General features: G+C 45.9%; 4 protein-coding genes across 10 annotated transcripts in view; 2 read left to right on the forward strand and 2 right to left on the reverse strand.

Annotated features, from left to right (window-relative positions):
* The window catches only part of Pde6a (phosphodiesterase 6A), a 66,773-nt gene extending 66,242 nt beyond the window's left edge, over nucleotides 1–531 (reverse strand). For both annotated transcript variants that reach the window (XM_052155491.1, XM_052155490.1), the window contains exon 1: nucleotides 58–531. In XM_052155491.1, coding sequence (XP_052011451.1) covers nucleotides 58–531 — 474 coding nt within the window. The remainder of the gene's footprint in view (nucleotides 1–57) is intronic.
* Nucleotides 532–10,337: 9,806 nt separating this feature from the next.
* On the forward strand, nucleotides 10,338–32,400 carry Slc26a2 (solute carrier family 26 member 2). Of its 2 annotated transcripts, XM_052155520.1 has the most exons (5): nucleotides 10,338–10,546; nucleotides 18,564–18,699; nucleotides 19,681–19,810; nucleotides 21,271–21,981; nucleotides 23,730–32,400. In XM_052155520.1, the coding sequence occupies exons 4-5, from the start codon at nucleotides 21,295–21,297 to the stop codon at nucleotides 25,248–25,250; spliced, it is 2,208 nt and encodes a 735-aa protein (XP_052011480.1). In that variant the 5' UTR covers nucleotides 10,338–10,546; nucleotides 18,564–18,699; nucleotides 19,681–19,810; nucleotides 21,271–21,294; the 3' UTR covers nucleotides 25,251–32,400. The 2 variants fall into 2 exon arrangements, with proteins under 2 accessions (XP_052011480.1, XP_052011481.1); XM_052155521.1 differs by lacking the exon at nucleotides 19,681–19,810.
* Nucleotides 32,401–45,390: 12,990 nt separating this feature from the next.
* On the forward strand, nucleotides 45,391–94,375 carry Hmgxb3 (HMG-box containing 3). Of its 4 annotated transcripts, none has more exons than XM_052155585.1 (21): nucleotides 45,798–45,888; nucleotides 50,552–50,687; nucleotides 51,493–51,667; nucleotides 55,521–56,018; nucleotides 57,628–57,726; nucleotides 64,976–65,107; nucleotides 70,860–71,006; nucleotides 71,103–71,278; nucleotides 73,285–73,457; nucleotides 73,591–73,688; nucleotides 76,271–76,420; nucleotides 77,936–78,085; nucleotides 78,865–79,166; nucleotides 79,869–79,996; nucleotides 84,606–84,737; nucleotides 85,655–85,839; nucleotides 88,756–88,975; nucleotides 89,990–90,123; nucleotides 90,780–90,896; nucleotides 91,824–92,033; nucleotides 93,057–94,375. In XM_052155585.1, the coding sequence occupies exons 2-21, from the start codon at nucleotides 50,554–50,556 to the stop codon at nucleotides 93,510–93,512; spliced, it is 3,816 nt and encodes a 1,271-aa protein (XP_052011545.1). In that variant the 5' UTR covers nucleotides 45,798–45,888; nucleotides 50,552–50,553; the 3' UTR covers nucleotides 93,513–94,375. The 4 variants fall into 4 exon arrangements, with proteins under 4 accessions (XP_052011544.1, XP_052011547.1, XP_052011545.1 ...); XM_052155586.1 differs by having other exon boundaries at nucleotides 76,271–76,369; XM_052155584.1 differs by having other exon boundaries at nucleotides 45,391–45,888; nucleotides 70,860–71,278; nucleotides 76,271–76,369.
* A 159-nt stretch (nucleotides 94,376–94,534) lies between these two features.
* Csf1r (colony stimulating factor 1 receptor) lies at nucleotides 94,535–120,002 on the reverse strand. Of its 2 annotated transcripts, none has more exons than XM_052155589.1 (21): nucleotides 119,796–120,002; nucleotides 115,894–116,151; nucleotides 115,259–115,543; nucleotides 113,562–113,698; nucleotides 112,792–112,951; nucleotides 110,782–110,968; nucleotides 108,432–108,547; nucleotides 108,170–108,290; nucleotides 107,863–108,053; nucleotides 106,518–106,633; nucleotides 101,520–101,646; nucleotides 101,291–101,395; nucleotides 100,918–101,028; nucleotides 100,096–100,258; nucleotides 97,919–98,007; nucleotides 97,701–97,798; nucleotides 96,770–96,892; nucleotides 96,582–96,693; nucleotides 95,849–95,948; nucleotides 95,445–95,553; nucleotides 94,535–95,350 (listed from the first exon to the last, which is right to left on the reverse strand). In XM_052155589.1, the coding sequence occupies exons 1-21, from the start codon at nucleotides 119,842–119,844 to the stop codon at nucleotides 95,183–95,185; spliced, it is 2,925 nt and encodes a 974-aa protein (XP_052011549.1). In that variant the 5' UTR covers nucleotides 119,845–120,002; the 3' UTR covers nucleotides 94,535–95,182. The 2 variants fall into 2 exon arrangements, with proteins under 2 accessions (XP_052011549.1, XP_052011548.1); XM_052155588.1 differs by lacking the exon at nucleotides 119,796–120,002 and adding an exon at nucleotides 117,904–118,111.
* Between the last annotated feature and the right edge of the window lie 16,004 nt (nucleotides 120,003–136,006).

Below are 136,006 nucleotides of genomic sequence, written 5' to 3' on the forward strand. Positions count from 1 at the left end.
CTCCAGGACCCCAGGGAGCAGTGCATTCCCACATCCATCTTACGGGGGAGAGCGTACCTCTTCTGTGTTGGGGACATTGGCAATCTTTTTGGAGTGTGCGACGTGGCCCACGACACCCATGTCCAGAGGGAAGACAATCTCGGAGTCGGGCATCACCAGGCAGTCCTCTAGGACCGCGTCCTTGTGGACATTGAAGAGCCTGGTGGCTAACTCGGCGATGCCGTTGCGGGTCCTGTACATGAACAGGCTCATGCGGTCAGCCCGAAGGAGGAAGCAGAGCTTCTTCATGACATTGAATGTGCATTTCTCGGCCTGCAAATTCTCCTGAAAGTCCCGCAGGAGGTCAAAGATGATCTCACTCTCCTCCACGCTGTTCACATCGTGGTAGTTGCTGAAGTCCACAGCTGCCTCCTTGGCCCCGAGGAGGTCTGAGATGACCCTCCCTCGGTAGTGAAAGTTATAGTATTGTTTGGCAAAGCCAATATTTGAATCCAGGAACTTTTCCACCTCCTCGGCTGTCACTTCACCCATGACTAAGACTCCCTTTAGCTGCTCCCAAGGAGGAGGGGTTCAGGCTCCAGCCTTTCCTGGACGCTTTCCAAGCAAACTGAGTTCAATCTGAAGTTCTCTGGGTCTTGTCTGCAAATCACACTGAGAAGGCCACACAAGAGCAGGGACAAGCAGAGGGATTAAGTTATTAATACAAATTGAGAAGATTATGAGGATCAGCATGTTCCAGATACTGCTGGGACCTGGAAGAGAGATTGGGTGTGGCTCCTTTTCAGCCTGGTCTGATAAGGACTGAGAGGAGACATCCGCACAGAACATCAGTTGTGCACAAGATGCTACGTGACAGGCAGCTCCGGAGCAGCCGAACAGCTTCCTGTAAATGTGTCCTCTCTGCCCCCTCCCCCAGCCCCCAACATGGCTTTCTTTGAACCCATGACATCAATGCCTGACAATTACTATTTAGGAGATTTGTTTGACTTCTTGGACAGTAAGAAGAGTTAACAAGTCTAACTACAGTCCTCTGTGCAGGAAGGACTAGAGTTTTGACTCCCAGCAAAGAGCAACTTAAGGGAGAAAGGGTGTGTTTATGTTCACAGTTTCATGTTACAGCCCATCATTTGTAGGGGATGGGGTGGGGGGTGGCCTGGCAGCAGGAGCTTGAGACAGCAGTTCCCATTACATCCACAATCAAGAGCAGAGAGAGAGAGAGAGAGAGAGAGAGAGAATGGATGCATGCCCTGCCACTTGCTTGCTCGTCCGTGGGCATGATTATCTGTCTTTCTACAGTTCAGAACCCCTGCCTAGGGAATAATAGTATTGCCCAAAGTAGGCTGTCTTCTATATTAATCAATACTCCAAAAAGACATGCCCATAGACCAATCCAGTGAAGAGAGACAATCCTTCGTTGAGACAATGTTCCCAGGTGGTTCTAGGTTGTGTTGATTTGACAATTACAGCAGACCACCCCACACTCGTTACCCCTCTCCCTAAGCCTCTCTCTCTCTCTCTCTCTCTCTCTCTCTCTCTCTCTCTCTCTCTCTCTCTCTCTCTCTCGTCTGTGGGGCTTCAGGGGCTACAATTGTTGCTAGGCTGCTTGCTATCAGTGTAGACAGGTAGATCATAGCCTGAGTCTTTCTTGGGTTTGGATTTTAACAATGTTCTAATTTTAGTATTCTAAGGGCCCTTATAAAAAAGAAAAGCAACACACCTCCCACAGTTATTCTTCTATTACAAAAATTTAATACATGACCTCTGCTTAACAGTGTAGTTGTGGTCCTTTCCAGAGAGGCTCACTTTAAAAGTCTATTTCCTTTCAATTTGCTCTTTCTCCTGGTGCTTCAATGTGCTTATTTTTTTTATTTTTATTTATTTATTTATTTTTTACTCTACCCCTGTGCTTTCTTAGGTTGTTAATTAGAAATGCACACCACTGTCTGTAGGTTACGAACTCCAGAGGATCTAGAAACACCAGAATTCTCATCAATGTTCCTCTCCTGTACAAAAAGGGGTAGGAAAGGACACCCCCCCTCTCTGTCCAAACCTTATTTTGGCTTCCATTATAGCCCTATGCTGTGCACAGTGCCTATAAGTACTGTGGAATGCACGATTATGAACAGTTGCTGGCCCTTTGAACTTTGTAAAGGGACTTCATTGTAAAGTGGGTTACTCCCTTCACCGTAGAGTGTAATAAACTCACGGGGGCATTGCACTCATTCAGCACCATGTACAAAGGTGCCCCTCTCCACCCAACGGGAAACACCATGACTTCTGCACAGGCCAGCTTTGCACAGCTCAGTTCAGCGAGTTTGTGGTTTTCATCTGCATCATCACGTGTGGTGGTAATTCACTCATTCATGTTGTTCTGTAGCGTCCTGGTAACAGCATGAACAAGTCACAGAAATAGTCACCTATTGTTTTTAAAGGGGTGAAGTAAGGGATGCCTCTGGCTTTGACAGTCCATGTGACAATCTGACCTTCTTCCAATCAGATGTCATATCTCACCATAACGGCTTGTTCAGAGTCATACCCAGTTCTGCACAGTCTGCAGACTGTAAGGTTTGAGTATTGCTCACCATGTCTTGTTATCTTAACAAGGAAGCGCCACATCATCTTCCCTCTATTTTTCCCCTCACTCCATCCCATTTCCTTTATTGTATTTATTCCTTCCAGAAATTCTCAGCTTCTCTCTCTTGTCATTCCCACTGGACTCTGTCCTCCCCGCCTGACTGGAAGATTCATTCATTCATTCATGAGGGCAAGGACCCTTCCAGGGTTGCCTGGCACATTCTTCATGTTCAGGCAAGTTTGGTTTATTTTTTTTTTAAGATTTATTTATTTTATAAGAGTACACTGTAGCTGTCTTCAGACCCACATCACAAGAGTGCATCAGATCCCATTATAGATGGTTGTGAGCCACCATGTGGTTGGTGGGAATTGAACTCAGGACCTCTGGAAGAGCAGTCGGTGTTCTTGACCACCGAGCCATCTCTCCAGTCCTTGGCCAAGTTTTTGAAGCCATTTTTTGTAAGCCATTTTTTAACAAGTTTTTATTTAGAATTTTTATATGTTCTTAACTAGTGAACTTTAGAAAATACAGGAAGTCAAAAAAGAGAAGAGCAAAATTAAAATTCGTCCTATGCTTAAAGGTTTTTGGAGTACTTTCATATAACAGGGTGTAACATGCTTTTTCTTTCTTTACTGACAATCACGAATGTTTTTCAAAAGTATGTCTCATTCACCATAATGGCTGCCGAATTGTCCCCTGTGCTGTGTCACTATCCTCTACAGCCAGGGTTCCCAACCTTGGCCCCATTGACATTTGGAGTCCAGTAATTCTTCATTGAGGGGGGTTGTCCTCTACACCAGACACTCAACTCAGTTTCCACTCACTAAATGCCAGAGGAGTCTCCCGATACTGTGACAATTAAAAATACTGTTGGCATTTCCCTATGCCCCCTGAGAGGTAAATGAGTCTCCATAGTTAGACGTTTTGACTTCTTTCAAACATTTTTATTTTTTTAAAAGTGTATGTCTGCATGCATGCTTATGCGTGGGTGTGCTAGTTAGTACCCACAGAGGCCAGAAGAGGGCGTCAGACTCCAGAAAGCTGGAGTTACTGGCAGCTGGGAACACCTGATATGGGTGCTGAGAGTCTAAGTCCTGAGAGGAGAGTGCCAGCTTGTTCAGGAAGGGTCCAGAGAGCAGGACGATCTGCTAAGACAAAGATATAAGTTACTGATAACTATTTGAAGCCAGCCTGGGCTACGTAGGAAACGTTGAGGCCAGCACAAGCCATACAGTAAGGGCTCTGTCTCAAAAACAGAAGACAAAACAAGACAGAAGGTTGCTAGCCACAGTGTTGCATGACTGCTATCCCAGCACCTGGGAGGCTGAGGCAGAGAAATGAGAAGTAGACACAAGCTTACACCATTTAATAAGACCATGAGCCTCTCATACAATGTCAATTATTTAAAATTTCCAAACCTCACCGTGCCTACTTATAAAATTACAGTATATTTGCATGACTATTCTGGAGATTAAATGAGATAATATAATATCATACAATAAATGAAATAATGTAATATATAATGCAAAGCCACAGTGTGAACATTAAGCTGAACCAAATAAAACTGACGGAGATTATGTTTCCTTACACAAATGGCAATGCATTCCATGTGATAGTAATCAGTCAGCTATTTCTAGTTATTTTGATCCTAAGGTAATTGTTTCACCATACAGGTAGTGAGCTCCATGCCAGTGGTACCAACTTCTGTCTTAGTCACTGTTCTATTGCTGTGAAGAGACGCCGTGACCAAAGCAACTCTGATAAAAGAAAGCATTTACTTGGGGCTAGATTGCAGTTCCAGGGGCTTAGTCTATCACTGCAGGGAGCATGTGGCAGACAGGCAGGCACTGGGGCAGAAGCTTGGGAGCTGTATCCTGATCAATAGAGAGTCTGAGACTGGCGTGGGCTTTTGAAACCTCAGAGCCCACTCGCAGTGACCAGCTTCCTCTAACACCTACTCCAACAAGGCCACACCTTCTAATCCTTCTAATCCTTTCAAATAGTGCTGCTCCCTGATGACTAAGTGTTCAAATACATGAGTTTATGGGGTACATCCAAAAGGATCAGCCTTTACACGGGAAGCTGACTCTGGGGCAGTACTGGACAGCTGGAAAGAGGCTGTCGCAAGAAAGAATACATGTGAGCTATGCTGTGTGACAGGAAGAGGGCAGCATGGGGTACAGTGGTGACCTTGGCTAATCCCTGGGTCATTGGGATTCTCTAGGCATCAGCCAGTCTCCCTATACAGGACATTTCACTGGCGTTAGGTGCTGCTTTAGCTTGCATTTCCTGATGAAAGACCTTTCTCCCCTGGACTTGCCTAACCCCACCTCCTCCAGGAAGCCACAGTCATGCTTCCCTGACAGGATAGCTGCCTAGTTAGAGCAGCTCAACAACCTTTTAGGGCCTCCACCCTCACTTTACACATACCAGCTCACCCTCAACTGTCACTTACTCTTACCCTTGACCTAGCGTAGATGCTGATTCCTGTCTGGCCACTTTACCTAATTTTATTCCAGCTAGATGAGTTTCCTGTTGAGTTTGGAAAATTCTGTGTTTTACCTTGAGGGTCTAACCTAGAGACATGGCTTGCCAAGGCTTGCCCTTATTTTCACCTTGTAGCACTTTCCCCCTTAAGCTCAAATTCTCAATGATTCTATAACCCACCCCCCCTTTTTTTTTAAAGTTAGGAACTTTGGAAATATCATAGTTTTCTAGGACAGCGACAAAATCGCTGAGACTGAAACTTCCAAAGAGCAGAGGTTTATTGAGGTCACAGTTCTAAAACATGAAGAATACAGTGCTTTGGTAAAGGCCTTCATAGTTCTTGGCCACCGTGGGACCGGAAATGGGAGGGATCACTTGTCAACTCTAGAAGCCAGAGGCTTTCAAGAGCTTGGATTCCTTGCTTTAGGGGATCTGTTGCCTCTGAGGACCCCAGAAATGACATTAGTCCCTTTACGAGGAATGTTCCAGGTATCTATACCCTACCCCCCCCTTCGAGGTCCCACCACCTCAGCCCCACCACACTAAGGACCAGCGTTCCAGCACATGAAACATGTTCATAGCAACTCCCACGAGGTGCAGCCAAAACAGATCTTAAGTATGCCTTTGACAATGACAAAGAAAGACAGCAGGTGAGAACACATGTTTAGCCATCCATCCAAACCAGAGAGAGTGGAGTTTGAACCCTGTTCCTTCCATGAACAATTTTTATACTTTAGAGGAAGTTACTTAAACTACTGTGTCAATTTCTTTATTTGCAAATGACAGGTAATGGTGACATTTATTAACAGAACTGCTGCGAGGCTAACATATTGAACAATGGACAGCAGGGTCTCAGTAAACACGGCTATCAAAAATGATCACATAAGCCAAGTGTAAGGTAGTGTTCATTTGCTTGCTGTTGCTGTGATAAAAACAGCTCTGGCCAAAAGCAGCTTAGGGGAAAGGGGGTGGAGTGGTGGTTATCTGGCTTCCACTACCAGGTCACAGGCCCTCGTTGAGGGAACTCGAGCAGGGACTGCAGCAGAAGCCACAGAGGACTGCTGCTTACAGGTTCCTGCTTGGCTCATTTATACACCACAGCCCCACCTGCCTAGCAATGGTGCTGTACCGAGTGGGCGGGGCTCTCTGACATCAATAATCAATCTAGACAACAGAACAGCCACAGGCCAGTTTGACCATGGTAATTCTTCATTTGAGGTTCCCCCCACCTTCCTGGCTGACTCTAGGTTGTATTAAGTTGAAAATAAAGATTAATGAGGACAGTGACAGATAGGCCCATTTCTCTAATATTTTCTTATTTTCTTTTGAGATAGTGTCTCATAACATATAGCCCAGGCTATCCCTTGTCTATCTCCCAAATGCCATCGCGCCTGGCTCCCTTCCCTCCTCCCCTGTGACCTTTCCCTTTTTATTTCTTTGGAGACAGCGGTTCACATGCCTCAGCCTCCCAAATCCTAGAGCTGTGCACTAGCATGCCTGGCTCCCCTTACTGAAATAAATTTTTATTATTTTCTCTCTTTCTAGTGCATGAGCCACATATAGGTATATTTCCATGATATAGGAAATTTGAGAAACACAGGCAAATAAGAATATAGCAGTTATCGCCCAGAGACATATCCTCCTCTTCTCCCTTTTTCTTCCACATCCCTTTCTTTCTTTCTAAAAGTGACTCGTCCACCTCAGGCTATCTTCAAACTTACTACATAGCTAAGGATTCCTTGGCTTTGATCCTCCTGTCTCCAGTGCTGGGGATTACAGGCACGAGTCACTGTGTAGAGCTGGGGATTGAACCCAGGGCTTCGTGCATGTCAGACAAGCCCTCTACCAACTGAGCGACATCCCCGGCCTCCATCTTTCTTTCTCATTTATGCAGTTTTAAAAATGAAACTGTGGTTGTACAATACTTTGTTTTTGTTTTTTATTTTTTGGTTTTTTTATTTTTATTTATTTATTTATTTTGAGACAGAGTTTCTCTGCGTAGTCCTGGCTGTCCTAGAACTGGCTCTGTAGGCCAGGCTGGCTTCCAATTCAGAGATCTACCTACTTCTGCCTCCCTAGTACTGGGATTAAACACTCCACCACCTGGCTTACTTTCTAATTTCCTTAATCAAACTCTTGCCCAGAAAGAAAACAAGTCCATTTCAAATGCTTTAAGATGTTGTTGTGGCTATCTAGCAGAGTTATAAAATAATTCAAAAGTCTGTATTTTAATGCCAAGATCACATTTCATTTTGAGTGTCCATCTCCTACAGGTCTTAGCCTGTGTTCTTAAAAGCAATGTGGACACTGTAGTTTGTGATTTCTTACTTTCTGTATTTAAATATTTATAACAAGTGATGTGAACTCCTTCACAGTAGGTATGAGAGAATCACATTTCTCTTCTTTCTCCAAGTCAAATTGTATGCATTCCAAGTGCCTACCCCACAGTGCCGGCAGGACATTCAATCCCAATCCTTACAACTGATGGTCCACCTTGTGATCATGTGAAGGTTTGCTTGGCCGGCCCTATGAAAACCTTCTGGCTGTTACCTCACTTTGAAGGCATGGTCCCCTGAAATGCACAGAGTCTTCCCTTGGCTGGAACTCAGAAGCCTTGCTGTGCTTGGCCTTCCTAGAATAGTTCCTTCATTCTCTGGAACACCAATAGCATAGGAGCATAAGAGATGCAGCTACCTCTCCAGTCAAGGAAAATCCCAAAGCCTTTCATTCAAAAGTCTTGCAAAGCAAAGTTTTTTTTTTCTTAACCTTAGAGAAGTTTCCTTAATTTAAAAAAAAAATCCTATTTTTTCCTAGCTAGTTGGCTTTTCCACTCAAAGGAAATTTTCTTCCAAGACTAATCATGGAAATGGTTGTTTTATTGAGCCTGAGATTGTTGCTTCCGCCCCCCCCTTGTCTAATAGTCCTGAGTGGTCCTGAAAGCCCACACCCCTTAGGGATTGAAGGAGATCTGTGGAGGGAAACTATCTACATTTATATAAAGAACACTAGCAGAATAGAGATAGCAGTAAGCCACTGCCTTGACTAAGAAGCCCAGCAACAAAAAGAAAAGAGGAAAAATTGCCCGAATCCCCTCTGAATATCAGTTAAATCTTTACATTGTCTTTTAAATGTTGCAACATTGTCTAATGTATAGTCTCAACTGAGAGTTGATGAGATCATCTGAACTGTGAAGGCAACAGAGGTGGCGGCTGTCGGGGGTGTGTCTCTAGCAAGGCACAAAAATGAATTATTAAAAGGAGGGTGTGAGAGAGACTTACTTTTCACTCATGAACATCCAGAGCTTTTACACATCCTAAAGACATGTTATCCTCTCAACTGAATCCTCAAATTTCCATTAATCTTGAGTTTAACTTGACTCTGTGTCCCCTATTTTTAAAGGCAATGAGATTGACTTTTCCCCCCCAAAAGTAAAACAGCTACAGAGATCATAAAATAGCAGGCCATCCCAACATCAGAGGGCTTTAGAAACTAGTAGCCTGCTTCCTTGGGAGGTCAGGGGCGGGGCAGGGGAGGGAATCCTGATTCGGTCCTTAACTGAAATGATTCTTTGCCTGTTCATAATGCCAGAGGCTAACAAACATCTTGAGTTACTCTTTGATAGAGACGTTTAGGGAAGAATACATTATAACTTACACTTGCTGCTCCCAGGCTGCCCTGCCCAGGAAAGGAAGGACAAATGCCCAGGCTTAGACAGGAGGTTAAAGAGATCCAGGTGCTGAGTGGTCAGGCTGCTGACCTGTTGTTACAGCAGATTATTAGGGAACTCGGGCAGCTCAGCGGCAGCCTGGAAACTGGTTATCTTCTCCCAGAGAACCGGTGAAGGGAAGATGGGCATTCAGACCAAAGTCCAGTTCCCTGTAATGTGTTCCTGGGGAGATGCAACAGGAAGCAGCAGCTGTGAACGGTGAAACAGGAGGGAAAGCCACAATGGCTGACCTACGGCTTCTTTGCTTCAGTCCCTGGAACTGGACACAGCTGAGAGTTCTCAGGTTTGGGCATCTGATAGGGTCCTTCAAAATTCGTATCTGTCCCACCACGACCTGTCGGTGGTATTGCCCTGACACACAGTATCTTGATGAATATTGTGATGCTCGATTTCTTCATCAAAGATTGACACAGACTGACAGAAAGAAGACAGGCCACTGCTTTTAATTAATTTGGCCAGTCTTTACTGGTTTCTGTTAAGTTCAGGGACAAGAAGAAATTTTTATTCACTAACGTTGTGATTTAAGAAAGTGGGCTTCGCACTCAGCTCTGACATGGTTATACTCAGTCATTGCCTCCAGGACTGCAGCAACTCCGCCTCCTGTCTGAGTCACACTCCTTCACCATACAAAGGGAGTCACAGTCAGGTGTGGGGGTTCACACCTGGGAGCACTTGGAAGCAGGATTACTAAGAGTTCAAGAACTAAGCTGCAGAGTGAGACCTTGTCAAAAACAAAAACAAAAAACAGAACAGATCCAAAAACATCCAACCAATCAACAAACAAAAGCAAAAGACCTTTAAGATGGTTCTGTTGGTAAAAGTGCTTGCTGTGAAGCCTGACAAGTTTGTTTCCAGGATCCACATGGTAGAAGAGAGGAGAGAACCCATTATTCCTTCACATGCATACATAGCCTCTACCTCACCCCCACAAATAAATGTAAATAAAAACTTTTAAAGCATTAAATATTTTAAAAGAAGAAAAATCATAATACAGTATTTTCTCAAGCTTTGAGGGCTGAATGAAATGTGTTGAGCTGTGTGAACGCACACCCCAGCACTTGGGATGTAGAGACACAGATCTCTCTCCTCCGAGTAGAAGAAATTAACATCTGGAGTAGAGCCAGCATAGAGACCCTTTGGTTTTCTCCCCAACCATCATGGAAAGTTGTCAGCAGGGCTTGGGGTGAAACTTTGTATTTATCTTCCACTTCCATTTACAACTTTAAAAGAATCCTCTGGTTTTTGGCTCTTGGGTGGGAGAATGAGTCCTGGGGCGAGAGCCTGTGGCCATTCAAAGCCTTCAGAAGCAAGCTGGGTTCAGGGCGCGCCCGGGGATTTTCCGCGACCCGAAAGCTCTAACCTAGCACGAGTCCACACAGTAGATCGCGGGATCCACGAAAGACTCACAGACTTAGACGCGTGGCTTATAGTTCAGAACAGCCAATCACGATGAAGCGAGCGGCCGAGGGGCGGGTCTGTCTCCGGCCGGCCCCAGTGATTGGCCAGCGGCCGTGCCGCCATGCCACGTGATTCCCATGCCGCCCGCCTTGCAGGGTTCCTTCCGTACCTTTCCTCCGGTGGCTGTGGCCGGCTGCCGCCTCCTCGGGGCCGGGCCATGGGCGGGACGGTTGCCAGGGTATTAAAGGGAGGCTCGCCGGCGGCCGGTCTGCCTGTACCCGTGCGCCGGCAAACCCGCAGCCCGGTCTTGCGGGAGGACGCGCCGCGGGAGCCTGTGTACGGCGGCCCGGAGCGTTAAGGTGAGGCGGGAGGCGGGAGGAGAGCGCCGCGGTCCCCAGGGCGTCTGCAGCCGAGACAAAACCAGGCAGGTGCTAACCTGGGCAGACCTGCAGTGGCCCAGTGCTAGCCCGGCCGCCTCGGACCTGATGTGTCCGGGCTGGACTAGGCGCTATCTCCACGTTCTCCTAGTTAGATGCAAAGTGCAGAAATCCGTTTACACTTAACTAGAGTTTGGATTCTTTCAGTAGTTAGGTGAATGGATACTTAAAATGACTGAGCAAGTCCCTGGCAGAGCTAGTAAGTGAACCCCACCTCTCCCCAATGCTGCGTCCTTTTCTCTCACAAATTGGAGTTCACTGGGATGTAAGCATTCAGATCAAGTTCCCTTTTTGGCACTATACTACTGCTATTTTTCCTCTTTGCTCTAGGGCTCTTTTGACTGTAGTGGTGCTGGGAATTGAACGAAAGTCCTCCCCCCAAGTATTCTTTGGAATTACAGTCCTAACTCTAACCGTACGATTTTTTTTTTTAATGAGACATCTAGAACTAGTATGATCTACTGTGTTGGATATAGAAGAAATTCTTGTTTATGAAATTTAAACCAGTAAAAAAGTGTAGGGTCGTTTAGGACTGTCAAGGATTACAAGAGACAGAGCCTAATATCAGTTATGTACTGCATAACCACATCTCTCTCATGGTCTATTCTGAGATCTTCATTTATGTGAGGTATTTGGTAATCTCTCCATTTTACAGGTCAGAAATTAGTGCCTAGTGGATTTCACACAGTACCACCAAGCTGTTGAATAGTAGCTGGGATCTGAGTGGCTATTGATCCTGCTTATTGATTTGCTGTCTTCCCAGGCTCACTAGCTCAGCCTCAGCAGGAATATAGAGCCTTCTGTTTCCTGTGATTTGCAGGGGCAGGCCCAAGAATCTGCATTTTTATCTGAAATCTGCAGAAAATCCTCGGATAGTACTGTGATGTGCTGCCTCCTAGAGGAGAAGCTAGAAATGAACATAGCTGGGGCTTTGGAGATCTCCAAATTGTAGGAGATAACTTTTTGGATAAGTTTTAAAAGAAGACACTATAAGCTCTGAGTGAGCAAAACCCTAAGTAGATGCTTAACAAACTAGTGTTTTGATGTGGGCTTGGTTTTGGTGTCTGTGGAAAGAGGTGCATGGACTTGGTGAGTTAGATTGAGAATAAAGGAAATAATTCTCCCCTTCCTCCCCCTGCAAAGCTCTTAAACTATCATTCGTCCACTTTACGAATACTTGTAAAGCACTTAATAGGTGTTATTCAAGCAACTTGAGGTTACAGCTTAAACAAAATAAGTGTAGGAGCCAGAAAGATGGCGCAGTGCTTTAGAGAATATACTGCCCCAGCAGGGGTCTTGAGTGAGGTTCCCAGGACCCACGGTGGATGCCCAACAACCACCTGTGACTGGTGAGGTTCTCATACCGTCTTCTGGACAAGAAGGGCACCTGTAGGGCCGGGCGGTGGTGGCGTACGCCTGTAATCCCAGCACTTGGGAGGCAGAGGCAGGCGGATTTCTGAGTTCGAGGCCAGCCTGGTCTACAGAGTGAGTTCCAGGACAGCACAGGCTACACAGAGAAACCCTGTCTCAAAAAACCCAAATCCAAAAAAAGAAAAAGAAAAAAAAAGAAGGGCACCTGTGCACATGCATGTGCACACGTTCACATATATACATAATTCAAGTGAATCTTTTAAAAGTGAGTATATAATAGGAATGGTAAAAGGCCGTAGGGGAAACAGTAAGCCAGAGAGAAGGGCAGACGCCCCCTTGAGGCAGACATAGAGATGGCAGGGGTGCTATTTTACATACTATGTTTAGTAAGGAGCTGATTGATGAGGTGACATTTGAGGAAAATAAAAAGAACAAGTTGTGAATATAATTGGAGAAGGACATTCCAGCTAGACGAAACAAACAGACAAAAAATGATGGAGGAAGCCAGAGTACCAGCTTATAACACAGATATAACTTTTATATTGTTGTTCCTAATAGAAAATGAAAAAATATTTTAGTGGCGTGTGCATATGTTATATAACATAAATGGAGGGCGTGTAATAGTTGACCGTGACCACTTCTAGTGTCATGGGAGAGGGAGACAGGACGGTCTGAGGAGCTCACTGGCCGGCCAGCCTAGCTAAAACTGGGAGCTTTGGGCTCAGTGAGAGACCCTGTTACAGAAAATACAGTGGTGGGTCATCAGAGTGGTTTAGTGGATAAAGGAATGACCCATAAGTGTGGTTTCTGAGCTCAGTCCCCAGAACTCACAGAAAGGTAGAAGGAAGTGGAGAGAGAACTGACTTCGCAAAGTTGTCCAAACGTTCATGTGCCTGCACACAGGACCACACATGTACACATACACTAATTATTTTTTAATTAAAAAGGCATGTACACTAGCATGCGTATATACACACAACTATAAATTTATCTTAATTCTTAATTAAAATTATATCATAATTATATCTTTCCTCCCTTTGATTTCTTCCCTTCAGACCTTCCTATGCCTTCCTCCCTTCTCAAATGTTTGCCTTCTTTTTCTTTGTTACCATTACATTTATCTACAGATGAATAAATATATAAACTCAGTGTGCTAATGTAAATATAGTGTGCTGAGTCTGTTTAGTGTTACCTGTCTTTGTTTGATTTCAGGGCTGACCATTTAGTATTGGATAATACATTTGGAGGCTTATCCCTGGGGAAGACTGATTCACCCATGCTGTCAGCATTCCTCAGTTGCCTGTGGTTCTTTGTCTAGGGGTGGGGACCCAGTGAGAGTTCCTCCTTCCGTGTCTGTTAGTGTCATCCTTGTTCAGGTCTCATTGAGGCAGCCTCGCTGTTGAGGTACCATTTCTGTAATGCACTCACAGCCGATTTCCTAGTCCCCTGGCCCTCTTTCTGTCCCACCCCCTCCACGATATCCCCTGGGCCTCAGGTGCAGGCGCGGTGTTGTGGATGTGTCTGCTGGAACTCAACACCCCACAGTCAGTTGTTCTCTGCCTTTTGACCTACTGTGGTTTTTCTGTAATTGCATCCATCTGCTGCAGAGAGAAGTGTCTTTGATAGGGGGTGAAAGCTACACCTATCTGTGGGCGTAAGACGATATCTAGGATGCAGTTAGGAATCATGCTGGATTAGTCGACAGTAAGTCCTTCTCTGAGACTGATGAGTTCACTAGCCCTAAGTAGTTGTCTAGTTTTACAGTATTGGGCATAAATTCCTGCTGTCAGCTGGCCTTATGTCCAATTAGACAGCTGTTGGCTACTCACAAAAGCCCTTACGGTGTCTTGCTGTGCTGATCATTGTGGTGGTTCCCAGGTATCCCAGCAGGGTGGGACTGTTGGTTTTTCCCTTCTTTGGAAGCTTGAGTGGTTCCATGGAAGGTAGTCCTTAGGGAGGGTGCTTTCGGGTCTGATCAAGCTAGCATCCTCTGGGTCCCATGTCTGAAGTGCACATCAATAGAAACTTACCTCCAAGGGCAACAGCAGTAGCCTATATTGTTTTGGGTGACTCTTGGACCCCTGACTTAGTTAGAGTTTTATTGCTGTGAAGAGACACCATGACCAGGGCAACACTTATAAAGGAAGACATTTCATCTACAGTTGGCTTATAGTTTCTGAGGTCCCCCCATGATGACATGGGGGAAACATGGTGTGCAGGCAGACATGGTCCTGGAGAAGCTGAGATCTTGATCCACAGGCAGCAGAAGGAGACTGTGTACCACACTGGGCAAAGCTTGAACATAGGAGACCTCAAAGCCTGCCCCCAGAGTGACACATGTCCTCCAACAAGCCACACTTCCTAATAATGCCACACTCCTTATGGGCCAAGCTTTTAAACACATGAGTCTGTCGGGCCATTCCTAGTCAAACCACCACACTGACTGACAACTTAAACCTATATCCTGCTATTCCCTTCTCTAGGGCTCTACCCCCTTCTCCTAGAGTCCTCTTTGACATTACAGGCTTCTATGGTTACTCCAGGTTATATATATATTCACACATGAAGATCTGGGGCTAGACACAACAGGTAAGAGAGAATATGTGGCATTCTGGGTCTGGGTTACCTCCTTCAATGTAATATTTTCTCATTCCATCCATTTACCTGAAATTATCATAATTTCATTGTCTTTACAGATGAATAGTATTCCACTGTTTATATGTATCATAGTTCTAGTGTCCATTAATCTGTTGAAAGAAATTGAGATATTTTCCATTCCCTAACTATTGTGAATAGAGTAGCAATGAATATAACTGGAAAATAAGTTCTCCCTGAGGGCTAGCTTTCATAATACCAGAAGATGCCCTGCAAGGTGCCAAAGGAGGGAAGCAACCAGTAGTCTTGCCCAGGCTAGACCCAGCTCAGTCCTCCAGGTCAGCAGCTGTGTAATAGGGTGTTGAATCCTTCAGGTGTATGCCAAGGAGTGGCCTAGCTGGGTAGGTTTACTCTTAGCTTTTAAAGAATTCTCCACACTGATGCTCAGAGTGACTGGATCTGTTTGCAACCCCACCAGTAGATTCCTTTCCCCAAAGCCTTTCCAGCATTTGTTGTAAGTTATTTGTTAATGGTAGCCATTCTGACTGGGGTAACAATCAATCTCAAAAGTTGTTTTGGTTTGCATTTTCCTCACTGCTGAGGGTGATGAGCATGATGTAGATAGTTCTTAAACATCTCTTTTCTTTTCTTTTCTTTTCTTTTCTTTTCTTTTCTTTTCTTTTCTTTTCTTTTCTTTTCTTTTCTTTTCTTTTCTTTTCTTTTCTTTTCTCTTCTTTCTTTTTTTAGAACTCTGTTTAGACTCCCAAGCCCATGTTTTTTTAAAATGGGTTGTTTGTTTTGTTTTGTTTTTGACTCTGTTTTTTTGTTTTGTTTTGTTGTAGTTATTTATATGCTCTGGGTCTTACCTCTTGTTGTGGTTTGAATATGCTTGGCCCAGGAAGTAGCATCATTAGGAGGTGTGGCCTTGTTGGAGGAAGTGTGCCACTTGGAGGGTGGCCTTTGAGACCCTTCTTCTGGCAGCCTGGAAGTCAGTCTGCTCCTGGATTCCTTTGGGTGAAGATGTAGAACTCTCAGCTCCTCCAGCGCCATGCTGGCCTTGTCACAGACGTACTTTTTGCTATGATGATACTAGACTGACCTTTAGAAGCTGTAAGTCAGCCTCAATGAAATGTTGTCCTTTGTAAGAGCCGCCTTGGTGTCTGTTCACAGCAATGGGAACTCTACCTGAGACACCCCTGTCACATACATAGCTGGAGATCCTCTCCCATTCCATGGCTTCCTGTGTCTCCGGTTGTTTCTTTAGGTGTGTAGAAAGCTTTCTAACATTATAAAGACCCACTTGACAGTTATTGGCCTTAATCCTTGGGCAAATGCAATCCTATTCAGAACGTCCTTTGCTACACACATAGCTGTAGGATACTGTCTGTGCTTTCTTCTACGAGTTTCAGCATTACAGGCTTCATATTGGGGTCTTCAGTCCATTTGGACTTAGGTTTTGTGCAAGGCGATAGATACGGGTCTGATCTCATTCTTCTGCATGTGGACATTCAGTTTCCTATTTCTATTTCCACACCATTTTGAAAGATGCTGTCTTCAAGGTGTATCTTCTGTAGGGCACATGCTTAGTATGTTCGAGGCCCTGGGTTCAAGCCCCAACACTCCACTTGCTCACCTCCCAAAGAAATAGATGGAGATGTCAGGAAAAGGTACGGAGACTGAAGGCTGCAACCCAGCACCAGCTGCTTAGTGTTCATGACATGGGCGCATGGGGGAAAGACAATAGAGGCCGTGGGCTTTGCACCTAGAGGGAGACTATACCAGTGTTTCTGTTTAGTGGTAGAGAAAGCCTTCATGGGATTCTGAGACATGCCCAAAAACCTGTGTGTTTTCCAATAGTCTTAGGTGACCTCCAAAGGGGTCAAGACCCCCAGGTTGAGAACCGCTGGACTAGATGCCTACTGGAACTTGATGGAAGGACCAGAGTGCAGAGATGATGGTGGTAAATCACTATGTAGCTGTTCCTGCCCTTCTTTGTTCCTGGACAAGTAGGAAAGTAGATATTGATTAGTGTGGCCATAAATAGCAGATACAGGTCACATGTCATGATATATATATATCAAATAAGATGTGTGTGTGTGTGTGTGTGTGTGTGTGTGTTTATTTGTTTGTTTCATGTAGCCCTGGCCTCAAACTTAATGTATAGGTTGAGGAGAACACTAAACTGTTGGTCCCCCTACTCCTACCTCCCAAGTGTTGAGATTATAGATGTGTATTATACGAGTTATATACAATGTATTTATTTAGCAGCTGCTGAAAGACCAAGAAATGGGAATCTTTCCAGGACAATCCCTGTAAAGGGGCACTGTAGGCAGATCTGCCCAGTTAGTAACCTGACAATTGTGACACAGCTTACTGGAGTCACGGCTGTCTCAAAGCATTTTCCATTGACATTGGATATGAGAGGTTCTGGGGACCTGAAATCTTTCCATTGAGAGTTTGCTAATCCAGACTTTACAGCACATAGAGTGGATGAAGAAATTCAGAATTGCTCTGTTGCATTAGACATCGTTCTCCAAGAATATTTTCCTCTCCACAAGTCTTGCTGTGTTCAGAGACTCTGGGTGTCATTTGCAACAGGCTAGAGTGTACGAGGAACCTCAAGGCAGTTGGTGTACACATGAGCATACTCTTACAGCCATGCGCAGCAGGTTTGCCGGACACAGGCTGGCTTCTGTGCCCGGATTCTACCAAGTATACCTTGCCAAAAAGAGCTGTAAAGAAGCGCCTCGCATCTGTTGTCAAATTCCAGTGTTTTGAGTCATCATAAAATCGACCTCATAATATTTGAGGTTAATGAAATAATTGGATTTGTTTTGTCTGGGTGGCTGATTTGAGATTTTAGACCTGACCTGAAATAGTGACAGCAAACAGGCCTATGCAGAATATAAGTAATCAATGTGGAGACATACAGGTGCCACGGTGACATGAGTGTCTGAGTCTTGGGTCTAAGGAAAAGGCTTTACTTCAGTTTTCTGGGCCCTGGGTCTTTGTGTTGTATGGAATCATCCAGGATCTGATTATCAGCATGTGGGCAGCGCTGTAATGCCAGAGTTGCAGGTCTGGGTGCAGTGAATGAGCTCAGACTTCGTGGCTTTTATACTTTGAGGGAAAAAAGTAAAAACCTGTTATATACGAGAGGGAAACAGCCAACCGTGTAGAAGGTAAGTCTTAAGCTGTGTCATGAGACTAGGCATGCACACTCATGGGTCTCAGCCGCTGTGACTTGCCTTAGCTCTTCTCCTTGCTCCTCCCCAGTGGCTTCCTTTGCAGGTGCCTTCGGCTGTTGGGTCAGCATTGTAGATCCCCACTCAGCCACACACTCAAGGGACTGCAGCTCTGTAGTGTCTTTTTTTATTTTAAACAAGAAATGACAGCTATAAGAATTTAATTATCGAGTCTAAAAGAGATGGCCTAGCAGACAGGACTACTGGCTGCTCTTCCAAAGGACTAAATTCAATTCCCATCACTCACATAATGACTCACAAGCTTCTGTAATTACAATTCCAGAGCATCCAATGCTCTCTTCTGGACTCCACAGCCACTGACTGCAAATAATGCACAGACATGCACGCAGGCGAAGCACACATATACATGAAATAAACTAAAAATCAAGCTGAGCATGGTGGTGCATTCACACCTTAAATGCCAGCACTTGGTGGAGGCAGAGGGCAAGTGGCTCTCTGTGAATTTGAAGTCAACTGGATCTACATAATTAAGAGACTAGCCAAGGCTACAGCGTGATTAGTGTGGACTTTTGAATTTTTTTATTTCCAAGATTGGTATATTTAAAGTCAAACACTGTACCTAATAGTTCTTTTTTAAAGAAAGCTTGAGGGATAAGGGGTGAGTGCACAGGCTGTCTCACTCCCGTGCATGTGGACACACACTGATCTCAGGTAATACATTCAGAGTCTCTATTTTTGAAGGATTCTTTTTTTATTGTGCATTCTAGACGTAAAGTTACTGCTTTAAAGACATCATCTTCTGGCCTCCATCAGTTCCAGGACATGTGCTGTAGTTCCTGTCTTTGTTCCTCTATGAGTGATTCGTGTCTGCCTTCAGAGGCACCCCCTGAGTAACAGCGATTGGTAAGTGGTGGTGATGGTTGGGGAGTTGCATCTCTGCCTGTCCTTCTGGGTACTCTCAAGATTCTTGGACCTCTACTGCCTGATCTCTGTGTTGGTATTCTGTCTAAGCTCCACCCCACACCTACCTGGCAATAGCCAGGTATGCCCCACCCCAGAGATCTGGCCCACTATAAAAGGGGCTACTTGCCCCTCCTCTCCCTCTTTGCTCTCCGCTCTCCCACATACTCTCACCTTTCTGCCCCTTGAGCTCTCCCCCTCCCCCTGTCCACTTGGTCATGGCCGGCCTCCACTTTTCTTCTCTCTCTCTCTCTCTCTCTCTCTCTCTCTCTCTCTCTCTCTCTCTCTCTCTCTCTCCCATTAACTCCCATCCCCTACTCTGAATAAACTCTATTCTATACTATGCCTGTGTGTGTGTGTGGTCCCTCAGGGGGCAGAGGTGCCCAGGCAAGGGCCTGCCTGGGCATTCCCTTCCCCACGCCGCTGTGCCACACTCCCTTAACCCCCCATCCTCCTCTTTTTAAGCCCTCTCATTTGGTGCTGAGACTTCGGATGAGAAACACCATGGGTTTTGCTTAAGCCCTTTCACTCTGTATTCTTCTTTGGGGATATTAATTCTGTTTAAATACTTGATATGCCACATACCAAACTCCCGGCTGTTCCATTACAGTCAACATTTGTTGTTGTTGTTGTTGTTGTTGTTGTTGTTGTTGTTGAATCGTTTTACATTTGGCTAATTTCTTTTAGCTGTGTGTTGGGTCCACTGAGTCTTTCTTTCTGTCAAATTTACTGATGAGCCTATCAAAGGAATTCCCTGTTTCTATTGTCTCTCTCACTTTTAGCACTAAGGTTTGTTTCATTCTTAGTTTACTTTTTCAGACTTTTTTTTTAAATGCACTTTTATTTCCTTAGAGCCATAAAGATGAAGTTTAAGTCTGATTATTATTAGTTACAGTGTTTCAGTATTTCTCTTTTTTATCTTAGGTTTGGAAAAACCTCCTGACCAAAGACTGCTCCAGACAGGAAGTAACTCAGGCAGGCTCAGGAGAGCAGGAAGTGAGAAGACAGATGCTAAGTTAAAGACCAGCCCACTAACCTGATTGAGTTGCTCAGGGTCAGTTGTCTTCTAGATCTGGCTTTTCCCCTAAAGACCATCAAAATAATTATTTACTTTTCTCTTGTTCAACCTAAATAATGGGTAACTTTTACATCCTGAGTTCGTGAATAGGATATAGGACTCTTGGATTGTTAATACCTTGATAATGATAGGTCTATAAAACCTGACAAAGGTTCTTTTTTTCTGTTAATTCACACTTCCTGAGTTCTCTGTTTTGCCTCTATTTGGCCATAGTCACAATGTACTTGTTCTTTGATTGAACATTTCTGTAAACCTGCTAACGTTCTGTAAATCTCAGTGATACACTTGGTGGTGATCACATTGGTGGACAAAAAGGCATCCCTTTCCTGCAGGAGCTGCAGAGGCTCCTGCCTGTGTGCACAGGCACAGAATGCCACAGGACGCAGGGAGCACTGATCCATTCGGGGTAAGGGGATTGATTGGTGCTGTGTAGTAATGGTAGCATTTCAGCTGGATTTTACAAAATGAAGCCTTGATAGAGAGATGGCCATGCTAGGCCAAGCTTAAATTGTAACAAAAGTCACTGGACAATTTACTCTGCTCCTTGAGGAGTCTGGTTGTTGTTGTTGGGTTTTTTTGTTGTTTTATCTTGTTGTGAGACCTTTTGTTGTGTTTTTGTTGTTATTGTTCTGCTCTGTTCTGTTCTAGTGCTGGGTAGGTAAGTCCTTTGGTACTGGATGAGTAGTTTCAGAGCCAGAGACGTAGGGCTTCATGTTTATCTTCCAAGTGGAAGTTCTGTGCAACTTTACTTCTCTGCTTGGCCTATGGAGACCATTGGCAGCATATAGAAAAGACAAAGACTGCCTCACCTCATGCCTTAGCCCTGGCTGTGCTAGAATTCGCTCTGGAGACCAGACTGACCTGCAACCCACAGAGATCCACCTGCCTCTGCCTCCCGAGTGCACCACAATCGTCTGGCCCTCATACTCACACTCACTCTCTCTCTCTCTCTCTCTCTCTCTCTCTCTCTCTCTCTCTCTGTTTTTTTTTTTTCTTTTAGAAAAATCTTCAGGGGATCTGGGTGGATACACAGGAGAATCCTTAGTGGTTACTGTCTTTCTTTCTTGAGAAGTTCTGTACCAACTCATGATTTATTTTGACTTTATAGTCTATACAGTCTTTATAATTTATAGTCTACTTCTGACCTTTCTCCCTAACCTCTCTCAGGCCAGGGCCAATGAGCCTCACTTAAGGAGTAGATAAGCAGGTTACCTATCCCCAGTTTGGGCATAGTAGTCCATCCTTTTAATTCCACTACAAATGAAGTAGAGGCTAGCTTGATCTGCATGGCAAGTTCCAGTTCAGCCAATGTTAAGAAAAAGCCTACCCCCAAATGGAATTCTTTAACCTCACCAATGACAAGTAATACTGCTAATATATGGGAGCCCTGAGAACTATTTTAAAACTTAACATATATTTTTTTTCCTCTGGGGTAGGAAGTAAACCACCTGTCTCCTGAAATGTCTTCAGAAAATAAAGAGCAGCATGACCTCTCCCCGAGGGACTTACCTGAGGAAGCCTGCGTTTTCCCCTCTGAGCTCCCCCTGGAGGGCCAAAGAGGATCAAGCACCGACTTGACCCGAGATGGCCGGGGAGCTTTCCGTAGGATCCACTTGGAGCTTCGTGAGAAACCAGATCCTGACGTCAAACAGCTCGTCATCAGAAAGATCCAGAAGAGTTGCCAGTGTAGCGCAACCAAAGTCAGAAGTGGGATTTTTGATTTCCTTCCTGTTTTGCGGTGGCTCCCAAAATATGATCTGAAGAAAAACATTTTAGGTGATGTGATGTCTGGTCTGATTGTGGGCATACTGTTGGTGCCCCAGTCCATCGCTTACTCCCTGCTGGCTGGCCAGGAGCCTATCTATGGCCTGTATACATCATTTTTTGCCAGCATTATTTATTTCCTGTTTGGTACCTCCCGCCATATCTCTGTGGGCATTTTTGGAATTCTGTGCCTTATGATTGGTGAGGTAGTTGACCGAGAACTACATAAAGCCTGCCCTGACATTGCTTCTACATCATCTTCACTAGCAGTGTTTTCAAATGGATGTGTGGCTGTAAACCATACATTAGACGGACTCTGTGACAAAAGCTGTTATGCAATTAAAATTGGCAGCACTGTGACATTCATGGCTGGAGTTTACCAGGTAAGAAATGGTGAACATTTAGGCTGGGCATAGTAGCCCAGCACTCAAGAGGAAGGAGGGCAGGGGCAGGGGAGGAGTTTGTGGCCAGCCTGATTTCATAGCAAGATCTAGGACTACATAGTGAGAGCCTGAGACTCCAGGGGAAGAAGAAAGAAGGAGGGAAACATAACGGTTGGTTATTTCTGGCAAAAGCAATCATTATATACAAAATCTCTGGTATGTAGGCTGCTGGGGGTTGTAATAAGACTGCCACTGAGTGCTAAGGAGATGAGTGGTAGGACCAAAGCCAAACCATACATTCCACTGTAAAACAGGGCTCTTCTGAGGCTGCCTCTTAAGCAGCAACAGTAAGATTTTATTATTAAAAAAAACAAATCAAAGGTCAGAAAGGGTCCTCAGGCCAACTAGTAGAATTCTTAACTTTGTACTTTGAAAACACTGGGTTTGCTTAAGATTATGTGTGGCTGATTATTGGCAAAATCACCATGAATAGTTAGACAAGAGGGCAGAGGACAGGACAGGGAGTGGGGAAGGGTGAGGAGAAGACCAGATGGCTGACATGATTGCCAGCTCCTGCCTTCCTTAGGAGTAGCTGCTTTACTGAGAGACTTCTGCTAAACTTAATAGTTCCCTCAGATTGATGAAGAGGGTGAGAAAAACTTGAGGACCTCATTTTCCAGTCAAGAGAAATGATTACAAATTAAAACCTCCTTGAATATTCTCTAGAACCCACTAATGTTGTTACGATTATGTCCCTGCCTTTTAGCTTCCAGAAATCAATACCAGCATTAATTAAACCTCTTCTCTATTATAGGCATTTTGAACCAGGAGAGGAAGGGGAAGAATAGCCGGCTTTATTTGGTACTTAGATGAGGTGGGAGAGACAGAAGGAAGGGGCGATGGGTTGTGTTCCTAGAGTACACGTTGACTTCTTAGTGTCTCACCCAGGAGAGGAAGAGGTAACAGGACTGAGGACGTGGGTGGAGAAGGATAGAGTCTAGTTTTTCTACCAGTTAACTTTTACTTTCAGTTGTAACACGATCCATGCCTATAATCTTAGCATTTAGGAGGTGGAAGCAGGAGGATTAGGAGTTTTGAGTCATCTTTGGCAAAGTTCAAATCTATCCTGGGACCATGAGACTTTAACTACAGAAGTTAAAAACCTTCAATTTAATGGTAATAATTTTTAATTTGGAAAAAATGTTTTCTGAAGTAGAAGAATTTCTCCAATTTGAATTTGTTTGCTTTTTGTTGGCTGGCTGTTTTGCTTGAGGATTTTTTGTTGTTGTTGTTCTTTGTGGGTTTTTTGAGACAAGCTGTCTTTGTGTAGCCCTGACTGTCCTGGAACTTGCTGTAGACCAGACTAGCCTTGAACTCAGATCCACCAGTCTCCACAACTAGGATTAAAGGTGTGTGTCACCACTGCCTGGCTCCAATTTGAGTTTGTATACATTTGTTTGGAACCTTGAAAACAATTCTTTTTGGAAGCAATCTGAATGGTGTCCCAGTTTTAAATTATTGTATAAGGTAGAACTCCCAAGTCTTGCTGTAGTTGGGCTAATGTGTTTGATTACAGGAAGCTTCCTTGAATAGAGCCATGGAGACTGTAATACATGATTGCATTTCTCTTAGCTCTGACACTCTGTGGTACTCTGATAGTTTGTGGCCAGGCAAGGAAGGCTGAGGTAGTACGAAGCTGAGGAACTCGTCCCCATTTCTGGCTAATGCTTGCATCTGCTCCCTTCCAGGTAGCGATGGGCTTCTTTCAAGTGGGCTTTGTCTCTGTCTACCTCTCAGATGCCTTGCTGAGTGGGTTTGTCACTGGTGCCTCCTTCACCATCCTCACATCTCAGGCCAAGTACCTCCTTGGGCTAAGCCTTCCTCGGAGCAATGGCGTAGGCTCTGTCATTACTACCTGGATCCACATCTTCAGAAACATCCATAAGACCAACATCTGTGACCTCATCACCAGCCTTTTGTGTTTCCTGGTCCTTGTGCCAACCAAAGAACTCAATGAACACTTCAAGGCCAAGCTCAAGGCTCCAATTCCAGTCGAGCTCATTGTCGTTGTGGCAGCCACTCTGGCTTCTCATTTTGGAAAACTACATGAGACTTACAAGTCCAGTATTGCTGGACACATTCCCACTGGGTTTATGCCACCCAAAGCACCAGACTGGAGCCTCATTCCTAATGTGGCTGTAGATGCCATAGCTATTTCTATCATTGGTTTTGCCATCACTGTATCACTTTCTGAGATGTTTGCCAAGAAACATGGCTACACAGTCAAAGCAAACCAAGAAATGTATGCCATTGGCTTTTGCAATATCATACCTTCCTTCTTCCACTGCATAACCACTAGTGCCGCTCTTGCAAAGACATTGGTGAAGGAGTCAACAGGCTGCCAGACGCAGGTGTCGGCTATAGTGACAGCCCTGGTTCTTCTGTTGGTCCTTCTGGTAATAGCTCCTTTATTCTATTCCCTTCAAAAATGTGTCCTTGGCGTGATCACTATTGTAAATCTCCGGGGCGCACTTCTCAAATTTAGAGACCTGCCAAAGATGTGGAGGCTCAGCAGAATGGACACAGTTATCTGGTTTGTGACTATGCTGTCCTCTGCTCTGTTAAGCACTGAAATAGGCCTGCTTGTTGGGGTTTGTTTTTCAATGTTTTGTGTGATCCTCCGTACTCAGAAGCCAAAGAATTCACTGCTTGGTTTGGAAGAAGAATCCGAAACCTTTGAGTCCATTTCCACTTACAAGAACCTTCGGAGTAAGTCAGGCATCAAGGTTTTCCGCTTCATAGCCCCTCTCTACTACATAAACAAAGAGTGCTTTAAATCAGCTTTGTACAAGAAAACGCTTAACCCAGTCCTGGTAAAGGCAGCTTGGAAAAAGGCGGCAAAGAGAAAACTCAAAGAGGAAACAGTGACTTTTCGCGGGGACCCGGATGAAGTTTCAATGCAGCTTTCCCATGATCCCTTGGAAGTGCACACCATTGTGATCGACTGTAGCGCAATACAGTTCTTAGATACAGCAGGGATCCACACACTGAAAGAAGTTCGCCGGGATTATGAAGCCATTGGTATCCAGGTTCTACTGGCTCAATGCAACCCTTCTGTGAGGGATTCCTTAGCCAGAGGAGAATATTGCAAAAAGGAGGAAGAAAGTCTTCTCTTCTACAGTTTGTCCGAAGCGGTAGCTTTTGCAGAAGACTCTCAGAATCAGAAAGGAGTGTGTGTTGTCAATGGTCTGAGTCTTTCTGGTGACTGAGAAGGTTAATCTGAGTCTTTGTGGTGACTGGGAAAGTTAATAAAAGGAAGAATAGTGTCCTGCCTGTTTCAATGTGCAACGCTTTCTACTGAAAGGAGAAAGCCATGCACACTTGAAACAGTTCTCATTTGAAGCTAGCCTTTTGATAGTCTCGTGCAGTAGAGCTTTTGGTTGGGTAGAATCAAAAAGAAGTGAATGTTGTGGCTTCCTGCTTTCATGCAGATAGTATTCTTGGGGTACAGTGTAAACGGAATGGAACTGTAAAGCAGCCCCCCAACTTAATCGCCTTACTTTAGGAACTATGTATCTGAACTCTGTCCTCCAGGATGCAGAGGGAGGAAAAGCTGGGGTTTGCTACATATACTGGATCCTTTGCATGGCTCTGGAGGGGAAGAAAGGAGGTGGCATTGCTGGGACAGAGGCTGGCAAAGCGGGGCCCTGAGGAGACGAGTTCTGGCCCTGCTGCTGTGTCTGTTTGGGTTTTGATCCTCAGACAGCAGTAAGAGCTCTTGATGATAGTTGGAAATCACCATCTTTCCTTTCCTTCATGCAAGAACTCTGCCATAGTCTCGTAAGAGGATCTGATCCTCACAGCCGGCCTGATACTGTTGTATAGAACCCGTGTTGTAAACGGCTGATGTGTTAGTCAACCCTTTTTATTTAGAATAAGTAGGTAAGGAAAGAGTTCAAAACCAGAAAGGCAATGGAAGCCTTTGTGTTTCCTCAACTCTGTCTCTGTCTTTAAGAACAGACTCGTCTACTGTTACAGACTTGTCTACTCGTCTACAGATCTCACCTTTGATCTATTCCTGTGCTTCCCCGGGGAATCTTTGCTCAGTTGGCATTTCTGAACACCCATGGCAGTGTCATCAGGGAAAGAAGAATATTGGCTCAGTGTTCTTAGAACACTGTGAACGGGCTTGTGGTGCACATTCAAGAAGAGATCGCAAAAAAGAATAAATGAGAGTTCCCCTTAAGAAATGCCACCATCCACCACTGAGGCGTCTTAGCAAGGACCTGCTGGGGTTGGCAGTCTTTCTTTGTAGAAGTGACTGTGGATGAGTACAGAGGTGATGGGGTGCTTCCAAAAGGACATCCACCATTACTTTGCAGATGTGAAAGCAGTGTTGGTGCTTACTGTCACGCACCCTGTTGGTATATGATAAATATTGATGTCAGTGGTCACTTTTAATGCAGGACTTCGAACCTTCACAGAGCCCTAGATTTACTGGTGTGTCATTCTCAGTAGCTTGCTGCAGGTTATGAGTTGAGTAGTTTCTTCAGAAAAGGACTTCGACAGGTAAGAAAAGTTCTCCCAAGTGCAGAATAGAGGACTCACATGAGATTAAAACATTTAGCCAAGTTATTAAGGTAACAGTTTCTGAAGTGTAAAATCATTTTTAGCCTCTTCTTACATGCGAAACAATTTAAAATATTTACGGGAAGCACTCTGTAACGAACCTACTGAGGTGGAGTGCTTTCAGACATTTTACACGTGCATACTCCAGGAACTGCCTGTTCTCCCGTGGCAGAGTGCTCCTGTTTGCATATGTGGGTTTCCATGATTCCAGCCAAAGCTTCAGACAGGAATGAGGATCTCTGGTGATTACGTTGATAAACTCCACATAGCCATGGATTTTGACATCCCTCTGGACTCTGTCCTAGAGTTCCAGAAATGTCGGCCTCTGCTTGCTTGCTCTTTTATCTCCTTAGCTTTATGAATAATTGAAAGATCACACTATCCTAGTCATTTCTGAAAATCTCCCTTGCCCTTTCCTCAGGCCATGTTGGAATTAAGACTGTTAGAGATGTCAATACTCAGGGAAGACTAGTAGGTACATGTTCAGTGCGGGCGGGAGAGGTGGTCCGCAGTCGGGAGCACTTGCTACTCTTGCAGAGGACCAAAGTTCAGTTCCCAGCACCCACATGGCAGCTCACAGCCACCTGCCACTTTAGCTCCAGGTTCTCTAACCCTCTTCTGACCTCCATGACACGCACACACATTTTTTTTAAAGCACATGTTTAAGATTACTGTATAATCCATTCAACACCAGCATAGAAAAAGAATTTGAGTTCAGTGTTTGGCCAGTATCTGCCCTTTGACATCTAAGTTCATAGCGTGGATCTACTAGGGTCTGAGACTTTACATATGCATTAGCAAATTCTCGAGTTATGTTCTGATTTGTGTTTGTTCCACCAAAGCAAACAGGATTCTACTTTTGAGTAACCATTTTTAAAACACGATTGCACTAGAGTCTGCTGCTGCCTTTCTCTTTCGGTTGATCTCTTTCTAAATCGAACATTAAACTTGATTTTGATTGCTAATATTTGAAGGAATCAAATTTAGCACCAAAGCCTAATTTACCACCAGCACCAGAAATAACAAGCCATTTTCACTTCCTTTTGATGCTTTAAACATATTTGTAAAAGTTATTTCGCTCACTCCGAACATTAGAGTATAAAATATTTCCTGATGGTTTACAGAGAAGTAGAACCCTGAACACTGTTAAATGACTCTCATTTGAAATACAGAGTGTACATGTGTCTGTGTATATTTTATGACAAGGTCTTATGTAGCATAGACTGGCCTCGAACATGCTAAGTAGCCCAGGGTGATTGTGAACTGTCGGTCCCCAGCTTCTACCTCCAGGGCTGGAGTTAACAGGTCCTAGGGATGGAGTAAGCTGGTGTGTATACAGACCTGCTATGAAAAGAACACAGTTCAGGGGAGTCAAAGGTTAGATCACCAAGATCTGTAATGACAGCAAGGCAGAGCTGGCTGGATCCAGATCATGGTAAAGCCCACAGTACGATGAGGGGTCAGGAGCATGCCTCTAAGGGCAACGTTAGACATAGGTTCTCTTTCTGGACAGGGAGAGTCGCAAGTTCACCAGAGCTCCAAAGAACTAAGAAGTTTACATGCTCAAGTTGTAGCCAGCACCTAGGTGGGCCTACTCAGGAGTGCTGTCCTCCCTGTGAGCTGTGCAGCTGTAGTGCAGTATCTCAGATAGAATGAGACTGGCAGGTATCTAGTTAGTTCTAAGCAGGGTCAGTGAGACAGGTATGATTTATATAAAGTTTTCAGCACAGTGGATGGTGAACTTGGAGACTGCATGGAGGTGATAGGTGAGTTCAGTAGACTAATGCTTCTGGCTACATTGAAGCAAAAACAGATCCTCTACAGGGATGTTCCTGGCAGTTTGACATTTAAGAACGTGTTGCCAGGATTAACTCCAATCTGCAAAGTACAGAAAGGAGTAGGTTTGGGGACTAATGCCTCTTCATTTACAGAGATGGCTTGAGCTCTGTGATCCCCCCACTACCACCCACCTCCATTAGTGTCCTCGATTCCGCATTTTCAAGGAGGTGCTGTAGGGATAGCCGAAGGCTCTCTGCATGGCAGTAAACCCTTCTGCATAGCCCCAATGTCTGGGAGCCTGGTGTCCCGGGGACTTAGAAGTGCCTGCTGGAGAGTACTTGAGCTGAGGGCAGATGGAGGACTGAGAGAGGCAAGTGCACTCTGGAATATGCAGGCAAGACTGACTCTAGAAAAGTGGAGTTCTCCAGGTGAAAAGCTGTACATTCTGCCTAATTGTTGTTGTTGTTGTTCTTCTGTGTTCTTCTTGGACTCTTAATTCTGGTGGTATTTTAATTTGAACTCTGTGAGGCACTTGGAGGCTGAGGAAGGAAGATTGAGTCTTCGAGGCCAGCCTGAGGTAGTTGGTGAGACCTTGCCAAAAGAAGAGAAAAGAAAACTAGCTAGCTGCTGGAGATGGAGACCCATTTGTCCTCCAACTCTATATATAAGGATTCAGTAAATTATGGATCATAGTACATTTCGGTGCTAAGTTTAAGCATGGAAATTATAATGGAACAGGACAAAACAGTGCACCAGCTGGCTTGTTAGAGGCTATTTCATAAAGTAAAATTCAATTTGTGTTAAAAGTAAATTTTTAAGATTTTTTTTTTAAAATAGTAACTTGGAAATAGAGGCTTTAGATGTAGAAGGGGTTGCTTTTAATAAGGTAATTTTTTTATCATGGTAAGAACTATTTTTTTACCAAAGGTATTTTGTAATTTTAAAGTAAATATGCTAAGTACAATTAAAAACTCAAATAAACATGCTAGTATATTTTTGAGTATGTATTTTGTACCCTATGACTTAGTTTAAAATAAGAGAGTATTGATGTCTGCAGAGTAAGAATGAGAGTGACAGAGGCTGTTACTGGAGACACTGGATTCCAAGTCTGCCATAGCTGCTGGGTCACAAGGGCTTTAATCTGAGACTTGAACAGACTTACTCTGGAATAATCCCACACCCTGTACTGCATCCCTAACAAGGAATACGGAACCAAATAGCTGCTCCTCCTCTTCAGTGCAAATCATTTGGGAAATTGGGATCCGAGTCCTGATGCTGCCATGACTTCTGTGCCTTAGTGGTAAGTGTAAGAATTCCCACATAGCCTGGCTTTCCCCTTCATAGTGTTGTGTACAAATGCAGACAGCATAGAGAGGGGTTTAACCGCCACCAACCAGGCCTAATGTCTGTCTGTCTGTCTGTCTGTCTTTCTTTCTTTCTTACTTACTTTCTTTTTCTTTCTTTCTTTTTTTTTCTTTTTTTTTTTCTTTTTTTCTTTTCTTTTTTTTTTTTTTTTTTGGCTTAATCAATGAGCTTTATTGGATATACTTAGAGGACAATGAGGAAGAACTTGTAGACCAGAGCACATGGGACTCATAATCAGAGGTTATCCTGAAACTTGAAACCAGTGTTTGACAGAGATTATGAATACTGGATACTCCAAGCAAATCTGTAGGTATCAGGTTTTTTTTCTTTTTGTTTTTTTGTTTGTTTATTGTTTTGTTTTGAGACAAGGTTTCTTGGTGTAGACCAGGCTGCCCTGGAACTCAGAAATCTGCCTGCCTCTGTCCCTAAAATGATGGAATTAAAGGCATGCATTATCATTGCCAGGCCCTGTAGGCATCTCTATAAGATAAAGAACATCCTATTTTGGTGGCTCAGTGTATCAAATCCTCCTTTGTAAGTATAATTTGAATTTCTTTATGTGATTAAATATAAAGAATTCTGTCAGTACTATTAAACAGTTTGAATTGTGTATTACATACCTTAATTAGGTTTCCTTTTGAATCATTTATTTCAGTTTCAAGGAAAGTGTCCAAAAATACCATATTCTTCTGGCTTCCTTACTTGGTTTTATCTTATGATATTTGAAGGTGAACAACTAAAGCTTCCCTATATTGTCACATTCTCAGAGTATTTCCCCACAGAAATAGTGCACATTATCTAAGATTTGAACATGGCATGAATGTTTTCACAAGTGTTGTATACTTAACAATAATTCTGTAATATAGAGTATTATTTGCATCTGTAAGGTTTCTCACCTATTTGAGTTCTATGATGAATTCTAAGACTGCCTTTGTCTGTAAAGCATTTATCACATTCACTGCATTTATAAGGTTATTCTCTTGTATGGATTCACTGATGATATTGCAGACTAACTTTGTACTTAAAGCATTTGTCACATTACTTGCATTTTTACGGTATCTATTCTATATGAATTCCCTGATGGAATGAAGATTGCATTTGTAGGTAAAGCATTTGTCATGTTCACTGCATCTCTGAGGTTTCTCTCCTGTATGAATTCTCTGATGACTACCAAGACTGCATTTTTGGGTAAAGCATGTGTCACATGCACTGCATTTGTAAGGTTTCTCTCCTGTATGAGTTCTATGATGAATTCTAAGACTGCCTTTGTCAGTAAAGCATTTGTCACATTCAGTGCATTTGTAAGGTTTCTCTACTGTATGAATTCTCTCATGATTACTAAGATGGGATTTGTAGTTAAAGCATTTCACATTCACTACATTTGTAAAGCTTCTTACCATTATTGTTTTGTTTCAGCATCTGTTTATGTTTAGACACAAAGCCCCCATCAAGTTCTGTATGGTTTTCTTTCTTCCCTATATGTATTCCTTGATTTAGATTAGTGATAGAGCACTCATTTAAACACTTTACATAGTCTTTATATTTGGAAATTTCTCTGGTTTTTCCAGTTTTAAGTCTTTTCAGGTTTGGGGATTGAAGTGAGGCATCTCTGTGGTTAGTTTCATAACATGTGCTTTGGGTGGATTCATTAATCATTTTGCTAAGCTCATTACATTTATAAGACTTCTCTAGTATATTCACATACTCGTGGACAATGCATTCTGTGTCTAGATCTAAGACCTTCCCATGTTTTGCACATATGAGATGATTTTCCACAAACGGAAGATTGTTGTAATTCTCCAACATCACATCCATGTACAATGCCTGCTGAGTAGAACTGAGACATTCTCGTTCCTCCAGTGAGGAGTCCAGAGCCACGTCCTTGAAAGTTAACAGACCCCGTCGAGTGTTTACCAGAGAAGCACTCACCTTTTTGTTGTTGTTCTCCCAGTTTGAAATATTGGAACTCTTCTGGATCCTTTGTTAGAGTCTACTTGGCCTTTACCACCCAGGGTTCTTAGTTTAATTTTTAGTTATGGAGATTTGGCTCAGCATACAGACACCCAGATTTGTATTCCTAGTGCTACAATCTCAATATGCCAGGTAAGGCATGGCCACTAGTGTCATGGTGTCAAGAAGATCTGTGGGTAACAGAAGATTTTCTTGTTCTAGATGACCCCAGCTCCTTTGATTTATAGTTACACAGTTTTGTCAGAGCATACAGAGACCTGGCAGGTGACAGGACCAGCTGCTGAATGTCCTAGGAGGCCAGCACAGCAACTGCAGCTTAAGGAAGTTTTCAGGTTCTGGAACTTCTAGGCACTAGTTTCCCAGCATGACTTGCTGACCCCGAGGCAGCCGAGATGCTTGGAGAAGGCTGGAATGGAATCCAGGCCTGATTTCTAGTAGGGATGTATTTTCTAGTAGGCCTTTAAATTCAAGTAAGTGCCTTGATGATTGATCAGTGCTCAACCATCCTTCAGACAAGGATGGGATGTTTCCTGTTGGGGGGAGGGAGTTGTTAATCATTTCCTTTTAGAAGAATATGTATTGCTTATTTTATAAGGTGTATGTGTTTGAGATTTAAGGGTGCCATTTCTTTTGTTAATAAATTGTTATTGTAATAAAATATTATTGTGTAAGTTATTTTAGTGCTGACTAAAACATTTAGATATTGGTGAATTTGATTTAAATATTTTTAACTTTTAGTCTTGGGGTGTTTCGTTTGCATATATGTCTGCGTACCATGTGTACGCAGCACCCACTGAGGCTAAAAAAGGAAATGAAATTCCTTGGAGCTGGACTTACAGTTGTGAGTCACCATGTAGGTGCTGAGCATTGAACCGTGGTCCTCTGGAAGAGCAGCAGTGCTCTTAACCATGGAGCTGGCTCTTCAGCCCCAGTTGCCAGTGCATTTAAAAGTGCCAGCTTCGTGTGGTGACACAGGCCTGCTGGAGACAGGGCTGTCAAGGTAGTCTCAATAAAGAGTATCTCATTCCCTTGTACACAAGCATCAAATGATAGAACTCAACGCTGTCCCTCTGGGGACTCGGTTACTGTTCATGAACACAACAGGAGGGTTAGCCTGCCTCACGACCCCTTAGCTCTCAGTGTTGGACTCCTGTAACATCAGTCAGAAAGCCCAAATCTCTGTGGTTGAGCAAGAAACACCTGTGCTACGTTTTCACATCAGAGAGATGAGAGTACCTCAGGATGACAGAACTTAGTGAAATTCCTAATGGCACACATTTAGACAGTTAGCTGGTTGGTTGTCCGTGTGTGTGTGTGTGTGTGTGTGTGTGTGTGTGTGTGTGTGTGTGTCTGGCTGTCTGAATAGTCCAGACAGTTAGCTGGTTGGTTGTCCCTGTGTATGTGTGTGTGTGTGGCTGGCTGGCTGGCTGAGTAGTCCAGACTGCTGATCCTCCTGTCTCAGCTTCCTTCATGTCAAGATTCAGAGACTTGCACCATCTTGTCTGCCTGGAAGGCACCACTGCTACCACTTTCTGCACCTGCTCCTTGTGCCTTCTCAAATGAACAAGTGTGGGCACAGGACTAAGGATGGTTTCTAGTCTTTTTACAGCAACTTAGGTATTCTCTCCCAACCCTGTCAGCATTCAGCAGAGTGAAGGAGTTAACTATACCAGCCATTCTGTATACAGTATCTGCACAGCACCAAGCATCCTGGACCCTGTAGAGAACACTTTCATTCTTTGGTGTGTCATTCATATAAACTAAAAATAAATCTTATACAGATTTAAAAAAAAAAAAACAAAACTGCAGCCTACCCGGAACAGTAACTACATTCAGCCTCAGATTTTTTTTTTAAGATTTATTTATTTTTTTATATGTAAATATGCTGTAGCTGTCTTCAGACACTCCAGAATAGGGCATCAGATCTCATTATAGATGGTTGTGCCACCATGTGGTTGCTGGGATTTGAACTCAGAACCTTTGGAAGAGCAGTTGGTGCTCTTCTGAGCCATCTCTCCATCCCTATCCCTAGATTCTTTTTTATTGTTAAAGTTTAACACCTGTAAGCCCAGCACTTGGGAGACAGAGGCAGGAAGATTTCTGAGTTTGAGGCCAGCCTGGTCTACAGAGTAAGTTCCAGGACAGCCAGGGCTACACAGAGAAACCCTGATTAAAAAACAAAAAACAAAACAAAAAGTTCCCAATTTTTCCTGTTTTCTTCAATAGTATTCACTGTGCTATGCAGTCTATGTATCCACTATGGTACCTTACAGAATTCCACATTATTATACTATGTTGTGTAAATATCCTACAGTAGTTTTTTTATTTTGTATATTCTTTGTTTACATTCCAAATGATTTTCCCTTTCCCGGTTACCCCCTCCCCCTAAGTCCCATAAGTCCTCTTCCCTCTGCCAGTTCCCCAAATCAACCCCCTCCCACTCCTCTGTCCTGACAGTCCTCTACAATGCTGCATCAAGCCTTTCCAGGACCAGGGCCCTCTCCTTCCTTCTTCTTGGGAATGATTTGGTATGTGAGTTGTGTTTTGGGTATTCTGAGCTTCTGGGCTAATATCCACTTATCGGTGACTGTATTCCATGTGTGTTCTTTTGTGAATGAGTTACCTCACTTAGGATGATATTTTCCAGTTCCAACCATTTGCCTAAGAATTTCATGAATTTCTTTCTTTGTTCTTAATTGCTGAGTAGTATTCCATTGTGTATATATACCATATTTTCTGTATCCATTCCTCCATTGAGGGACATCTGGGTTCTTTCCAGCTTCTGGCTATTATAAATAAGGCTGCTATGAACATAGTGGAGCATGTGTCCTTATTACATGCTGGGGAATCCTCTGGGTATATGCCCAGGAGTGGTATAGCAGGGTCCTCTAGAAGTGTTGTGCCCAGTTTTCTGAGGAACCGCCAGACTGATTTCCAGAATGGTTGTACAAGCTTGCAATCCCACCAGCAGTGGAGGATATCCCCAGATTCTTAATTGTTCAGATTACTGGTATGTGCCAACACACCCAACTCTAGTTAGGAATTATTTAACTTAAAATATTACAACTCCTTGGTAGTTCTTCAGTGTTTTCAGGATAAGCTCGAAATTAGAGGCCTAGCTGACAAGGCCTTAAAAACTCTGGCCTTAACTGGGCATGGTGGTACATGCCTGTCATCCCAGCATGGTGGAGTAGGATTTCCTGCTTGAGATCACCCTGGGTTACATAGATACTGTCTTCCCAAAAAGGAGAGGAGAAAGAAGAAAAGTTCTGTCCTTGGTTGATTTGGCTTACCACCCACTCACCTTAGGTGTGCCCAAACAGAACAGTTAACACCCTAGGTCTTTACACTGTTCCACCTTGAGTTATCTCCCAAGCTCTTCTACCAGCTCCCTGTGCCTCCCTGCCTCCGGTCTCAACCTCTTAGCAATATTTCCCTCTTAATCAGTGGGTCCTTGGGTTCCAACTGCTGCACTCCTCTGTGGTGAGTGAAATGATGTTTCTCATTCATTCCCCCAGCTTCTATAGCTGAGTTTCTTGAGGTGGTAGTACAGAGGGCAAGTACTATCTATATTTTAAGATAAAATTAATTATTATTACAAGCACAGATATGTTTGGTGGATAATTAAGTCTTCAGTTCATTTCTGTAACATACCTATCACAAGGCAATTTCATTGCCAATAATCATAGATTGAAAAATAAGACTTTAATGAAGAGATATGTAATAGGGTAGGTTTGATGATCTCAGTGTCTTAGTTTGGGTTTCCATTGCTGTGAAGATACATGACCAAGACAACTTTTATAAAGGACAACATTTAACTGGGCCTGGCTTGCAGTTTCAGAGTTCAGTCCATCATCATGGTGGGAAGCGTGGCAGCATGCAGGCAGACATGGTGCTCTCAAAGGAGCGGAGTGTACTACGTCTTCATCCAAAGGCCACCAGAAAGAGTCTGTCTTTCATAGGCAGCCAGGAGGAGGGTCTCTTCTACACTGGGTGGACCTTGAGCACTAAGAGCCCTCAAAGCCCACCTCCACAGTGACACACTTCCTCCAAAAGGCCACACCTCCTAATATGCCACTTCCCATGGGCCAAGCACATTCAAACTACCATACCCAGGCACATTTAATTCAAGTTTTAGTCATTTGAATGAGGCCTGCATTTTTTGTTTCTATTTGCTTACCTTTCTCTGACATATCTACCTCATCAGAGCAACTAGGGCTGGATGTTCCTAAGGGTTCTTCAAGCTTTCTCCCTTATGTAGGTCACCTTTGCCCTCTGGTGGCAGAGGTATGCAGCTACACTCTAAAGAAGTACGCCCTGGAGCATGAATCTTAACAGTTCTGAAACTTGAAAGATTAGATGATTACAAACTAAACAGCACTAGACATAAAATAGGCAAGCAATAAATCTCAGTTTTCTTCCCTTTGGATAAGAGCCCAGCAAAGAGAATTCCTAGAGCAGTGTGTCGTGTGTGTGTGTGTGTGTGTGTGTGTGTGTGTGTGTGTGTGTGTGTGTGTAGGGAATGATAGACAGACAGACAGACAGAATGCATGTGCCACTGTGCGTGCGTGCATGGAAATTAGAAGGCAGCATTAGGGAGTGGTCCTTCTGTGGGTTCTGGGATTGGTTGAACTCAGACTGCCAGAACTGCACAGCAAGCATCATTACCCACTGACTCACCTCACTGGGACTCCTTTTTTTTTTTTTTTTTTTTTCAGTTAAAAAAAAAAATAGGGCTGGAGAGATGGCTCGGCAGTTAAGAGCACTGACTGCTCTTTCAGAGGCCCTGTGTTCAATTTCCAGTAACCACACGCTGGCTCACAATCATCTGTGATGGGACCCCATGCCCTCTTCTGGTGTGTCTGAAAACAGCTACAGTGTACTTACATAAAATAACTAAATAAACCTTTTTTTTTTTTTAAGTAAGTTTATTGGGAGGCAGAGGCAGGTGGATTTCTGAGTTTGAGGCCAGCCTGGTCTACAGAGTGAGTTCCAGGACAGCCAGGGCTACACAGAGAAACCTTGTCTCGAAAAACCAAAATAAAAAAAAAAATTAAAAAAAAAAAACCCACATATTTACTGTGTTCAGGGTACTTAGACGAAGCCTTTCTTATTAAAGTCCTGTCTGAATAAACAGAGGCAAAAAGTCTTACAGTGATTTTGATGGAAGGACACAAGTTTGATGCTATGCATCAAAACACATCATCAAACAATAGGGTTTTTTTTTTTTTTTATTGGAAGCTATGATCCAGAAAACTTTGGCCAACCCTTTCCAATTGAGTATAGGCCTAGCTATGTCCCTACAGCCCCGGGCAAGATAACTATTAAGAACTGGCTGGTGTTGCTCTCAGAGCTCAGACTCTAATTAGTAAAGTGCTACAGGGTGGGGACTGGGGAGGAAGCTCAGTGGTTAAGAGCACTGGCTGCTTTTTCAGAGGAACGGGGTTCAATTCCCACATGGCAGCTCACAACTGTTTGTAACCCCAGTTCCAAGGGATCTGACACCCTCACACAGACATATGTACATGCAGGCAAAAGACCAAGTCACTAAGAATAAATAAGTTATTTTAAAGAAGTGTTACAGAGCACTGAGAAAACAAGGAACAGGATGTGGTTTCTGTTGATGGAAACTTCAAAAGAGCTTGGAAATCGAAAGACTCCAGTCGCATCTTAAAGCAGTGGTTCTCAACCTGTGGGCCATGACCCCTCCAAGGGTCAAAAGACTGTCTCATTAGCTACCAGATACCCTGAATATCACATATTTTTAATAACAGTAGCACAATTACAGTTCTAGAGTAACAACCAAATGATTTTATGGTTGAGGGTCCCCACAACATGAAGACCTATAGTAAAGGATCAAGTCATTAGGAAGGTTGAGAACCACTGTCTCAATTCAAAAAGTCTAGCTTGATAGCGAGCGGCGAGGCACTCAGGCAAAGGCAGAGACGTGGAGGTGTTCCAGGTGAAGGAAGTGAGGGTCAGTTCAGGGAACAGCATCGCACTGTAGTGTGCTGAGCAGCCAGGTTGGAAATGGAGGTTCTAGTCACCTACACAGGGTATAAAAACTCAGAGGAATGATCTGATTTGGATTTTTATTTGTTTGTTTGCTTGTTTGTGTTTTTGAGACAAGGTTTCCTTGTGTAACACCCTGGAACTTACTGTGTAGAGCAGGCTGGCCTTGAACTCCTAGAAGTCCACCTGCCTCTGCCTGTCCAGTGCTGGGTTTATGCCACCACCACTCTGCTCTGATTTTGTACTCGAGAGCCAGCATAGAAACCTGGTCAGGGAAATGGCAGGATCCCAAAAGAGTTCGTAGACTAAGCAGTGAGGAGCGCAGAAGGATAGCCCGAGGAAGCACTCTGAATTAACCCTGACACAGGAAGCTGAGGACAGCACTAGATACAGCCACAGGCCCCATCCAGGAGACAATTTCACCCACCAAGTGTCCAGAATCTAAGACATAAGACAATCATCAGCATACACACCTATAATCTCAGAAAGCTGAGGCAGCGGGACTGCCCTGCCAGTTCAAAGCTAGCCTAGCCTGAACTACGTAATGAGAACCTGTCTCAAAACATTAAAATATATTCAGTACTTTGATTTCAAAATTTCATACTGGCTTGTTAAAGACAAAAAAAAATCCAAACATCTACTGTATTTTTATTGACTCGCTTTATTAAATATGGAAGCACGTTTATAATAAATCTGCTTTATGTGTCTGTTTCGATTAACAAACTGCAAAAAGAAAAATAATTGCTGTGGGTTTCTGAAAAATACATGAGATTACCCAGAAGGAAGACTGGCAGAAAACAGCACCAAGCTGCTACATCAAGATGGCTTAGGGGTAGAGGTAGTTGCTATCAAACCTGATGAGATGAGTTAGATCATTAAAACACAAATGCTGGAAGGAGAGAACTGACCTCTGACCTCCACACGTGTGCCATGGTATGTGTGCACTCACATACCAAGTAAGTGTAGAAAATTACAAAATAAACACTAGCAGAGCCTGCAAGGTAGCTCGGGTAAAAGCACTTGCTGCGTATGTCTGATGAGACCTGAGTTTCATCCCCTGTAACCCACAGATGGCAGGGGATTGAGCCACAGAACTTGTCCCCTGACTTCTGTGCACACACACGTGAATAAAAGACAATAAATTTAAACTGCACATTAAGGGCTGATATGAGCCACGGATATGGCTCAGGAGTTAAGAGCACTTGATGCTCTTCCAAAAGGCCAAGGTTTAGTTCCCAGCACCCAAGTCAGAGAGGTCAAAGCACCTCTAAGTCCAACTCCAGGAGGTCCAATGTCCTCTGGCCTCCTTGGGCAGGCACAAATACATGCACATAAATAAAAACTTAAGAAATATTTTTTAAACTATACTATCATTTTAATAGGTACTGTATGTGCTCTCTACAAATGAACTTGATATTTCTCTAGTTTATTAGTAATAGATACTAAGGCTATAAATGATAAGAATATTTTCTCTGTGTGGGAAAACATATAAATCTGACTATAAACTCAAACAGTCTTAAATAACTTAAATATAGCCCTTTCTCTGAAGGATACACATAGAGGGAAGAAGGCGACTTCCAGTGTATTGGAGGGTAAATGTAACACATCTTCATCTTAATCTGTTACAGACTCCATTACTCACAGGCACTGAGGAAGCAGTGGGCAGAATCCAGTCATAGCATGATCCTCCAGCGCTGTGGCATACAGCAAGAGCTATATCTTGAAGCCAGATGTTAATTTCTTGGGCATAGACAAGTGTACTCCCTACTCAATACTTGGAAACTATTGGGAGTATTCAGGAAGATTCTAGAGTTATCTAGTTAGCAGAGGGGACAATGGACTCAGTAAGTCTGGAGTGGGCACAGCTTACGCTTTTTATTTTTTTAAGTAACTGACAACAGAGAACACATTCAACCGGCCAGCTCCAGAAGTGTGAGGATCCAGCTACACCAGCAGTTCTCAACCTATGGACCCAGGATCATCAGGTAGGGACCTATTTGAGAGGCAGAGGCAGGCAGAGCTCTGTGAGTTTGAGGCCAGTTTGCTCTATATAGGGAGGCCATCCAGGGCTAGTGTCTGGGCTTTAGAATTAGTTAAAAGATCCTCAGGTACTCCTGATGTGTAGGCAAGTTTGAGAAGCACTGTATCAGCCAAAGGAGAACACAAATTAGACAAATTTTTCCCAGATCCACTCTAGGAAGCTTTATTATCTCAGAATACTGTGTATGCTGTCATAATAATATCCCTCTGTTTAAATTAATTCAATATCTTATCTGTATTAAAAACACCATGATCAAGACAGCTCATAGATAAGTTTATTTTGGCCTGTGGTTCCAAAGAAATGAGTCCATCATGGCTGAGTGGAGGCATGGCAGCTGGACCTGGAAGCTGAAAGCTTACATTAAGCAGGACGCAGAAGGAGCACAATGGAAAGGCAAAGCCCATCTATGACATACTTCCTCCAACCAAGCCACACCTCCTAAGCCTCCCTAAACAGACCCATCAGCTGGGGGCCAAGTTTTCACATGCCCGAGACCGCGGGTTACATCTCATTCAAACCACAGCATCAGTGTGGTAGTTTCAATAAGCTTGGCCCAGGATGTGGCACTATTAGGAGGTGTGGCCTTGTTGGAGTAGGTGTGGCCTTGGAGTAGGCGTGTCACTGTGGGATTAAAGGTGTGCGCCACCACCGCCCGGCTCCTACTCTTCTTGACACAGGCTTTCATATAGCTCAGGATGGTCTCCAACTCATTATATATAGTCACCTATGTCCTTGGTACCAGTTCCATCTCCTATATTACCATGCCAAGATGACGGGTGCTGAGGATGGAACCAGGGTTTTGTGTGTGTGAACCAAACACTATACCACCCTTTCCTGTATTATTTTGTTAGGAAGAAATCTGCAGTGTTGGTATCAGTAAGACTTTGGGTCTCCATTAAATATTCGTTTATAACATTTAGCTGTGCAAAAACAGGATCTGAGAACTTCCCACAGTGGAGAACTGTCCAAGTTTCTGTCCACTGAAGATGATGTCTGTGGTGGGGTTTGGCTGCTCTGATAGGGAAACCTCATCTTCTCTTCCAGCTTTACCAGTGTGCACCATCCCCTGATCATCAGTGTGCCCCGCAGCCCCAGGGGCATGACGAAATCATCTTCAGAGACAAAGTCCTGGGAATGTGTTTCACTTGGGACACGTGCGGCAATAACTGCTAAGTGCCAAAATGTTTTTCAAAAGTTTTTTTTTGAGACTTTTAAATGTTATGTATGAGTATTTTGCCTGAATGTGTATCTATGCACCACATGTGTGTTTAGTGCCCCAGATCCCCTGGAACTACAGGGAGTTACAGACAGTTCTGAGCTATCATGTGAGTAACAGGAATTAAAACTGGGTCCTCTGGAAGAGCAGTCTATGCTTTTAACCACTGAGCCATCTCTCCAGCCCCACCAGTGCTAGAATGTTGTTTTAAAAGCAACTTCTGATGTTTGTGTTAGATGTATTGTGGTAGTTTGAATGAAAGTGGCACCCATAGACTCAGAGAGTGGACTCAGAGAGTGGAGGTATGGCCTTGCTCTGTCACTGGGGGCGGGCCTTTACAGTTCAGAAGTTCAAGGCAGGCCCAGTGTCACTCTCTTTTTGCTGCCTGCTGATCCGGATGAAGAACTCTTGGCTACCTCTACAGGCATGTCTGCCTGTGTGCCATCATGCTTCCCTCCATGACAGTAACAGACTAAACTTCTGGCCTGTAAGCAAAGGCCAGCACCAAGTAAATGTTTTCCTGTATGATTTGCTGTCATCGTGGTGTCTCTTCACAATAAGACCCTAACTAAATCAGAAGTCAGTCCCAGGGACTGGGGTATTGCTATGAGAGCTGGATCATGCTTTTGCTTGGCGGAATATGGTACACCTTGGGACTCTGGACTAGAAAAGTGTGACTGGACATTTTAAGTGATGTTTAATGGAACATCCCAGAGGGAGCATGTAAGAAAGTGATGCTGTGGGCTCCATGGGAGCCCAGCTCAAGAGGTTTCAAAGCAGAAGAATGTCAGTATGCACTCTAGAGACTGATTTTGTTCAGTCAGCCTACACTTGCTTGAAAATTGTTACAGCCAAGCACTATTGGCCAAGGTGAATGCCTTTTTTCTCATTAACAGAGCTAGGATGAGAATGTTGTTGGTGTGAATTTCTTGGAACCATGTGCAAAGGGCCTGCTGGTGCCACCATAGATATGATTCCTTGTCCTTTCCTCTGGGGGCCCCACAAATGTCTTTTGCACTTTTTTTGTTTCCTAATTGGGCACAATTGTTTAAAAAAGTAGATAGGGTAGCAGTGATGCCTACAGCTTCCATGACTTTTCTTTTCTCCTCCTGGGAGAACTGCTGAAGTTTCTTGTTCCCCGTCCTCGCCATTTCTAGGGGAAGAGGGATGGGCCACAAGGGGCTGGCTGTGTCTGTTCCTCCTTCCAGCTCGTTTTGCCACACGTGTGGAAAACTAAGAAACCTAAATGAGGTTTTAGAATGGTAAAATTTCTAATAGGAAAAATCAGGGAAAGACAGGATTCATGGCATCGACTTTTGTCAGTATTGGATTACCAACATTTAAAACAAAAAGAATCTTGAAGAAAATCTATTTACCCAAGCATTCCAAGCCTGTTTTCTATGACAGTACGTTAAAATAGGCTGCAAAAGCTTGCAAATACCAAGTGTGGTGGGTTGAATATGCTTGGCTCAGGGAGTGGCACTATTAGGAGGCATGGCCTTATTGGGGGAAGTGTGTCACTGTGGAGGTGGGGCTTTGAGGTCTTATATATATATATATACTTAAGTCTGGCCAGTGTGATCCAGACTCGTCTCCTTCTGTTGCCTTTGATGAAGATGTAGAACTCTCATTCTGCATTCTGCTATGCTTCCTGAAATGATAGTAATGGACTGAACCTCTGAAATGTAAGCCTGTCCCAGTGTCTTAGTCAGTTACTGCTGTGAACAGACACTATGACCAAGGCAACTCTTACATGGACAACATTTAATTGGGCCTGGCTTACAGGTTCACAGGTTCAGTCCATTATCATCAAGGTGGGAGCATGGCAACATCCAGGCAGGCATGGTACGGGAAGAGCTGAGAGTTCTACATCTTTATCTAGAGGTGGCTAGTAGAACACTGACTTCCAAGTAGCTAGGATGAGGGTCTTAATGCCCACACCCACAGTGATACATCTAGTCTAACAAGGTCACACCTACTCCAACAGGGCCACACCTTCTAATAGTGCCACTTCCTGAGCAGAGCATATGGAAACCATCACACCCAATTAAATGTTTGCCTTTACACTGCATAAATTCAAGGAGCCTTGTTTTATAGATACAGTTACAGGTAAGAGGAAGACTAGTCCAGAGCCACAAAGAGTTCTTAACTCAGATCACTGGCATGCCATTGCCCTGCTCAAAACTCGGCTAAAATGAAAACTTTGATTTTTCTCATCATCTCTCTGAAAAGGATTTCCACTGTAGGAGTATGGTTTGGGTGTCACACATTCACCTAATGAACATTTACAGATTCCAAGCAGTAAGAATACAGTGATGAATAGCAGAGTCGAGTTATACACCCCAAGGAATATAAAACAGAGGGAAACTGTTAATTAACAGATACATAGGAAATCACAGAGTGTAGTAAGTGCTATGAAGAAAGGTGATGGGAGAGAATAAAAGAAAAAAATCTGCCTGCTGTGGAGGTGTGAGCCTGTAATCCAGCTACTGGAGAGGTGGAGGAAGCAAAATCAGTTGGCAGAGACGATCTCAAATAAACGTTTAAAAGGCCGGGGATGTAGCTAAGTGAGAGCGTACTTGTCTAGCATGCTCAAAGCCCAGGCTCTGGTCCTCATTACTGCAAAGGTGTGTGGGTGTGGGTCGGAATGTGTTTATAAAGTCACACAGAAGATGGCATTTGAGCTGAGATCTCCATGGGGAGCATTGGGATGGGGGAGTGGGCAGTGCAAACAAGGACAGGGCATCAGCAAAATCTCAAAAGCAGGAAAGAGTCTGACGTGTTCTGAAGGATTTGCATGACTCCATGTCCGTCACAAGAGCGGAGAGGCAGAGCATTCAGATGCTGTGGCAAGCAGCAGACATTTACTCAGAGTACGGCAGAAACTCACTCACATTTTCAGGGAGTTTGCTGAGAGAGCGTTCATTCATTTTCCTTCTCATACACATTCTCCCTGTGTTTCTCTGTCTCTTCTCTCTTGCAATGTAGCAGGCTCCCAGGAGACTGGAAATCCTCTTTTCTCAGTCTCTCCCAGGGCTAGGAGGATCACTGTCCTGTACCGCTATTCTCTGCCTGCTTTGCATCTTTAAAAAAAAAAAATCAATCTCAATGGGTAGTGGTAGTGGTGGCACATGCCTTTCTCTAATCCTAGCATTAGGGAGGCAGAGGTAGGTGGATCTCTGAGTTCAAGGCCAGCCTAGTCTACAGAGTGAGTTCCAGGACAGCCAGAGCTACACAGAGAAACCCTGTCTGGAAAAACAAACAAACATCAATCTTGTTATTTTGTGGGAAATGGATGGGATATTTGCATGCTACTGCTGATGGTTTGGGTGGGAAATAATGACAGAGGTAATGGGTGGATTATATATTGCAATCCCTCTTTCAGCATGCTTCCTGTTTTATAATTAATTTAGGCATAGTAGCATGTGATTTTAATTCCAGCACTGGGGTTACTAAGGCAGGAGGATTGTTAACATTTAAAAGCCAGCCAAAGCTAAATAATAAAACCCTGTTTCGGGGCTAGAGGGATGGCTTAGTGGTTAGAAGCACTGACTGCTCTTCCAGAGGTCCTGAGTTCAATTCCCAGCAACTACATGGTGGCTCACAACTGAAGACAGCTACAGTGTACTCATATACATAAAGTAAATAAATAAAACTTTTTAAAAAAATTTAAAAAGACCCTGTTTCAAAACAACAAATAAATAAACAAACAAAACACCTTTAGACTCAACCAGGGAAGGGCACATCCTATCTGACACACGGCTTGACCTGGCACTTCCTGGATGAACTCTCCATGAGGACATATGTAGTTTTAAAAGCGCAAAGTGATGCTACATATCTGAGAACTGTTGTGGAGTATCCCTTCCCCTAGAGAAGGCTTCTCAGACAGGGCTTTCAGCCAAAAGAATGGCTATATTAGCTCGAGAAGATGGTGACATTGGTAGGTGGATATGGGTAAGACTGCCACTACATTCCCAAGCGGTCTTGCAGGAACTTGTCTAAATGTGGCCCAATCTACCACGTTACAATCCTGTCTAGTCCCACGTTCCCAGAGCTCTCCATTCCAGAAAGTCACTATGGTGACTGCTCACTGGAGTGAGTGGGGGGAAGCATGGAGCTGCACTAAATAGCAGTCTCAAGCTGAAGGAAAGAGAACGACCTGAAAGGTGAGGCTGAGCACAGTCTAGCTCGGCCCCTGTTACCTGATTGTCCCAAAGCCCGGCCCTGAGCCAAGCGGCCTCCTTGTTTCGCAACCGCAGCCCCAACTTCCGGCTCTGGGAAGTTTGGCCGGAAGCAGTCCGCCTTAACGACCCCCCCACCCCCGCCGCTCCATCCAGTTCCGAAGCCTCCAATCGGTTCCAACAGAGGACCCGTCGGTTGCGCTTGCGCGAGGGTCGCACGCAATCACGCGCGCCGGCCGCTTCCGGTGCGCCGCGAGGGCCGCCGGGACGGGTCTCCCTGGCGATCAGTGGTGTGCTGTCGCCGCTGCCACCAGCGCGCCGGTGCCTCGTAGATTCGTGTCCTTGCTACCTTCCTCGGGCTTCCCGGGGCCTGATCCCCGGGGCCCTCGGCAGGCGTCGGCCGATCCTGTGCGCGAACCTGCAGCCCCTCCACTCGCCCTTCACGACCCCGCAGCGCGACTCGGACGGGGAGCGAGAGGGACTGTGGCGACTCCGCGCCGTGTGTCGCCGGGCGGGGCCGCGGGGCCGGGGCTCCTCCAGCCCCCGGGATGCGTGCGCGAGCTCTCGCCTCCACTTTCTCTTTACCGCTGTCACGCTTGGAGCCGCCTCTCGCCTACAGCGGGGAGCGCGAGTGCACCGATCAGCACCCCTGTCGAGCCCCGGTGCCGGGTACCCCCGGGAATGTGAGCCGCGACGCTCTCAAACTCCTCCGGGTAAGTCCCGCCCTCGAGGCTCACCCCGCCCCGCCGCGGTGCCCTGGCACCTGAGTGTTGGGTTTTGCGGCTGCCTCTCCAGCTTCTTTCTGTTTGCCCCGTGCCACGCGGAGAACCATTCCCTTTAGTCTCTATTTTAGGGACAGCCCAGAGAGGGGAAAAAAAAAAAGTAGCCAGTGGTTGAGCTGCCAAAAGCCTTCATCTGAGGTTCCACGGAAGGTTTGGTAGGGTAAAGTGTCTCATTTCAGGCGTGGCCCTTCGATTCTATAGATGAGAAAAGAAAAATTTAAAGAGGTAAAGTAGCTTGTTTAAGGCCGCATAGGGCTCTGTAATAGTGCTATTCAACGGTGGGATCTAAATTAGGACTCAGACCTTTTTGTCCTCAAAAGGGCCCCCTTCATAATTTTCTTGTCTTGGTGTTTGAGGCTGGCCTCAATCAAACTCACTACTGTAGGTGAGGTGAGCTTTCAACTTTCTGCCCTTCTGCTTCCGTCTCTAAGTCCTAGATTCCCCACCACACCCAACTCGAGCTGGTTTTAACCTTCATATTTTTAATGTGTCTCTTTGCTTTGCTGTACCGAGGCCTAGGATCTGAACACAAACTTGGATCCAGATGTAGGGCATTGTAGTCAAACAGGAACCCAAGATGGGCCTTTCATGTCCCCAAGGTATGGGCTCTTGACTTAGTTCTGGATGTTAAGGTACTGGCTCTGGGTTCGTTGTGGCTGCTAAAACATGTTCTGTTCTTTACACACACACACTCCTAGAGCAATGCTGCCTTCTTCTTAGGGCTTTTAAAGGCCAGGATATCAGTTATATATAGGACAAAAAGTTTGATCCCCATATGTTCTTGGTGTGCAGCTGCCCTTACCAATATGCTGTTTGCTTATAGGGCCACAGTGTGGACTGTCTCCTTGGGTTTCACTATGACTGTTAGGAAGCAGGGGGTTTTTTGTTGTTGTTGTTTTCTTTTTTCCTCTTTGTAAGGTTTTAGGGAAGAACAGCAGAAGTCCCTTAGAGCCGACACAACTATAACATGCTTAAGGAATATATCTTTTAGACTGGAAAGGTGGCTCAGCAATTAAGAGCATTGGCTGCTCTTTTAGAGGTCCCAGATTCAGTTCCCAGCACACACGTTGCAGTTCACACCCTGACTGTAACTCCAGGGCACCTGACACCCTTATACAAGCATGCATGCAGTCCAAACACCAATAAACATTTCAAAAAAAAAAAAAGACTGGGGCTGTAGAAATGGCTCAGTAGTTTTTTGGTTTTTCCTCCTTTTTTTATATATGTGAGAGGGTTCTGTGTGCATGCATGATCCTATGTTGTAGATGGAAGTTTGCATCTCCAGCATCTGGAGACCCAAGGTTAATGTCCAGAATCTTACTAGATCACTCTCTCCTTTGAAGCAGGGCCCCTCAACCAAAACCAGAGATGGACAACACATCTACCCTCTTGGGATCCTGTCTCTACTTTCCAAGACTGTTATTATAGATAGGCCATCACACCCACCATCATTTGGGCTCTGGGGATCCTGACTCTCATCCTACTAGCTGCTGAACGGGTGCTAGCTAGCACCGAAAGAGATAATTTTGACAGGTGTAAACACTAAAACTCCTCTTCTACAGCACTCAAACACAATGTTTTGCCCCCATTTTTTTTAAAAAGTATTTTATGTGTTTGAATGGTTTGAATGGTTTATGCATGTATGCTTGTGTACCACATGTGTACTGGATGCCCACGAAGGACAGAAGATGTCATCAGATCCCCTAGAACTGGAGTTACAAATAGTTGTGAGCTGTCGTGTGGGTGTTGGGAAATGAACCTGGGTCTTCTGGAAGAGCAGCAGGAAACCTCTCTGGCTTTCCATACTTCTTCGAAACATGTATGTCTGGATGCACATATGTGCACACATTTGGGGACTGGGGACAGACTGCCCTCAGTGTACATGAAGGGAAGATTTCAAGAGGCCTTGTGAGTAACAGTGGGGCAGGGTTCTTACCTCCCAAAGCCGAGGCTCAGTTTATTTATCATCATCTCCTAGGAGAAATACACTTGTCTCTGTTCAGGTGGTAAGAATTTTGAGATGGCTCAGTGGTTAAAAGCACTGACTGCTCTTCTGAAGGTCCTGAGTTCAAATCCCAGCAACCACATGGTGGCTCACTACCATCAGTAATGAGATCTGATGCCCTCTACTGGAGTGTCTGAAGACAGCTACAGTGTACTCACATATAATAAATAAATAATTCTAAAAAAAAAAAAAAAAAGAATTTCCGCTTGCATCCAAGTCTCCTGGATTCCCTCTTGCTCTTTTTCCTCATCCGTTATCATCTCTGAGGTCTAAGTGAGTTGAGTGGGGGCTCTGTCATACCTATTGATATGTTTACTGTTTGTGTTCACTGTCACAACTCCATCTCCTAAGATGTTTAAGAACAATCATGTTTCCTTCTCATAAAATTTAGGTGATTCTGGGACTTTTTCCCTCTAAGGATAGAGTTGATGAAATTCCAATTTAGTGCTTGGCCGTAATTAGCTCTTCTTGAACTATTCAAGTTTTCATGCCTGTCTTTTCCTAGACAAAAACAAGCAAGCAGAAAGAACTAGTACCAGAGAACTATGTTGGTTTGTCAGGTTACTGTTTGTTTATTTTTTGGCTTTTTTTTTTTTTTCTAAAGTCAGGGTCTGATGTTCTGATGTTCTGAGTCTGTGGTTTGGCCTTGAACTCCTGATCCTCCTGTCTCTTCTTGCCAAGTGCTGGGATTACAAATAAACCCCTAACACGCCAGTGAAGGTGCCATTTAGATCTGTGCTGCCTGCCACTACCCATACGGTTACAGTCCAGTGTACTGAAAGTTAGTTCGTTTTTACCTACAAGCCCTGTTTCAGGTTCCTAGTAAGTATCTGTGACTAGTGGCTTCTGTATTGGGCGACATTATTAGAGAACGTTTCCATCAGAGTTTTTTTGAATAGTCCTAGTGTAGAAGATTGCACTGCACATTGTGAAGAACCAGGGGCTCCATTTTTGGATTAAAAACCTATTTTTCGATATTTGGGCATCGTGGATGGGCAGGTTGTTAAATATCTTCACCAGATACAGGTGATAATCTTTAATAACGAACTCTTTCATTAGTATAGTACTTAGCTGTTCTCCAACAGTTACGTGATCTAAATCCTTTGAGTCCTTCATGTAAATCTGTGGGATTGGGCCTCGCTGGTGAGACCATGGGTAAACAGAAGGATCCAAGTTTAAGCTTCAGATGTTTTTAAACAGTGGCTCACTCAGTGCTAGGCAGTCCTGGGGTTCACTAGCTAACTAGCCTACACAGTTCCCCGTACTTCAGGCTAAGTAGAGACCCTGTTTCAAAAAACAAGATGGGCAATGTCTAAGAAACAATACCAAGATTTGACCTCTGGGCACCATGTGCCCACACTGGGACCCACTTCCGTGCATGTTGTATTGGCTAGTTATTATGTCCATTCAGCAAAAGCTAGTCATTTTGAAATAGGGAACCTCAATTGAGAAAATACCCCCTACCAGATCATCCTGTGGGCAAAGCCTGTGGTGTATTTTCTTGACTAACGATTGATGTAGAGGGTTGGGGGGCTCAGCTCACTGTGGGCAGGACCACCAGCCCAATGGTTAAGAAAGCAGATGGAGCAAGCTATGAAGAGCAAACCAGTAAGTAGCATTCATCCATGGCCTGTAGTTCTTGCCCTGACTTCCCTCAGTGATGGACTGTTATGTGGAACCAAACTGTGAAGCTAAAGTAAACCCTTTCCTCCATGAGTTGCTTTTGGTATTGGTGTTTTATTACAGCACTCGAAACCCTAAGACACATGCGCACCCACAGTAACAGCACCCTAACACAGAAACACAAATCTGTGGGAAAGGTGAGCCTCTTCAAACATTTTTTTCTTAGTTATATTTACTCTTTGTAGGTGTTTAGCTGTGTGTATATCTGTGCACCATGTAAGAGCCTAGTGCCTGTGGTGGACATCAGACAAGGGCATGCATCTCCCGGAAATGAAGTCATAGATAGTTGTGAGCGGCCACAAGGATGCTGGGAAGCACTGAGCATCTTCCCAGCTCCCTGTCCACTTTTTTTTTTTTTTAACATTTTTTTTTCTCTACAAGAAAGAGATAACAGAATCTAAAGTAGTTAGAAGACCTGCTCCAAACCACACAGGCTGGTAGCATAACTAAATCTCTTACATATAAAGTTCCTTATTGTTACAAATTTAATGGAATCATTGAAACTTATTTAAGGCAATGAAACTGTAAGGGTAGGACCAGAACTTTGAACTCTTGGCCAGGTAATGTAAAAAAAAAGTCTGTATCTTTATGAAATTCTCATTAATATGGGACAGTTGTATCCCATGAAGGAATGTAAATGAAGGTTCTCTAAAGTCTCTGGTACCAAACTTGCCTAAACCAAAGACTCAGTGGAGGCTTTTGATTTTCTTACCCTCTAGAGAGTCTCATTCAGGGAGGTGGAAATGGAGCTCTGAACTCTTAGCATCAAGTACCACACGCGCTTGGTAGGGTCTGCTGAATTGGGGAAATATCTAAACCTTAGACCCAGCAGTGGCTTATTTGCCCTGGAGCCTCTGCTCTTTCACACTGGATGCTTAACTTGGTGTTGGCTTCTGTCTTCTCTAGCCATGGATGCACCGTATGATGGTGCTGAGGTAACTGTCCTGATGGAGGAACTCGAGGAGGCTTATTACACTTCCCCCGGGCCACCTAAGAAGAAGAAAAAGTATAAAATACATGGAGAAAAGGCCAAGAAACCCAGGTTAGCCTTAAGATTTTGGTTGCTGATGGTACTTATCAACAAGTTTGCTTGGGGAGCTGTGCTGAAGAGACACAAGATTCATTTAGAGTGCATTTGTGATGGCATTGATGTCGGGGAGAGAGACAGTCTGAGGGGGCATTGATGTGGGAGAAAGGGCATTGATATAGTGTGGGGGGGGAGATTGTGTGTGTGTGTGTGTGTGTGTGTGTGTGTGTCTGAGTGGTCATTGATGTAGGGGAGAGACTGGGGGTACAGAGGGACAGAGTTGTTTGTGTTACCAGGCTGTTAAAGGAATTTGAGCTGAATAATGCTGGACTCTGTAGGCTCTTTTGTATATTATTTCTATTACGCAATTATTATTTAAATATTTTAAACAGGACATTACGAATATTACAGTTATAAGGGATGCAGTGATTTCTACACATGTTCCGTACTTCAGTTTCCTTCTGGCTGAGCTTACCAGGACTGCACCACTTTGATAATTACCTGCCTTCTTCTCTCAGCCTTGATGAGTTACATTTGGCCAGTTAGGTGACGAAAGGCAGAGTAGTAATATATGTGTGTAATAAGTCTGAGTAATCAGCCCCCACTGTCACCTTTGCCTGGGAGTACAGTGAAAGCACCCTGTGTATTTGGCTGTATTTGATTATGTAACTGGGAGTGTTACAGATCTTGACCTGGTTTCTCTTTCTTGTTTAAAAACAGTGCTTTGAATTGAAAGTTTGGCTTTGCTTCGCTTTAATGGCCTCTGACAGGCACCCCTAGATGCAGTGAGTGCTGTTGAAGTAAGTTGTTGGTTCTGCAGGTCTGCGTACCTTCTGTACTACTATGACATCTACCTGAAAGTGCAGCAGGAGCTCCCCCACCTCCCCCAGTCCGAGATCAATAAGAAGATTAGTGAGAGCTGGAGGCTCCTCAGCGTGGCCGAGAGAAGTTACTACTTGGAGAAAGCCAAACTAGAGAAAGAAGGCTTGGATCCTGTAAGTATTTTCTCCTGAGGACCCCCTTTCCCTCACTGGTTTAATGGGTAGAGAGCTGGGGAGACCAGCTCCTCTCTTCTCACGATTCTTAACTTCTTGAAAAGCTGTTAAGTTACCTTTCTTAAACCTGGCTTCGTGTGTGTCTGCCACCATACCCATGATGCTCTGCCTTTTTCAGGGCAGCAGAACAGAGAGCAGACATTCTCTGAGTTCTTGTAGTGAGCCTTTGGGTCCTTTTCTGAATTGTACTGTACTTCGGAGCTCCATATCCTCAGAGTGACATTTTTCCTTGATGGAGTGGCTCACACAGGCATTTCTTCTGCACCATTTTTTCATGTGACTGGCTGACTGGTGTCATAGCAGTCAGGAGTTAGCTCTGTATGGAAAGCAGTAGAGTCAAGCTGCCGTGTGACACTGTGTACCTGTCGCTATTGGTTGGAGAAGTACAGGGCTGCAGCCAGAGCTGCTGCTGGCGCCTGGCTCCAAGTGCTTGGGCTACAGAACTAGCAAGGAGCACTTCAGCTGCTGCCTGCCTGCCGTTTGTTATCTTTAGTTCACAGTGGCAGAATACACTGATGGCCACTCAAACTGATAATTCATTGTTGTGGGGTTTGGTGCTGGTGAAAGAACTTAAGGCTTCATTTATGTAGGCAAGTGCTCTGCCAGTGAGCCCTGTGCCTACCCTGCCCTGGCCTGGCTTTCTTACCCTGACATTCCCATAAGAAACTCTCATGGGATTGCTGCCCAAAATCTTTTAACCTAAACTTTTTTCTTTTCTTTTTCTTTCTTTCTTTCTTTCTTTTTCTTTCTTTCTTTCTTTCTTTCTTTCTTTCTTTCTTTTTCTTTTCTTTTCTTTTCTTTCTTTCTTTCTTTTTTTTTTTTTTTAACGAAGACAGTCATTTCTAACTTCCTTTTTGAAAATGTGAAGAGCGAAGATTCCAACAGCTGTGCTCTAGCCAGACTGGGTTTTTCCTTAATGGAGTCTATCTGCCACTGCCAGTCAGATGATTTGTCCTTGCTGTCTAGATAGATAATTCCTCTTCCTCCAGTAGCTTTGTGTCACCTACAGTCTGGAAGATGCTAGCGTATTTCTGTCACTAGGTGATCTGTTTATAACACGTGTGGGAGGTAACCTCAGCCAAGACGGGTTAATGTAAGGAAGATGTATCTATCTATTCGATGTGGCTTTCACAGTCTAAAATCCGCAGTCAAGTCATAGGACTAGAGAATTTAACTCACAGACAGAGGGTATGCCTGGCATATTTGCCACAGGTGCCACCCTTAGTGCCAACCTGTTTAAAATAATAAAGGCAGCAGCCTTTGTGTCTTTTAAGCTCAACTAATGATGTGGTTTTTATCAAGATTTAATGTTGTAATCATGTGCAGTGGCTTCATCTGTGCTCATGTGCTTGTGTATTCATGTGTACACTTTCTCACCACTACCCCAAGGACACTAGATAAGTGATGTTGGAGGAGTTTAAGTTTTCTCATCTGCAAAATGGAACTTGTAGCACTCATATATTTAAAATGTAAAATGTAGGGCTGGCGTGATGGCTTGGTGTTGAAGGGCACGTGTTGCTCTTACAGATGACCAGGGCTAGGTTCCCAGCACCAGTGATGTTGCAAGCCAAAGATGGTGACTCACAACATCTATGACTTCAGGTCCAGGTGAACTGTTCCCTTCTCCCAACCCCCAGACATACCTTTTAACCTCTGAGGACACTAAGCATACATATAATGCATAGACAAGTAGGCAAAACACTCATTCAACTAAATAGATAATATTAAACTATGTAATGTAAATCATTTATCTGAGTTCTTGGCACATTGTGATCTGGTCCATAAGTTACTCTTCAGTAGATAAAAAAAATCCAGTACTGGGGCGGAGAGATGGCTCAGCAGTTAAGAACACTCGGCTGTTCCTGCAGAGGATCAGACTTGATTTCCAGCAGCTACATGGTCATTTACAACCATCCATAACTCCATTTTCAAGGGATCTCATGCCCTTTTCTGATCTTAGACACCAAGCATACATGCAGAACACATGCATGTGTGACTGCAAAACATTTATATAAAATAATTAAATCTAAAAAACTTTTTAAAATTGAGTACCATGTAAGAAGAAAGCGTGACAGACGGTGAGCACCCAGAATGTGCTGGGACCTGGCTGAGCTTTCTGTGCTGAGTTTGTCGTCTGGATTGTCTATTGCAGAGGAGTGTACACCTTCAGAGACTGTCGGGTCCTCTGACACCTGTCTGTCTTGGTGTCCCTTCAGCACTGCTGCAGGACCTGTGACACCCCCTTCATGACTGTATAGGCTTTGCCTGGTGCTGTTTTGTTTCAGTCGGGACCTCTTTTCATTTGCCACCATTTAATCACACTGCCCTTACGTGTCTTCTTCCCAGGAGATTTGCAATGGCCATTTCCCATGCGCCGCCATACAGGACTCAGTCCGGCCGGTGCCTTCCTTCCTTCGCACTTGGTCCGAGGGCCTCTTCTCCTGGGCACTGCCTCTGAGTCTTGGGTACTCCCAGCCACTCTCCCTCTGATTTTTCTAAGATGTTCTTGTAATTGATTTCCATGTGCCTTTGAAGGGTACTTTGAAAGCTTTTGTTTCCATTAGACTTGAGTTTTTATTTAGCCATTCACTTTGTTCTGTTTCTCTTACTGGATGACTTAGTTTTAAATAGAAAAAAACAAATCAAACACAATTCCCCTTTTGTACACTGATTGCTGTTCAGGGCTGTTTCTAGTACCAAATCTTAATCTTTTTTTTTTTTTTAAACTGGTCTGGAGTTCAGGTGTTTATTTCTTAGAAATTGGACTTTTAGCATCATGAAGTTTGACCTTGATATCCTCATGTATTAGCTGAGGAATAATAGTGTTGTTTTAAAGTTAAAATTAAGTTACAAATTTCAGTTTATTTCTGAGTTTTAAGATTCCTGGTCTCGCTGGGCAATTGTGGCGCACACCTGTAATCCCAGCACTCTGGGAGGCAAAGGCAGGCGGATTTCTGAGTTCGAGGCCAGCCTGGTCTATAGAGTGAGTTCCAGGACAGCCAGGGGTACACAGAGAAACCCTGTCTTGAAAAAAACAAATCCAAAAAACCAAAAAAAAAAAAAAAAAAAGATTCTAGGTCTCTTCCCCTGCATTCCCTTAACACATTTAGCACCTTACCAGATAGTTCCTCGATGTAATTCCTTTTGCAACGCTTTGTTTGCTCAGTAGCCTGTTTATCCCTGTGGGTCTAGATTACTGAGATCCAAATCCTGAGTGCCAGTGTGCGTTCCCTCTCAGTCTCAGTACAGCTGCATTTCAGGCTTTTTTGAGTTTTCATTTAAATGGTCTGATAATCTAGTAGGACTCAGTTTGGTATTTGAAAGTATCAAAAGAGTAAAAGGAATTCACAAATTGTTAGGTTCCTTTATAAAAACTCCAGCAAAAACCAACTGGTGGTCGCAAAGACTTCAAGAGGGACTCTGATGTGTTTAAGACCGTGCAGACCTGATGTTCTAGCTCACAGTCTCAGATGTCAGGGTTCTGCCCCCTTCAGAGCTCAGTGCCACAGATGTAAAGCATTTGCCTCAAATGCACAAGGCCCCCAGTTCAATGCCTAGTACTGCAGAAAGGTCTAGCGACAGAGTCTGATTCAGTTTACAGTTTCTTAAGCAAGTAAAGTCTGTTGATTTGAATAAAGATGGCATTGCTGGTGATCTTTATGAATTAGTCGGGCAGTAGAGTTTGGTTCCTTTTGCAGACAAAAAAGAAAAAATAAAAGCTCATAAAAAGGACTTGATGAGCTGTTTAGCCATTTATCTCTGTTTATCTCCCTCTTGGTTCCCTCATTCTCAGAACTCTAAGCTCTCCGCACTGACTGCTGTGGTTCCGGACATCCCAGGTTTCCGAAAGATCCTTCCCCGATCGGAATACATCATCATTCCCAAGAGCACCCTGCAGGAAGACAGGAGCTGCCCTCAGCTAGAGCTATGTGTAGCTCAGAACCAGATGTCCCCTAAAGGATCTACTCTCATGTCTAATGCTTCCCCAGATGTAGTGGCCAACCATGCAGGCATGGCAGAGCAATGCCTGGCTGTGGAGGCCCTGGCTGAGGAGGTGGGAGCCCTTTCCCAGCCAGGTACTGTGCAGGAGATTGCCACCTCAGAGATACTCAGCCACGATGTACTCTTGGAGGAGGCATCCTTGGAGGTAGGAGAGAGCCACCAACCTTACCAGACAAGCCTGGTAATTGAAGAGACTTTAGTAAATGGCTCCTCAGACCTCCCCACTGGAAGCCTGGCAGTGCCACATTCCCAGGTTGGGGAGAGCTTGTCAGTGGTAACAGTCGTGAGGGTAAGTGGCTTTAACTAATGTCTTCTGCTTTGTCTGGTATTCTTTAAAAGTCACATTGTGTTTTTGAACGGGGTAATAAAGGGTATAGGTATGGAACTTTTTTTTTTTTTTTTTAGATTTAGTTATTGATTGTATATGAGTACACTGTAGCTGTCTTCAGACACACCAGAAGAGTGTATCAGATCCCATTACAGATGGTTGTGAGCCACCATGTGGTTGCTGGGAAGTGAACTCAGGACCTCTGGAAGAGCAGTCAGTGCTCTTAACTTCTGAGACATCTCTCCATAGGTATAGTATTTTAATGTTTCTGGGCCTTAGACTTGCTCCAGAGTTCTCAGTTTCTCCGGCATCTCACCACTTGTAGCCAAACTTACTAAGATAACAAGTGAGGTGCATTGGGAGAGCTAGAGAGGATATTTAAGCTTTCTGTGAGTCAACGCCAAGTGCTTCAAGCTGTTAGTGCCAGCTAGGATTCCGTGACCTGAAATCTCTTTCAGAAAACCACAATGACACCTTGAACTGTCTGTGAGAATTCCTGAGTGGAACTCTTGGATATACGTGGGAATAGGAGAAAATGTTCTCTTCAAGGTCAGGGTTATGGAACTAGGTCCCGAGAAAAAGAGGAGTCTGGGGCCATTGAGGAGGTTCAGTGGGTAAAGAAAGGTACTTGCTGTCAAACGTGGGAAGCCAAAAACTCCACAGACTTTCTTCCTAGCTTCCCAGGCTGTCACATGATACCCACATGATATGTCAATTAAATATAATAAAATTTATAATTTAAAAAAAAGCAAGCCCTTCCCCACTATACCAAGGGGATTCTCTGCTAAGGTGAAAGCAAAATCTCATTGGATCTAGGGGAGCTGCCATAGGCAGCCTCATTCCAGTGCTGTAACTATAGTGTTTCCTGGGTAGGCTAGCGTCCTAGAGAAATGGGAGTCTTCTTCAGGATAAGAGACCCCATGTGTTTTAGTGTGCCCCAGAGAACTCTGTCCAGCCCCTGTATACATGTTCATTTTCTGTTGCCTCGGTGCTGTCTTGTGATCATGAAGCATTGCCACTGGTGTGTTAGAAGCAGCTTAAGGTGCTTTTTCAAAGATTTGTGTATCGTGTGAGAGCTGATGCACATATGCCTGTGCACCACCTCAGTGCCTGGGACCCATAGAGCCAGAAAAGGAGGTGGATACTCTGGCTTTAGAATTAAGAATGATTTTGAGCTGTTACATGGGTTTGGGTGACAAATCCATGTTCTAGAAGAGCAGTCAGTTCTCTTTACCACTGAGCCATCTCCAGGACCAATTAATAGGGTCCACTACTAACATTTATAGGCTCAGAAGAATAGAGTTTTCTTATAGGTGTTTATGTGATCTTGGGGTCCCTGGCCCATTACAGCTTTACCTGTCTCCCCTGTAAAATGACAGTAGCACATCTTCTGTAGTAGTTTTCCCTTGTTTCTAAGTTCTTGTCTTAGTTTGAAATAACTGTTTGTTTATTTTGCCAAGCATGTTGAATGAGCACATTGTCACTTTGTGTTGCATGCAGTCTTCAGTATTGTAAGTGACCTTGGGTGTTCTGCACACTGTATAAGCACCTGTCCTCTCGTTGCCCACAGGACTCCAGTGAGAGTAGCCCGTCTGCTCCAACCACTCAGTTCATCATGCTGCCTCTGCCTGCGTACTCGGTTGTGGAGAACCCTTCCTCCATCAAGCTGGTCAGTAGAGGGGAATTAGGGCTCATGGCGGTCTTTTCTATTAAAGTTCTGTTCCGAGGTCTTACAGCCTTAGGACATGGCAGCCAACAGTGGTCTTTGGGATCCCTTGGGCCACACTTTGATGGTCAGGAGCCTTGAAGGTGCAGCTCCAAGGTACTGTGACCTACGTGTACAGACTGACACGCCCTAAGCGTCAGTTGTGTGGCTGTAGCAAATTCTCAGAAGCATAATGACTTTAGAACACTGGAGCCCCTGATCTAGTTGAGTGTTATCATTGTGTGGCCCAGAGGTCCTCAAGGATGTGAACAAGCTGGGATTCTGGCTGCTTGACTCAGTTGATGTTTTCCCGTCATATACTGCACCTTCTGGACTGAGATGGATTAAGTCCATCATGGTTTTTGTGCTATTACGAATGGTATTCTGGAGCTGACTGCTTAGTCCATCCCTATTAGTGTAGTAAAAAGGAGATTTATTTATTTATTTATTTATTTATTTATTTATTTATTTATTTATTTTGGATTTGGTTTTCTTTCAAGGCAGGGTTTCTCTGTATAGCCCTGGCTGTCCTAGAAACTCACTCTGTAGACCAGGCTGTCCTCAAACTCAGAAATCCGCCTGCCCCTGCCTCCCAGAGTGCTGGGATTACAGGCGTGCACCACCACCACCCGGCTAAAAGGGGATTTTCTACATGTTTCATGTATATGGGTGTTGTTGGCATGCATGTCTGTGTGTGAATGTCACGGGTGCCTGTGGAGGTCAGGAGACAGTGCTCTTTCCCTTGGGACTGCAGTTACGGGCAGCTAGGCCACCGTGTGGGTGCTGTGGCTCAAACCCGGGTCTTCCCGTGGAGCAGTGGATGCTCGTGATGAGTCAGCTCCCCAGCCCACAGGTGGATTTCTCACACAGCATCCGTGTTCCACAGTTTACCAGACTCGGTAGTTCTAGTGGCTTCTTTGTCGGTTCACTGGGATTTTCTACATACACAGTCCTGTTGCAGTTTTAGTTTAGTTTTTTGTTTGTTTTTGTTTTCTTTGCAGTGCTGGACATAAAATGGGTTAGGCATGTCCTCTGTAGTTGAAGCTGCGTTCCCAGCCATTATCTTTTCCTTCCTTCCTTCATTATCTAGGTCTTCTGGTGTGCCCTGAATAGATGTGCTAAAGACAGGTACCTGTGTCTCGTTCTTCACCTTAGAGAGAAAGGATTTAGTCCTTACCACTAAATATGATTACTTAACAATAGAATTTTGTTTTATATTTGTCCTTTATCAAGTTTAGGAAATTGCCTTCTATTTCTGATTTGCTAGGAGTGCTTTTATTTTTTTATTTTTATTTTTAATCAGCAATGTATATTGGATTTGTCCAATGCTTTTGTGTGTTTATAGAGGTGGTATAGGTTTCTTCTCCAGTTGGTTAAAATGGTAGATTTCTTTTGGGCTTGTTTTGTTTTGAGACAAGGTCTCACTTTGTGACTCTAGCTAGCCTGAAACTTTGTAGATCAGGCTGGACTGAACTCACAAAGGTTCACCTGCCTCTGCCTCCTAAATGCTGGGATTGAAAGTGGACTTATTTGGGGTATCTTGAGACAGGGTCTCAGGCTGGCCTGGAATTAACAACAATTCTGCCTCAGCCTTGAAAGTGTTAGGATTATAGGTATAGGTCACTGTGTCCCGTAAGTTCTTGGTATTTTTATCTTTCTATAAAATTTTGATTCATTCATTTAGGTTGCTAATTTTATTTATTTATTCATTCATTCACATAAGGTTTCTCTCTATAACCTAGATTGTCCAAGAACTCACCAAGTAGCCCAGGTTGGCCTTGAACACCTCATTTTCACAGTTGTTATGATTCCAAGTCTGAGCTGCAATGTCTGGGTTTAGCTTGTCAATTTTATTGACATGGAGATATTTATAAAATGTCCTTATTATCCCCTTAAAAAATAATGCTGAAATATGCGTATCAAGGGGCTAGAGATATGGCTGAGTGGTTAAGAGTGTTTGGAGAGGACCTGAGTACCATTCCCAGTACCCATGTTGGGTCTATAACTCCAACTCCAAGAAGATCCTGAGTCCTTGTACTTACTGTTTTATTATCCAAAATATGGTCTGTCTTGATAATCGTGAATTTGAAAATAATATGCATTCTGCTATTTAATAGAATGTTGTGTTTGTATCAGATTAGGTCTAGTTGATTGAGCATATCGTTCAGCTCTTTTGTATCCATGCTGATCTTTGGTGTATCTGCCCTGATATCTATTGAGAAAAGGCATCCAACTAGCACTGTGGATATTTTTATTTCTTCTTAAAGCCCTGTTAGTCTTTGTCACATTATCTGCATAGATTGGCCCCCATCACAATTACTTTTAAATTAAAACATTCTGCCCCAGCCCTCAAAGGGCCTATGGCCATCTCATGATGCAGAATGCATTTAATTTATCTCCAAGAGTCCTGAAGTCTTGCCCCTTCTAACATGGAGACTGTTTTAAGAACTCAAGGCAATCTCCTAATTGTGGGCCTTTATACAATCAAAGCACAAATATTTCCAGCATATAGTGGCACATAGTAAACATTCCCATCCAAAAGGGAGGAGAGGGAGGAGGAGTAGAAGAGGTTGGACAGAAACAAAATGAGAGCCAACAGGGAAAACATTCTACCCTAGAGCTACGTGTCCAGTAGCTGGGTTTACATTGGCATCACGGTTCCAGCAGCCTTGGCAGGCCTACCTCTCTAGTGCTGCTGCCTATAGATCATGTGGCCTTTCTCTTAGGCAAGTGCCAATCTGTGGCAGACGTCTCTAGCAGACATCTTACAATTCTGGCATCTCCAACATCCGAGGTCTCCATTGTGACCCAGTCTTTACCTTCAGTGGTTCACACAGGAGTTTCTGGGCCTCCTTGCAGGGACTCTAATCTTGCTACTGCGTATTGTCTGGCCTCAGAGATGTTCGGTGCAGGCTTCTCTGACTATAACTCTTGTATCTTACATGTGTGCAGAATTGTGCTGCTAAGTTCTTTTGCTTACTCAGGATGTAGTCCTACCTACATACACCAAAGCTTTAGTGGCCTCTATGTGCCTTGGCAGTTGAACACAGGAAACGCCTCTAAGTGATTATTTTTGAGTAGGGGACTCCTTCAGAAACTCAACCAGTCCAAACTGTCTTCTGAATTTGTATTTTCAAGAGTTGGAGCCTTTGAGGTGGGGGGTCTTGCCTTCAGGGCATCTTGGCAGTGTCCCAGTATAGAGCTAAAGGTTTCTCTTTAACAGTTACAGCTATTTCTCCACACCTGCCTTGCTCATTTCCTCTTCAAGTGTATATTCATGTCTTTGCTGCCCCTCATTGTAGATCTGAGTCAGAGCCATGGGCAGTGGCTGTGCTACAACCTAAATGCTATACTTCTGTGCTAAAGAAACAGCCCATTACTTTTGATTCAGCCTTACTCAAGTTACCAGGACACAGGCAGAATGCAGACACACTTTCTGAATATAACACACCAGGATTCTAGCCCAGTTCCCGATAGAGTCCCTGCTCTTTTCTGGAGCCTGACAGTCAGGCTGTCCTCTCTGCATTTCTGTTGGTGTGCTGTTTTTCTGAACTTGCACCAGAATTGCTCAGTGAGCTCTGCTTACTGGGCTCTAGGTTTAAGGTTTGTTTGTTTGTTTGTTTGTTTGTTTGTTTGTGTCTTAGTCAGGGTTTCTATTCCTGTACAAACATCATGACCAAGAAGCAAGTTGGGGAGAAAAGGGTTTATTCAGCTTACAGTTCCAAATTGCTGTTTATCACCAAAGGAAGTCAGGACTGGATCTCAAGCAGGTCAGGAAGCAGGAGCTGATGCAGAGGCCATGGAGGGATGTACCTTACTGGCTTGCTTCCCCTGGCTTGCTCAACTTGCTTTCTTATAGAACCCAAGACTACCAGCCCAAAGATGGTACCACCCACAAGGGGTTAGGCCATTCCCCCTTCATCCCTAATTGAGAAAATGCTCCACAGCTGGATCTCATGGAGGCACTTCCCCAACTGAAGCTCCTTTCTCTGTGATAACTCCAGCCTGTGTCAAGTTGACACACAAAACTAGCCAGTGCAGTTTGCTTGCTTGCTTGTTTGTTTGTTTGTTTTGCCCATAGGTTCAAACTACTTGATGTCTCACACACAGGCCTAATGGCCTATAAACCACATGGTCATGTAGTCTAGGAATGGCTCCACCTCTGGCAGTGCTTTTATAGAGCATCAGAACCTCTGTGTGTGTGTGTGTGTGTGTGTGTGTGTGTGTGTGTGTGTGTGTGTCCACCTCTGGCAGTGCTTTTATAGAGCATCAGAACCTGTGTGTGTGTGTGTGTGTCCACCTCTGGCAGTGCTTTTATAGAGCATCAGAACCTGTGTATGTGTGTGTGTGTGTGTGTGTCCACCTCTGGCAGTGCTTTTATAGAGCATCAGAACCTGTGTGTGTGTGTGTGTGTGTGTGTGTGTGTGTGTGTGTGTGTGTGTATTAGAATGACTTCTGTTATATGGGCTGGATAGTCCTACAGTTGCTGTCTTCATGTTGAAGAAATAGAGAACTTGGTGAGTTATTCAGTCCAAAAAGCTGGGGACAACTCAGCAAGTCCCAGCTTGGCACTGACAGCTTAGAGAGTTTAGGTGTCAGGCCGCATTGAGAGTGATAGGCACACTCACTCAAAGGCAAGAAGACATGATGTTCCAGAGACCCTTCATGTCTGAGCCACCGTTTGGAAGGTCCCACCCACCCTGTTAATCCTCTTCGGAAACCTCCCTCCCTCACAGACCAAGGGCCGTGTCTCCTTAGGTGTTGTGTGTTCCATAAAGTTGATGGTCAAAGCCTGCTGCCACAGTGTGCTGCTCTTGCTGTACTGTCTGATTGGTTCTGTTCTGTCTTCTTGGATTTTAATCGAAATTGTATGGCTATCTTCTCCCCTCTTCCCCCCAACTCCTTACTCACCTTTGCCCTCTTTTGCTCTTTCTGAGATCTCTGTCTTACTTTGAGCCCAGGCTAACCTTTAACTCACAATCCTTTTGCTTCATTTTTTTCTCCATTTAATGATCTGTCAGTTTTTAAGTTTGTTTTGGTTATTTTAGTAGTTTGTTTAGAGTAAATGGTATATATTTTTCAACTTAATCCCAGTCTGACTTTCAATGGCCTTTGCTATAGATAAACTATATATTTGATATTTTCTGTTTTGAAAGGAGGTCTTAACTGTGTTGCTCAGACTGGTCTAGAACTGATGAACTCAAATGATCCTCCTGCCTCAGCTTTACAAGTAGCAGGAAATGCAGATACGTGCCATTGTACTAAACAGCGTGTCCTTAGCTGAGAGAGTTGCTACGGTGTATGTCTGTGGCTATGGTCACATATTCACAAGCGGCAGGTAGGCCTTCATCTGCTCCCAGCACTGGGATTGTAGGCACACTCCTTTGTGCACTGGGATTGTAGGCACACTCCTTTGTGCACTGGGATTGTAGGCACACTCCTTTGTGCACTGGGATTGTTGGCACACTCCTTTGTGCACTGGGATTGTAGGCACACTCCTTTGTGCACTGGGATTGTAGGCACACTCCTTTGTGCACTGGGATTGTAGGCACACTCCTTTTGTGCACTGGTGCTAGGGATCTAAACCCAGGTCCTCGAGTTTGTGTGGCAAACGTCTCCCCAGCCCAGAAAGTTGCACTATCTTGAAATAGAACCTTCCACTGCAACTCGATTGATGGAAAAGTGGTTATTTTTCTGAAGACCTTATCTTCCTGAAGTGGCTGTTTTATCAAGTTCTTCTAGAAAAGTGTTGCATGACACTTTAATGTTTTAGGACTGAGACACCCTTAAGCATCAGCATTTTTGTCTAGTGTTACTGTTCTGTCAGGCTGCTGCTGAGGACTATTTCCAAATGCACAATAACTTTCTAGGACTGACTTCCTTATTTTTATTCTACTTTCTGGGGATATTGAGCACGAAGAGTCTATATTGGTTTTGAGTTATGGTCTGGAAAAGATGAAAGAGGTTTTCTGTCCTGATTATTATAGGCTGACTATTATAGTCTCAGAACTAAAAATCCTTTCCAGCTTACTCTGTATATTTCCTCATTCTTGACATTTGTTCCTTGGCATACCTCTGTCACAGGAAGAGGATGGGATTTTCCAGAGGAGAAAACTCAAGTGACTGTTCCTAGGTCACTAAGTGTGTCAGTGGTAAAGCTGGAACCTACCGCTTGGTGTCACCTCAAGTCATTCTTGACATGGTGCAGTGGTGATGGGCAGCTTTCATGCCGCTGCAGAGGGGGCTAGTGGCAGGTTAGTGTTTGCTCAAGGCGAGTTACTGCTTTTAGCCCGGCTGGGGCAGTTAGGGAGTAGCAGTGTAATAAAGCATTTGTAAATACTTTATTTGCAGCACTGTTCAGAAATGGAGCACGGCTAAGAAGTAAGTAGGTTTTTGTTTCCAGCTGACATGGAGTGAGCCAGTGTCGAGGGTTTTCCGAAGGATGCATGACCTGTGCGAGAACGGAAGACCTGGTTCCTATTCTCAGATTCTCTTCATTTATTTTCGGAGTCCATAGTTCTCATTTTGTATATCTGAATTATAGGTGGTAGGATCTCTAAGTTGTAATTAACAAGAATGAAGACAGCATAGTTGTGAAGTGTGTAGAGCCAAAAGGCACAGCTAGATTAACAGAAGCAGTATTGGGCTAAGAACAAGGTGTCCTGAGGTCTAGGTCTAGCTCTGCCCCTGAGTCACTACAAGGTTTTTGTTTTGTTTTTGTTTTGAGATGGTCTATGCATTCCTGGCTGTCCTAGAACTCACCATGTAGACCAGGCTGGCCTTGCACTCAGGGATCTGACTACCTCTACTTCCCAAGTGCTGGGGGGGCGGGGGTGTCTTCCTTTCCCCGTGTGTGTGTGTGTGTGTGTGTGTGTGTGTGTGTGTGTGTGTGTGTGTGTGTGTTGCCTGCATGTATGTCTGTGCCTGATGCCCAAGGAGTCCAGAAAGTAATGCCTTCTATAATGGCATTGCCTAGAGGATTAAGTGGGCTTCTGATACAGCGTTGAGCACTGTGTGCTTCCATATTCAGCTGCAGCCATTGCTGCTGGACCCTGTGTAGCTGTGGGGAGTTTGTTCTGGAGGACCTTTGTAACTGATCTTTTGTGGGGCCATCATCAGTGTCTGAGCTGGTGGCCGCTTGGTATTCTAATACAGTCAGCAGAGTTTTGGGCTGGACTCTTGGTTTTAACTCAGCTTTGTTTGTGTTTTACAGACTACAACATATACCCGCCGGGGCCACGGGACATGCACGAGCCCAGGTTGTTCTTTTACCTATGTCACCAGGCACAAACCACCTAAGTGCCCTACTTGTGGGAACTTCCTAGGAGGGAAGTGGGTCCCAAAGGTAAGGTCTGTTCCATTCCCAAGAACAGGTGGTTTTTTTTAAGTTAATACTGTCTTGTTTTAAACCTTTAACATGTCTGTGATATGCATGGGTGTGTGGGGTGTGTATGCTTGTTTGTGTGAACGAGTGCAAGTGCATGCGTGCAGTGTCACACGGATGGAGGTCAGAAGACAAGCCCGTGTCGGTCAGTGCCTTTCACTGTTTGAGACAGGATCTCTCTTGTTGCTCACTGCCACACTCTTCAGGAGAAACTGTTCCTCACACCCTGGTCTGTCCAGGAGCACTAGGATTGCAGATGCCACTCACTGCCCCTGCTTTGTGTGGGTGCTGGCCTTAGAACTCAGGTCCTCTCGCCCGTGCTCGGGCGCCTTGACCTCTGGGGCCGCCTCTTTCAATTTTTTTCTAAACCAGAACATTATGACTAATTGAAATCCTCAGGATGACCTGGATGCTGTAACAGCTGCCTTCTTGAGTTTGGGTGTTCCTTCTTAGAGTCCATGTCCAAAACTGGCATGGGCAGTTTACAAGCCCGTCCGCCCAGTCCCGGTGGTGTTTTCGTCTCTTAGCCTAAACAGTTTAGTTAGACTTTCTCTTGTGCTTGTCATGGCAGCCATGTTTGCCCCAGGTCAACTCTGAAGGTGGCAGGCCTTAGAGCCAGGGTGGCGGCATAGCATGTGCAGCTTACTGCGACACTTTCCAAAGGATAATGAGGCCAAAGAGATCTGAAGAGTCACCTTTTCCATTTTTAGTTTAGTTAGTTTCATTCTCATTACAGATAAATTATTATTATCAGCAGTTTCTTTGATGAAAAGAAACAAAATTAAAAAGTTAGCCGCAATCTTGTATCATCAGAAGAAAAGCCACTTTTAAAGGTCATTTTCTTGTGTTTAAGTTATGCAGCATTTTTCCCACATTATGTCATTGGTTTTTGTTTGTTTGTTTGTTTGTTTGTTTGTTTAAGCACATTTATTTCTCTTATGTGGGGGCCAGAGCTTTGTGCCACACATCAAGGTAAGAGGACAACTTTTGAAAGTTGGTTCTCCTTCTATTATGTGTGTTCAGTAGTCACATTCATCAAGCTTGGTGAAGTACCTTAGCCCTCTAAGCACCCTTCTTGGCCCACCCTTAAGTATTCTTAGAAACACTACCTGTAACCAGGTGTAGTGGAGCACATGTGTAATCCCAGCCCTAGGGAGGCAGACAGGATTGGAAGTTCAGAACCACCTAGGGCTACATAGTGAGTTCAAGGCCACCTGAACTATGTTATTGCTGCAGATCATTTCATAACTGACTACTGCTCACTTGCAGTTACCATTGAATTATAGCTGTACGCCTTCTGTACTAGCTGCATAGGTACTGCTCTGAGGTGTAGCTTGTGTGTTCCCACGCTCTAGCTCAAGATCCGTTTTTAATAGCTGCTATTAAAAATGAAAGTCATTAACCTGATGTTCAGAGTTGACTGGGTTCACACTCCCTCCCTCCTTGCACCACCCCTTCCTTTTTCTTTTCCTTTTCATGTTTTGAGAGAGTGTCCTGTCTCTCATGTTGACCTCAAACTGGTGAGCTTCTAAACCTCCTGCCTGTAGAGTGTGGGGATTACAGGTATTCACCATCATGCCCAGCTCATGTGCCTGCTGGGTATCAAAGCTACCCAGAGTGCAGGCAAGCACTCTGACAGCTGAGTTCCAGCCTCAGCACCCAGGCGTCCATGTTTTCTCTAGTCAAATTCTGACTCTACCAGGTACACCCTTCCTGGCGTCCCTTCTTCAAATGTAGTTGGGCTTTATATGCTTTAAATAAATGGTTAATGGTGAGCTGTTGTTGGTTGTCAATATTAGTCTCTCATGAACCTCCCTTGGGCTTCCCTAGGGAAGTGAATGCCCATCCCTCTAGACTCTTAACACATGTGTTCAACAGTCAGCACTGTTTTTTAAAAAAGTATTTTTAAAAAAATTTGGTTTTGAATGTTTTCCTGTATGTATGTAAATGCATATAGTGCCCAGAAGAGGGAACTAGAGTTCCCATCATGTAACCCATCATGCGGGTGCTAGGAATCCAATGCTGGGCCTTTAGAACAGCCAGTGTCCTTAACTGCTGAGCCCTATCTTTCTAGCCTGCTTTTATTATTTTCAAATTATATGTGTGTGTTTGTGTGTAGGTATGTGGCCTCAGAGGTCAGTGTCATCTTCATGATTGAGGTTAATAGAGTTATTTCTTTTAGGATGTCCCTGCCAGGATCTGGAAGGACATAAACACCAGAGAGCCAGGAGCCTGGCCAGGTTTCTGGTGCTCATTTTTTCTAGTTTCCTCTGGAACACCGTTCATTTATTCCCACTGTCCTTGCCTAGATGTGTTTTACCAGCTGTCCCTTGGATATTGACTCACAGTCGTGGGCTCCCTGCACAGTTCCCACAGTTCTCTGAAATGCCTGTGTTTCTGTGCTTGCTCACAGGGGAGTGTGAGCACGTGTGGTAGACTTTTCTCTCCCTTTGGTTCTGGGTTATTTTGTGTTTGTAATTTTGGAGTTTTTGTTGTATGCTTTGATTTTTTTAAAACCTACTTTAATAAGGGTCCTTAAATGCTTTACACTCCCTGCTAGCCTACCACGTACCAGAGGTCATAGAAAGGACAGGTTAATAGGGCAAAAGGGGTGGGGGGTGGACCTGTTTAAAAGTACTTCTTTGGAGTGATTCTAGTCTTTGCTATCAGGATATCAGCAGTTCAGGTCACACGAATCAGCAGTGGTAGCTGGATCCACTCACAACACCATTCATGAATCAGCAGCGGCAGTTCAATTCAAGAGAAACCACAGGAGAGGCAGCCGCTGGAATATCTTCGTTTTTTCTCTACAAAGTCACAACTAATGATGATCAGTGAGGAAGGCAGAGTGACCCAATGCTTTGTATCAGTCAGCAAAGACCAGAGTCAGCAAAGCCCAAGGAGGACCAGCAAGGTGAAGCAGTGCCACAGTGTCAGCACTGTCTGTTGGGTTATATCTACACCTGCTCTAACATCACGTGTCCTCTCAAGGAGCCACTCCAGCAAGGCAGCACATGCCCTATTTCAGGCAACTTCCAGAAAAATACCAGATGTCTGTTCTCAGCAAAACATAAGACAGTTTCCAGAAAAATATCACATGACACAACTGCGTCTCGAAAGAAACCAGAAATTCCCCTTCTTTTGTTTTTGAAGTAGGTTCTCATTATGTGGCTAGAGCTTAATATGTCGGGCAGGCTGGTTACAAAGTCACAGCGATTCTCTTGTACAGCCTCCTGAGTGCTCGGATTAAAGGCATGCTCTACCATGTCTAACCGTTTACTTGTCTGGGGTGTGTGTGTGTGTGTACGCGCCTATGTGTGAGTGCATGTGTGCTATGTGTGCGCATGTTCACTTGTGCTTACCGCACCTCAACATGCATGTGGAGATGATGGGACAGCTTGTAGGAGCAGGCTCTCCTCCAAGGACTGAACTCAGGTTCTCAGGCCTGGTGAGCACCTTTGTCCATTGAGCCATGTAGCTGGCCCCCAGATTCTGGTTTACCTTGGACTTTGTTCATTAGCTGTGTATGCACCTGTGCGTACATGTCTGCCCCAGACATGACATGCCGTGGTTTACTCACCACGTGAGAACATTCTTTCTAGCTTCTTAACCCTTACCTTAACTTACTGAATCAGATTTCTTTTCTCTGACCAACAGAAGGAGTATGAGGAAAAAATGTAATATCCATGTAACATATCATTTTAGATGTAAAGAAGGTTTTGGTTATCAGCTATTTCAATTGATTACATTTTTCCTAGGAAAATTAAAGAGAAGTAACTTACTAAATCCCCACAACTGACTGTGCAGCTCCTTCCCCACTAAGCCACACTTTCCCCGGTACTATGATCTTATTTAACTGCAGATTCGGGTTGGAATTTTTGAGTCAGGCATAAACTGTTTTTTGAAGTTACATGTGCATGCATGACAGTTGGGAAATGATCAGCCTTTTCTTATGTTGTCCCTGGGATCAGACTGGTTAAAGTTAGCCTGAGCGATACATGCTACAGTTCCCCGTGAGTCAGTTGGAAAAAGGCTAGTGAGTAAGGCCGTGTAACTCAAGGCTTCATCTTTATGTGCTCTGACAGTGAGTATTTAGCTTCGTGTGTTCACTTCCATCTTAAAGCAGCATCTAAACAGTTGAGGTTGAGTCAGTGACAAATGTGAAATTACCTGGATAGTGTTTGTTCAATTTTTTTCATTATCTTTCTCCACAAACAGTTTTTAAATAGCCTACTTGGTAGGCAGTGTACTGCTCAAAGATTGCATCTTAAGAGGTGAGTTTAGGCTGTTGGTTTGGGGTTGACTTCTCCCTGTGTTGCTCTGAATAAGCCCTGCTGTTGACTTGTTCCTTTGTTTCCATGCTTGCTTCTCCAGAGCTAGTCTGTGTTAGACTCGGAGAGGCTGTGCTGTAGGGCTCTGTAACCGTCACTGAAAGGTCATCTGTTTCTGGTCATTAGCCAGGAAAAGAACACTGCCCAGATGGCTGGGGAAGTCTGAAGGGATTGGGTTGAAACTTTAATGACATTAGCCACAGATACTGTATTTCATACAGCATCCAGGCAGGCCTGCGCAGTGAGGACTTGGGCCACCACGAGTGCTGTCTTGCTTCTGTCGGGTCTTTTAATGTCCGGTGTTGCTCAGAACTAAAGTCAAGAGACACTTGAAATGACTAATGTCCAAAGTCCAAGCCAGAGATAGTCAGGACTGGAGCTGAGTCTCTGGCCACCAACCAAGACTTTGGTAGGGGTCACAGTTTCTCTTTCTAATCCCGTATGGGGTTGGTAACTCATGCCTATATTCCCTACCAGCAAGAGTCTAGTACCACCTTATGGAGAACCCAGTCCTGCCATTCACGGGAAGAAATAATTCAGATAAAGCTTGCCCTAGATCACATCCATAATTGGGAGTGGAACCCATCTTTAGATTTTTCTCTTAGTTCATATATAGTACCTTTCATAAAACCTAATCCAGAGACAACCAGTGTTTAAAAAAAATTAGTGTGCATACGTACTTGTATATGTATTTGTGCATAACTGCTGTTATGTCCATAGCTGTGCTTAGTGAATAAAGCAGAGGCTGCAAGGACTTTAAAAGTAGATATGTCAGGCAGGAATGGCATCACATGCCTATAATCTCCTCATTCTGTTGGCAGGGATAGACGATCTCTTAGAGTTTGAGGCCAGTCTGGTGTATGGGTCTGTATAGCAAGTTGTAGGCTTGCTAGGGCTCCATAGTGACCCCCTGTTTGCCTTCTAACATAATGGACATGTATGGGTTAGGTTGACTTTTTGGAGTGTGTGACTTTTTGTAAGTAATTCCCATTGACTCACCCAAAAGAATCTGGGACTAAGGTTTTCTCTAAGGAAATGAAAACGGTGAACCTGAGTACATTGGGAAGAACTGGATCTCATAGAAAAGTTCCCACAGCAAGCCACAGGGTGCTACAGGATGTCAGCTTCTTTCCAGATAGGGAGAGCCTGATGGAAAAAAAAGTGCATGTTGGGAAGGAATTTTTCCATCAACTCCTGGGTTGTCCAGTGCTTAAGTGAGAAGACCCTAGAGCACGAGCCTTAGATAAAGTCGCTTGTGATCTTAACTCTTCTCCATGGACTCATTTCCTTATTTATTACCCATGCATTTTTTAAAAGGGGATCAAAAGAGAATATTTGTGAATGTCATTGTTATGCATACACTCTGTTTTTATTTTTTCTAGGAAAAACCTGCCAAAGTCAAAGTGGAATTGGCTTCGGGTGTCTCCTCCAAAGGTTCTATGATTAAAAAAAATCAGCAGTCTGTCACCACGGAGCAGAACTCCTCTAAGGAAAATGCTTCAAAACTGACTCTGGAGAACTCAGAAGCTGTAAGCCAGCTCTTAACCGTAGCTCCTCCCAGAGACGGGGGTGAGGACAGTGAGTGGGAGGAAGTGACTGTCTCCGATGCTCATGTTTTGGTCAAGGAAGTTCCTGGGAATCGTGGTACAGCGATAGCTAAGATGCCGGTTGTCAAGAGTGGTGCACAGGCTGAGGTCTCTCTGGGGACACCTGAGAATGACAGTCCTGGACCAGATGTACCGCCGTTGGCTGAGGGGACCAGCACCTCCAGTTCACTCCAAGCTCACAAAAAGTCCCCAGGGTATGCCAGTGTGATTATATTGCAGGGACTGTGTTTAGAACAGCAGCTAAGAGCCTCACGTTTGCCTTGTCATGTGTCCTTAGAGCAGTCCTGAGAGAGTCCGCAGAGCCCAGAGAGGCTCCAGCACCATGTCCTAGAGACAGTGTCATCTACAGAATACTTGCACATCTTTTCTTGTTAGTCTCCTAAAGAAGATCCTAGCAGTGGCCAAGATCTTGTTGGGACAGGTTGTGGGCAGAGTTTAAAAAACAAACAAAACAAAACCATCATGTGTTACCAATCCTGAATATGGGATTAGAACGAGAGGACTTATTTTGGCATCCTGTGCAAAGATTCTTGGGCTGCTGGTCAGAGACTCAGTTCAGCCTGATGTCTGGCTTCTGTTTGGCCTTTGGTATAGTCCCTTGATGTCTTATGACTAGTTGTGAAAGACCTTTAGTTGGAAAGTATATTTCACAGATTATATGTGACTGATTATAAAAGACTAGGAAAGATTGCTTATACAGCATTCAGGCTGGCGTCTTACAAAGAGAAAGGTGTCAAGTGTGGGCTCTTCTCCCCCTTTCCTTTCTTATTAGAGGCTTAATTGGCTTATGCTTTTAAAAGTATAAGAAATAAATACATAATTGGCTTACGTATCTGTGGTCAGGCTCCGTGGTTCTCATAACTGAAGATTCCTCGCTAATCTCAGCCTTTCTCTGCTGGGAGCAGTTTTACCCATGGGATGTTTTGGCAGTGCTGGGAGGTATTTTGGTTGTCACAGCTGGGAAGAGGTTTGCTGCTCACACGTCAGTGGGGGATGGACTGGACACAGGATAGCCTCCTCCCCTGGGGAATTGGCCTCCGTGAAGCATCACTTGTTCCACATTTGGTTTCTAGTGTTCATAAGGTTTTTTTGATTGAATGACTAGGAAATATGTTCACATAGTCCAAAATTTAAAAGTATAAGAAATAAACACATTTTTAAAAAATCTCCTCTCTGTCCCATTATGTAGTCATTATTTCCCGGGGTTAGGCAATATTTCCAATGCTCTACTTGTTAGGAGTTAATTTTAAACACAAACATGTATATGCGTGCATGTATTTCCTACTTTGTTTGGATTTACTTTTATGTGTATGGGTGTTTTGCCTGGATATATGTCTGTGAAACCTGTGTGCCTGGTGTCCACAGATACCAGAAGAGAGTATCAGATCCTTGGAAGTGGAGTTAGTTGTAAGCCACCTTGTGGGTGCTAAGGATAGAACCTGGGTCCTCTTCAAGAGCAGGAAATGCCCTTAGCCACTGAATCTCTTCAGCCTGTTTTCTACTTTCTACAGAACTGCCAGCAGAGTGGGTGCTCTGCTAAGTCTACCCTCTCTTCTCCTTAAAGCAGAATGTGCACTCTGGAGACAGCTCAGTGTGATAAAACATGAAGCTGTGGGCTCCGATTGGTACTTGGGACGTAAATCAGTCTAGGGGCTGTGTGTGCTTATTACCATTGGCACTGCAGAGACGAAGGCCAGGCAAGGTTCATTGGCTACGTACGACACCTGTGCTGTCCTCAGGTGGAAGTTTGATAGGCTTCAAGTAGCACTTGTTCTACTTAGAGTACAACTGTAATACCTGTTGTTACTGCATACTGTAGACAGTGCTTTGTGCCTGTATGGTACTTAACTTATTTGGGCTTTTGAGACCTTCTCATGGAGCCTAGCAAACCTTTAACCTCACCCTGTAGCCGAGGATGCCGTGAATCCCTGCGCTTCCTTCTAGGATTACATCAGGACATCAGAGCACTCAGTGGTCTTTGTGATGACTCACAGATACTTTCTTCACCAAATTTATGTTTAAAAACTTCAACAGGAGTAAAATTACTTGTCTAGAGCCCTACAGATATATAAAGTCTACAATTTAATTCAGTTTGTCTGAAAAGTATTTGGATGTCATACTTTGGTTTCCTTCCTTTGTCCAAAGTTTCCGGCTTTCCTTCATGGTTTTTTGTTTTTTTGTTTTTTTCCTCTCCCTCCAGAGTTGACCCATTCACTACTGGACCCAAAGCCCCAGAGCTTAAAGGCAGAGCACGAGGCAAGCCCTCCCTGCTGGCTGCAGCGAGACCCATGAGAGCAATACTACCAGCCCCAACAAGCGTTGGACGGGGCAGCAGTGTGGGACTGCCCAAGGCCAGGCAGGCGTTCCCCCTGGGTAAGAGCTAGTTCAGACCTGAGCGAGCGGAGGGGCTGTCTGATGGTAAGGAGTCAGTGGTGGAGAGCCGGAAGGAGAGAGCTGGGGAAGCAGAATGGCTTTAAGTCACCAGGTTGGTTTCTGGTTCCCTCAGATAAGACTCCCTCTGTGAGGACCTGTGGTCTGAAGCCAAGCACGCTGAAACAACTGGGCCAGCCCATCCAACAGCCGCCCAGCACTGGAGAAGTAAAGGTAAGACCCAGCCAGCCTCAAAAGGAGCTGTGTGGAAATGTACTCAGTGTGTCTAATGCTTGAGTCACAGGGCAGAGACAAAAGGCAGCCGCCAGTTTCTGCAGGCCTCTAGGAGGATAGTAATGAAAGCCAAAATTTCACTTCTAAGGTGAACACATACTTTTAAATCTCTTATTTTAGATATCTGTAAGTTTTAAAATAGACAAAAACAAAAGCATTTAATGAGCACCCATAACATCTTTACCCACAATTATGTATTAACATGGGATCTCATGCCAGGAAGCTGCTGGCTCAGCAGGTTAGGCACGTGCTGTTAAACCTGAAGACTTGATTGAGTTTGGTGCCCAGGACCCACATGGTAGGAGGAAGCCATTAACTCTTAAATTTGTCTCCAGCCTTCACAAGCATGCTTTTCCCATGCGCACACAAGACAGATGAGTGCAGTTCTTTAAAGACTTACTGTATTTTTATTTATGTGTATGTCTGTGCCTAGAGGTTTGTTCACATGCGTGCAGGTTCTAAGCTGCTGATGGGTTAAGTGCTCTTAGCTACTGAACCATAATTCTAGCTCCCATCCCCAAGTGTAATTAGTAGCAAATGTTAATTATATGAGTCCCACGTGCTTTCTTTACACAGATATTTTATTCCATAGTGCTTTTTTGTATATTTCTTAAAGACAGGGCTAGTCTTTCACTAAATGTTAGTGTTCTGTTTTTCGTCTTCATACTCCAATTTGGTCTTTTCCAGGGCCTTGTTTCCCATTCCATTTAGGATCTAGGATCAGGACGTTGCTTTGATTTTTATGGCTGTTTAATTTCCTTTTAAAATGATGTCTGGTTATACCCAGTGCTTGGCAGCCTGAGCTACAGATTGAGAGCTCAAGGCCGTCCACACTGCATGGTGAGTTAGAGCCGGGCACACAGCAAGTCAAACGGAGTGGGAGTGAAGGAGGCGAGTGTTCTCCATGAAACTATCAAAGAATACATTTAAGACAGGAGAAAGTATAGAAATTTTTATGTAAAAGAGGAAAATAAATTCTGTCATGACCCTCCCTCTAGAACTAACCATCTTGAAACTCTGGTAGGCTGAATTTCAGTGTTCCAAGTCTTCTTGGAATGTGTTCTTAAAAAATAAAAAGTTTGTGTGTAGGCGTGTTTAGCCTGCCCCACACAGGTGCCTCGTGTCAGTGGAGGCCAGAAGGGACTGGAATTAGAGTGGTCGTGAGCCTCCATATGGGCACTAGGAATTGAACCAGGGTCCTCTGCAATCGCAGTCAGTGCTCCTAATCACTGAGCGCTCTCTCCAGTAAGGTGTGTTCCTAAGATAGTTTCTATAAACCATAAGTGTGGTTTTTAACTGTTTATTAGTTAGTGGCCTCTAACTTTTATTCAGTTTGGTGATAATAAAAATTTTCCCTATTTTATAATTCCATGTACTTAAGAACATTTATTTGGTTTTTAATTTTAAGATAGGATTCTGCTATATAATCCGGGCTAGCCTCAAACTTGTGATCTTCCTGTCTCAACATCCCAGGTATCAGAATTGCAGGCATGTGCCATTGTATGCTGTTAGCTTCCCTACAGTATGTGTCTAGAGTAGATTTTTTAAATCCCCTAAGCCAGTATTTTCCAGATATTCCTGTGGTCCTCTCTTAAAAAGTATGTTTCTATATTCCAGCCCAGTGAGTGCACACATGGAATGGTTAATGGAGGTGTGTACTCGTGTGCACTCATGTTGGTAGCTCCCCTTCCTACTCACGAAGTGTTGTCACCCTTGTAGCCCCATAGCTGGAAAACTGTCACAGTCGAGATTGAAATGGGAAAACCCCAAAATCTTCCTTGTCATGCTTTTTGCTGGGGAACTTCCTGCGACTGCTCTGAATTTGTCTTGACAAGTTTAACTGGACAGTGTTCTGTTCACTGCCCAGTTTCTGTTGTATATGTGGTCTTGGGTAGAAAGAAGTCCAGTGAGACTCCTGCTTCCACAGTCTCTTCATGTTCCTCTGTCACTGGAACAAATCTTCCGTCCTTCTGTGAAGAGTTCCTTTTGCTCAGTAACATTGTTCAGTTTGAAAAGTCACATCTCTTTGTTTCTCATCACCAGTTAACAACTTAAATCCACTGTTATGGAATATTTTAATTTACAATGCCATATCTTTTCATTATATAAGTATTATGCATTCCGTACAGACTATTTGTAGATCTTGGTAAAGGGGGGAAAACAACAATAATCCTCCAATTGTTTCATGACATTTTAGCAGATAGACCTCAGACTTCCTTCTGTGCTAACAGTATTCAATTATGTATGTATGTGAATAGCTATTACAAATCTTACTGCCCCAAAGCAGGTCTGGATCTGATCTGTAGTTCAAAGCTACACAGTGTGGCAGCCCATAGACCTGAATCTGACATGCCGTCTTTGGCATACTGGTGACTGTCGATAAACAAGCTTACAGGTGCATTTGGAGCATAGGTCTACTGTAGTTTTCTTCAGAAGTTATTTCAGGCTGTTTGAGAACCCAGGGCCTGGGGATTTTGCATAAGGTGTAGAACCAACACTGACTGACTTGTTCTGGTCCACAGCTATCCAATTGCACAAGCAGCAGGGCCCCTCAGTTGAAAATCGTAGAGGTCAAGCCTGACATGTTCCCTCCGTATAAATACAGCTGCACCGGCACACTGGTACGTGTGGATCCTGCTGCTGGGAAGTTGTTTTCATTTTCGTGGTTGAAGGTTTGTTGAAATCTGGGGAGCCAGGAGTGGTAGAGGAAGTGAGTGTATCAGGGTTAGCTGTGAGTGAGGATGCTAGGCACCCCATCAGTGATACAATGGTGGGTGTGCAAGCGTGTGCACGCACGTACAGAGGCAGATATATAGGCAAAGCACCCCTACCCATAAACTAAAGTTAAATTAGAGGGAGAGGGAAAAGAGAAATGGTTTCACAAACAAGTTTTCTTCTCTAAAGTACAAACATAAAAACTAATCACCTCAGTGGGTCTGAGAGGTGTGGTCTGGCTCATGGAGCATTCCCCACAGGAGTTTCTCTGCCTCCATTTTCTCACTGTTCCCAGAACTGGCATTGAACCCATAACCTCACACCATGAATGAACTGTACAATACCCTTAACTCCTTTTGCTTTGTTTGGTGTTTTTTTTTTTGTTTTTTTTTTTGTTTTGTTTTTAAAGGATTTATTTATTATATGTAAGTACACTGTACACTTCAGACACTTCAGAAGAGGGAATCAGATCTCATTATAGATGGTTGTGAGCCACCATGTGGATGCTGGTATTTGAACTCAGGACCTTTGGAAGAGCAGTCGGTGGGTGCTCTTAATCACTGAGCCATCTCTCCAGCCCTTGTTTGGTGTTTTTTAGAGACAGGGCTTATCTTTGTAGCCCTGGCTGTCCTGGAACTCGCTCTGTAGACCAGCCTGACCTCAAACTCATATAGAGATCTGCCTGCCTCTGCTTCCTAAATGCTGGGATTAAAGGTGTGTCTACCACCGCCTGGCTCTCAGTGTTTTTTAAATGACTTAAAGACAACACTTTGCTTTTTAGGCTGGCTTTGAACTCACTCTGTAGCCCTAGCCTAGCCAGCCTTGAAAGTGTGATATGTAATAGAGAGTGACACAGACAGACAGACAGACAGACAGGCAGACAGGCAGGCAGGCAGAGGCAGAGCCAGCCCAAGTTTGATGCTAAGACCTTTTAGAGGTCACTGATATGGTTAATCCTACTAGCTAGTTTGCTCTGGGAAACCCCATCTCTGTCTTCATTTACTGGGGTCACAGGTGAGCTGCCACACCCACTTGGCATTTTTTTGGAATCTGGGCTTCTGACTGATGTCTGGTCATTTTGCTTCCGTAGCAAGTCTTTCACTGCTGAGCCAACTGCCCCCCCCCCTTTTTTTTTTTAGTCAGGGTCTTACGGAGCTCAGGCCAGCCTTGGACTCCTGCTCTTCTCCTCTCCCTTCCCAAGTGCTGGACTACAGCTGTGCACTGCACACCCAGGGGCTTGAGTTTCCCAATCTTGGAGATTCCCCTTGTTTCATAGATAGAAAAGGACTAGACCTGCATCCTTTACTGAAAGAGAAAAAGTGAGAAGCTGTAGAAATTAGGTTAAATTGGATTTCAGTTGTCACTTCCTTTAAACTAATACTTGGTCATTCTGGTTTTTGGTACTGTTCAAGTTTAACCTAATTTTTGTAGTTTAACTTTTTTATTTTTTTATTTTATTTTAATTTTTTTAGGATTTGGGCCTGGCTACATCGAGAGGACGGGGAAAGTGCAAAAATCCCTCCTGTAGCTATGTCTACACCAACCGGCACAAGCCTCGGATTTGTCCCAGCTGTGGTTTTAACCTTGCCAAAGAAAGGACTGAGAAAACTACAAAGGCCATCGTGAGTCCCTTCTCTAAATACTTTCCTTGAACTTGAGTTGTGCTTTGGACTTTAATACAAGATTAGTGGTTAGTGTCAGGAAACTTTTTCACTGGAGTAGGGAAAGTGGCCTCAGTACCTCAAGATAGCGATTAGTGAGTGACTCAGTTCACTCTCTCTCCCTGGGCTTACCTGCCTCTCTGGAAGGTGGGTTTTGGAGTTGCTGTCCATCTCTTAACAGTCTGCAGTCATGGTAGCCCTTAGGTCAGTCTGCCTGCACGTTGCAGTGCCAGCATCAGAACACTGCTTTCCATGCCTGGCAGGAGAAGTGCACAGAGGGAGGGGCCTCAGACTCTTGGGTGTGGGTGGAAGCTGTAGAGAATTGAGGGTAGAGAATTGTCCTGTCTCTGCCATCTCTTCTCAAGCCTCCCTCCTGAGATTACTTGTATTTTTGTCCTTTGTTTCACAGATGTTTCAGTTTCTGAAAAATCCAACTGCCTCAGGGTTCCACATGTATAGCCACAAGTGTCCTCTCCAGACCTGAACCCTGGGTCTCTTATCCTCCCAGGGACTGGGAGATAACAGTTAAATCTGTTGCCAAGAGATATGTTTTATTGATAGAAAAACTGAGTCCCAGATAGCTTCTAGTAGCACGAGGCGTTATTAGCAGAGCTAACTGATAGAAACGTGTTTTCCCAGCCCGAGTCCTGGGCCCACCCCTGCTCTTTTCCACTGATGGCTCTCCTGAGGCTGGCTCTCTACCCTTTGCTTAATGATCTATCTGACCTACTCATTCTCAGGAAGCAAGCTCACCACACCCAGACGTGCCAAGTACCACAGAACCCCTGAACACAACCCAGAGGGAGATCCAGCGTCAGTCCACGCTGCAGCTGCTGCGTAAGGTCATGCAGATTCCTGAGAACGAGTCAGAGCTGGCAGAGGTCTTCGCCTTGATTCATGAACTAAACAGCTCTCGACTTATCCTGTCCAACGTGAGTGAGGAGACGGTCACCATTGAGCAGACGTCCTGGTCGAATTATTATGAGTCTCCATCCACGCAGTGCCTTCTCTGTAGCAGCCCATTGTTCAAAGGGGGACAAAAGTAAGCACCGCTTCACTCTGCCCTGGCCCCACCCCACGGGCTCACTCTGCCTCTGTTCAGACCGCGGTACTGTTGGAACCTGCGAAGATGGTTCTTGTGCTTTCCATACGTTTCCTTAGTCTTCTCAATGGCTGATGGTAAAATAATTAGCAGGGACGGGAGCTTGCTCTGAGGTTGAGAGCAGTATTTGCTCTTGTAAGGGACCCCAGTTCAATTCCCAGCACTCAAATGGCAGCTCCTAACTATCTGTAATTCCAGTTCTAAGGAATCTGATGCCCTTTCCTGACCTCCAGGGGCACCAGACAGCATTCACATGGTGTGCATACATACATGCAGGCAAAACATACCGATAAATAAATATTTTGTATTTTTCTTTCTTGAATTAGCAGTCAATTTAGACATGCCTGAATGTTGTTATCACCAGCCTACCTGGGGTTTAGATTTTATCTGGCTTGCCTAGCATAGAATTTGTTTGAGTTTTCCTTGGGAATCACTTGAATCATATAATAACTTGAGAGTTAGATTTCCTTGTAAGTGCAGTTTCAGAGCTTAGATCCCAATGAAATGAAGACATTCACCTAGAAAGTCTTGGAAACAAAGGTCCAGCACATTCTTTTGCTGATGGCAGAGTTTTGCTTCTGGCCATAGCCCGTGGCCTGCATAGAGGCTGATTTCCCTCCTGGTTTTCGTTCTGGGTACTAGCTCTCTGGCCGGACCCCAGGAATGCTGGCTGCTGACAGCTAACCGGCTACAGGTGGTGACTGCCCAGGTGAAGATGTGTCTGAACCCTCATTGTTTGGCCTTGCACAGCTTTATGGACATCTACACAGGTAGGTGCTCACTGCCTGTGTCCTCAAGCACCCCAGAGCAGGTTTGGGGGCCACCTTACTGGGCTGTGCTTTGTTTCTCTGTGCACTGCACCCATCTTAGCCCCAGCAAGTCACCTCAGGGGGTGTGACCCTTCTCTAGAGTCCTTACAACCAAGTTAGTGTTAAAATAACACCTCTCCACAGTCAGTAGTGGTACACCTTTAATCCCAGCACTGGGGACACAAAGGCAGGCAGATCTGAGTTTGGGGCCAGCCTGATCTATAAGTTGAGTTGTAGGACAGCCAGGGCTACACAGTGAAACCCTGTCTTGAGAAACCAAAAAAGTAAAATAAAATAAAACAGGTCTCAGCTCACGTTTAATTCCAGTATCAGGAAGCAGACACGTGGAGTTCTGGAAGTTTGCGAGCAGCCTGGTGTGCTTAGTGAGCTGTAGGCCAGCGGGTCTGCTTAGTGAGACCCTGTCTCCAAGCAGATCTTCATTATAGGAAAAAGCTGCTAAGTACACACATTAGAAAAACCAGAGTGATCCTGCCCGAGGAACAACACTTGCCACCACTCTTCTATTCTTCAGGTGTGTTCAGTGACTATAGGGTGTCAGGAGCTAGGGAAGTGTTTGTAGCATTCTGGTTTCTCTGCAGAGAGGGAGAGCATGCTGGGTATTGTAGCGCATGCTATCTTAATTTAACACTTTATCATCGGCATCTTCCTCTGCCTGCAGATAGAGAGACAACCTCTTTAAAAACAATGACAGGCTCTGCCTTGCAGTCTTCTTAGCATTGTAGACTTACTGCGTGTCTGTTTCTTCTGGACTAATTCTCAAAAGTGGAGTTGCTATACTTCAGCTACCATTATTCATCGTGTTAAACTGTAGACAGCTTTTCCTGCTCCTCTGGTCTGAGCTCTCTTTCTCTGGTTCTCTCTACCCGCAGCTCCCTCTAGACAAGTGGCTGCTTCCCCCCCCCCTTGTGGCTGGCTGGCCTCAGTCAGCTCTGCTGGGCTCAGCTCGGGGTGGGGCTTCTTTTCCCTCCTACATTCTCCTATGGGCTGCTGCCCAGGTTTACAACTTCTGTGCCCTGGGGCTTTTCTTTAAATGTAGAAGTAAAATTGTCTTTGAAACTCAAAAAAAAACCAAAAAAAACAACAACAAAAAAAACCCACGCACCAGTCACTGTGAATACGGCTCCTGAGTTGACATACAGAATTTGTGCTGAGGATTAAAACATTCTTTGTATAGAACCATCTTTTGCCCTATTTTGAATTCCTGTTAAATCTTGTATTGGCAGTTAGTGCTTAATATTATTTTGTGATCTTCACCATTTTCCATTCCCATTTTTCTCCCCTGTATTCTCTATGTAGGCTAGTGTTCAGGCTTGTTTGTTTTGATTTTTTTTTTTTAATTAAAATCCTATTTAAATTTACATAGAGTACGCAGCACTTGGGAGGCAAAAGCAGGTAGATCTCTGTAAGTTCTGGTCCAGCCTGGTCTACATAGTAAGTTCTAGGACAGCTGTAACCACATTAACTTTGTCTCAAGAAATCAAAAGAACAAAACAAATAAAAGAATTCCTTTGTCGTATTTTCCATGAGTTCTGACAGATGTGCTGAATCATGAGGCGGTCCAGCCTCCTCTTCTCAGTGAATTTACCTCATTTGGAAGCTGTTTGACTCTTATTCTTGTGGTGACCTTCACTTAAGAGCAAATATAATATATAATGTAAAAATAGCGATAGTACGCAGTCCCCAGAGCCTGGTTCCCGTGTTTTAGTGTGCATCAGTGTGTGTCTCTTCATCAGTGACTAGAGTCACTGTAGAGTCACTACAAACATTCTACAGATTGTGTGCGAGCATATATTTTCATTTCTTCTAAGGAAGTATATGATGGTCCAAATGGTAGGTGTATGCTTAGTATTATAGATGACTATAGATGACTACCAAACCATTTTCCAAAGTGACTTTTCCTTTCGTCACTGTGAGAGTTTTGGTTTGACCCGTTTGCCAGCGCAAGGTAGTGTTTTTAGCCCTCCCAATTGTGTGTGCAGTGGTATTACATTATAGTACCCCAGTGACCAATGGTGCATGTGTTGTTTTTGAAGTTTTTGTTTTGTTCTTTCTATGTGTATTTGTGTGTGCCATGGTTTATATGTGGAGATCAGAGGACAACCTTGGTGCCAGTTTTCTTTCTACCTTGTTTGAGGCGTTTTCCTTTTGGCTGCTGCCTTGGACAGGGTGGGTGGTCCAGAATCCTGTTGATTGCCTCCCGTTTCCCTGTAGGAGAGCTGAGGCTGCATATAGACGGCCATGCCCTCTTTACCTGGGTTCTGGGCATCAGGCTCGGGTCCTCAGACTCGTATGGCCTGTACTTGATCCACAAAGACATCTTCCCAGTCCTTAGTGTTTATAGCCTGAGGTTTGTTGTGTGCCCAGGACAGCTGAAAAATCTCCGGGATAAGAGCTGCTTGACACCACGCCCAGTTCTTGTTGGTTTGTTTTCACGTGGCCACTAGGGGTTGGGCCTAGATCAGGGTATCACTTTACTGATAGAACTGCCATCCCAGCCCCTATGATTCATCTGTTTAACTGCATAAAAAGATGTATTTATGTTTATGTCCTGTGAGTATATATGAATGCCTGCATGAATGGCTGTGATCCATATGATGTTGGTACCAATGGAGACCAGAAAAGAATATTGGATGCCCTGAAACTGAAGGTGTAGGTGGTTGTGAGTTACAACATGGGTGCCAGGAATTAAATCCAGGACCTCCGGAGGGCAGTAAATGCTCCTCTCTAGCCTCTTTACTTAACTTTATTTGATTGCATTTATTCCATCAATTTGCCACTCTTTTGTTCCTGACCTCACTTGCCCTGTGTACACGAAGCAGCTTCAAGACATTAGAATGTCCCATTGTTTATCTTTGCCAGTGCACACTGTCTACTTGTTTGGTCTTTTTGTTTTTTGAGACAGTGTCTTAGGGTTTTACTGCTGTGAACAGAGACTATGACCAAAGCAACTCTTACCAAGACATTTAATTGGGGCTGGCTTACAAGTTCAGAGGTTGAGTTCATTATCATCAAGGCAGAGCATGGCAGCGTGCAGGCAGACCTGGTGCAAGAGAAGCTGAAGGTTCTACATCTTCATCTGAAGGCCACTAGAAGAAGCCTGGCTTCCAGGCAGCTGGGATGAGGGTCTTCTTCCAACAAGGCCACCCCTCCTAATAGTGCCACTCATATTCAAGCATATTCAAACCACCACAGGGTCTCAGTGTAGCCTTAACTGTCATGAAATTTTCTATGTAGAACAAATAAGCCTTGAAGTCACTGAGCTCTGTCTGCTTCTGCTTGGATTAGGGCACATACTTCCATAGTGGGCCCAAGACACACTGCCTCTACTATTGCAGCCATGGACTAAGACCTGTCAGGGAGCCTTCCAGCCCTGTTCTTCCTGAGTTATTCTGACCAGTCTGTGTATCTCTATAGTCCACTGGAAAGCTCATGGAAGTTTGGTTGAATTTATATTCCAGTTTGAGGAGTATTGTTTAAAAATATTGAGTCTTCCAATCCAAATATGGTCTTTACTTTTTTGTTCATTTTCTTTTATTACATTTTCATTTTATTTTACCTTAGAGACTGTTTTGCTATTAAATACTTTCTCATTAAGAATTTTATATTTTGTAAGACTTATACCTACATTTGTTTGGTCTGGTTTGTTTTAAGTGGTAAACAGTTCTATCCAGCTTGTCTATCTGTTGACATCGTATGTGCGTCACCAGACCCAGTTTTATCATCTGGGAATGCTGGGGGGTATTTTGCTAAAATTTGCTTGTAACAGATTAAAAACTGGTATATTATTTATTGATTTGTTTTATTTCTTTGATTAATCAATATGGAAGAGATCTTTTACATAAACCTAGGATGAGTAGGAGAGGGTTACTCTGTTGTGAATTATTTGTGAATATTTCCATTCTCCTTGGCTTTTTGTGAGTTTTCTCCCAGTTTATTGTCTTTTCATGTGTGGTAATTTGGGGGACACCAAGGGTTTCATTTGTTTGGTTGGGTTTTCTGTCTGTTTTGTTTTGTTTTGTTTTATTTTATTTTGTTTTTGGATGGCCAGAGCTTTGCTTTTGTGGTTTCAGCCTCTGTTGTCATGCCCAGGAAGGCCCTCCATGCCCTTCGGCCTCCGTGACTGAAACATGGGCTTCGTTTGTCTGTGTCACATTTGTGCCTTAGGCTGAGTATAAATGACCCTGGCTGGACTGCATTTAAATTCATCTGTTTATCACCAGGGTGATCTTCCAGCTGTGTTAGTCCCCACATCTCCATGCTGAGGGGCGCCCTGACGTCCATGGTGTAATCATGTGAGAGCTGGGAAGAGTAAGCTGGAGCACAGAACCCTTTCTCTTTTTTTTGAAATTGGGATAAAACAGAAACATGCTATGCACAGTGTTTCATTCGATAGTGGCTATGCACAGCTTCATAGCCGAGCAATCAGGTGTGCTTCCCTCCTATGTGCACTGCTCTGTTTCTGACTGCGGTAATTACTCCTCTACAGTAGACATTTGTTTGTTTGCACAGTCGGCGCCACAGTGATCCCTTTGCCTATGTTAACCTGCAGGTCTCTTTAATGTGGGGAATAAGTTGCTAGTCAGCCTGGACTTACTTTTCGCAATCCGGAACCAGATTAAGCTGGGAGAGGACCCCAGAGTGTCTGTTGGTGTTGTGCTGAAGTCTGTGCAGGAACAAACAGGTAAAGGTCTTGCCCTCTTTTCCGGTTCAGTCCTGAATATTCTGAGGACTCAGTGGCATGCTTTAGCCGAGTCAGTTGGTGTGAGAGTCTGGTATTTTGAAAAGGAGCTAGCCCTGAGTTCCGAGTAATACAGTCTCTGTTCAGAATTTTGTAAATGCCACATTGACTTTGGGAAATGTTTTCATGTACAGAGGCCTTTAGCAAGAAATCACAACTGACTTAGAATCTTCGGTCCTAGAAAAACTTGGCTTTGTAGCCTGTAAGACTCACTCTGGGCCGGGCGGTGGTGGCGCACGCCTTTAGTCCCAGCACTTGGGAGGCAGAAGCAGGCAGATTTCTGAGTTTGAGGCCAGCCTGGTCTACAGAGTGAGTTCCAGGACAGCCAGGGCTACACAGAGAAACCCTGTCTCCAAAAAAGAAAAAAGAAAAGAAAAAAAAAAAGACTCACTCTGATGGCTCCCAGTTCCAAGACTCTTGTGGAAACCCAGGTGTGGGGACCACATCCTTTCCCACCTAGAAAGTCTTCCATCTCCAGTCTTCCTGCTTGCTCTTTACCTGTCCCATTTCTACAAACTCCAGTCCTGTGCTTTGTCTCAGGTGGGACAGTTGAAACAGCCTCATGGGCTCCAGTTTGAGGCTTGGCGCTGCCACCTGGTGGCAGTGTGGTTTTGAGCAATTTGGTTTTGTCATAGTCATAAAAGACAGTTGTACTAGCTCCTGATTCATAAAGAATTAAAGTCACTTAAGAATTAACTAGGTGGTATATCAGTATATTCAGAGTACCTAGCCGGTGTGAGTTCAAGGTGGCTGCCCATGGGGTTGCCACCAGAATACTTGTAGATGACTGTCCTTGCTGGCTACTGGCTAGTCCTAGTGCTTTTAGGGTCTTTTCCTGTGACCGCTTGCTGTCCTTCCAGAGAAGACCCTGACCTCAGAGGAGCTGAGCCAGCTTCAGGAGCTGTTGTGCAATGGCTATTGGGCTTTTGAGTGTCTCACTGTTCGCGACTACAATGACATGATCTGTGGGATCTGTGGTGTGGCCCCCAAAGTGGAAATGGCACAGAGGAATGAAGAGAATGTGCTGGCACTGAAGAGTGTGGAGGTAAGTCCTTCTCGGCCACTACAGCCACTGTCAAAACTGTCCTGTCGCTTGGACAGCTTTTCTCTGGCTGGATGGCTCCAGTCCTGTCTAGGTGAGGCCTTGGCTTTCTTCTCCTACAGCTGGTACTTCATTTGAGAAACATCAGAGAGAAACACGGTTTGGTGGTTTCTTTGTTTTGTTTTATTTTGGGCTTTTGTTGGTTGGTTGGTTTTGGTTTTTGGTTTTGGAGACATAGTTTCTCTGTGTAACAGCCCTGGCTGTCCTGAAACTCACTTTGCAGACCAGGCTGCCCCAAACTCACAGAGATCCACCTGCCTCTGCTTCCCAAGTGCTGAGATTGAAGGCATGTGCTGCCACCCCAGGCTCTGTTCTCCCTGTGTCTCCTTTCCACACACATACTTACTTTTTGTGATGCTGGAGATTGACTTCAGAGCCTTATGGATGCTAGGCAAACACGACCTGAAGAATTATATCCCTAGACTTGTTTCCTTCACTAGGAGTTGAGCCAGGAACAATAATAAGGTGCTAAGTGGATCATAATGCTGTAGGGAGTAAGGGACAGTGTGAGGTTTGGAGGGTGGGGTGGACCCCATCTGTGTAGGGCAACGTAGCTCTTTAAGGAAGGGCACAGAAGGTGCTAGGCGAGGAATGTGAGCTAGTGTTGGTTCTGAACCACAGTGTACACTAGATGGTTTTGTAGGTTGTGATGAAAGTCCAGGGTACCTGTGACCCCTGTTGTAAAAGAAGAACAGCAAAAGCAGATAGCTGTCTCCTGCTTTCAAAACAACATCAGGTACCAAAGAGATCCTGGGTTCATTTCTCAGTACCCACACTAGGCAGCTCACAATCACTATAACTCCAGGGCTAAGGGCTCTAATGCACCTCACAAGCATAAGTGCACAAAAAAAAAAATAAATACATCTTTCTTTAAAATCACATTTTTAATAGAAGAAACTGGAGCTGATTATACATGAAAATATATATAGATGCCTAAGTCTTGAATAAAATAATAGTACATTAGGCCTAACAACACATGGAATAATAACATACCCAGCCAAATTTACTATTAGGAAGCAGAGTTATTTAAACATTTTATATATGTATACATATATATAATCAGTGTTTTATATATGTGTGTATATATATATATATATATGTATGTATGTGTGTATGTGTGGTGTGTGTGTGTGTGTGTGTGTGTGTGTGTGTGTGTGTGTGTGTGTATGGAGGAAACTAGCTACCACAAGAAGTCTTCTGATGTCCACATTCTGAGTGTGCACGTGCGTGTGTGTCTGCTGGTCACTAGATTAGATGTACAAGCGCTTTGGACACAGACCTTGGCTTGTCTGGAAGGGGGTTTCCTAGAGAGATCTTCTGTGGTAGATGCACCACCACCACCACCACCCCCCGCCAGGCTGTGCAGGCGGGAAAGGGAAGCTAAGAACCAGCAGTTGGTCACCTGCTTCTTCGCTGCAGATGCACTCCACCAGCCACCCAGGATTCTGCCACAGCAACAAGGAAAGTGCCCAGGACACTGGTATTACTTTGACATGAGGTTTCTGCCTCTCGCTCCACTGTAGTGACTAGAGGGATGGCCCATGAAATGACAGGCGCAGCTCTGTTGAAGAACCCTAGTGTGTTCGGCATGGACATGTAAACAGATCAGTGTTTTGTCTTGGTGTTATTTGTTCATATTCCTATCTTAGCCTTCTTGGAGTGGGCATAGCACAAACTCGCACATACTCTTATCATATGCTGATTTCTGTTTAGACAATGGAATGTATAGGACTTGCTTCATTGCTTCAACAAAATGCATGCCAGCAGCAGCCTAAGGAAGCAAGGGTTACTTTTGTCTCACAGTTTGAGAACATGCCTCATACGGGTTGAAAAGTGGCCTAGCATTTACCTCTCAGTGCTAGAGATTGATCCAGGCCCGTGTATATGCTGAGCCAGTTCTTAACCGCCGAGCAGCACCTGCTCTGCAGCTAGTGGGGCCAGAGCAACGCTCGGAGGACCATGTCAGGGGCCCGCTTCATCCAACTGCACAGCACATATTTAAAATTGGAATGACAGAGAGATTAGTGTAGCCTAGGCCTTGCACAAGGATGACATGCCAGTTCAAGTCAAATATAAAAATATAAACTGCTTGTAAGGAAAGTAAGTAGCACAGGACTGACACTCGGCGGCAGAATGTGGTCTGTTGTGTGAGGTCTGGTAGTTGGTGTCCATGACTGCAGAGCACAGGAGGCTGGGTAGCATAAATGCCAGGTGCCTGTAATAGTTAAGTCTTTGCTTTGTGATGGCGGGTAAGCACTGAGTGCTGTCGATGTCCTGGAGAGCCTGAAGAAAGGCCTCAGGAGCCCTCGGCAGACCATCGCGTTCTCCTAAGCAAACTTCTGTTATTCTTGGCGGCTAGATATAGGAACTGAAGCTGTGGTTTGAGCATTTAACCTAAGTCAACATTCTTTTTCCTTTCCTTTTTTTTTTTTTTTAATTCTGTGGAACTGTGTCTTGTGTAGGTGAATGCAGATGCTGTTAGAGGTCGGGGGCTCTGGAGTCTCTGGAGCTGCAGTTACAGGTGGCTGTGAGCGACCTGATGTTGATCTGGGAACCAAACTCAGGTCCTCAATAGGAGGAAAAAGAGTATTACCATGCTGTGAGCAGAGCTGCAGAAGCAAGGGCCTTGTTATGACTTGGTCTGGGAGGCACTGTAGTGGGAGATGAAGAAAGGGTGGCTGGTATCGAACTGTCAAATTCAGGGGTACCTTGGCAGTGCATAGCCGTCAGGTCCTTGTTCTCCAGAGTCCTGCTTTCCTGGTGAGTCATAAAGATCATACTGAGTTGTTACTAATCTGTGGCTCATACACTTGCCTGGTTTTTATCTTTGTTTTTTTTTTTTTCCTTTGACCGTTGTAGTTTACCTGGCCCGAATTCTTGGGCTCCAGTGAGGTGAACGTAGAGGACTTCTGGACCACAATGGAAACGGAAGTGATCGAGCAGGTTGCCTTCCCTGCCAGCATCCCCATCACCAAGTTCGATGCCTCTGTTATTGCTCCCTTCTTCCCCCCGCTCATGAGAGGAGCTGTGGTTGTCAACACCGAGAAAGACAAAAACCTAGATGTGCAGCCAGTGCCTGGTAAGACCATCTGCTGGCTATTTGGTATTAAGAGGATGGCTCAGTCTAGGACCATGTCTAGGCTGTGGCAAAGCATGGTATTATACACCATTAATCCTAGCAGTTGGGACAAAGGCAGGTGGATCTCTGTGAGTTCAAGGCCAGCCAGCCAGGACTATATGATAAACCCTGTCTCCAAAAAATGATAGATAGAAATACCTTTTACATTATGACCCAGATGACACCTACACTCCTGCATGTGCCACATCTGTAGGTAGGAACTTGTACAAGTCACTAGTTTGTCTATACAAATATAATCATCTCTTCAGTTTTAATTTTTAGAAGTCTGGAAACAAAGTCTGATATTAGTTTTGTCAGTGCTCCGTGTGATAGGCTGGTTGTAAACATTGTTTATCAGTGTTCGATAATGAGGCTCCTCTCCCTCACTTCAGCTGCTTCGCCTCTGAGCTCTGCCTGCTGTGAGCTAGGTCAGGAGCATAGTCTGTGGAGAATACTTTTTAAATGACATCACTGGGCCTCAGGGATCAAGAACATTTGCTGCTCCTGCAGAGGAACCAAGTTCAGTACCCAGCCCCCACATGGTGGCTCATAACCTCTGTGACTCCAGTTCCAAGGGATCTGGACATTTTCTGACCTCCATAGGCAGCAGGCATGTACATGGTGCATACACACACACACACACACACACATGCACTCTCAGGTAAAGATAAGTGTAAAGTAAGAGCCCCTCTTCTTCCTGTTGCTACAAACATCTGAAACATCTGAGCTCTTGGTTCTGAAAACAGTCTGTGGATTAAAAGATGAGCTGTCGTGGGGTCTTAGCAATGACTGTCTCTGTTACCAAATATAGGTGGGTGTGTCAGGGGCATGGTCTAGTGAGAGCCTTCAGATCCCAGTGAAGCACTCTGCTCCTTGCCTGCCACCCTGCATGTGTCACCTCCCTTCCCTGTTCTCAGTCTCAAGCATGAGCCGTGGCGTGCGTCAGGTGGCTGTCAGCACTGTCGTGTGTTTCAGGCAATGGCAGTGCCCTGGTGAGACTGCTGCAGGAAGGCTCCTGCAAGCTTGAGGACCTTGGCTCCTATGGTGGCGAGGAACTGCAGTACCTTCTGGAGCAGTGCGACATCCCCTTTGGCCCCGAGGACTCGAGGGTGAGTGCTGGGAGTGGAGACGAGGGCTTTGGGAGCCCGCAGCTGATCTCTTTCATATGGGATGTAAACCCCATATGATTGGGCACATGCATTGGATAGGGATTCTGGAAGTCAGGAAACCAAAATACAGCAGCAGCTGCATGGTGTCTGAGGCCTTGACCTAGGCTCGGGTTTTCAATCCTGGTTCTTCTTACTCTGTATGGCGATAAATCACATTTTAAGCTTATTAACCCCATTTATAAAATCAAAACAACTAAAAATTCACAAAGCTCTTATAAAGGACACTTCACAGAGAGACTGGTTTTAGACTCATAAAAATGACTGCTGTGAACAGACTGTATGCTATGCATATGTGTGGATTTTATCCACACCTCACTGGCTTTCTCTACTATTGAAACGAAAATATGCTTCCTTCAAACTCAGACTCAAATGGTAACTCACTTCAAACGTTTCTCTGACTTTAGCCTGGGTCAGGAAGCTTCCTTTGGTGCCTCCGATGTTTACTATACCTAGAGGAAGGGGCTGAGGCCCTGAGGCCTGGCTGGTGAGGCCCTGAGGCCTGGCTGGTGATCGCTTGGCTCTGGTTTGGGAGGGATGTCTGATACAGGGTGCCTTAGCCTCTGTGTCTGAGCTTCATTAATCTTCCTTCTCTCCAGGATCAGCTCTGCTTCTCCTTATTGGCCCTCTATGAATCTGTACAGAATGGAGCCAGAGCTAGACCGCCCCCAACTCATTTCACAGGGGGTAAAATCTACAAAGTGTGCCCCCATCAGGTAAGAGAGTGGCATGAGGGGAGCACTGGGCAAGTGTGTCAATGGGTAGGCAGAGTCACTGCAGATACAAAGCTGTGGCATAGATTGTGGAATAGGTGGCAGCATTGACCGAGGGAGGTACCAGAGTAGAAGCCCCATTTACAGTGCAGCGAGAGTCGGGCCAAACTGGCTGGAAAAAGAGGCTGAGGCAACCGGTCACTGGAACGAAACTGAGCCGGAGGGGTGGGGGTGGGGCCTTAACACTCATTTTGTGACAGACCAGCACCCACTCAGGGTGTGGTGCTGTGTGCCCAGCGTCTCCTGAGAAGCAGTGGACAGTCCAGGGATTCAAGTGCTGTCTCGGGCCTGTTGCCGGAGCATTTCGTGTGGAAGTGACAGGATGGGTTGGGTAGAGCACAGTTCTCCAGTGCACTCAGAGCTGTCCAGCAGTGGCCGACTGGGAGGGGTTGGTGGACGTCCTTTCATAGCAAAGGCTGTTGTTTGTGCAGCCCATTGAGGTCTGCTGGGAACCTTGCTCAGAATACTGGCTGTTCAGTCCCGAGTCCTAAGCCTTGTGTTCACATTGCCAGGACGGTTGATAGGGCGATACAGAGTAGGGTTTAGGGATGTTCTGAGGTGCTGGTGATCCTCGCTGTTCTCAGGACAAGGATGAGCTGGGGACTTCTTTTAGGGATGTAAGGTGTGTGTGTGTGTCTGTATCTGTGTGTGTGTGTGTGCGCGTGCCTGCACAAGCCTGCATGTACTCACCTGCATGCATCCACAGCAATAATCAGTTCTTTTTTAAAACGAGGAGGAGAGTGATCAGATGTCATGGGCCCTGGCTTCTGTCACCAGGCTGATCTTCCTTGAGAGAAGTGACTGAGAGCCTATGCCAGCTGTCTGCATGCTGGCTCCGTAACTCTAAATGATACCCTCTGTCTCCTGCAGGTGGTCTGTGGTTCCAAGTATCTCGTTCGAGGTGAAAGTGCCCGTGACCATGTGGATCTGCTTGCCTCTTCCCGCCACTGGCCACCTGTCTATGTGGTAGACATGGCCACCCCAGTGGCCCTATGTGCTGACCTCTGCTACCCAGAGCTGACGAGCCAGATGTGGGGGAAGAACCAGGGCTGTTTCTCTAACCCTACAGAGCCAGCTGTGGTAAGTCACCTCCTAAGAACTGAAATTAGTCCCTGGGCATAAAAGAGAGCTCCGCCCATACCCGATTAGGAGGGCCTGCCTGGAAGTTGTCTCTGGTAGCCTTCTTTTTCATTAGCATCTGCTGCATCAGCGTGTACTACAGACACTTTACTAACTGGCCACAGTACGAGGCCATAGTGTATCATTTAGTGAACTTGGGGTGTTCCAAGACCAGGTGTCATGTGTGAAAACAGGCTGTGTTCCAGAGAATCCAGAAAGTGCCACCAGTCGTTGTACACACTGATCACCCTGAAGGGCAGTGTTAATTCCTGAGTCTTAGATTCTACTGTGAGTGTGCTACGGGCGTGCCTGTTAGGTCATAAATACAGTGTGGCCTTAGAAAGCAGTGACTTTGCATCCAGAACTATGAGCTGATAAACCTGTTTTGTATTTTTGAAGACTTTTAAGGGAGGTGGTTCTGGGGCTCACCATTAAGGAAAATAAGACCCGGGGCGGGAACGAGACGTGGTCAGGGTCACACAACTGCTGAGTGATGGAGTCCTTGTATTTGTATGTTGGTGCAGTATACCAGGAGTTAGTTCCTACTACATGCATGTGCGCTCAAGGCCTGCCTTTGGCCTTGACTAGAAGAGGCATTAGGACTTATGCAGAAGAGAAGTCATAGGGGAAATGAGTGCCTCTACCCAGGTGCATTATGGGAGGTAAAGGCTTGGGTCTAGACATTCTCCTTATCCCTTGGGCTCTCATGCTCCAAGAAATTGTGGTAGAGACCCAAAAAAGTGTCTGAAGTGTCCCTCAGAGCCAGTTCCTCCTGCTCCTCTAGTGTCCCCGTTGTCCAGGTACAGTGATGGTGTAGCTCCTGGAGCACTCCAGGTCTGTGCTGGGGTGACCTGAGCCCATTGTTTCAGGAAGACATGGGGGCACAGCCTTTAAACAGGGCTGCCTGACTCCTGGCTTCTGCTCTCTCTGACGAGGTTCTCCCTCAGTCATCCCTCTTACAGAGCAGCTTCTCTTCTCTTGTAGAGTGTGTCCTGCCCTGAACTCTTGGACCAGCATTATTCTGTGGATGTGACAGAGGCTGAAAACTCTGTCCAGCATCCAGTCACCAAGACTGCGACACGGCGTATTGTCCATGCAAACATAAAGCCTGATCCCAGTGACCCCAGTGCTGGCCACCGGTCCTTATCACTGTGCCCTGAGCTGGCACCCTATGCCTCTACCGCGGACAGCAAACTCAGCAGTGTCCGCCAGCGGCCCATCGCCTTTGACAATGCCACCCACTATTACCTCTACAACCGCCTCATGGACTTCCTCACCAGCCGAGAGATTGTCAACAGGCAGATCCATGATATCGTGCAGAGCTGCCAGCCTGGCGAGGTGGTCATTCGGGACACCCTCTATCGCCTTGGGGTAGCTCAGATCAAGACAGAGGCCCAGGAGGATGGAGAGGAAGAGGAAGTAGCCTCGGTGGTGGACTAAGCCAGGGTTTTATGTACAGGGCCTGCATCATCTCTCTCAAGCCATAATATGGCCCTTGCCCAAGGCAGTCCTATTGAGGGGACCTGCAGTCCTCTGTAGGGAGGGCCTCTGACTGCTGGAACTGACCAAAGAGCTTCCATTTCATGAGCACAGTGGGGCCCTCAACCTCTGGGGCTCAAGAGAGGTGCTGGGAAACCTCTGCTTGACCTGAGAGCACGCGGCGGGTGGGGGGCATGATAGTTTTAAGGATCAGATGCTGATGGAAAGGCTGGTTGCCCAGACCCACCACCAGCTGGCGTCCTGCACCAGGTGGGTGGCCTCCAAGCTAAGCTGTCTGCGGGGAGGAGCTCTGGCTCCTGGCCTGCGGGCTTTCTAGCCTGCCTTGTCTAGGGCCCTTGCTGGCTTAGTCACTCTTGGGGTCCGTTGGGTCCTTCGTTCTCCCTAAAGGAGGGGTGCATTCTTTTTTTCCTCCAGCTCTCCCTGTTCCCACACCTTTGGGTGGCTGAAGAACCGTCAGTTACAGCTCCCTCCAGGACCCTCCTCTGCCCTGGGTTTGGGGGAAGAGAATCCTTCCTCCTTTCTCTGGCCACTGCTACTGTACCCTACATCCTCCGGGCCCTCAGACCCTCACCACAGAGGGGATGTGGCCCGTGGTTGTGACATAGCTGACAAGCAGTAGGAAAACTCCCTTCTGTGAAGGGGAAGCAGATAGGCCGTAGGCAAATAGCAGCACGGTGTGGCTCGGGGGCCGCGGTGTGCTCAGGGCCCAGGATTGGCCAAGTGCTATTTAATTTATTGAGAGGGTGGGATAGGTGGCTTCCCCTCTCGTTCTCCCCACAACAAGAATAAAGTTTATTAAATTATCTGGTTTTGATGAAGCAAGAGCCAGCTCAGTGCTCACTGTGTCCCTTGGCTCTGGAAGCGTGTCTTGTTGGTCACTTGTAGAGTGTGTCCTGGGATGGGTGGAAGGAGGCCCTAGGGAACTTGAAGGCACCTGTGTGCTGCAAAGAACCAGACACTGCTGACTGTGTTAATGCTGTTAGTTTAATGTCGACTGTTAATGAGGACAAGTCAGCTTGGAGAGGAGCACACAGTATTTGCTCGGTGTGGACAGCCTTCATCAAGGTCCCATGCCTTCCAGCCCAGAATGACAGGGCACTAGGTAGAATGCCCCTGACTTTTAGCTGCCATTTGGCCTAGTACAAGATCCAGGTTGAGGCGGGACTGTAGGTAAGGGCGAAGGTCAAGAGTGGCGGCCAGTCCCGTGGGCTTAGGAAGGGGCCGCTGCCCCTGGACGCCTGTAGTCTAAGCATCTGTGAGGGGGGCAAGCTTTCCACATGGTCACAACCTTTGAGATATAAATCAGTCTTTGCATTGAAACTCGGGAATTTGGGACAGGTTGTTTTAAAATGGGAATAGGATGAAGAAAGTGAACTGGGGTGCACCAGCTGGCGTAGTAAATAGAGGCTAGCACTGGGAGAACCCCACTGGCAGTGATGGCCCAGGCTCTGGGAACGGGGCCTCTGACCTCCCCAGACCCCTCGTGTTCTGAAGTTTCAGAGCTGGGCCAAGCTGAGGGCAAAGTTCATACGTTCTCCCCATGTCGCCCGTCCATGGAGGAGGCCGAGCTGGGACGTGCAGAGGAGCAGGGCTCTGCTCTCCCTCCCGCTTCAGCAGAACTGGTAGTTGTTAGGCTGCAGCAGGGGCTGGGCAATGTCCCCTGGCTCACAGCAGGCCAGGTGCTCACTGGAGCTCTCCTCTTCGGGCTCACTGCTGCTGCCACCACTGCCACCACCACTGTCACTGCCGCTGCTACTGCTTGGCAGGTTAGCATAATCCTAAGGTGGGAAGAAGCAAGAGACAGGAAGCTTTTGAGGCCCAGCCCAGCCCAGTCTGCTCTAGCCAGTCGGGCATCCACTCCCTCCTCCTCACCTGCTCTCTCCTCTCCTGTCGGGCCTGTTCCTGGAGGAGGAAGCAGATCTGCTGGAAGGTGGGTCGTTTGGTAGGCTCCAGGTCCCAGCAGGACTGCATGATGCTGTATCTGGAAACAAAACAAACGTCCCACCCGTGTCAGCCTCCTCAGGACACATACATCACTCAGGAGCTGTATGTCTAGTCAGCTAGTCAGAAGTAAGTCTGAGGGCCAGAGATATGGCCCAGTGATACAGCACCGGTTAACGTGCTTGAGGCCCCTGAATTCAAAGTTTAGTATAGAACCTTAATGCAGTGAAGATGGACGCCTGGCGCTGGCTCCTTGCACACTAGGGCCGTACGCTCTGCCAACAACTACCCCACCCAAACAGATCACCCCCTCCAGGTTGAGTGCCTTTGCGTACATGTTCTTCGGAGCGAATACAGGCTGGGCCATTTGGTAGCCATCCTTCACCAATTTGTAGAACTTGCTGTTCACTAAGATGCCTGGGTAGGGATTCAGACCTGCAAAGTCCAAGATCACATCAGAGACCACACTTGCTCCCTGCTTCCCCGCCTACATGGTCTCAGGCATCCCAGCTGTAGTGGAGCAGAAATCACTCCGACCCAGGCCCCCTAGGTGCAGTGGAATGCAGTACGTATGCTTGGGCTTGGGGGGTGGGGGAGTAACAGCCGTCACCCCTCATTACCAACCACACACATTCCAGCATGGGCTTTGGAAGCAGGCGGAACAGAGCCTGGGTTGTGAATTGGAAAAGGAATCACTTGGTAGTGCAGTTAAGGACTCAGAGCAAGGGCCCTGTGCTGTCCCCCAGTAATGGGAGCTAGAAAGTGACTAGTCTTCAATGGCAAATAGGCAGGTGTCAAAGGGGCAATGGCATTCTAGGGCTACTGCAGGGTAGAGGCCAGTGAAGGAAAGACCCAGGACGTGTACATCAGCCGGAGGGTCTGAATCACACACAGGTGCTGCAGTGCTGATTCGAGTCTTCACCATGCCATGGCTCCTGCCAGCCCTTGCTCGGTCTTGGACACCAGACATCTTTGACTAGATTTCAACCATGAGATTCAAGACACCAGTGGCATAGCCAAAGACAGGTTAGCCCTAGGCTGTTCCCTGAAGCAGGATTAGCAGCTCACCAAGCGAGAAGATCTCCCAGAGGAGGATGCCGTAGGACCATACGTCACTCTGAACTGTGTAGACGCAGTCAAAGATGCTCTCTGGGGCCATCCACTTTACAGGCAGGCGGGCCTGACAAGACAGTACCATGTCACTTGGGGGCTCTCTGCAGCCTGCCCAATCAGCCACTCTCCCTCTCAGCACTCACGTTGCCCTTGACAACATAGTTGGAGTCATTCATGATGTCCCTAGCCAGCCCGAAGTCCCCGATCTTGGCCACATGTCCGCTGGTCAACAGCACATTTCGAGCTGCTACATCCCGGTGGATGCACTGAGGAAAGCAGAGAAAGATTAGTCTGTTTATCGCTCCATGAGGCTGGGAGGAGGAGCAGGAGGTCTTGGGTCCCAGATGAGCGAGTAGATACAGAGTTTGGTAATTTACTGTATCTAGTCTACTCCTGTCCAAACCTGTGCAGGCCTGAGGTCTGAGACAATTTGACGTGGACAGTTTAACGTTTGGAACGCTCCCAGCCTGTTTCCAGTGGTCCTCTGGCCCTCTGAGCCACGGCAGCTGAACTGGGCTGCTACTACCTCAGAGGCAATGAGTCCCTGTGCTGTGAGCAGTGTGTGGCCCACCTCATTCGTAACCTGAGTCTACAGTACCAGCTGCTTCCCCAAGCATTTGCATACACAATAACCTATTAGACCTCTACGCAATCCCTGAGACTACCCATTTTTGCAGGCACAGGCGCTGAGGCTCACAGAATCTAAATTGTCACAGTCAAGAGAAGAACCAGAACTCATACCATTGCCCCTTAAGACTGTTCTGAGGGTGGTGGTCTGAGCCCCAACATCCTTACTGCTCGTCCAACAAGATTGTTTGATGAGGAGAAACGACTGTTGTCTTGTTTGCTTGGCTGAGTGAGACCATTGTTAAGCCTGTTCATGGCCACATAGGGAAACAGGCGCATACCAAGGCTGAGGCTAGACCTCCAGAAGCCTGCCCTGGGCACTGCTTCCTCCCACTGCCCCCTGAGGCCCTCTGTGCACTCCTCCATTGCTTCTCACTGGGCCATCTCCCCTCCCCTTCCTCATTCCCACAGCCAGGAGGAATGCAGCCTTCCCCCACCCAGACTCACGTTTTTAGAAGCAAGGAAGGCCATGCCCTGAGCCACTTGGCTAGAGAAGTGGAGCAGGTCCCAGAGCTCTAGTGGCCGGCTGGCCTCTTTGTCCAGATCTGGAGTAGGAAAGGGCATCAGGGCAACCCTGTCACACCTGGCTCTTCCTCAGCCCCAGTCCCCGGACCCCAGGCCCATCCACCTTTCTCCCCACCCCGCCCATCCTGGCACCTCTGTACCTTGCCTAAAGAAGGAGTCACTTGAAGAAGTCGAGACAGGCCTCATCTCCACGTAGGTGTCTACACCCTGACTGGAAAAGCCACTGTCCCTGGGTAGGAAAGAGAAGTGGGAAATGATCCCATCACTGCCTGGCCCAGGCATTGTCCTCCAGATGCCCCATGGGTTCCCTTAGTCATTCAGCAGAGGGGAAGAAACCTCAAGATCAGCCAAACGTCCCTCTCTGATAAGGGAGGCCCTGTGCTACATTCTACTTGAGCAATCGTGCCCTTTTTAGCCATCCCCAGGGCCAGAGACCCCCCCCCCTTTCTGTCATTAGGCGGCTCTGCCTGCTCAAAGTTCTTCATTGCCCCTAATACCACCATGCTCCTGGGATTTCCTTCTGGTCTTTATCCTCAAAGGCAGGAAGAAGTTATCTCTAGCTGCCCCACCGGGATGTGAGTCCATTCCAGGCCCCTTCCCCGACCTCTCCACACAGCATTGCACAAGTTAGCCTCTTATTAATAAAAGTTTCTCGAGGAAGATGACACTATGGCTCGGAATAACGGTACTTCCTGCTGAGCCTGATAACCTGAGCTCAATCCCAGGGAGCCATCTGGCGGAAGGACAGAGACCCGCTTATACACACGCACTACAGGGAAATAAATAAATAAATACAAAAATCAAAAGTTTAAAATCACACAAGAAAGCCGCTGGAGAGATGGCTCAGCAGATAAGAGTACTTGCTGCTCGTTCAGAGGATCTGGGTTTACTTCCCAGCACCCACACGGTGGCTCACGCCTTTAACCCCGGTTCTAGGATGTCAGATGCCATCTTTTGGCCATTGTGAGCAGCAGAAACACAGGTAGTACTCACACTCATACAGACACACACTCATACATGCATTTAAAAAAAAATTGCTCAAAGAAGTTTGAACAGTCCCCATGGCCAGAGCAGCCAACTCACAGCATTAAATTTGCCCAGATCTAGAGCAGAGCTTAAATTGGCTCCGGGCATCTAAGCCCCAGAGACTCTCTTTCTGTGAAGATCATGTCCCTGTGGGTTTGTGTGGACAGACAACACCCAGAAACACCCAGACACTTGCTATAGTGGCAGGCCACCTGGAGAAGCACAGTCCTGCCCTGGATAGCCACTACTGATGCTGGTCAGCCAGCCAGATCTGGTTTGTAGCAGCTGCTTGACACCTAAATTTTGCCCATACTCTCAGGCTCCCAGAAGGAGAAACTAGGATCTCCCATTCGTATCCATGGAAGCGCCACCATCTCCTTGTTCTGGAAACCATATTTGTGTAGTCGCATAACTCGCGATCCATAGGTCAGACCCGTTTAGATGCCACTTGCTCTTGAAATGTCTCACACTGAGGGAAGCTTTGCCTGTCTGCGCACTTGTAGAAGGGCACCAGGGCACCTCCTCTCCCTTTAGCTCCCCCAGGCTCAGCAGCTGCCAACGCATACGCTGTAAGGACAGTGTACACTCTCCCGGCTCTGAGTCCCAGTAGCCCAGCACTAGGCCGCAAGCTACCATGACCCAAAACTGAGAGTCCAACTTAAAACAGCAGGCTTAGCCCAGGTTCCCCCTCTGTCCCATCCATGGGCAACATGAAACTTGTTTCTTCCCCTCTCTGCTTCCCCATTGGGGCTCTGTCCATTGCTTCTGGTGGCTTCCAGGAATCCCAGAACAGCAGAAAACCCTGAGGGTTTCAACACTCTCTTGTTTGAGCTGGAAACGGAGGCCTGAGTGGACCAGGACCTTCACCACAGGCCAGGATGTCTTGCTACCTCCATCCAACAACTAATAAACTCCATTCTCACTTCCCCTCAGGGGTGTAGAGATATGTGTCCTGCGGCCTCCACAGACATGCTGTGGGGACAACCAAGAACAAGCATTTCCTCCAAGTCCTCCGACCTCTAGCCAGGGATCCAAGTTTGAGCCTGGGAAAACCCTTCCACACGTGAAGGTGACGTGTCCATGAACCCAGCTCCAACTTTGAGCCTCCCATCTTTGTCCTTTGCATTCCTGGAACGTGCTGGGTATGCAGATACTTATGGAATGACTGGAATGTGTTGTAAGAAAGCAGAGTTGCCTTAAAGCCTGGGATAGGTGTTCTTCATAGCCCAGGTTGGGGGTGGGGCTTCCCATCCTGGCCTCCTCTTTATCCTGTCCTATGTTGGCCAGTTACCTGCGCACATATTTTTTCTCCAGGTGAATGTTCTTGTAGCTGGAGTCCCCTTCGGGGTCCTGAGCAGGACTCAGGCTGGGTCCCAGCATAGCCTCGGCCTTCCTTCGAAGGAAGTTGAGCAGGTCTCCATAGCAACAGTATTCGGTGATGACCAGGACAGGCCCTAAGGCAGCCAGAAGTGAGGGTGAGGGAGGTGCACCCCAAGGTCCCCACTGCCCGTGTGAATAGGACCCTCTGGCCTGGGGACCAGTATACCTGAGTTCCAATCTTGAAAAAGCCAATGACAACTTACAAAGTTTTCTAAAGAATTTAGTGTAGCCTAGTGTGACCGTGCTTGAGGCTAAGACAAGAAGATCTCAAGTTTAAAGCCAGCCTGGGCTACATAGGAAATTCCAAACCATCCTGGATTAAAATGAGGCTGTCTTTCAAAAAAGGAAAAAAAGAAGAATTTACCTCAAAAATTCTTTCTTCAGAGGAGGCCCACCACTGTTCAGTATAGGACAAAGTCACTTTATAACAAAGAGGAAGGGAGGTGACGTGTAGTCTTGGTGCATGTAAGTCTGGGGTAGGAGATTCTTAAAAGGCAGATTTGGAATTTCATGTTAAATTCCCTGTGAGTGGGCTACACGTGGCTACACACCCTCAGCTATGGGCGACCCTTGCTCTGTCTGAGTCCAAGCTAGGAATATCGGAGATTTGGAGGCAGGGATCCTACAGGCACTAAGAGCAAATGAGAAGGGGAACTTGGAGCCAGATGTCCAGGGACCCTTGGATACCGAAGACCACGAGCCCTGCCCCCACCCCACCCCATCCAGCTCTTACCTCCGTGGGTGCAGGCTCCCAAGAGGTTGACTATATTCTCATGCTGTCCCAGGTGACTCATGATCTTCAGTTCTGACATTAGGGCCTCCTTCTCATCAGCATGAGCCGTGGCTGGGAGACAGAGCCAAAGTCAGGGCAAGCAGGGGGCACCCAGAGACCCAGAGTCCAAAAGAAGGATGAGAAATATAGACATACAAAGGGGAGGTAGGGAGGGACGGAGGGGTGGAGGGACGGAGGGAGGGAAGGAGGGAGAACAGATCCCAACAGGTTAAAAGTGTGGGCAGCCATCTCTTGTCACAGCAGAGCCAGACTATTACAGCAGGCACCACTCCCCAGTCCCCAGTCCCCACCCCCTGTACCTCCCCCCACTCACACTTTAGCATCTTCACAGCCACCTTCAGTACTGCGTCTTCTTTGCCCAGACCAAAGGCTGTTGCCTCCACCACTTTCCCAAAGGCACCAGCTCCCAGAGTCTTACCTATGACACACACATGGGCTCCTTAGGTTCTGAGGCCCACAGGGTCCCCCACAGCCCCCGTGTGCCCTATGATGGGAGATCACAGAGAGTTGAGGTGCTCTCTCCCTCTCCCCCCCCCCCTCACCAAACTGCAGGTTGTTCCGGGGGAACTCCCACTTCTCATTGTAGGGCAGCTGGGTAGGGTCGATGAAGGTGTAGCTGTTGCCCTCGTAGCTCTCGATGATCTTCCAGCGCACCTGGTACTTTGGCTTCTGCAGAAGGAAAGGGAGGTATGGGGCTGATGATCTAGCAGCCAGACCTTGCGCCTCACCTCCTGTGAGCACGGGAGGACAATTTAGAAGCTCTCAGCCTGCTCTGTGCTGAGAGGGACCATGGCATCTTGTGAGCAGAGCATCAAAAGCTAGTCCGTGCTTGACTCTGCCTTGCTATGTGACCTTGCCTTCTTCAAGCCTGAGTTTCATTCAGAACTGAGCTGTTCATTCAAAGATTCGGATAAGATAATTTCCAAAGCTCTTGATGACTCTGAATTTGGTAATTCCTGGGCCAAGGTGGATGGTAGAAGTTGAGATCTATCCATTCATTCATGAACCTGTCCACGCGCTCACCCAAATAGTTTATGTTCACAGTTTTGTTTTGGGTGCTAGGAATTGACCCAGGGTCTCATATATGCGTAAGTACATATGATATGGCTAAGCTATTCTCCAGCCCTACTTTCGTTTTCAATTCTAGTGAAATAGACAAAACAGAAAATGTACCCTCCCAAACATTTCAAGTATATACCTCGGTAGTGCTGAGTTTATTAACAATGATAGGAAACTGACTTTCAGAACTCTTTTGGCCTTGCAGAGTAAGCTCTGCCGTGCCCACTCTTTCTAGCCACCAAAAGACATGACTCTGCTTGTCTCTAATCGTTGTACTGTTCTGGGGATTTCGTACCAGCAGAGCCATGCAGCATCTTCTGGGACCGAGTCCTTTCACGGAGCATCATTTTATCATCTCAATATGCCAAGGTCAGACTTTGCTCTCTTCTTCAGGCTGAATAATACAGCCTCCCAGACATTACTGAGCATCATAAATTCCTATTGTGCATGATCAGTTCATTATCGAACAAGGCAACCTCTTGGCCCCGTGGAGCTGACATTGAGTGGCTAAGAGAGACATTGAGCTTAAATATATAGATAGGAAACAGTTGAATAGTGCCTTGAAAGATGTGTAAGTAGTGTCAAGTCTGTTATGGGAGTATCTGGACACTTTCTGATTGACATTGAGGCTACAGGTTGAAGCCACATCTGGTCCTGTAATTTTGGTCAAAAGCTCCTGGCTAGGGAGGTCATCAGCCCTAGTGGGGAATATCCAGCTGCCGTTTTGCTAAATGGATGCGGTAGAGACTGTCAACTAACCTAAATAATTCTGTTTATCCCCATAGACAGTGCTATTCTCGGCTTTCATTTGAGACGCTGCTGTTTGCAACAGTCAGCAGTAACTGCAGCAACTCATGACTGACAAAGTGCTGAGAGTGGGCGCCTGGTGAACGCTGGGCCATAACGGAGACATCTGAGTCTCTCCGGGGCTCAGAGGACACCACAGAAAAGGATGTCCGAGCTGGGGTGGGCCGGAGGCTTAGGGAACACTGTCAGCCTGGTGTGAAGCACCTGCTGCCTTGAACTCACAGCAACTGTGGGTGCCTGCGTAAGACCTGGACAGGATCAGTCTCGTCATGTCATGGAAGAGGGAGAGGCTCTCAAGTGCCCCCCTCCCTGAATATCTTTAGGCAGTTAATGATTACTGGGGGTGGGAGAGACGTTTTCTTTAGTTGTGTAGCCCAATCTCTGTAAATAACTCACTCCATTTCTGCAAGCAACCCTAATGAATGATATTAGAGCATATGCATACATACAAGCACACAAACACATACAAATATATACACATGCATACATACACACATACACCCGTGTACACACACATATTCACACATATGTACACAAATTAAAGTAAAAGAGGAGTTTGGGGACAGAAAGGGGAACAGAAGCTGTGGGCAGGGGGCAAGAAAGGATAATGGGAGGTGAATGTGATCAATATCATCAATATACATTAGGTGCATGCTTGAAGATGTCACATGAAACCCATTATTATATATATAGTATATAATCGATATATACTAACAAATGTTATTTTAATTTTTTTATTATTTTATTATATGGGCGTTTTGCCTGCATGCATGCCTGTGCACCACATGCATACCCGTTATCCAGTGGGGTCAGAAGAGGAGGCTGGATCCCCTATAATTGGGTTTATAGATCATTTTGAATCACCATGTGGATGCTGGGAATTGAGCCTGGGTCATCTAGAAGAGCAGTCAGCGCTCTTAGCCTCTGAGCCACATTTCCAGCCCCAGAAACAAATGTTTTAAAACATTTGAAAAGAAATAACGTCATGAAGCCAACGAAGCAGGGTGATGTGGCAGAGAATGGTGTAAGGAGAGTCCCCGAGGATCCAGGAATAAGTGATCCAGGCATAGAGAGCACAGATGCTGGGCAGCCTTGAGATGCGTATGATCCTGACATACTCAGAAGTCAGGCAGGTGACCATGTGGCTTAGGACGTGAGAGGGGAGCTTCCGGGCAGGAAGGTCAGGAGACCTCTAAGACAGGGGCTATCTCCTAACTTCAGGGAGGAGGAAGAGGTGCTGAGGAAGAGTCCTCTGACAAAGTCAGAGTCCTCTGCACATTACACATTCTGCTGGCTCCAGTTCCCGCTCAGGTTCTCAGTAGCAGAGGAATGAGTACTTCACCTTTCCCTGCCCCAGAGGCAACTGCACGAGGACATCTTGCCAAGAGCTGCCCTCAGAAGTCCTGAGGAGGCCACATTTATGGGACAGTGGAAGCTAGGCTGGGGTGGTGGAGGACACCAAGACCAACTTGTGTTCAGTCAGGCCATGGGGACAGGAACTGGGCTGTGTCTAGCACCCTTCCTTCAAGGGTGCTGGCCAAGGGGAGCTAAAGGACGCAGGAATTGGTGTAGGGGAGGAGGTAGCCTATTGCTGAAGTCTTATGAGCAGAGGAGAGTTTACGTAGCTGCAAGGAAGACCTTCCAGCTGGACCTTTGAGAGAGAAGATGGTAGTTAGACATAAGGAAGAGCTCCCAGTGGGCATGAGGGCACACACTGTGATCCTTGGGAGAATCAGGTGTCTAAGCCTTAGCTACAGAGAGAGTCTGAGGCCATCCTCAAAGCTATAGGAGACCCAGTCCCCAAAACAAAACAAAGCAAAACCAACCAACCAACCAAACAAACAAACACGAAACACCCCTTCTAGCGATAGCAACAATGAAGACGTGCACGCCATGGCTTGGGCAAAGCGGTTAAAGTGAGCTCTGGGAGGAACTCCCTCCGGCTGGGTGACCCCTCCCGCCACTTCCATCTTCCATCTCCAGGAGTCTCTGTGGCTGCAACTGTTTTTCTCCTAGCCACTTCTGCTTCCCTTGTTCCTCTGCAGCTGGGCTGAGTCAGCCCTCCCACCTCTGCTGGGACAAGGTTGGAAGGGCTGGTCTGAGGGGGGAGGGAGGTTCAGCTGGAAGCTCGCACAGCTGAATCCATGATTGCTGAACCCCAGCCAACCTCAAGAATTCCTTCTATCTCTGGTGACTTCGAGGGCCTGCCCTTGTGAATGTGGGGTAGCCTGTGAGGTCCCTTCCTAGAAGGAGGGGTTGCTGGAATGCCAGCTACAGGGGCCTGCCTTTCTTGGGAGTTGGGCCTGGCTAAATCCTCACTGTATATCAATTTACCAGTTGCTCATACTAGCCCTAAGCTGAGGTTCTCCACTGATTCCTTGACAGAGATTGAAGAGGGCTTGGAGACAGCAGATCTTGGCCATCCTTCCCATCAGGCCTTTGGTCTGTGGGGTAGGTATTGAGCCTGGGGATGGTGGAGACATCTTACTGGAAGCTCTCCAGACCCTCCTCCTTCAATTTAGGCCTAGGCCCAGAATCTGTTCAGTGGTTTCTTTCTGAGACTACCCATCATCCTCCTTTCCTTGTCCCTATCCCTGGGGCCAGCTGACTCGGGCCCTTTTCTCTTCTCCTGTGCCTTCCCCACTGTTGCGGTTTCTTTGGGGGGGCAGAAGGAGATGACTCAGTCCTTAGCAGGAACAACCCTTCCATAGACAGGCCATGTCTCACCCAGCCCTGGGGATCAAGACAGGAGGGGCCAATTCCCTTACCTACAAAGAGACTGGCCAGAAGAGAACTGCTGACTACCCTGCCTCTTTCATGTCTTTCTTTCAGGAGCAACTCAGTCAGTGGACATCCAAGGATGAAGGGGAAAAGGGCAGCCTGGGGTAGCGGGTCCCCTGGCTTTGGGCTACATAAGAAGCAGTTAAATTTCCTGGATGGGAAATGAAAAGATACCTGGAGTGATATAGTCAGAAAACGGTGCTGTAGCGAGAGCGGAGAGACCCTAGACCGCCATGAGGTGAGGCCAGTCAGTGAAGACAGAAAGAGCTCTGGGACCCTGGTGCTTGTGGGGCACCAGAGACAGCTTTTAGTTCCATATGAGGAAGGACTTTGTATTTCTCCAAGGACAGGTAGCTATGGCAGTGACCAAGCTGTGTCTGGGTGGCAAGTAGCACCCAGAAGCCACTTTGGTGTGTGGTCAAGGAGATACCAACTTCAGCAACACTCCTATCCCAATGTGTACGTGCTAACTGGATCTGCAGACAACTTCCTCCTTGTGAGGAAGCACACAGACTGCTGCTGTCTTTGACACCTTACCCCCCCCCTCTATACATACAAGTTAGAGACTACTGGTAATAACCTGCCACCTTGACCCCATTTTACAGATGGAGAAAGGAGTTCTGACATACCCACTGCCCTATGGTCCCATAGGCAGAGACAAGCAGAGAGAGGCATTTAGGCACACTCTCGTTTTTACACCTTCTCCTGCCCCCAACAGGAAAGCTTAGGGTTGCAGCATTAGGAGCTCTTGGTGCCAGCCCATGTCGACACACGGAAAACTCCTACTAAAGAGCTCTAGTTGTATGATGGCCTGTCAGAATGGGCAAACATGAGCAGGGGCGTCCACATCTGGCTCCCTCGGCTTCCTGGTCCCGCTCTGCTGCCCAACTCACCTGCTTGTACTTGTACAAGAGCAGCAACAGCAGTAGCACCAGCAGAGACATGACAGAAATACAGGCCACCACCACCGGAGTGAACAGGGACTCATCAGGGAGCTGCTTGCTTCTTCCTGGAAGACGGGAACAGAGGAGTGAGCAGGTGGGGAGATGTGCATGTAGTCTCACCCCTCTGCCAGTGCTCAGCCACTGCCTGCTTGCATGCATACCCTAGTAATGGGGCATTATTGTGGGCAGAAAGGCCTTCTAGGGGTTGCACCTAAATTCTCCGTGGCTTTCCTGTGGTTTCCCTCTGTGCCCTTAAGAGCTCAGCGGCCTTCTGAGTCTGAGGGTCAGCTCAGGGGCCCCAGGTCTTACCTTCCTGACCTTTAATCCTAGTTATCTTGATGGTGTAGGAAGGGCACAGTTCATTTCCGTGCCCAGCTAGGAACTTGGGTCCCTTAATAGATGAGTGATAGCAAACTAGGACATCTCTGAGTATCTCAGGAATGTTATCCTTCCACAATGAAGGAAGACAGGACTTTGCTGCTAGAGGAGTGAGGGGCCATAGACGCAATGCTTGGTACATTCCTCACAATGGTTGCTCCACCACTTACAATGGCCACAATCAACAGTGACAGCATTCACAGACAAGAGTGGCGACTAGTCTGGCAGCAACTGCTCCAGGTTACTGACTGGAGGACATAACAGACATGACCCCTTAGCCAAGCAGAAGCCAACGGTCTTCCCGGTTCAATTTGTATTGAGAGCCTTGCCCAGGCCCTGACACAATAGGAGCCAAATCCTGGCTATTTAGGGGCCTGAGTAGGCTGTGGGTTTCTGAGTGAGACCAAAAACAGGTGCCGGCTCTGTGTCAGCACTGGGCAAGCCCTTGCACAGTGGCCTTGGCAGGACTGTGTCTCAGGATTGGGGAAGGGGCAGGGAACAAGAAGGGAGCTGGAGAGAGATGGAGAAAGCATCCTCTCTAGCCCTGGACTTAGGATGAGCTATATTTCTTCATCCCACTCCTCTCTCCCTCACACAAGGAAGAGCAGGAGTCAAAGGATCAGGCTCGGCATCTCTGTTTCTCAGTCCTTTCTCAATGATTGCTCCTCTTTGCCTCATTCTTTTCTTCCCCACTCCCTGGCATTGCCCTTTCCTCTTCAGTCCCCAGTGAGGGACTCTGGACCTCTCCATGTAGCGGTGCCTAGAGAGCCCTGTGGCTTAGGATCAGCCAGGGTGACCCAGAGGTGAAACTCAGCATGGCTAGGACCTTCTCCAAGTAGGAACCCTGGGTGAGGGAGCAAGCAGTCTCTCCATGCCTGATTTCCATTCTGGCTGAGGAGGAAGAATGATGGATTACCTATGGAGAAGGCCCTGAAGAACTGGGAGCTGTTACCCACATTGTTGTGGGCTCTGCAAACATAAGTCATGTTGTGCTTTAAGGTCCCAATGGGCAGCTGGCTCTGAATGATCACTCTGTGGAAGGGCTCCTGACTCAGGACCTCAAGGTGGGTATCGTTCCAAACCTGCAAGGCCTGGGCCTCATCACACCTGGAACAACAGACTTGGATTCAGGGTTTCAGAGTCTCCCACATCAGCACACCCTTCCCAGTCATGGGTGCCCCTCCTAGAGGCTCAGCCTAAGGAGAAAAAGCAAGCCCACTGACCTATCGGTGTGGCCCCTGCACTCCATCCATGTCACGTTGGGCTGAGGGTACCCAGAGATATCACAGAACAGGACATCAGAGCCATTCACGGGCATCCACGTAACACTGACTTCTGGGGCATCTGAGGGGGGAAAGGAAGGATAGAGGAGGGCAGGATCAGCCCTAGGGGTGGGGTCTCAGTCTCTTGACCACCTGCCCTGAACCTGTTACCCTCACCCCTCCCAGTACACCCAACCCTGGGCAGCCTGTCCCTGTCACTCACATCGCAGGGTAAGAGTAAAGGTCAGGTTATTCCAGCCTGCCTTGTTTTGTGCCATTAGGGAGTACTGGCCAGCCTCCGAGGCCTTTACACGGTTCAGGAAGAGCTTGAACGAGTACCTGCAAGACAGTCAAGAGATGCTACTGTTACCATCAGGTATCCTGGGCAGGACCGTTTGTTCAAGTTTCCTTTGTTCAAAGTTTCCTTTGTTCAAGTTTTGTTTCCTTTGTTCAAGTTTCAGGGCGCAGAGGCCTTGTTTGAGAGCCAGGTCCTCAGAAGTGTACCACAGAGACAGGAGAAACCACCTACCCTGGGCCTTCACTGTCCTCTCATCTAAGAGTATTCTAGGATTTTTTTTTTTTTGCCTCCTGCCCCCAAAGGTTTATTAGAGATGATGTTTGCAAGGTCCTGGGAGGTACATGACAAGTCCCTCTTCCTTTTTTCCTCTCACAAACACCAGCACCCCTACTGAACATCCCTAATGTGCTAGCCCTGTCCCAAGGGATGGCGGCAGAGACAAGAGACAGCACTGTTTCTGACCCGTGTAGCTACAGAAACCAGTGCTACCCTTGTTGGCTGTGGGACTTTAGACAGGCACTCAACTTCTGTGGTCTTCATTGGCTCTGAGAGTGGGGCTGAGGATTTTTATGGTTTGGTTTTGTTTTGCTTTGAATTCACAGACTTGGCCCGAGGGTTGAAGGGATGTGTAGTTAGAATTCTAGAGAAGAACCTGTCTTGTCACAGGGACTTAATGGTGTTCTTTATTACAGAAAAGTCTAAAGGCAAAAGCTGATGAGAACAGCCACGTTTGGCTGATTCCAGGTAGTTTTCTTAGTTTCTAACTGATAATGTGTCCATTATGAGTGTAGTTGTTGTTTGAGACAAGGTCTGATACAGCCCAGACTGACCTCAAACTTGCTACGTAGCCTTGAATCCCTGATCCCTCTGCTTCTGTTGCCCATAATACGCATGTGCCCTCACGTCCAGCTAGTGAATGCATTATTTAGGTAATAAACACATTTTTCAGGACTAGGGAGATGGCTCTGTGGTTTAGAGCACACCCTCTTGCAGAGGACCTGAGTTTGGTTCCCAGCACCAACATGGCGACCCAGTTCCAGAGGATTTGGCACCTTCTTCTGACTCTGCAGGTACCACGCATACACGTGGCACACACATATACATGCAAGCAAAGTTATACACATAAATTAAAATAAATATTTAAAATACATTTTTCCCTCAAGACAGAGTTCCTCTGTGTAGTCCTGGCTGTCCTGGAACTCACTTTGAAGTCAAGGCTGGCCTCAAACTCAAGAGATCCACCTGCCTCTGCCTCCTGAGTGCTAGGATTAAAGGTGTTACAATACATTTTAAGATGTTTTGTTTTGGTTCTTGTTTTTTGAGACAAGATTTCTCCATGTAGTCCTGGCTGTCCTAGAACTCACTCTGTAGACCAAGCTTACCTCAGACTCACAGAGTTCCGCCTGCCTCTGCCTCGCCAGTACTGGGATTAAAGGTATGTGCCACCACTGCCCGGCTTAAGATTTATTTTTGTTTTATTTTATGCATATGAATGTTTTGCCTGCTTGTATGTGTATGTACCACGGGTGTGCCTGGTGCCCATGGAGATTAAAAGAAAGCATAGGATCCATTGGATCTTGAAGTACAGACAGTTAAGGCTCCAAACCGAACCCTGGTCTTTAAAGAGAAAGTGCTCTTTAACCGTGGAGCCATCTCTCCAGCCCTAATGATAGCAAAGTGCCAGGTTTTGCTGGACAGGGCCTACAGTCACTGCTAGACTAAAATTCCCTCATTAAGAAGACAGTCTCGGATTAGTGGTTGGCTCACTAAACAACCTTTCAGGCCCTCAAGTAAAACCCTCAAGGACATGGTCCATTCAGAGACAGGCAGCACAGCTCTAGAGGTGGTCACGTGACCAGCCCAAGCTCTATGAGTAGACTGGTCCCAGCAGAGGGGGTGCGGAGGAAACATGTACCCTGAAAATATCCCAGGGCCTAAGGGGAGGACGGTTAGAAGGGGCTTCTAAGGACAATTGCTCCTTTTGCAAATGTATGATTGTGTCCCACTGGCCCCTCCCCATGTGAATTTGGCAGGCGCCTCCTGTGATTGCTATCTCAAATACTACATCTTAGGGTGGATGTCATAGTCATTTCCTACACTGGCCATGAGAAGGACAGATGAAGCTGTGAATTTCCCAGGGACCCTGACAACATACACCCTCCAGAAATGGTACAGTAGCAGAGGAAAGCACTGGGCTTCCCTTGTGACACAAGGCACACACACACACACACACACACACACACACACTTTTGTGGGGGGGTCTGACAGGCAGTACCTGTATGTGGTCCGTTGGGTATTAAACACAAGATTGTGATGGTCTCCAAAGAATGGCCCTAGGTAGGTCCAGTTGAAACGCTGTAGGCCAGGGTAGGCATCTGCATGGACTGTGAGGGAGACGCTCTCACCCACAGATACCTCCTGCCAGAGGCTCTGCTCAGAGGTCAAGTTTAAGTAGGCACTCTCTGGAAATCAATGCAGGAGATCTGGCATTAGTGGAGAGATGTTCTCCTTCATGAGTTAACTGAACCATCCACCTCTTGATGCAGGGTCTGAGTACATCTCTGCACCAGGTTCACAGCCTCCAACCCCAGCCAGGACTCAACCTCTGCCACCTCTTTTTCTACCACTATCCATCCATCCACTCAACTGTCCAAACTCCTCCCACAACCTTGATTTACTTTTCTAGTCTGGACTTATCACCTTGGACCACCAGGAAAGCCCCAATTTACTCTCTCCTCCTCTCCCAGAGCACCAGAAAGTCCTGATGATCCAAGTCTGACCAAACCTTCCACCTGCTTCTCACCTCCTCTAGGAGAAGCTCTTGGTGGGATCTCAGGGCCATCGGACCAACTGCCTGTCCTGTTTACCTCTCTAACCTCCTGTGGCACCTCTCATCCATGCCAACATGGCCCCACTGGCTGTCTCCTTCCTTGAATCCAGTGTGAAGAGCAATCTTAATCGCCTAACAGCCACTCCATGACCTGGAGCCCTCTTGCCCAAGCGTCTGAGCTTGCCCTCCACCAACTTCAACCCTGAACACACATCTGGGAAAGAGTTGAATGACCACACACATTTATGGAACTGACTCCTGAGTGCCTGATCTAGGCAGCAGGTTGGCTGGTAGTGTACCAGGAGGACAACCTTGTGTGAGTTCTTCCTCTCTTCCCTTTACCTTGTGTGCTCTGAGGCCACTGATTCACGCTTCCCCCATCTGCTCCCCTCTGACTCTCAGTCAACACATGGCCCCTCAGCAGGCCACGCTGCTGGAGCGTACTCAGAGCCCCTTCTCAGCCTGCTGTGGTGTGGGCTTCTCAGCCTGTGGAACGCCAGGCAATGGGAGGGCACCTTAAGCCCATCATTCCTCATCGCCGTGGTTGGCACCCTCACCACTTTCTCCAGCATGGTCTACGTCCATGATTGTGGCCGCTCTCCCCTTCCTGGAGCGCCAGGGTGAGTCTTCTAAACGCAGTATTTGCTTGCACACTCTAGCAGTGTGGGTCTCACCAGGGCTTCTCCTGGGTTCTCCAAATGTTATCATTGACTTTTAATGCCCTCACTTTTTTCCAAGTAAAAGAACTGAAGCTCAAAGAGGTTGTTCGTTATAACGTTTGGCAGAGCCATGTTGGATGACATGCCAAAGTGTGTGCTCCTGACCGCCAGTCTCTTCTGTGCGAGCCCTGGGGAGACCTCAGCCCTGACCTCTCAACAGGGTGGGGTGCAAATTCTCCACCCACTCTGTTAAGGCGCCATAGCCAGCAGGCTCCTGCCTCAGCTTCACTCCCTCATCACCACTGGGCACATGAGGGAGGCCTGTGCTGTCCATGTCAGATGTTCCTAGCTGCTTCAGGGTCTCAAAGATCTCTTTCTTCCCTCGGGGCTTGCACATGGCGACCGTCTTCTAGTTGTTCTGCTCCCTCCCTTTCTCACTGAGGCCCAGCAACTCCACTATCACCCATCGCGCCCCAGGTTAGAGGCCTTGGTTAGAGGGACTACTGGTGTTTAAGGATACAATCATGACAGAGAGGCACTGTCTGCTGGTGTGTCTATATGATACCTTAATGCTCTCAGAAATGAATGACGCCCATGAGCAGCAGTAGGGAGCTGCTGGGCTCTGATCCCAGCCCGGAACAGAATACACTAAAGTCAACCATGACCCACACTCTACTGGAGGAGGTTGAGGGCCTAGAAAGCCTCCTAAGACGGGGCTCCAGGATTATGCTACCCTCTTCCCACCATCACCTTCATCTCCCAACAGCGCAGGCCTCCCTCACGGCCTGATGCTCACCCACCACCCGGAAGTTCATGGAGACCGTGCGCATGCCAGCATCATTTCTGGCCACACAGGAATAGTTGCCAGTGTCTTGGAAGTCCACAGCATTGAGGCTGAGGGTCCGGACTTTCTTATAACAGTTATCTTGGAAGTCACTGTTTAGGGGGATTTCCAGCTGTAGACAGAAAGAATTGAGATGGATTTAAGCAATCCAAAATTGTTTAGGGTCCGAATTCAAATCCTCTATCTTTAAAATGATGGTCTGCCTGTGCATGGCAAGGGACTGAGCTCTGAGTCTCAATTGCTTCATCTATAAAATGGGAAGAATTTCGGTGCCCTGCCCCTCTGTTAAAGTGAGGGTTGTGTAGATTCAAAAAGCAAGGGCTCTGAACTGGATCTGAGAACATGATTCACATGAGGATGAAGAAGCTAAGAGACAGCCTCTCCATGCCTTCCAAGGGACCCTAATCTTCCCTCTCACTCAAAGGCTTTCTGAAATAGCCGCTATGCCGCCATGCTTCTACGGGAGCCTAGGAATTCCTCATTCTGTCAGAAGGGGGTACTCTACAAGGTACAGGGTAATCCCTAAAAGTCCGAAAGGGGTTAGATTGCCACTCCTATCCCCTAGCACCCCGAGTCAGCTGCTGCTGTCACAGGGTCTCAGACCCTTCTCCTCAAGGCCACAGCCATGTCCCCGGCCCAGAAAGCTATTTGAGGTGAAGATGCCTCAGTGCTGAGGGGATGGACAGACTTCACCTTGTCATCTCTGTCCCCTGGGGACTGACCTTGGTGTCTCCATGTTTGAGGATAACATCGAATCCAACGTCCGCATTAGTGGCTGAGCACACGATCTGAGCAGCCTCCCCTCGAATCCGCACCAGCTCAGTAGGTTCCAATGTTATGTGTGGGGCCTCTGGGCGGGCTGAGATCAGAAACACAACCCATGAACCCCTGGGCTCACTGGCACTGGGCCCAACACCATGGGGCAGAATACTTGGTCAGGGTCCCATTATTCTACCATTCCAAACCCTGGGGGCAGCCTTGATACCTCTGTGTTCCCAACAAGCAAGTCCCTAGGAGAGTCTGCTTGCTATATTACCCACAAGTCCTGCTTCCCAGCATTGTTTCAGCCTCTCGCCTCCCATGTCATCCCCCTTCTGACTGCCAAAGTCAGGTCCCTCTTTTGGGCCCCTCACCTGTGTAAACATTTACCCTCAGAATAAAACCAGTCCCTGGCTGGTCACAGTGACACACACCTTTGAATTTAGCACTCAGTAGGCACAAGTAAGAGTTCTAGTTCAGCCAGAGCTAAATAGTGAGACCCTGTCTCAGACAAAGGGGGCAGGGTCCGTGGGATGCTTGCTGTAGCTGCCAGGCTTTGCCTCCTGCACTGCAGCTGTACCAACCTGGTCCATCACAGGGCTAGCATCTGCCCTCTTTCCTTTAGTACTTTGCTTTCTATGCCTTTGAATGATGGCTGCTCTTGTCCCATCAATTTGGTGATAGTGGTGCTGCTGCTGCTGGTAGTGGTGATTTGTTTGCAGTGCGTGTGTGTGCATGTCCATGCAAAGGCATAACACGATTCTTATACAGAGATTAGAAGACTACCTTAGAGAGTCACCATGTAGGTCTCAGGGATCGAACTCAGGTCTTCAGCCTTGGCAGCAAACACCTTTACATCTCACTGGTTCCTTAACACTCTTAAACCCCATTTATGGATGTGTGGGTATGTGTATGCACTCATGCATGTGTGCGTGCATGTGGCCACGGTACCCATGTGAAGGTCACAGGACAACTCGCTACAGTAGAAGTTCTCTCCTCTACTAGAAGGGTTCCAAGCGTCCAACTTGGTCGCTAGCCTTGGTGGCAAGTGCCTTGACATACTGAGCCAGCCCCTGGTGTTTTTTGATCCTGGGTATCATTACATAGCCCAGACTGCCCAATGCTGGGATTACAGATGTCCTCCACAATGCCCAGTTCTAACTGGTGGCCGTTAGCCCCAAAGTTTTTTTTGGAGAGTTCATGTGTAGAAGAATTAGCTGCCCCACTACCTCCCACCCTGGCCTTTCCCAGTTGCTTCTCCTACACAGTGTGCATTTACCTTCTAATCTGCCTTTCTAGTAGAATATCTATTCTAAGTAGATGACGTCCTCAGGAAGCAGCACCGTGCCTGACACGGAGAAGTCACGGAGCAGGCCTAGAAATTGAGCCTAGGATCCTGAGGGATGGAGACTGCCTGGACCAGGCAGGACACATGGAGGTCCACCTACAGTGAGGATTCCTATCCGGAATGCTCTTCCGTCAATTTGCCCTGTTTAACTCAGCACAGCCGGTCTCATGGTCAGAGTCCCACCCTGCACACCTCACCCCACTTGCCCCAGGGAGAAATAAGTAGTTGAAAGAAGAGAGAAGAATTGTTTCTGTCTTCCCTGTACCCATGCCTGGCTGGTTTGTTTTGTTTTGTTTTTCGCATCCTACATACCTCGATTCACCTTAAGCCAGATGCCAATGGAGGTGGATTCCATACCATTCACCACAATCTTGCACATGTAGGTGTGGCTGTCAATGACTTTAGCCTTGTGGATAATGAACCCTCGCCACGGTGAGAAGGAGTAGACCGTTTTGCGTGAGACTGGCCTGCCCCACTCGCGCACCAGTGAGACTTTGTCCTTCAGTGAAGGGTCAGTGATCAGACAGGGCAGCACAGCTTCCTGGCCCTCAACCACTGTCACCTCCTGTGCTAGCATATTCCAGGGCCGGGCAGGATCTGGGAAGAAGAGGGTTCAAAGTGACAAATGAATATTTAGTGACTGGAGGACCAAAAGCCTGAATATTTGCCCAAAGTCATACTGTACTGGACCGTTCAGAGAACATTCCAGGTTGGCTTCTAGAACCAGGTGCTCCTAAGGTACTTGTTGCTACATGACCTCAGGCAAAAGATTCAAGGCCACCGAGGCTCAGGAGAATAGGCGTGATTTACCTCACAAGCATTAGCATTGCTATAGATGCTTGGTCATTGCTAATGCTCACACTCATAAACTGAGACTCACCACACTATGTAGTGTTGATGCCAGGAGCTAGCCCTCCTGCCCAATGTAGGAAAGTTGGGGTCCTCACCTTTGACATATACGTGGATGGTGGTACTGCCCCCCATGGGGTCTTCAAGATCAGTACAACGGTAGGTCCCAGTGTTTTTGAAGGTCGCGTTTCTTGTGGTCAGGATGCTTCCAGGAGATTCAGGGTCCAAGGTCCAGTAGGGAGAGATGGGGCCATCCCATTCCACACTGCCATTACTCACACATCGTAGGGTCACCGTTGCACCCGGCTCTACAACCACCTCTGGGCCGCTAGGCTCGATGACAGGGGCTCCCTGACCTGAAGGAGGTGGCAGACACAAGTGAGGCCTGGGGTGTACCCCAGATGTTCCTCAACCCTGGACCATGCTTTGTAAGGGATAGTTCTGGTACTATCTGGTACTGGTACTTGAATGAGTATGTATCCATCAACCAACTCTCAACCCTATTGACATCTGCCATGCCCAGGAGGCTCATCTCTGAGACCGGCCAGGGCACCTCCATAGCCTCACATGTAGGCTTCTCCACAAAGCCATGGAGGCCCAGCCTTCTGCATCATATCCCACCTGAGGAGAGGAATCCTGTCCTTCAATTTCATGTACAAAGCAGGCTGGGATTGCAGAGCCAAGCCCATGTAAGCAAGACAAGTTTCAAATAAGCCACTGGAGAAATGGATGGCCAAGTCCTGACTTCCCTCACTTGAGAAAGAAGAAAAGACATGTGAATTCTTTGCCCTATAGAACGAGAGTTTCCAAGTGTCTCCTGCTGCTCCCACTCCTACCTCTGGGCATTGGGTCTGGGCATTGCAGGGTGACCTGAGGCCATCCATCCATCCTCCTCCCTTTGTCTTTTCACCCACAAGTGCAGACAGTGAACACATTTCCCCACCATGCTGGGCTGTTCAGATGCCAGGAAAACTTTGCATCATCGCCTGCTCCAGTAAAGACTCATCTGGGGACCCAGATGCCAGGCTTATGAAGGAGACTGCTGAGGTGCCCAGTCTGCCCTCGCTTCCCTGGGCCTGCTGGGTTTCTTGGCAGCCAATCTCTTTTAAGGAAAAATTTGCTTGAAGGAGAAAGGAGAACTCAAACCCCTTGTCAGGTCTTAGGGAAACAGGCCTGTGTGGTGTCAGCATTTTTCCCAGGCTTGAAATAGGGGGGGGGAGGGGGGAAGTGAGAACTGATTCACAGCCTCTAAGGGCCTGGCAGGCGCCCCCGGCCTGTGTGGGCGGAAACACATTGCTGGCACCCGGCTGGCCCTGGTTTCCGCCCAGCCTGTGGCCCTTCGACACTGGTGTTCTCACTTCTGCTTCCCTGGCCATTGTCCTTCTCACACACTGAGGGACTCTTGGCGAGGGGACAGTGTGCTGGGTCTCAGAACACACGGTGCACAGTCTGTCTATGCTGTGCCACTGTCCTGTTTGCTGATCCCGCAAGTCAACCACTCCTACACAGTGACAAAGCAGCCCCAAGGACATCAAGCCCTTAGAGTACTCCAGTGTTTCCTACAACTGCTCTCAGTGGATAGGACACACACACACACACACACACACACACACACACACACACACACACACAGAGGCTGGAGCCCAGAAATGGAAAGTCTTTTCTCACCAATGATTTCAGTCTGGTTGAATGTCTGCTCTGATTCAAACCCACTGGAAACATGAGGCCCATCTGCCCAAGCTTCCAACCAGCCAGATGTAGAACAGAGGAGAATAGTGGGCCACTGCTGATGTGGGGCTGTGGCTCTCCTGGGCAGGGTTCAGCAGGAAGAGGGACAAGCGATTCCACCCCAGGCTCACATCGACAGTGGCTAGGGACCCTGATAGCCATTGACCCTCTGTGAGCATCAGATGCTCTTCTGTCCTGTGAAAACAATCCCAGAAGCCACCTAGAGGGCAGCAGAGCATGGAAGTCCTCCTGCCCGGGCCTACTGCTCTCATCCCACATTGCTAATGTCCCTCTTGGGCCTGCTGCGTGGTAGCTAAGGACCTTAATTGGAAAGGTCACAGCTTACATCTTTGGGTTCTATGACTCTGCTCCTGCCTTACCTCCCAGACATTTTCCCAGCCTCCAGGCTACTCTGCTCTGCTTATCTTTGTCTCCTGTCTTGGCCTCCAGGAAATGTGCTCCAGGAGAGGTTTCTGTCTTATTTCTCCCTAGCCTGTTGCCCTGGATATCTACACAGAACAGGGCTGACGCATTCCATGTACGCCACATGCTGTTCTCACTTCCTGCTGGCATGGTTGGCGGGAGAGAAGTCCGCTCATCACTGCCTTCTCTTGGATGAGCGCTGGTCCCCCATTCTTCATCTCACATCTCCCCTCTCAAATTCTACCACTCAAAGAGAAGAGGCCAGTCTCTCTCTCTCTCTCTCTCTCTCTCTCTCTCTCTCTCTCTCTCTCTCTCTCTCTCTCTCTCTCCCTCCCTCCCTCTCCCCACCTCTCTCTCTGCCTCTAAATACTTCAACACTATTCCAGCTCCCACTCAAAGCCCCCATGGTCCCACCCGCTCACCAATAATCTGCCAGGTTAAAACCTTCCCACTGATATCTTTCACCTTCTCTTCCTTTTGGAACTGGATACTGGACAGACAGACACGTACGCACGCATGCACGCGTGTGCACACACACACACACACACACACACACAGGCACTCATTCACTCATATGCACAGCACACACACAAACACATACACACACACACACACACACACACACATGAATGCACACACACAAACACACTGCCCCACAAGCAGCTTTCAAGATAAAGACTGAAAAAACAGTGAATCAAAATCACAGGATTTTCTGGAGTGAGAGGAATAATTGTCTCTTCCTTAACTGAGTCAGGGCTGCATTAACACGCACATCTGTCACATGTCCTTTGACAGTATTCTTAACAATGTGGGCTTTCTCACGCGTGCCAATCCCATTCTACTAGGAACGTGTCAGTGTATGAGCCAGTGAGATCGGCCAAGCCAGCAAAGAGCCTTCGGTGGACTGTTATCTCACCAGGGGCCAGTAGTACCAATTCCCCAGGGACCAGAGTGAGACTGTCCTTTCCCACCATCTTCCCTCAAGGTGTTTCCAAATAATCAGTGGTGTGGTATAGAACATGTGTATTAGGCCAGGCAGAGCCTAGATGTGATTCTTGGGCCGCTCTGGGCCATTGATGTTAGTTCTCACGCTCAGTCAGACCCCTTCTGAGAATGGTAGTTCTGAAGCAGCTTCTGCTGCCCGAAAATTTGGGGGCAGGTACCTAGGAAGACAGTGCCTGGGGAGACCCTCTCTGGCCTCCCCCAGGCCCCTCTCTGGCTCAGTTACTTATTCACTGGATTTCTTGTTCATGTGTGTTCTCCTCCAACCCCTGTCCAAACCTTTCACCCCTGAGCCCTGGGCCAGAAAGGCCTCTTCTTTCCTCTAGCCTGACCCTTTCCCCCAGGCCTTCCAGGTCCTACTTAACCACAGCCTGCTGGGCTGTCCAGCTGGTGGAACCACTCAAGGAAGAACAGCAAAAGCCACTGAGCTGTGGGACTCAAGATTTCCTCAGAAATGCAGGTCTCAGTCCTGACCGAGACCTATCAGAGTCTGCCTTGAAGGAGGCTCCCAGGTAATTTCCCGTGTGTGCAGGAAACATCCGAAAGCGTTGCTTTCAAGTTTAGCCCACTACCACCCTCCCACCTGCTGGCGAGCAGATGTGAATAGTGGTCCTGAAAATACCAGGGCCACGCTCCGAGCACACGGTGACTCAAAGGCTAAGCTCAGACACATCTGCAGCACTGGCCGGGTGGATCCACCCACTCTCACCGACTCTTCTTGCCAGATAGACACACATCTGCACTCTTATGCCAGAGCGGTGGAGGCAGAGAACGGGGCACCTACTGCAAGACAGCGATGCCCCTTTTTGTAGCATTCCCCAAGCACCCCTTTTTCTGCCCTCCTTACCATGCCAAACTGTGGCCAGCAGCAGGACCAGAGGGGCCCCCAACTCCATAGCCCCCAGGGGATAGCGTGGGTCGATGCAGGTTGGGGAGTCGGCTGGGCACGGGGCTCCCAGCTGCCAGGTCTGTGAGGACGGGAACAGATGAGCACGCTCTTGTCTGCTGCACTGGCTCCTCTTCCCCTTTTTTTTTTAGGTTGGCTGAAAGGGAACTACAGAATTTGGAAATATTGGGTCTCTAGAAGAAAACAACACACACACACACACCAGAGGAAGAGGCAGAATCTGGGGCCAGGCTCAACTGATCCTGAAGGGAGGTGATCAAGTTTGAGAGACGTAGGAAGCCTACGTCTAAGAAACTTAGAGAAAAATCATGCCCCAGAGCGGCAGCCGGTGAGTCAGGAGCATAAATAGGCGTCTCTGAGCAGCAGGTCTAGCTGAGAGAGGCCAGGTTAACTGGCCCTAAATTCTTCTGACTTTTCTCATCTGCCTTCAAGGCAGAAGGCCTCAAGGTAAGAGTAACTGGAGATTTGCGCTCTGACAGTAATGAGTCTCCTACAGCAGCAACTAACTGGAAGTCTGCACTAATTGTTCTAAACCAAAGCCACCCTGGGTTCCAAATATAGCAAGTCCTGTAGACAGATCACCCTGTGATGAGATTATCTCCCTAGGTGAGAATGGTCACCCCATGAGAAGAGATGAGGTTACCCCTAAGTAGGAACCATGGGAACCAAACTGTTTCCTCAAGCCATGAAAGTCAGGAATGACTCTGGAACCAAATGGTAGAATCCAACAGCACCAAACCTGAGCAGGACTCTTACCCCCTGCATCAGGTCTTCTCATATTTAAACCTGAACTCTTCCCCAGAGACAGGCCCTTGGACGCTTCAAGTCCTTTCCTGCATTTAGCAATCACTTTTCATATTTGACTTCTAGGACAAATGGCCAGACCCTGATTTGCTGAGATTTGTCCTGGTTACCAGGAATTCTGGTAATGATACTATGAAGTATGTATTTGCTGAGACTCAATCCCCAAAATCTTTGCAATCATCAAAGCTGTCCCTTTTACAAACAAACCATTGAGGTGACTGGCAGCTGGCAGCTGTTGGGTGGCTTCAGGATGGAGCCACCTGAAAGACTAAGGGAGATAGAAGTTTCTGGTTAAGTAGAGGTTCTTAGAGGAGGGCATGTCCCATTGTCCCCAGATCTTCATCTGGGGGTCTCTAGCCCTTTGTCATGTCCTGTGTAACAAATCAGTAGGGGGCTGGAGAGATGACTCAGTGGTTAAGAGAGATGACTCAGCGGTTAAGAGTACATACTGCTCTTGCAGAGGACCTAGGTTCAAATCCCATCACCCACATGGTGGCTCACAACCATCCACAACCCCAGGGGACCCAACAGGCATGCATGTGGCACACACATGTGTAATGCATTTAAAACATTCACATGTAAAGTGAGATGCTATAGTGAATTAATGAAACCCATGGAGGATCGTGGTCCCCCAATCAATCAAGAAGTGCGGTAAAGTGGAGACTGGGTTCCTAACTTGGACATGAGCTCTCTCCGTGCAGATGGTGTCAGCATCAGATAGAATTAGAAGACACTCAGCTGGCGTGTTACAGAACAGATAGTTGGCTTGCTGTAAGGCGTAATCCACTCCCACCACACACATTTGGTTATAGATTCTTCTGTGTTGATAGAGAAAACAGGAGACCCCGGCATCTGTGGATTTCTATATCCTCAGTGGTAAATTCTGTTTTCACTATCATTTTGCATATGGAGAGCCGGAGGGAGGAGAGGTCGAATATCTTTGCGCTTGTTCAGGGTCACACGGCTACCAAGGAGGTAAGGGTGTAGAACGGTCTGTGGTTATTTTTAACAAATCTGTTAAGCTGGACTTTTATCTTAAAAGATCATTCCCTTGCCCTCTTCTTTCTGTATGTGTGATATATGTGTGTCTGTGTTCATGTGTGGACACATAGGTTTGTGTACCTGTGCCAGTACATGGGAGTGAGTATGCATGCGAGGGGAGACCAGAGATCAATGCTGACCAGAAAACCCCAGAACTCCTCCTGCCTTGGCCTCTCCAAAGCTAAAGTTGTCACTGGGCATGGCTTTGACTGGGTTACTGGGATCTGAAGTTAGAGGCTCACGCTTGGGTAGCAAGCCCCTTACTGACTAAGCCGCCTCCCCAGGACACCCCTCGCTTTTTAAAGACCATCGATGGTGTATGTTTTAGCTGATTCTTTTCACGATTTCATTCAGAAGAAGAAAACCTCAGTGGAGCACACCATGCTGATAGGGCAAAAACACAATCCCAGATGAGCGTCCCCAGGGCTGCGAAAGAAACCCTTGACAAAATCCGACAAGCATTCAAGGCTTTAACAAGTTCAACCAAGATGGAGTCACGGGGAATACCCTTAGGATGATTTGGGGCTTGCACGTAAAGACATAGCTCAGCCTGTAGCTGGACAGAAAGCCCTTCCTCTCAGATCATGGCTGTCTTCTCCTCCTCTTCTTCCCCCTCCTCCCCTCCCCCCTCTATTTAATATTGTGTGGGAAATCTTAGCCAGAGAAGCCAGGAAGGAAAAGAGACAGAAGAACTCTAAATGAAAAGGAGCGCGCGTTTACACACACACACACACACACACACACATACACACGCGCGCGCGTGCGCACACGCACACGCACATGCACACACACATGCTAAGTAAACTGCAAAACAAACTATTAGATATAATAAATGAATTAAATAAACCCATGGAATACAAGCTCAAAACTCAAAGCTATATTATATGTCTATATACTACTAGCAATGATAAAAAAGGAAAATAAAACAGTTTTAATTTTTAGCACTTATTTATGCATGTGTGTAGACCTGTGTAAGTGAGTGCAGGTGCCACAGAGGCCAGAGGCATTGGAGCTGGAGTTACAGGTGCCTCTGAGCCCCCCAGCATTGCAAAGCCAGTCTTCTCTCTTAACCAGAGTCATCTATCACTCCAGCACACTTTATACTAGCATCAAAAATTAATTTCAAGTAAGGCTGGTAACATGGCTCAATGGCTAACGGGGCAGGCTGCCAAGTCCCATGACCTGTGTTTAAGGTAAGAAGTTTTCATCTTCTGAGTGACCTGAATGGAGAGAACTGACCCTTGCAAGTTGCTCTTTAACTTTCCACACGTGCTCGAACCAACACACACACACATAACAAACCAACACCTAAATAAAGAAAGAAATAAGTAAATTTGTAAGTTTGTGAAGTGTAACTACCCAGGTGGCGGTGACACACAATCATTAATCCCAACCCTTGGGAGGCAGAGGCCTACAGGTGACCTTTAGGACAGCCAAGGCTGCCGGGAGAAATGCTGTCTTGATAAAAACTAACTAAATAAAATGAATCTTTTTTCAGTTGGGAATAGATGCAACCAAGGAAGTGCAGGACTTACATAGTGACTCATGAAACACACCTGACAAGGATTTCACTAGAAGACAACCATGATTTCAAGATGGCTAGCTGTATGTCAGTACAACTCCAACCCAAAGACTAGTAGTTATTTTTTTCTGCTGAAATAGAGAGGCTGACAGAAATTCACGTAGAATTTGAAGGGGCATTAAATAATCAAACCATTCTGAAAAGAAGAACGAGGCTGGAGGAATCACGCCTCAATGTCAAAGGTTCTTACAAACCGATTGGAATCCAAACAGCACGGCACAGACGTGAGAACAGATACAGACCAATGAACCAGAACCAGAAATTGAAATGCAAACCCTCACAGGTATGGCAAGACCACGTGACATGGAAAGACTATTTCTTTCAACAAATTTATGAAGCAAACTGAAGATCAAGGAACAGATATGGGCCCTTATTTCACACCATATGCAAAGATTAACCAACCATAAACCAAATCAAAGGCAAATGACAAAGCTCTTAGAATAAAGTACAGAGGTAATATTCATACCTGAACTAAGAAATGGTTTCTTAACCCTATCACTCGAAGCACAGGCAATTAGAGAAAAATTAGGTTAGCTGGACTTTGTCAAACTTGATCATTTTGGGGCACCAAAGGACAATGTGAAAAAAATAAAAAAGAGAATAAAAAAAGAATAAACAAATATAGGGAAGAGAAGAAAATACTTGCCAATCACTGCTAAACAAAGCTGTGCACACACACACACACACACACACACACACACACGCACACGCACAGGCACAGGCACAGGCACACGCACACATGAATGAAATCTATAATCTACAACGCAGTAACAAAAGGACAAACAATTCAAATTTAAAATGGGCAAAAAAATTAAGTAGACATTTCTCCAGAAAATATATACAAATGGCCAACCCTCAGATGGAAAGATACTCAGTCACGTAAGTCACTGAGGAAGTATAGACCAAACCACAATGAGATGATGTGTCACATTTACTGCATTGGTCATCATTTAAAAAAAAAAGCAGAAAACAGCAGTGTACATGGTACATGCCTTTAATTCCAGCACTAGGTAGGCAGAGGAAGGCGGGTCGTTGTGCATTCCAGGCTAGCCAAGGCTACATAGTAAGACCTTGTTTCAAAATAAGAAAAAAAAAAAAAAAACAGAAAGTAATGAGTATTGATGCAGATACAGACAAGCCAGACCCCCACATGCTGCTAGTGGAAACGTCAATATGGTTTGGCTTCTATGGAAATTAATTTGTTAGTTCCTCAAAAAGTTAGCAACAGAAGCCAGGCATGGTGGTGCATGCCTTTAATTCCAGCTCTCTGAAGGTAGAAGCAGGCAGATCTCTGATTCTGAGGCTAGCCTGGTCTACAGAGCAAGTTCCAGGATAACCAGAGCTACACAAGAGAAACCTTGTCTAGAAAAAACATTTTTCACAAGTTAGCAACAGCATTACCATATGAACAAGAATTATGGTTGGTTTTAATGTCAACTGGCATTACACACACACACACACACACACAGGGCGTTTCACGTGAGGAACGGTCCCAATTGTAGCAATCGATGTGCCCTGACTATGAATGGTGCTTTCTGGTGCCACCTCAGATAAAAGGGAGCAACAGAAAGATTTCTTGCCTTTGGCTCTCTTGCTCTTTTCTCTTGCTGCCAAGTTGATTATCCTGCTGTTGCTGCTGCTGCTGCTGCTGCTGCTGCTGCTGCTGCTGCTGTTGATGATGATGGTGATGGTGATGGTGATGGTGATGATGATTTCTTCAGTATTATCAGAACCAGCTTGTCCAGGTTTTCATTGTGGACTAAAAACCAGCAGCACTCCAGGGACTTTCTAGGTACCAGAGTAGATCCGCTGAGGCACCAGATTGTCCACCTCCACAGTGAGAGATGGTTACTATGGGACTATTCCAATTGCTGAGTTTCCCAGCCCCAAGGACTGACCACCCAGGGCTCTCAGCTCTCAAATGTGATTCAGTTGTTATTATTTTAGCATTAGCTTATTTAATAAATCGTATTGGTTCCGTTCCTCAGGAGATCCCTAATACAATGCAGCAATTGTACCTGTAGACGGAATCAAGAGAACTGAAAATGAGGGCTCAAACCAATACTTGCCCATGGATGTTCAACTCAGCACTATGTCCAATAGCCAGAAGGTGAGACCAGCGAAGGCGTGCATAAACAGAACGTGGTCTAGCCATGCCTGGAGTAATACTCAGATACCAAAGGAGCGAAGTGCTGAGCGTTTAAGGGGGACAGTTCCCCGGCTGGCAAGATGGCTCGCCTGGTAAATGCGCTTGCCACAAAGCTTGAGAACATGAGTTGGATCCCAGGACCCTCAGGATGGAAGGAGAGAAAAGACTTCTGGGAGTTGTCCTTTGATCTCTACATATATGAATGTTCTCTCTCTCTTCCCTTCCCTTCTCTCTCTCTCTCTCTCTCTCTCTCTCTCTCTCTCTGTGTGTGTGTGTGTGTGTGTGAGTGTGTGTGTCTGTCTCTCTCTGTCTCTGTCTGTCTGTCTGTATCTCTCTCTCTGTCTGTCTGTATCTCTCTGTGTGTCTGTCTCTGTCTGTATCTGTGTGTGTGTCTCTGTCTCTCTGTCTCTGTCTGTCTCTCTCTGTCTCTCTGTCTCTGTCTGTCTGTCTGTCTGTCTCTTTCTTAATACATTAAAAGGTGATAAGTAAGCCTTGAAAATACAGAGCCAAGTGAAAGACCGAAGTCAACCTTCAACAGAACTTCATTTATCTGAAACACTTAGAATAAGCAAGTCCACAGAGACAGCGAGCTAGCGGTCGCCAGGGCCCAGTGGGAGAAGCGGGAAGGGACAGTTTACGGGCCGTGGCCTCTGAGTGCCGTGAGAGACGAAAGGCCTTGGAACTACATGGAAGTGGCAGAGCTAAGGTGACCAGTTAGAAACAAAGCGGGTAAACTGTTCTTAGACAAGAACTGGCTGTGGGTACTGCCAAGCAAAGGAGCACAGTGTGTGTGTGTGTGTGTGTGTGTGTGTGTGTGTGTGTAAGTGTGTATATGTGTATATGTGTATATGTGTGTGAGTATGTGTGAGTGTGTATATGAGTGTGTATGAGTGTGTGTGTTTGTGAGTGTGTTTGTGTGTTTGTGAGTGTGTGCGAGTGTGTGAGTGTGTATGTATGTGCGGGTGTGTGTGTTTGTGAGTGTGCATTTGTGAGTGTGTGTTTGCTTGTATGTTTGTGAGTGTGTGTTTGTTTGTGTTCATGAGTGTGTGTGTGTGTATGCATGTTTGTGAGTGTGTATGTTTGTGTGTGTGCTTATGAGTGTGTGAGTGTGTGATTGTGTGTGTGTTTGTGAGTGTGTATGTTTGTGTGTGTGTTTGTGAGTGTGTGTATGTGTATTTGTGAATGTGTGTGTTTGTGTGTGTGAGTGTGTGTTTATGTTTGTGAGTGTGTATGTGTGTGTTCCTCAAGTAAAAGAGGAAGATACAAACCAGAACCTTGGTTATGTACCTTAAAAAGTAAATTAAAACAAAGATAGCTAAGAATGGAATAAAAGTAGCTAAAAATACAACTTTACCATTAAAAATACCATTTAATTGCTGAAAAGATAATTCTCTAAAGGAGATTTTGGGGCGTTTTAGGTCTTCTGGCCTTATGAACTTTTTTAGCAGCTACTTCAGGGTGGACACAGATGGTGTGCAAACCATTGAGAGCAACTGCCAACTGTTTTCAAAAACAGAAACAGGAAGCAGTCTCCACTTGGTCCAAAGGCCACTGTGTGCTGATGACTGGTTAGAGCAAAAATAGCCATCTTGCTGCTCTGCACAGGCAAAAGTGAAACAAACAGCCACAGTGTCACCAAGGATGGAAGGCGCCTACTGAGTGGCCTTGGGGCTCCATCACATTCAATGTAATATTATTTAGGTAGATGTTTCTGAACTAAAGTCGTGGACTTGTTAAACCTTGGATAATGACTGAAAATGTTCACTATTGCAAGCCAATAGAGAGACTAATCTAAAACGCAGTCAATCCAAAAGGAAACAGGCACAGAGAGAAAAAGGAAGAGAGCCAGAGGGAGCAAACAGAAAGATCTGTGGGAGACTTAAGTCCACTGTATTAAATATTACTGCAAGTGTAACTAGTCTAAATACATCAATCAAAAGGCAAAGACTCTCTTTGAGTAAAAAAAAAAAAAAATCCAACTATTTATCTACAGGAAACCCACTTTAGAGACATTTCTTCAGATGTGTTGTCCACGGTCCCATAAACAGCCTTAATGACGCCCATAAGTTCAAACACAAGAAGACAATGGCAATATTCATTCCCGATCTTTACAAACTCTTGCAAGCTGGTTGTGGTGGCTCACACATGTAATCACAGCTCAACTGGCTAAGGCAGGAGGATTATAATGAGTTCTAGGCCAGCTAGACTTCTTGGAGTAGAGGGACACACAACACACACACACACACACACACAAGATGGCGGGACAATCAAATCAAATGGCGACAGAATGAATACTTTCCTCATAAAGTAAGAAACAAGGCAAGGATGTCCATCCTCTGTTTAAACACAGTACAGGAGACCTCAGACATGCAGTGAGGCGAGAAAAACACATAAAGGCACACGCATTTGAAAAGAAGAAATGAACTATCTGTATGAGGAGAGAAAAATGAGTGTCCTTATTAAAAACAAATTTTAAAAACTGCTCAGACTAATAAGAAAGCTCAGTAAAATTATGGGCAAGAACAAGATCAATTTGTAAAAGCAACTATATTAAAGTGTCCTGATGTGTATAGGAAGGACAAGGCCAAAAGAGGTTGTGTAGACAGAAGAAGCAAGAGCCCTAGTATTTATTTTTAGAAAAATACTGCTTTTACTTGTATGTGAACATATTGATTTATTTTTAGAAATAAAATAAGTTTCCCAAGTTCACTGCTATAGCAAGAACCCCCACCTCCAGTCAGAAGGGATAGTTTCTAACAGCACCAGGGTCACATGAAGTATATACAAACTGAACTATGTGTAAAATCTATATATAGAGAATGCAAAACACAGAAGAAGATATATCTAAACAATGAGATACATACCACACCCATGGACTGGCAAGTTTAGTTTTATTGAGCATATCAGTTCTATCCTACTGAAAGCTAGAGATTCAACAAAGAATTCCAATAATAAAAATTGCATCAGAAAAAAATGTAAATTTTTCTACAGAAAAATGTGTAGAAACTGACAAGTTGATCCTAAAATTTATATAGAAACAGGAAGGAGGACTGAAGAGATGGTTCAGCTGGTAAAGGGCTTGTTTCATAAGTGTGAAGATCAGAGTTCAGAATTCTAGCACTCACAGAGATGCTGGCTGGGTGACATGGTGACCCAGCTGTGAACTCAGCACAGGTGAGATGGAGACACCGGATTTCTACTAGACTCTCTAGATCTCGGGGTTCATGTGAATACACCCTTCCTCAGTATATAAAGTGGAGAGTGAGCTAGAAAAGCCCCCCACATACATGCTTACATACACATACATACACACATGTATGCACACCCATACATATGTGTGAACAAACATGTACATGCTCTTACCACACACAGAGACACATGTTTTTAAAAAATCGAAGAAGAAGAAGAAGAAGAAGAAGAAGAAGAAGAAGAAGAAGAAGAAGAAGAAGAAGAAGAAGAAGAAGAAGAAGAGGAGAGGAGAGGAGAGGAGAGGAGAGGAGAGGAAAAATGAAGGGACAAGAATAGGCAGTAGAGGGAGAAACCAAGTTGGAAGACTCATACTGTCACCAGCAGTGGAGATCAGCTCGATGTGCCACGGTGTAGTTGTGCAGTCTGGGAATTCTCCAACAGCAACTCGGAGATCTCCATGTAGATGCAGACAGGATTTTTAATTGATACTGAAGCAGAAAATAATTTTGGAACAAGGCAAAACGAAGCAGAATCGGTGGGTTTATTGATTAGGAGAAAGAGTAGGACTCTCGGAGAGAGTTGTGTGAGCGTCAGAGCACACCTAAGTGCTTCAGCTGCAGCTATGCGAGCTATTTGGGAGTCACGCTGTTGAAAGAGGTAATATGTAACCGAGGTTGAGAGAGAGGAGAAAACATGTTTGTTTACTCTGGTCGCCTTGACAACCTTGTTTGTGGCATTCTTAAGGAGTGTATGCTTATGGGTCCAGTCTAGGGCAGTTTCTAGTTGTCCATATGTAGAAACACCTGCCCTGGGCATCGAGGATTAAGATGGTTCAAAGGGTGGGGGGGAAAGGTTCTTTTTACTCCTCACACCCTTCTCACCTTTCCCTATCTTTCTTTCCTGACTCAGTATCCCCAAAAGCTGCTGTGACACTGGCAAAGAGACAAACAGACAAACACGGAAACTTATCATAGTGGACTCCAGAATCGTGCATGGAGGTGCAAAGATTTAAAAAACAAACAAAACCCAGTGGGAACAACTGCATATCCATATGCACAAAGTGAAAAAGTACAAGTCAAACAAGAATAAGAATCCCTGACTACTGCTTTAAACACTATACAAAGATGATTTCTAAATGAATCCAAGACCTAAATGTCAAAACTACCTAGTCATTACAAAAACTAAAGAAAATCTTAATGGCCTTGTGACTTGGGAATTATGCATAGGACGTATTAACAGTTAAAACATCTACTCTGAAAGACATGCTTAAAAGACGAAGGGGCAGGAGCGACAGCTCAATGGCTAAGAACACTTGCCGCTCTTTCAGAGGACCCAGGTTCAGGTCCCAGAACCTACATGGCGGCTCGTAACTCCACTTCCAGGGTATCAGATGCTCTCTTCTGGACTCCTCGGGCACTAGGGAGATACATTGCACTTATATTAATGTAGATAAGAAACACACTAATACACATAAAATAAAAACAAATGAGTGTTTTTTTAAAGGCAAAGTGTGAGGGCTGTGGGCCTCAGAAGAGTGTTGGCTGCACCAACGTGAGGGTTAGAATCGCAGCACTCTAGAAGAAGCCAGGCTGGAGTCTGTAACTCCAGCAATGTAGGCACAGAGGCAGGAGGATTGACAGGAGCTTGTCGCTGCCAAACTACCTCAGGTTCAGTTAAGACAGAGTGACAGACAACACTGGGCATTCTCTGGACTTCGTGTGTGTGTGTGTGTGTGTGTGTGTGTGTGTGTGTTTGTGTACATTGCACATCTCTCTCTCTCTCTCTCTCTCTGTCTTTCTCTCTCTCTCATACACACACACCTTACACACACAAAAGAAAAAAAAATGTAAGGTCTAGAGAGATGGCTCAGTGGTTAAGAGCACTGGCTCTTCTTCCAGAAGATGAGGTTCAATTCCCAGCACCCATAGGGCAGCTCACAACTGTCTGTAGCTCTAGTTCCATGGAATGCAACACCTTCACACAGACATACATGCAGGCAAAATACCAATGTGTCCTTATAAGACTCATATTTAAGTCATACAACAAACTTTAAAAACCAAATAATTCAATAAAAGTGAGCAAAATGTTTGAATAAAATATACTCAAATGTCAAATATAAAAAAGATGTCAATTAATATTTCTTAGGATACAAATTGCAGCCACAAAGATATACTGCTACATGAATACATATTTGAATGGCTAAGCAAAACAAACAGAAAATGCTGGTCATTTCAAGTTCCAACAAGGATAGGGACAAACAGCTGGGAATCACATCTTCTGAAGCCAGTACACAGAGATTAACCTTCCCCACCTTTAGTTTGACTCTGTATATGTGTGTGTGTTTGTATACACACATACATATATATTATAGGAAAGCAAAATGGTATCAGTACTTTGGAAATTTGTTTGACCATTAAAACAATAAAGTTAGAAAGAAAATATCTTCCATGTAACTGTAACCCTAGTCCCAGGTGAACTGGGAATTTATGTTTGTACAAAACCCTCCAGGCAAATGTTTACAGTTGTTTTATTTTGATCACCTCACCTCAATCTGGGTTCATTTATTGACCTGAGCATTTATTTGCCCAAACTGAACTTGTGTGTGAATCTTCTTCTGTGTAAAGTAAGTTGTTAGTGAAGCAAATGGGGAAAATGTAAAGGACCCCAAATAACCAGGATGATCTTAAAGAAAACTAAAAATTATAGGAGGGAAGTCTCCCTTTAGTAGGCATCATGATACATCATGATTTGAAAAGAAGATAATTTACAAAACAGACCTCAGAATAAATCTCTATATATGAATGCGATAGAATCAGTATAGGGAGGGCTCTCTCTTCGATAAATAGAACCAAGTTCATTGGCTAATCATAGGATTTTTTGTCTTGACTTTTTTGAGACAGGGGCTCACTATGCATCACAGGATGGCCTGAGACTCACTTTGTACCACACTAGCTAGAACTCTTAATCTCCTGCCTCAGACTCTTGAGTGCTGGGAATACAGACATAAGTTGCCACACCTTGTTAGCCATGTGATATTTTAAAATACCATTGATTCCTGTCGAACAACATAGACAGAAATGAACTCTTACCAATTGATAGACAGGGTATGGGACAAGGAAAATTCCCATTCATTGATGAGAAGGATAAATATTAATGTGGCCATTATAAAAACAGGTTGAAGATACATATATCTCATGATCCAACAAGTTTCTCTACCCAGAAGGCAAGCAAGCAATTCAAAATATGTGCTCACATGTGCCAAGATACACAGCATCATTTTCTCCTTGCAGACCCAAAGCAGAAACAATCTGAATACCCACCATTAAGACTGGATAGAACAGGCCCGGCGGTGGTGGCACATGCCTTTAGTCCCAGCACTTGGGAGGCAGAGGCAGGTGGATTTCTGAGTTCGAAGCCATCCTGGTCTATGGAGTGAGTTCCAGGACAGCCAGGGCTACACAGAGAAACTATGTCTCACAAAACAAACAAACAAACAAACAAAAAGACTGAATAGAACAGATAAACCATGATAATCTTATACAATAGTATCACATAAAACCAGAAACAAGTGAACACAAGCTACCCACAATTATATGGATATTTAGGTTATATGGCCACTGAAGCCTTTGCTAACTGTGGTTTGATGTCTGAAAGAGAACAAAAGAACATTAAAGACCCCAGTTCATAGTTCTTGGTCTCAAGCTCTTGGTCACATGACCTAATGGTTCCTTTCAGTATAAAAGGTAGAATATATTTCTCCATGCCTTGACTATGATTTTGGCCTCTCACTGTCCTTGGCCAGTAGATCAAGAAAGAGAAACAGGTAGTTGCCTTTAAGAGATCTGTTTGTGAAATTGTGGGAGTGGTCAACCAATGACTGGGCCAACTTGAGTCCCATGGCCCAAGTGGGAGCCCAACCCTGATACTGCCTAGAAGGCCAGAAAGCAAAGGCTGGATGACCCAGAGACCTAGGAAAGAACAGGATACAAACAGGACCAGCAAAACAATAAAATAATAAAAGCAACCAATGAAAAGATTCTACTATTCTACTATACTCAGATCAGTGTCTAGCCCAAATGTCATCAGAGAGTCTTCACCCAGCAACTGATAGAAACAGATGCAGAGACCCACACCCAAATGTTAGGTGGAGCAGAGCACTGGGAACCCTGCAGAAGACTGAGAGGAGGGGAAGGATTACAGGAACGGGGGTCAAGGACACCACAGGAAAAACCACAGACTCAACTAACCTGGGCTCATAGGGACTCACAGAGAATGAACCGGCAACCAGGGAGCTTGCGTGAGACTGACCAAGGCCCTCTGAATATATGTTAGCAGTTGTGTAGCTTGGCCTTCTTGTGGGACTCCTAACAATGGGAACAGGGACTGCCTCTGACTCTTTTGCCGGCTTTGGGATCCTTTTCCTCATATTTGGTTGCTTCCCCAAGCCTTAATACAAGGGGAGGTGCCTACTCTTAGTGCAACTTGATATGTTGTGTTTGGTTGGCATCCCTGAGAGGCATACCTTACTCTCTGTGATGTAACACCATGACCAAAGTCAACTTGGTTTATTTTCCTTACACTTCCGGCTAGAGTAGGAGCTCAAGGCCAGAGCGTGGAGATGCAGAGGCCATGGAGGGGCGCTGTTTGCTGACTCACTCCTCACGGCTTGCTCAGTCTCCTTTCTTATAGCACCCAGGACCACCAGCCCGGGGTGGCAGCACCCACAGTGAGCTGGGCCCTCCCATATTGATTATCCATCGAGAAAATGCATCTCAGGCCAATCTGGCAGAGACAATTTCTCAATTGAGGTTGAGAAATTGAGTAGTTTTCTAGAACGACTCTAGCTTGTGTCAAGTCTAGCAAGCCTAGCCAAAAAAATAAAAAATAAAAAAAGTCCGCTAGCCAGCAGCAGCACTTCTTGAAGTCAAGGTGTGTGTCCAAGATGACACTAAGTGCTCAGAATTGCATTCTTCCACACTTTAAATCAGCCAGCCATGCAACAACAACACTTCTTGAAGTCAAGGTGTGTGTCCGAGATGATACTAAGTGCTCAGAATTGCATTCTTCCACACTTTAAATCAGTCAGCCATGTAACAACATGAGGCCCAGTCCTAACCACTCACAGTGCACAGAATCTTTTGCCTTCCCAAACTCTTCTGGATTCATAGTCCTTTTCTCAAGACCCCAGACCCATTTCTTAAAAGTACAAAGATTTGCCGTGTTGTTGATTTGGTTTTGGCCTTATACCTTGAGGCGGGGTCTTGATAGATAGCGAGGGTGGTTAAACACATGATCTTTCTCAGCCTCTAGCATGCTTGAGTTATGGGAACTCTCCACCTGGGATAGTCTGGTTTCTTCAGCTGCTGCTGCTGCATTTGAGGTCTCTCCCAGTCCTCTAACTGATGGGTGCTTCTATCCCTTCTGGCTTCTCCCTATTGAAAGCAATGCTACAAAGGAGCCCATGAAACGTTAGGTGTAAATCCAGTCATTTGAGCTGGATGCATTTCTAGAGAAGTGTGTGTGCGGTCAGTGCAGATACTTGAAATGTGGAAATACTGAGCTCTGAAAGAGGCAGTGGGCTTGTACACTTCCACCGTGGTGTGGGAAAACCAGCATTGCTGTGTTCTTGCTGACACTAGATATTACTGGTTTGTATTTTTTTCCCAAGGCTGGGGGTGCTGATCAGTGTTAGACCATTTACCTAACACATGAAAACCCAGGGTCCATCCCCAGAGTCATTACACACACACACACACACACACCACACACCACACACACACTCACATACCACACACACACACCACACACCACACCACACACACACTCACACTCACACACACACACACACACACACACACACACACACACACACACCAATCTCTTAGAAACAAGTGTCAATTTACTCATGTTTTAATATTCTCTTCCTGGATCAGTGACAAACTAAACACATCTTCATGTGTTTCTCGTTCATCCTTCTTTTGCCCACTTGCCTTTTCCCCTTTGTCTTCTATTTGGTTTGCTGGGACAGTTTGCAAGTGAGACTGTATCTGTTAACCCTACTACCATAATGTCAGAAGTGTTTCTCTAACACACTAGCATGTCTCTTTTCATGATCTTGTGGAGGCACAGCACTTTCTACTCTGTCCATGCTCAAATCTCCGACCTTGTCATCTGCGCTGAGCTGCTTGCACGACACTTTTCATTTCCATTGTCTCGTACAGGCTACGGTCCCAGGGAATCCATGTCCCGCATGTTATCTCCACTGTATAGATAAGGGAAGGGAAGACTGGAGGGCAAGAAGCTGATCTGGGGTCCCACAGCTGCTTTGGGGAAGACGAGGGGCCAGAATTGGATCTCGGGCCCAGGTAAAGGTGAGCTGGCCGATGACAGTTCCTTCATCCTGCAAAATACTCTGACATTTCTCCTATATGATTCTGATGCTGGAAAGCTGTTGGTCTGCACTTCCTTACTGAGGACACACTGCCTCCCTGGGGCACCCGCCCGTCCTGCTGTTGTCCTGTGGATCCCCAGGAACCCCCTTTCCTGTCCTGAGACAGTTCTGAAGTGTTGGAGAGACAGGCCCTGTGGCTATCTTGGCTGTGTCCTCAGATCCCTTGGCCACCTTCCAGGGATAGATCTCCAAGCGCATCTGCTCTCCTCTCTTCACATCTCCAGTAGTTTGCACGCTCACTTCTCATGGCCTGACACTTTTGGAAGTCAGCGAGTGTGGCTGTGTGTTGAGGTTCGGTCTGTTGCTGTGTCTTGTGATGCTAAATACTGGTCCTGGTTGCCTCAGGCAGGAATGAGAGATTCCTCACGTACACCAAGTGTTGAGAAGAAGGTAGAGAGAGAAGACACCATGGGGTAGTGAGTCATAAAACATGGCCGTTGGAGTTAAGAGCAGCCCAGGTGGAACATAGGAAGTTATAAGTCAGGCTTACTGAGGGAGAGGTAGATTCTTTTTTTCTTTCTTTCTTTTTTTGTTTTTTCGAGACAGGGTTTCTCTGTGTAGCCCTGGCTGTCCTGGAACTCACTCTGTAGACCAGGCTGGCCTTGAGCTGAGAAATCTGCCTGCCTCTGCCTCCCAAGTGCAGGGATTAAAGGCATGAGCCACCACCGCCCGGCGAGGTAGATTCTAATAGCTTAGAGGGTAGATATCTGCCCAGCTCTAGTGCATTAAAGACTTATCATAAATATAAAAGTAGTTTTTTTGTCATTTGACTGGGAACTAAATGATCTAAGGCAGAGTAGAAACCACCGACTGAGATTAAATATTGAACACAACAGCGGTGACAGACAAAGGTTGGAGAATCTGTAAGTTGTCAGAGGAATGGGATGTGAGCTGGCCTTCAGGAGGAATGGAGCCCCTCTATTCCAGAGGGATAT

The sequence above is a fragment of the Apodemus sylvaticus genome, chromosome 13 (assembly GCF_947179515.1).
Source record: "Apodemus sylvaticus chromosome 13, mApoSyl1.1, whole genome shotgun sequence".
NCBI lineage: Eukaryota > Metazoa > Chordata > Mammalia > Rodentia > Muridae > Apodemus > Apodemus sylvaticus.

Coding starts and splice junctions, on each gene's coding strand:
- Hmgxb3 (XM_052155587.1), top strand. CDS start 50,554: ATGGATGCACCGTATGATGGTGCTGAGGTAACTGTCCTGATGGAGGAA. Junction 79,997..84,605: donor CTTTATGGACATCTACACAG/GTAGGTGCTCAC, acceptor GTTAACCTGCAG/GTCTCTTTAATGTGGGGAAT. Junction 88,976..89,989: donor AGATGTGCAGCCAGTGCCTG/GTAAGACCATCT, acceptor CGTGTGTTTCAG/GCAATGGCAGTGCCCTGGTG.
- Slc26a2 (XM_052155520.1), top strand. CDS start 21,295: ATGTCTTCAGAAAATAAAGAGCAGCATGACCTCTCCCCGAGGGACTTA. Junction 21,982..23,729: donor TCATGGCTGGAGTTTACCAG/GTAAGAAATGGT, acceptor GCTCCCTTCCAG/GTAGCGATGGGCTTCTTTCA.
- Csf1r (XM_052155588.1), bottom strand. CDS start 118,096: ATGCCAGCAGGAAGTGAGAACAGCATGTGGCGTACATGGAATGCGTCA. Junction 108,291..108,431: donor CTTTACTCTTACCCTGCGAT/GTGAGTGACAGG, acceptor TTCCCCCCTCAG/ATGCCCCAGAAGTCAGTGTT. Junction 95,949..96,581: donor CTGGGAGATCTTCTCGCTTG/GTGAGCTGCTAA, acceptor TGGACTTTGCAG/GTCTGAATCCCTACCCAGGC.